General features: G+C 36.3%; 2 protein-coding genes across 7 annotated transcripts; both read left to right on the forward strand.

The window, feature by feature from the left end:
- The first annotated feature begins 5,978 nt into the window (after positions 1-5,978).
- On the forward strand, positions 5,979-78,626 carry LOC575645. 6 transcript variants are annotated; one of them, XM_030985502.1, is made up of 14 exons: positions 5,979-6,269; positions 22,753-22,815; positions 38,961-39,025; positions 49,755-49,826; positions 50,831-50,895; positions 54,919-54,939; positions 56,070-56,108; positions 58,695-58,730; positions 65,842-65,894; positions 66,637-66,721; positions 69,619-69,662; positions 74,110-74,184; positions 74,640-74,669; positions 78,540-78,626. In XM_030985502.1, the coding sequence occupies exons 1-14, from the start codon at positions 6,210-6,212 to the stop codon at positions 78,609-78,611; spliced, it is 780 nt and encodes a 259-aa protein (XP_030841362.1). In that variant the 5' UTR covers positions 5,979-6,209; the 3' UTR covers positions 78,612-78,626. The 6 variants fall into 6 exon arrangements, with proteins under 6 accessions (XP_030841362.1, XP_030841363.1, XP_030841364.1 ...); XM_030985503.1 differs by lacking the exon at positions 74,640-74,669 and having other exon boundaries at positions 5,980-6,269; XM_030985504.1 differs by lacking the exon at positions 58,695-58,730 and having other exon boundaries at positions 5,980-6,269.
- An 859-nt stretch (positions 78,627-79,485) lies between these two features.
- LOC115918627 (B-cell linker protein-like) lies at positions 79,486-115,878 on the forward strand. Its single transcript, XM_030985508.1, has 12 exons — positions 79,486-79,532; positions 83,754-83,821; positions 98,089-98,141; positions 100,002-100,113; positions 102,942-102,957; positions 103,758-103,789; positions 104,274-104,313; positions 105,159-105,872; positions 107,345-107,493; positions 109,386-109,469; positions 110,376-110,528; positions 111,564-115,878. Exons 8-12 carry the CDS (start codon positions 105,377-105,379, stop codon positions 111,669-111,671), a joined length of 990 nt encoding a protein of 329 aa, XP_030841368.1. The 5' UTR covers positions 79,486-79,532; positions 83,754-83,821; positions 98,089-98,141; positions 100,002-100,113; positions 102,942-102,957; positions 103,758-103,789; positions 104,274-104,313; positions 105,159-105,376; the 3' UTR covers positions 111,672-115,878.
- The last annotated feature ends 28,301 nt before the right edge of the window (positions 115,879-144,179 follow it).

Below are 144,179 nucleotides of genomic sequence, written 5' to 3' on the forward strand. Positions count from 1 at the left end.
TAGTAGTTTTAATTTGTGAAAAATAGTAAAATTTTACGCTCTTAAAACCTGCAATTTGACACTTTTCCCAATACTTGCGGCTCACGAAAATAGAAAGTGAATTTGTTCTTGTACAGTTCTTTATGATGCTATATGTCAGATAAGTGCCCACACATGCCCAGTCGAGTAATTTTGATTAATATTTCAGGAAATTTTGCTCCATTTCCTTTTACTTGCCTCCTGTTAAGGTAACACTATGAACATGGCTGACAAAGAAAGCGGACAAAATATACAGTTCCTCAGGTAGACAAAGGAACATCCCTTCACTGCTATTATGTAAAAATGTTTTGAACAGGTGTCACATGCATATTCACCTTTTTACATAATAGCAGTGAAGGAATGTTCCTTTGTCTACCTGAGGAACTGTATATTTTGTCCGCTTTGTTTGTCTGTCATGTTCATAGTGTAAGCAAGTGTACTGCTCGTATCATCAGACGAGTGGTATCGAAAAGTAATTAGCAATACAAAAGCATATTTCCCTTTAAAAGTGGCCCGTTAGATTGCAGCTAGGCAGGAATATTTTGTCTACATATCTGCAAGAGAGATCCAGTTAATCACATGTCTGACATATTTTTCTCCTGGCGGCATCGAAGATGGTACAAAGAGTTTAAGGGACTAAGCTAGATGAGATTCCATCTCTTAAAACTCATTGGTCATGGAATGGCCATTGACCCACGTACACTTGCGGAAACGGAACTGGATGCGTCTGAAGCTCATCGCTGACGAAAAGGACCATCAACGGTTTAAAGGGTCACAGCCCGTTCTTTCTTACATGTGCCAAAATTTGATATAATCAACAGTGTAGCTGAAGATTTTATGTATGGACTAAATTTAGGTGTAATGAAAATGCTCATTAACCTTTGGTTTGATAGTAGTCACCATAAAGAAGCTTATAATTTATCAAACAAAGCGAGAGAAGTTGATAGCAGATTAAATGGAATTTCACCCCACATAACATAATCATCTAGAATGCATCGTAATTTTGGAACTCACTTAAAATTTTAGAAGGCATCAAAATTTAGGTCATTTCTATTATTTAACAGTATTCCTTGTTTGTGGGTGATATTGCCTCCGGAATTTTTCCAGCATTTTCTTTTACTGAATTCACGGAAGCATCATTCATGTTACTTTCTGACTCAATGACAGACCAATGCTAGCAAAAAGCAGAGAAACTACTTTGTCCAGTCTGTCTACTTAGTGAGGCAGTATGGTAAAAGATACAAAACATGGAATATGCGTTATAGCTTATTGCATTACGTACAGAAAGTAACAAATCTAGGGCCATTGTGGGCCAATTCATGTTTTTGGTATGAACATTTTAATGGATAACTTATGAAATTCTTTAACAGTATTCGTGGATTTAAAATGATCATTTCAGCTATATGTTTTTAGCAGGCTTTTCCACCATAATTCAATTTCAGTTTCAGTTTTATTTTTTCATTTTCAACAGAACAGTAATGTCGACATGAAATCAGGTATACAATTCAACATTCAATAATATAATACATTGTACATGGTTTAAAGTTATGAAATAGAAAGTATACATAAATATCCAGTATGATGGTTTTTTAAAAGTTTTTTAAAGATAAACCTGTGGAAATGGAAGGATCCACTAAAAAGCAGAGCTTGTAAAATGTGGATCCCTCAAAATAATGACAAATATAATTTTCATAACATGTAAATATATTGACTTGAAAAAAACATATATACATAGAGTACTAAAAAGTGGCAGAATATTTTTTTAATTCTGTGGGTAAAGCAACTTCGGTTCACTATTTCTTATTGAAATTAACGGAAAAAACTTAGCCAGGAAAAATTACGGAACAAAATGTGTTATGGTATGTATGTCGTTGGGAGTATGAAATTAGCAAATGTGGACCTTTTTCCTTGGCATGTTCTTGGTCGCTCAGTAAAAAGATTTTTTAAATTTTTAGATCGAAAGTGAAAAATGTGTAGGTTTCCTCTAGAGAGTACAGACCTCGAATTAAGCGGAATAGTTCGTATCAGGACAATTACCCCCTGGACGAAATCTGGTGACCAAAAATCTAAGTTGAGAAAAATAGGGAATATCAAGAAATAGGTAAAAAATAGTTATCAAACCACCAATTCCTCGGAAATAGAAACAAAATAGGCGGTCACATGGTCATTTGCTATTTTAAAACTATTTTAAATAATAATTATAGAAAAAGAGATTTCAAATAGGGCACAAATCATATGAAAATAGGACATAAAGAGAAGAAAATAGCAAGCATTTTTTTTCCAGAGCCCATTTTGGCTAAAGGGAGATCGCGCGATCCCCGAAAGACACACCAGTTGAAAAAAGGGGAGAGAATGAAAGGTAATTTTGTCTTATGTTTAGCGTTGAGGGTGTTATCACCTCAACTGATTGGGCGAGCGCCGACACGGAAACAGTCCCTGCGGTAGAATAGGTTTCCCTGGTTTTTCCCTTCACTATCATTAGGATTATGTAATTCGTCCGTAGCCTGGTTATGACAAGGGAACTCACAAGGGGCGGCTACCCGATAGTTTAATATGGCTCAGTTGTTGAACTATAACTCGGCCCGATAAATCAAAACTACTAACCCCAACTTAAAGGTACTATGTCCCTTTTGCAGCCAACCTCAAATTCTGTAGAACTTTACAGGAATTATGAATATGTCATGTACGTCCTATCTGTGAAATTTAAACGTATAGCAGTGTCCTCATATTCAAATTATGCAAGGAAACCCGTTTACTTGCTAGACTTCACTGTCAGACACTATTGACTGACTGACTGGCTTTTTTTTCCTTCTTTGGTAATAACAAACATGGAAAGAGTTGTAAAGGGTACATGAGCATTTGTCTACATCAATAACCCACTTCTTATGATGGCCAAGATTAAACTGATTGCATCTTTGCGCAGCATAAAACGTATGACCATTCGGTAAAATTGTCTAAAAATCAAGACTATTACTTTTGGGCTCTATAGCCCTAAAGTCGATTTGACAACTAATAGTCGTTATTTTCCCACTTGAAGACATTTTCAAGCCCCACCTTTTTTAGGGAAGTTCTAAATTAGTATTATCTTTCAAATGCAGTTGGAATTTAACCTTTTCATTTTTTTGGCCTGCAAATGGGACATAGTACCTTTAAAGGCGAAAGAAAAGTAGGATCTGAACCCTATATCAATCTGATGAAAACTAGCTCTGATCTGAATGGGTTTTTTTCGGAGGGCGGGGGCAGACATGTCACGAATTGGATGCCGAGAAAGCAGTCTGTCGAGCTATAAGCTAAATTACCCCACCTCGAAAATGACATGACATTTTTATATTCCTCATCGAGATGAGGGGACAAATCTCATTCTGACCAAGGCTTACAATCGGTTCATCGGAAACTTTTGTTCAGTGATAAACATGACATACTGGACAATCGTAATAGTTTAGGTCGAGGACTTATTGACTGATATAACTTCATTAAAGAGGCCGGTTCGTCGTATTACCACCTGACGTCTGAATGACGAAGACAGTTATCTTTGAGACGTGGAAAGAAAAAAACCTGACTCTGTGCCTGCAATTACTTATATTATTCTGAAAAAGTGGGTGATTTGGGGACTAAAAACAACTTGATAAGAACACTATCGCAAAATTTAAAACAAAACTCTAACTTTGAGTATCTGCAAACATAACTCTGAACACGATTTCTATCAATGCAATACCAGTAAGTTTATTTTTGAATACCCCCAGCTAGTAGTGACTTCTTGAATGTCTTTGTGATTTCTTTTGGTTTCAGAATGGGGACAATGAATTCTCTTATCCTTAGTCATGGTTTTGACCTTTTTAGATTCAGACGAATATCAAACAGCGCATTGGATAAGTCATTATTTCCAAGCATTAAGTTCAGGGTTATTGTTAGGCTATCTTAAAAATACCAAACATGAACTCGTCCGACTTCTTTGTCATTTCAAATTCAAAATGTGTCAACTGAGAGAAATTTTTTACAAATTAGAGGATGTTTACAGATTCGCAGATTCAATGCGAGTCATGAACAACAACGAAGGATTACCGCGTGCATTTCTTGTAGCTGTCAATGAGACTGCAAATCTGCAATCAAATATTTCCTCGGTCTCTTCGAGTTTACATTTGGGTTGACATTTACGATAGTGGTTAACGGCTATTAATGAAACGAGGTAGTTTATTGGTGTATTAAATAATTTCATTGAATTATTAAATGAAGGTGACGGTTAGGCTAGCAAATAACGACAAATAGAAAATAAGTCAAGGTGCAATACACAAATAAAAATTTAAGTAATAGTAAATTTAACGGTGTATCTGCTCTGATGATCAAACGTTAAGAATAAACCAAGCTACAATGAGAGTATACCTTCAAGATGAAAGCTTCATAACAACATAGGGTCCAATATGTAATGTTTAATAATACTCGTTCAGATTTATCTTGTATTACTCACGGTGTACCCCAAGGGTCAATCCATGGCCCCTATTATTTTTGATATATATAATTATATAAATGACATTAAGAAAGTTTCTGATAAATTTAAATATGTTATGCAGCTGACACTACTTTAATTTATACGCAGCCAAATACTGTTGATTTAGACAGTAATGACAATCATCATTATGATGAATTAATAAAGATTTTGTTATGGTTTAAATCAAATAGACTACTGATAAATCTCAGTAAAACACACTATGTAACATTCAATAGTAAGACTATAAAATAGCCAATACACTAAGTTTGTAAGGAGAACATCGTCGATTGTGTTTACCAACAACCATAATAACTGCAAGACTTTTGCTAGTTTTATACGACCCAATTACCTTCTCAAACTGATTCTACCGGAAACCTATGAGAAGTAGTTTCGACCAAAAGAAGTTATGTGGAAATAATTACTTGCAGTTATAACCAATATACAGGATCCATGCTTTAACATGATGATTAGCTGTGTGATCAGGGAAATTCCCATAAATCTACCTACCACGGCAAATTGATTGCAATCAGTTTATACTGTTGGGTTTTTTCATTGAAGAGTGGTGGCATCAGGATAAGCGGATTAAGGGCAATCTTTTAACTAGACATTATAAAGTCTACCGCCCCCTCGAAGGTCATGCGGATCATGCTGTTTTCATTATTCAGTGCTTCCGATAATGAGAACGAAGTGGGTAATAATGAGTGCCCCTGGGGGCTAAATAAATTGAGAATTAGTCGGTCACTTTAAAAATTATACTTACTCAGTAAAGAGCATATTAAAGGCCGTCTGTACTAGTTTGGCTAGGAGGGATTAGACCACCCAGGGTGGTCACTGGCAGGTGGCTATCTTATCAACTCAGCTCTCAATTAAAATAAGAAAAAGAGGATCATGGGGACCAATAGTCACCGATTAGGCATTGTTTTCTATATAGGGAGCAAGTAGCTACAAGTAGTACAGTGGGGCTTTAAACTGGAACCAGGAACGGAGTTCTTTTTTCTTCTTCATGTCCCGCAAACATGAAAATGTTCGGGGTTTTCCCCTTCCATGTTAGGGTATGTTTTTCGCGGGTTTCTCGCCCTTATGTTGAAGTCAGAGCCGAGTCAGAGAAGCGAAGATATGATAAACGACGAAGAAAGTGATGTATTTTATTATGAAGAAAGACTCAAGAAAGGAAGGTTGTATGCATGCCACATGGTAGTAACAATTCCTTTACTTAGAAATCTGCTAAAAGTCCTCTTCTGATAACTAATTAAATGGAGTTATCAAAATATCATTATTCATTATCATTTAAGGCATTTTATTGAAACACAACAACAACAACAGAAGAATATCAAAACACCTGTTACATCAAAACTGAAATTTTCAACCAATCAAATTTACCGCCGTCTAAAAGTTTTGGAACTTGCAAAGTGTTTCTGCGCAAAAACAAGCGCAGAACCACAAAATGGAAATGAGGAAGTACCCGAAAGTTATTTCTGTACCATACCGGTACCGTACGTACTGTATACAGGCTAGGCCAACATGTAGCCTGCATGGTGCGGAAATGTGTGTGTGTATTAAGCGCGGAAACACCGACGAAATCGAAACCGCAGGCAAGATAAAACATATGACTAATTTCAGATCAGTGGAATGACAGTTGACGATAAGTGGACATTTGGATGAAGAAATCTAAGGATATTATCACAAATCACTTCTGAAAACCACGATGGACACAGGCAACGTACGGGAGTGGAGCGTAGACGATGTAGCCAATTGGCTTCGTCAGGTAAGAACGAGATTAAAACTCCCCGGACTTTCCCGAGAGCGGGTTCGTAGAGACCCGTGCTTTGATCTCTCTACCGCGGGGGTGTTGTAACTTGTTGTGTGAATTAACGTGCATGAGTCTTGAATTAATTGATTTACAACAAGCAGCGTAGTCCTGAGTGTGCTATTAATCACGTGTGTGTGTTAGATATCGGTACATATCATGTCAGGATTAATGGAATCTGACTCTACTTTACTAGAATGTGAGGTACAAGAAGCTAGAACTTAGAGAAGTAGAAGGAGACACTCGGCTCTGCTCAGCAGGTCAGATGTGTAGTTTGTCACTTTGTGCACAACCATGAATATGATTATAATGATGAAGATTGAAACCATGGCGAAGTTGAGAACAGATTAGTGCGGATGTAGTGTAGGCTTACTAAGAGCTGTCTGCTGTCCCTGCATGATCATGATCTAAAATTCTAAGTTCTAACTTCGATTAGATATTGAAAAGCTGCGTAGAATCAAACATAATTTTATAAGGTAAAGACTAGACCCTATACTGGCTAGATCTATAGCTATTCTGGATTTCTGGCTATGAACAGATAATAGAACAATAAATATCCATACTCGACAGTGTATTTGATCTGAAAAAGAAAGGGGGGGGGGGGGAAAGGTACTCTGATCATGGTTGTATCTAGATCTAGACCTAGTCCAGATTCTGTCCATTTTTATATATATCTTATTCTTCAATTACACGCATGCCACACACAGCCTGGTGTCTCCATGCCCTCATCGCGCGATCCCCTAAAACAGTCCGTCGAAAAGAACTACCGGTACAGAAAAAGAGGCAAGGACTATACTGTCACCGGTTCAGCGTTGAGGGTTTGATATTTTGTCAGCTAATTGGCCGCGCGACACAGAAACAGTCCAGGTTGTGGACTAGGCTGTATCACTATTAAAAGAAGTACACACTAAAGGCTAATTCACATACTACGCTGTAAAGAAAATAAATGGAAACTTCTTGCACCAAAGGACTTGCACATATTGACTGAGCTTCATTAAAGATTCATAAATATGAAGGGTACAATGTAGTGTTACATTTTACATTATCATAAAACACCACTGTGGTTTTGCCATGTCATATCTGAATGAGCCTTAAAGCCACACTGTCCTACTTGTAGCTACTTGCTCCCACTATATAGAAAACTTTCCCCAATCCGTGCCTGTTGGTCCCCCATGATCCTCTTTTTCTTATGTTAATTGAGAGCTGAGATGATGAGATAGCCACGTGTCAGTTGACCACGATGTTTGGTATAATCCCTTCTGGCCAAACTAGTACAGACTGCCTTTAAATGCTAGCGATCCAAGCCTTTCTTCCCAGAATACTGTCAATAATATATTTCTTTTAAATACATGGGAAGAAGATTGAGAAGAAGTAATAGAAACTGATATCTACTTAAAGATACTATGTCCCTTTTGCAGCAAACATCAAATTCTGTAGCAATTTGCAGGAATCACGAGTCTGTCACGTAGCCGTAGGTCATATCTGTGAAATTTAAACGTTAGCATCTTAGCAGTGACCTTGTTATAAATGCAAGGGAAACTGTTTTCTCTCTAGACTTACTTGTCATCAGACAATGTTAAGTGAGTTACTGACTTTTTAACATAATTTGTTAATAACTAGCTATTAATAACATACATGTACATGTAGATGAAATTAGCTGTAAAGATACATGTACATTATCCTTTGTACACATCAATGACCTGCATCTTATTATAATGACCAAAATTAAACTCATCCAGTCTTTGCTCGGCGCATAACGTAAGACTATGCGGTACAAAGTGGTACAAAATTCCTAACGGTCGATATAATTCCACATAGAGACAATTACCAGTTCTAATCTTTTGAGAGGAGTTTTTAGTTGGTATTATCTCTTGTTTACCATAGGATTTACAAAATATATTTTGAGCGTGTAAAAGGAACAGACTACCTTTAAGGAGGGCAGGGGCGGTAACAGTATATATAAACATGTAGATACATGTACATGTATGCATGTTTTGGGTTTTGTTTAACTGTAAAAGAGGCAAAGTCAGAAGGTTTAAGGCTTTTTGCTAAAAAGACCACCCTCTCCCCCACCCCATCTTTGAGTTTGGAGAAACAGATGGCTATATTATGAAGAGAATATAGGCAAACTTGCTTTAGTGACCACATAGAGGGAATCTGTATATTAAAGATCACATCTATATTATTATTATTTATTATTTATATACTGCGCTTTTCCCAGAGTGGCCCAAAGCGCTTACAACAAGAAGAATCATACACAAAATAAAAATGAAAACTTACATAATCCTAAAAATCTGGATTACAAAAAAGAAATGTTTTAAGTCCCTTTTTGAATAATGGCAACATAATTTGTTTGAACTGTGACTGTCATTGAGACATACATCTAAAGACCACTATGCTTGTCTTGAATGGTCTTTATTAGGCGTTGTATTTATATACAGCCAGTTTCATTGTACAAGACATTGCCATTGGTTCCCCCTCGCAAGCCTCGTTCAGATATAACTTCAAAACTACAGCCTTTTTTTATGATGACGTAAAATATATTAATACGCTTCATACTCTTGTATCTTAAAACTCAGAGCTCAAGGCATACATGTACGTGCAGGGCCTTTATTGCGGGCTGTTACCATTCACTTTAGTACATGTTCTAAAAAATGTGGCAGTATATTAACACATTTATCTGAACGAGCCTTTATTTCAAAATCCTGAATCTGTGTCTGCCTTTCCAATGTTCATGATGGGTGAATGGATATGTACAGTGAATCACAGAGTTGTTAATTTACTTTGGGAGCCACATTTCTAATGTCAAGTTATCTCTGGTTTCTAGGGCTAGTCAAGCCTAAATATGATTACATTCCTCTGGTTTTTCCTTTGGGAAATTAACAAGTGAAAGTCTAGGCTATTGTGCTGCAAGTTTGATTCAATTCTGCACAGTAGGCCTGTTTTCACTATCTCGAGATTGCCAAATATCCAGCTATTTGAACTATCCCGATCGCAAACTATCCAGGTAATTTGCGTCTTCATCAGACCAAAGTACACCTGTAGCAATTAGTGGGATATTTGGTCCGGATTGTCATCCCAAGATATCTTGGGATAGTTTGCAAAATATCCCATTATTTGGCAAAATATCCTGCTATTTGTCCGGTGCGTCTTCACCAGACCGAAGACTCGCAATATGCACTTACGCTGAGCAAAATATCTCAAGCTAATTTCTCAAGGTCGAGTTTCAAGATTCGAGGTCGAATCTCGAGCTAATGAAGACGCAATTTGTAACTTCAGGATCAGAAATCAGAAATCAGAAATAGCAGGCTATTTGGCAATCTCGAGATGATGAAGTCGCGCCTAGTGTGGCATAGCTACAAGAGGGTGAGGGGTAAGGGGGTTGTCAAGAAATCAAGAAAAGAGAGAAAGGCAACGGGAGAAGGGAAAAGGAAAAGAAAGTATGATGCCTCAACCACATATTCCACATCCTCCCCTAATCAGTAGACTCGTAAAATCACACTTTATTTTCCGAGTAAGACTGTTGCCCCCCCCCCCCCATTCTTCCCAATCATATGGATTCATGCTACGTCACTGATTCTACATTGTACATGTATATGCCTATTATGCAGTCATTTAATTGAGAAGTTGATTCCTATACTAAATTTAAACAAACCATTTTGAATTCTAAAAAAAAGAAGAAATTATTAAGTACCGGTATTTTAAATGGTGAAATGTAATTCTATTCAATATTTCATTAACCAAAATGTGCATTGAACATGAAAACTGCATATTTTAGATACTGTAGTTACATCATTTCATATTGCATGTTTTGCCAAACCATGCAATCAAGTTTGCGAGAATCATTCTCTTGATTTTATTTTTATGTGGATTTGACTCAATTTCAGATTTTGGTTTAGTATGAACACTAAAAATAAAACACTGGGTCTGAGTTGGGGCATAATGACATTGTTGTCCCATTCAGGGCAAGGGGTGGAGGCTGGTCTTACTGAGTGGGGGGGGGGGGGGGGGGATGGGGGGGGGGGGAAAGGAGAGGTGTGAATTTCTGACTTTCCCTTTCTTCTTTCTCTCTTCTTTCTCCTTTCTTCTTACTTCTTTCTTCTTTCTTTCTTCTTTCTTCTTTCTTTCTTGCTCTTTCTTTCTTGCTCTTTCTTTCTTTCTCTCTTTATTATCTCTTACCCCATCTCCTCCATGTATTTTGTGTATAATATTTTGTTCTCTTGTGGGGAGAGGGAGAGGGGGAAAATATTCATGAAGGTGGTTCACCTTAAAAGTGTACTTTTGAAATTGAGCCCCTCCAATGAAAATATATTTTGTTGATTTGTCAAAATCAGGGCATATTAGGATATTGACAAACAGCCAAGAACATTCATTTTTTTTTTCTCTCTGCATTTTACCTCATTTAGTTGAATGGCCCTTATAAACCAGTGAAACCGGGTATTTCTGTCTAATAACATCGGATGGCAGTTTTGCACAGTTATTAATTATTATTGATAGAAAGTACTGCCCAGGAAGTTGTGGGTAATCTTCAGTGGTTTTGTTTAATAATATCTGCTTCAAATGATAAGCGGTATGGTTTATGTGTAGACCAGTATCATTTTTCACAGATCACATACACTATTTTAATAGGGAAATATCTTAATAAATATAAATATGAATGGATGGTAAGTGTATGAGAAACCTACTCTAGTTTAGATTAGATTTCTTGAGGAGAACTGTTTACATTGTGTCGAAATAAATTAAATTATTTTGTGAATGTTAGTCATAAATTGCAAAACCAATTGCATTAAAATCTGCCACCAAATCTTATTGTTGACCACTTTGAAATTTAAAAAATGTGAGTTAATTAGAATTAATTGGGTAGCTGAAATATATATCTTTTATCATCTTGATTATGAAGGCATTCTTCTTTTTATGTATCCATACTGCAGGATATGAATGAATTCTTTTCATTGTGTGAATAACTGATCACTGGAATTTCAATTGTTGCATGTTCCTCCTCTATTCAGATTTATTCACTTAGAGGTTCCTCTTTTCTTTTGATGTTTTCAAAGTATTTGTACATTTGACTGGTTTTATAGAATGGTACTACCACCACTACTGCTGGCTGACGTTGCTACTAAATAACATTTAATGCCTGTCTGTACTAGTTTGGTCAGGGGGATAAGACCTCCGAGCAAGGTCACTGGCAGGTGGTTATCTCATCGAATCAGCTCTCAATTAACATAAAAAAAGAGGATCACGGGGGACAAACACGCACTGATTAGGCATTGTTTGCTAAATAGAGGGCGCAAGTAGCTATAAGTAGTGCAGTGGGGCTTTAATACAAATATTTCTAAGCACTTTACATCAGCTTACGAAATCTATAACCATAAATTAGTAGAGACACTGCATTAAAGCTAATGCTCTGGTATGGGAATCATATTTTGAGAGAAAATTGTTATGATTTTTGGATTGTTTATCCTGCAGTAGATTGGTTGTTTGAACCAGGGAACTAATAGCGAAGGCACAAAAACTACTGGGCATCATCTTCGATAAAAACCACAACTCCCATTTGCTACATATTCATACGGTAGTGACCTTTGTTAAGCATATGTATGCATAGTGTCTGGGCTACTTACCCGGATTTCCTTATCTTTCTATGCTCATTACTTAGTCCATTTTTAACCAAATATGTGTGGCATTTGTTATTTACATGTATTTGTACTCTTGAACATACGTACTGTAAGTTTTGTTGGATTCTGTGAGAATTTATATTCTATATTTACCAGAACTCAAGTTTATCTTTAAGCTAAATATTTTCATTTTCTAGATTTTTCTGCCTCTTATATATCGTCCTTGTTTTCACGAAGTGACGGTAGTGAGGAAAATCGTAACGCAAAGTGAATGCAATTTTTTTTCACTACCGTCACTTCGTGAAAACAGCGACGATATAAGGGCTTGACAATAACAGGTGACTAGGACACATGGGCTTCCTTAATTTACAGTTCTGGGTGGTGTTCACAAAGGTTCGAAGTCGAACTTACATGTAACTCTAAGTTGGACTTTAATATTTTGGAGAGCCATTTATAGCCTTATTTTGAAATGTATTCAAAAGCAAAAACTCAAATATTCTAGACTTTTCATAAATTCCACATCAAGAGCATGACATCTCCTATGATAATTAGACAATATGAATGATTTGAATCAACATTTTATGCCTTTTAAAATAACTTTTACAAAATATTTTCAAGGATGCTTATGGCTCTCCAAGTCCAACTTAGAGATAAGTTCAACTTAGGATCTTTGTGAAACACCCCCCCAGGCCCTCAAATTCTGAAGTTTTTGCATAAGGTTGATGCATACCGTCTGTAAAAGGTTCGATCTGGGCCCCTTCCCAAAAAAGGAAGTGTGGAGCCCAGCTTATATCAAGCACTTTTGAAATTCTTCTACACATTATGGCATGGTAATGAAGAATCTGGATGGGATAATAGGATAAACCATGTACATGTAGGCCAGGATAGTTTTAATAATAATATTGGATTCTTAAATAGCGCACGTATCGACCTTACAAGGTCCTCAAGGCGCTCCAACATTACCCGGCTATGCTAGGCTGCCGATTTCGACGCTCACAGCATTTTAAGGAATTCCTTCCTACCTGTACCCATTTAACACCTGGGTGGAGAGTGGCAAATGTAGATCAATATCTTGCCAAAGGACATTAGAGCCGCGGCGGGACTCGAACCGCGGACCTTGTGATCGACAGTCCGGCGACTTATCCACTCATCCACAAGACCTCGTTGTGATATGAGCAAGCAACGCTGAAGGTTGACTTATCTGTTTTCTCTTTTTCTAAGAGCAAACTACATGTACACTGTACTCCAGAAGGGAGGAGAAAAGCCTACTGGTGAAAGTTCGAATGAAATCAGACAAAAATGTTTTGAAAGTTGCAATCACTTTAAGTATTAGCTCTTCAAATTGGCTGAATCGGTAAATAATGTTTTTGTGATATCGTGCTGGACAACTTTCCCATTTGTTTCAACACACAAAATGACTGCCTCGGGAGATTTTTTTCTCTTTAGAGATCCTACATGTATAATAATATGCTATCCATAATGTATTTTGAATTCTGACTGAAGGCAGTAACGGGCAAACTGAAATTAGTGGTATTTTTTTTACACGACCAATTAAGGGGAGAGTTATCCGCGACTACGTCACAATCCAATGACCAATCTGCCAATTTGAGATTCCCATAGTGATCTCATATTCAGACATTTATAACTTTCTTATTATTGGTCCTATTTATTTAAACCTTTCGCCATTCTGTTTAAATCTTATTTTCTGCTTTCATACAATTTTATTTATTGTAAGGGTTGGCTCTCCCTTTAACATTATGCTATTTGTGTTTGACATTTTTTGATATTGCTTTTCTAGGAATTTACAAATGCGTAATGGAATTCATGATTTACATGTAATGTCAAAGTGACATTTTAAGTTTTTTTTGGTGGTGAACTTGCCAAACTCTCTTGATATTTGTCATTAAATTTGACAACTAAAGTTTAGAAATGTGTACCGTAGTCTCAACTTCAAAGGAATGATTGTAATAGTTTGGATAGATGAATATACATGTATGTAGTCCCACTCAACTCACTGTAGAGCTCTAACACTACAGTTATGCCTTTCAAAGATTAATAGCATGCCTATTAATATGAAAGATAATCTAATTTCGTTCTACAGGTAATTACTTTCCATTGTGTGTACCAGCTACATGTACTTACAATTGCTTCTTTTGGCATTATAACAATTATACAGCCATTAAGAGGTACTTAGGTGACAAAGATATTTTCCTGTAATAAAATTTGCCATTAATTTTATGTTGTTAAGTAGTAATTAATTCAATGCAAACGCAATAATGTTGTGGTATCACTCATGTACAGTGAGAAACTAATACTTGTGTAATGCACATTGCCTGACACACTTGAATTCTACATACCTGTAATGTATAATTGCATGTATGAATGTTAATAATACAGGTAATGTTATTTAAACTTGGTAAACTTGTTATAGCTCATTGTTATAGCTCATATAGGTAAGAATGACAACTACAATAGCAACAATAATGACAATGACAAAAACAATATTTATATTCCTTTCAAAATTTCTGCTTGGGAATAGTCCAAGGTAAATCCAAGGTAAATCCAAGGGCTGGATTGTACATAATTTTCTACCAATGTATCTACATGATAAATTATACACCTACATGTAATAGTATCATAAAATATAAGGAAACAATAATTCACATTATCTGAATAATAAACATCGATGTTCTCACACGCATAAAGTGTCTGCTAGTGAATAATATTGCAATTAATTATGAAGGAAATGGGTTGTACATGTATGCATTAAACATATATATATAATAGATCTGTTTTGAATGTCATCTGAATCTGTCAAAATATGCAAACACTTGCAAAGGATTTGGTATTTTATATGCTATCTTAATACGACTGAGAATCATGTTTCATTTTAGTTGAGTACTTGAAAGTTCTCATATAATCGAATACCGGTACTTGAAATAAAAGTTGAAACTAAAAGTTGTCCAGAATTACAATAGATGATGGCCTTCATAATTTCTATTAATTATAAACAGATTTCTTGTGTTGTCCATATATACTTATGTGGTTTCTCCTTGTAAAATGAAGTGCTGTGCCTGAGATATTTTTCAGTTTCACTGTCACATTTCAGTGTTAATATCATTTTCCATCACATCTATGCTGAATGAACTACATGTACATGTAGGTTGCTGATACTGATAAGATGTAACTGGTTAAGTCTTAAGTTGTGTCCCATAAGCTGTCACATATTTTTGAATTGTATTATGAACATAAATTGATATATACATGTATATTGTAGTTTTGTTTTGGCATGACAATTACTTGAAGAAATTCACTAATTTGAAAGCAAAATGGCCTTTTTCAAAACAGGACTCCAACAAAAGATAGTCCTAATCTTAAATCTGCGCACTAATCGTACAGCCGGTCTCTGAAGGGCGCGTGCCCCAATCTCTGGTTTATTTTTTCGAGCTAGTTTGTGATGAGCATATCGGTCTGGTGAAGACGCAATTTCGATCTTCGAGAAAATATCCCAAGACTGAAAATAATGGGTTATTTGGCAAACTCGCTCTAAAGAAGAATGGCCTCATGCAAAAAACTTAAACATCAATGGGGTGTGGTCTTGGGTTTTGGGCGCCTGTGTGTCCCGAGGCGCATTTTAGTGTTGAATCTTCTATGTAACGATCAATGCACCGTATGAGAGAAATTGAATCCGGGCGGCGATGGTCACTGTCGAGGCCTGGTTTATGAACCGGAACTTCTCAGGCCAAGTCTTGTCTGATTCAAGTTCTCGTAGCTCTATGCTATAGTTATACTCCCTAAATTACATTTACATGTATCTATTCTATAATGTAATAGACAATTTATCATTGCTGTGGATGGCTGTGACCTAGTTCCTTCCAATGTGTATGCAGGGATAAAATCAGAAGGTACATGAATGTGGTTGGTTGAATCAGGTTTTTTAAGTATTTCCTCTCTAAGTTATGAAGGTCTCTAAGGCAGGTTATAAATGCCCATCCAAACTAAGGTTAAAAAGGAAGAAGGAAAAAACAACACTCTTATTAAAACATTAGTTTGGAGTGCCAAGTTCCCTGTACACAGGAAGATGAAAGTCCACATGAAAAGATCACATTTACATACTGTACATACTGAATTTATGTCTTACAAAATATTGCAATACAAGTATGTACAGTCAAACCTGTATAAAGGCCACCTGTCTAAAGTGACCATGCATTTTTTCTCTCTAAAGAGAAAGAGAGAAATGGGTGTGGTAGAACTTGTATAGAAAGCTAGGCCACCTGTTGACAGTGGCCACTTTTTCTGTTTCCCTTTTAGGAGGTTGCCTTAATATACAGGTTTGACCGTATGTGAACTTTATGATATAGCCCTACATTTTAATACCTGTCTATAGTGGCCATGCATTTTGTCTCTCTGCATTGAGAGAGATATAACTGTGTGTGGTAGAACCTGTATAGAAAGCTAGGCCATCTGTTATAGTTGCCTCTTGTTCTGTTCCCCTTTAATAGGTGGCCTTAATAGACATGTTTGACTGCATGTGAACTTACATGATATAGCCCTACGTTTACCTGTCTATAGTGGTATAAATGCATTTTGTCGCTCTGCATGGAGAGAGAGAAATGGAATTGAATATTATAAAGAAACAGTCAAGGCAGAAAATTTAATCATGCAAAAACACTAATGTAAAACTTTTTAGTTTAATAGTGGAAACCATTCAGTGTAAAAAAGTACAACTGATATTTTAGTACAAAATTTACAGACATTTGGGTTAGGGTAAGGGCTATTTGCTTGATTTCCTTGTTTCAGTATCTATTTTTAGTTCTTACAAATGTGCATTTTCTTATTTTGTTCATATCATGTATATTTATTTATTTATTATAGATTTTGAACATATACTGTAGTTAAACTTGTAAGGGTGTAACTTAGTAATAATAAAGTATTTTTTAATGCACCTATACTATATGTTTCTAGGTGCTATGGAACTGTTGTCCTGGCAGCCATTAGAGCATAGTATATCTACCGAATAGAGAGCTAGGACAACAGCACAAACATTACAATGTTACATAAAACATAATATAAAATACTGACATAATATGAATTACAAAATAGAAGCATATATTTAAAAAAAAGTAACTTGTAAGTTTCCAGGATGTGATTGTTTTAAATGATAAAGTTTCCATCATCATCAGAAGTTAAGAACTAACATGTACATGACATTTACCTAAGGACTCAGAAGTGTGAATTTCTGTAATGTATAACGTGTTCATTTGCATATTATATGGATAGCTTTAAGACTGTAGGCATTATATTATATTTGTAGGTCATCAATCATTGAACTTTAACCCACTTTAGAAACTGGGTGGATATTGTCTCTTGAGGGCATTTGGTCAGCGGGATGTGAGTGTAAACGTGATTGTGCTGTCAAATGTGCGGTGGTTAGATATACTTGTACAGTAGTTGTACTGTGAGCAGTAAATCTGGAGTTTTTTTTCGCCTGAGACTTTCCCAAATTGTTAAAGATAAAGACCAGTTCTGGTCATGCGATTGCATTGTGAAAGAAACGTTGTGGAATCGATCAGAACAGGTTGATCATCTAGCATATAAGTATTGGTGTACTGCAAGGTTCTGGAATCACTACAATGATAAGAAATTTGGCCCAGTCTTGGTAAAGTTACAAGCACTGTATACAGAAAGATGTATATGGGACTACGCGCCACGTGTGCGACACGTGCGCGATATCTATCAGGTCTAAATAGATATTATATTTTACCAAATTAGTAGGCGGTTTCTCGGCACAATTTGTATCATCACATACTAGTCAAAACATTCGTTCTCATGAGCTTCCATTTTCACTTTTTGAGAGGGAGGCATTTCCAAAACTGGTCTTTACCTTTAAAGGATTGCCATTTTCACAGCAAAAAAGTAGTGTTGTGCCAAGTCCATTGTGATTTTTTTCTTTTGCATAATCCCAACCCTAAACTATTTGATCCTAGGACGATTATGATTTACATCTACAATTTCTGGTATCGAAAATTATCAAGGATCAGTTGGTGTGATGAAAACCTTTAAAGGTAAAGACCAGTTATGGTCATGTGATTGCATTGTGAAAGAAACGTTGTGGAATCGATCAGAAAAGGTTGATCATCTACAGTGTAGCATCTAGCATCTGCAAGGTTCTGGAATCATCAAAATGATAAGAAATTTGGCCCATTCTTCGTAAAGTTACAATGGACTACCCTATATCTCTCACAGACCATGAGAGAAACAAATTTACCAAATATATGAATTAGTAGGCGGTTTCCCGGCAAATTTTTTATCATCATGTATTAGTCAAAACATATTCTTTCACATGATTGGTAATGAGAGCTTCCATTTCATTTTTTTGAAATTGGGGCATTTCCAATACTGGTCTTTACCTTTAAACCCCAGTCCTAAGTCTTAGTAGGCTTGCATTTTGGAGAAATTACAGGTGGATGTTTTTTTGTTAGTTTGTTGTTGTTGTTGTTGTTGTTTTTTTTTTTTTTGGGGGGGGGCCTTCCATACAGAGAGTAAATCTGTTGCCTACCTACCCCCCCCCCCCCCCAAAAAAAAAAAAAAAAAAAAACTTTCAAAGCTAACTGAAGAATTCTGATTTTATTTGTTCTTTATATTCGCACAAAACCCATAACCTTGAGAATGGCTGCATATTATCTGCAGGCCTGCAAGTGAATTGAATTGTAGACCTAACACAAAGAGTTATACAAAAAAAGAAACGGGTCAGGGGCTTGTGTCTGAAAGCTAACGGTCATGTGCAATGCCATAAATATTTATGTTAGCTAGTGTGTCAGGGGTTTGTATTCATGGAAGTAAAATGGAACATGCATGGACCTACTAGACATGTCCTTGGTACATGTGTGTGGTTTATAAGTGTATTGGTGATGTATATGGCCTACTTCCTCAAAATTATGATGTGTACATTGTTTAAGTACCTTCACTTCAATAAACCTGTCGCCTGGCTGGCAGAAGGGCGTTAGCTCAAATTTCAGGGCGTTAGCTCAAATTTCAGGGCGTTAGCTCAAATTTCAGGTCAATAATGAAACTTTAAGCAGAAGGGCGTTAGCACTAAATCATTTCAAACTTTTATAAAACTGACATATTTCCGACAAAAAAATTGTGGCTGTGTTCAACTATAACATTGATATTATTTTAAACCAATTTTTGGGACAGAAAGCAATATGAAACAAATCTTTAAATGCGAATAATTCGAAAAGTAGTTTTCGAGTCGCTCGCGCGCTAACACCCTTCTGCCACCCGGCCGATGAAACCTTTTCGCGACAATCATTCCACATTTCTTGGTTTGCCTAGAGCTATAACTTTCAATTCAGAGCCCTAAATGATATGCCTTATGCATAAAGTGGAAAGGGAACTCCATCCATTTTTGTTACATGACTATATCGCGTTTGATACCAGGAATTAAAAAAGAAAAAAATTTGCTTTAAAATCTTTAAATTGGCAACACGTTGGGTGATTTCAAATTCATTGTTTTTCTACGTGGACAACATTGGACACCACTCTCACTTACATGTATGTATGTTGTTGTCAGAGACATTTTATTTCATCGTAGCAGTGTAGTACCAATAATAGTTTTATTATTGAAGGAAAAAACGTTATTGGTGCCAATTTGAAGAACAACATGTAATTAATTTAGCCCTAAAAATATATCCTGTTCTGAAAGGGTTGACTCACTCCATCCATTTTTGTTACATGGCTATATTGCGTTTGATACCAGGAATTAAAAAAGTCGAAAATTTGCTTTAAAATCTTTAAATTGGCAACAGGTTGAGAGATTCAAAATCAGTATTTCTCTATTTCGACAACATTCCCACCTTTGTTGTCAGTGACATTTTATTGTAGCAGTCTATTACCAATAATAGAATATTGGTGCCAATTTGAAGAACACCATGTGATTAATTAAGCCCTAAAAATAAATCCTGTTCTGAAAGGGTTGACTCCAGGCAAATGTAGTGTCATGTTTCCATGGCAACTACAATGTAATTGGCTGCTGTATTAGATATCAACAACTTTCTCTAGATTGATTTTGATTTTGTCAAAGATGTAGGGTTATGGTTAGGGTGGCAATTATGTTTGAGGTTAGTTTTAGAACACAGTTTATAATCCAAGGGGGTGTTTCACAAAGAAGATCGACTTAAGTTGGACTTGAAGTGTTGAACTGTGGCAGGCAAATATGCCCTTGAAAATTCTTGAACCAGAAGAAAAATTAGAGGAAAAAACCTTAGAAATTATGATCTTTAGATGTTCTTTCCTTCAATAATAAACTATTAAAAAATTTGAAGTGTGTAAATTTGTGATGTCCTTCGAGAGACCAATGGACCATGAATGGCCTGCCATACAGTAGTTCTAGTACAACTTAGTCGATATTAGTCCTTGTGAAACATCCCCCAGAGCTGAGAGGTTTAAGGGATAGAGCAACGTCGATCTGGTGCTGCTCAGTGGCTGCCGGGCTCACGATCAATTGGGCAAAAAGAATTTCAGTTTCGGTTTAGTAAAATTTGGAGTGGACTAAAAGTTTCTTATTGTTATATTATTATTATTATTATTATATACATGTGGTTTAAAGGTATTACAAATTTTTGGTATGGGTCATGAATTTGGTTCAAATGAACATATTGGAAACATATGCGATCGTACAATATTCAGTGATCATTGTCGCGGTTGAAATCGAGTCTAAAGTGATAAAATCGTAAATAAACTCTTTATGTTGTAAAGCTCCCTCTCAAGGTCAAGATATAAATGTAGCTATAAAACAATGTTTCTTGACTAAAATCAACCAATTGGCTATTCCCGTTTGGAAATTATATATCCCAACTACAAATTCTGAGATTTTCATGTCCGCAGCTACAGTGTACCATTGTATGGCCGTAGGCGCTATTGGAAAATTATCGAAATCTACCGGTGCTCCCGGTAAATTTTGATATTCAATTTTTCTCAAAAGCAGAAGTGTTTTAGGGGCTAAATTTTCTAGTGCTTATAAAACATCCACAGGTATATCCAAATATTTCAAAATTGTAAAGAATCACTATCCAGCCAATTTTCAAAATTTCCCCAAACTTTGTATTACCTTTAAGAATTTGTCTAGTCTGTACCTGCATACAGTGTAGGATCTATTGTGATGAGACATTACATTGTATTGCACAATTGTATTGCACTTTGTACTTTTTGAGCTGATGTTGTTAGCAAATAGAAGCAATGCATGATTGTGTACATGCAGTATGAAACTCAAATCAGAGGTGTTACTGCAAGTCTTTGAAAACTGTGTTTGTAGAACGTGACGGCAGTATAGTCACTATAGTGATCTGTTTGTATGTGCTATGATATCCTGGGTTCCCCAAAGTCAAAGTAAACAGAAAAACCAAACATCTAAATACATACAGTATGTACACCCTCTCCTTTCCTCTCCTCTCCTCTCCCCCTTTTATTTCATTATTTTCATTTTCACTGTCTCGGTCTGTTTCTGTCTCTGTCTCTGTCTGTCTTTCTGTCTGTCTCTCTCTCTCTCTCTCTCTCTCTCTCTTTCTCTTGTACATGTACAGCACTGAAGCTATAGTATAAGCCCTAATGTACCTCCTAGTTATAATAAAACATTCTTGTCAAAAGTTCAATGGATTTTCTCTACTAACAAAGGGTTCAGGAATATATTTTCAATTTTTGCCAATTTTCCTAGACATTACCATCGGTCCACTATCTACAGTATCTTCTCCATCTATGTATTTAGTTCTTTTTTTTATAAAACTGATTAGTACAAAAATACATTTAAACTCATTGACTTTCAAGGTTCTTAGACACTTATATATGAAAAGAAACACATTCGATGTATAGAATTTTGTATAGTACATGTACATGTTGACAGTTAAAAGACATAATTTTCAATTTGGATTGATTTATACGATAATGTGTAATGCCTGTTTTGACAATCCTTTTTCTGTTGCATTATGTTGATTTCAAGCACACTCTGGTAATGATTTATGCAAGGTTCTAATAATCTTGAATGTATGTGCAGCTATACAGTAGATGAACTTTGATTCTTCAAAATTATTGCCTTAACAGCTTAATGTATTACTTTGGGCATTGTTATTGTATGCAAATTCACCTGAGTGTACGTGTTAACTTCCCTTATCTTAGAGGATATAGAGCTGATACGTGAATACTGAATAGACTACTGTTCAGGATATTTAAAGGCCCACTGCACTACTTGTAGCTACTTGCGCCCTCTATATAACAAACAATGCCTAATCGGTGACCATTGGTCCCCCATGATCCTCTTTTTCTTATGTTAACTGAGAGCTGAGTTGATGAGATAACCACCTGTCCAGTGACCTTGCAGGGCGGTCTAATCCCTCCTGTAAACTACGGCAGATAAGCTTTAAAGGCAGAGGGCATTCTACTGACATAACTTTAGATTTACATACATGTATACTGCCATCTGCTGCTCACAATGGCCCCATGTGTTGACACCCATGTCCCACAATGCATCACCAGCTCATTAGCGTGCGTAATGATGCTCTGATGCGGGAACCAAAAATCACTCTATGTATGTCTTCACCGAAAGATGGCACATTTGAAAATACATTACAGCAGTGGTAGCAATGTCCATACCCTGCCTTTGAATAACATAATTATTAAAAAAAGGACATGATTGTGATAAACTTTTGCATTCAAATAAGCAATGTACTTTATTGCAATGAGACAATGCAGGTTGCAGTTTTAGCACGTTATTCTTTTGCCAAAATGATCCGTTAACATTTCAATAATTGTCTTGTTTCTTTGTTTTTCAGGAGAAGTTTGCATCCTATGCAGCCAACTTTCTCAGGTACAGGATCGATGGAATCGCCCTGTGTGTAAGTATGACAGTAACAAGAGACGTAAAGCCGAAAAGTATGAATGCATAAATACCGTCGGATTACAACCAAATTATTCATACCCCTTTAAATTTTTTGTTGTTGTTTCTAGTTACTCGAGTATGAAAGGTGGGCTGGATGAATTCTGGTCTTTATTTAGTATTTTTAGATCTATGTAAGCTTTAGTATGTCACATTCTCAAACAAATATATGGAGAAATCATTTTTTACATACAGTATATCTAAAAGTATGCAAGAAAGGCTCTTACTCAACAGATCGATCTTACGTTCTTGACTCATTTACAAAAAACACAATAAAAATCCAAAAAACTAGGAGCACAAGTAATTCAGTTGTAAACTGTTGTCTGTGTAGATAACAAACTAGATATATGGGAGCAGTGAGTAATCTAGCTCGTGTAAGCTCCCTATAAATTCTGGTAAACTGAAAAGAGCTGTCACACTGGTAAAAACAAAATCAAATTCAAGTACGGTACAGTTTACACCGCAAATCCAAAAAGAATTCCTTTGAACAGAAAGTTTGTATTACGGTACTCTTTAGTGTGATTGCGCTATGATGTTCCTTGAAATTATCAGATATTTTTCTTCTTCTTCAGGTTGCCTATTGATTTGTATTATCTGTTCTAAGCAAGGATATTTTTCTTCACAACTATATAGTGATTACGGTAGTTGATATTCGTTCATTCATTCATTCATGAATGAATGAATGAATTACAGATAAGAATTAATCAATGATTATAAAAGGATATTTTTCTTCACAACTATATAGTGATTACCGGTAGTTGATATTCGTTCATTCGTGTCTCCTTAGATCAAGATTCATGTATCTTGATCTTCGGAGTAGTTGCTACAACCGGCCGTGTCAGACACGTTGCCCCGGGATGCGAGATACATTAGGACTCTTGTAGCGTGCCCCCACTTATCACAAATGTACAATAACAATTAACATTACATTTACTTAAAGAATGAAGTGGAACTATTTTTTGAAATATGTACTTCTCTGCACCAAGAGAGAAGTTGCAAAGCCCAAAGTATTTATTGTAAGCAGGACTGATCAAGCCAACAATTTGAAGGAATTACAGATAAGAATAAATCAATGATTATAAAAGGAATCAATTATATTCATGTTCATTTTTGCACCGCAGAGATTCCAAGAAAAATATGTTGTCATGAAATCCATTACTTAGGTCAACGTAAACATAGAATATAATCTTGAAGATATATATTTTTTCACAAACTAGTCAGATTATTTTGTAGTACAATCGCTAATGTAATTTGATGATTCAAATTCACATGTATTTTGTTGCATGAATTACAATGAATATCCCTCTTAATGCGATTATCAGATGTTTTCCTCCTTTTTATGTATTTCTTTTTTTACCCTTTCATTTTAAAGTTCAACTCTTTCCTGACTTCCTTCCTTTCTCACATTTTTTTGTTCAATGCTTCTCTGTCGATTGCGGACATGGATTTTACTTCCTCTTGGCAGTTTATATTGAAATAATAGGCAAAATGTTAAAGGTATAGACCAGTTTTGGAAATGCCCCCCTCTTAAAAAATAAAATGGAAACGCTTTTATTACCAATCATGTGAAAGAACATGTTTTGACTAATACGTGATGATACAAATTTTGCTGGGAAACCGCCTACTTTTTCATATATTTGGTAAATTATCATATCGATCTGACCTGGATAGATATCGCAGATGCACTTCAACATTGAACATTTGGGCATATATTTTTTTTGTTTTTTGCGAATTTAGGTTGCAGTATTGCCATCTAAGCCTCTGAAGGCAATATTTAAACAATATTGAATCGACATCTAACACCCAAAACCCTTGAACCGCGATTTTACCACTACCGGTCTTTATCTTTACCAAGGCAGTCATTAAATAGTATTCTCTTGTCTTCGTGAATTGAATGCTTGTATCCTTAAAGGAGAAGTCAACTCTAGTAATCACTTGTATTTAATCACAGAAGAAATATGAGAGCACAAGAACAGTGAAAGGTTAAGCAAATCCAATACAGGATACAAAATTTCTGAACTTTAAAAGTCGTAACCAATCAGATGAAAAAGGGCAAGTATTTTTGTTCATTAATTTTTTATAAACCCCATATCTGATTTTCTTCACATATTTATTGATCTCTTTCTGTCATTGTTGCAGATGTGGAATCCCCCCCCCCCCTTGAAATAACTTTTATTTGAGAATGGTAGTTTGGCACATACCATACCAATACTATAATAATTAATGTAGCGTAAGGAAATAAATCAAAACCTATCCTTAGTGGCCATCTTTATAAAAAATACCACCTGCGTATAGCAGTCACCCTTGGTATGCTGTCTCCATCCAAGAACGAATGTGTGTTGTTGAACCTGTCTCATGTGGCCATTTTGTTCATTCTATCAGGCGGTCTTTATAGTCAGGTTTTACTGTGCACTTTGGTGCTGTAATTAAAAAGAATTACATGTATATAAACTTAAACATGCTAATTTTGTGAAATTTAAAATGCCATATTTTCCTTTCGAGCCTCTTTGCCAAGATTATGAAATCATGTATTTGATTCACTTTGTTTGATCAAGCTCATATTACTCTTCCCCTGTACATGACGTTACTACGCCGATGGAGAATCAGCGCAAGAGCATTTATTCCCAAGCAGTGCATGCTGCTGGCTTCTATCGCTTGCGCCAACCGTAAATTTCATGATAGCGTTTTAATCTCGTGGAATCACAAGTCCATACACTGTTAAATTGGGAAAAATTTAATGGAACTCATTGTTTTATACTGCTCATCATTTATTGGACTATTCTAATATTAACATTTTAAAAGTTCAATTCAAGGAATTGGTATGTTTAATAATAATAATGTTGGCTTTCTTTCATGGTATGTCATATTGCAATTGCATACAGATAGCATGAATATTGCACTCGATGAGTTGAATCCAATATATCTGAAAACCATGACAGTTATTTCATGACCATAGAAAAGCACAAGCTTGTTCATTTAACTTGACCAAGTCATGTAAATATTTCCCATTCTTTTTCCAACTTTACACTAATGAATAAAAAAAGAAGACAACTTTGGAAGCTTCAAAAGAACTTTGGATGACACGCATTGAAAATATTTACCGGTAATCTTTTTAGGAAGATTAAAGAGTGAAGGGATTTTCCCTTTTTTGGGGCAACACTTGAAATCCTGTATTTACCAGAGGACTGAAGGCAGCATACTATATTTTTTAATCGGTCTGTGCACAATGCTAATGCACAAGACCATTGTAGATTGTCCTTGAGTTGAGTCGTCTCTTTCTGAGGGAGAGAGGGAGAGAGAGAGAGAGAGAGAGACATTCAGACAAAGTATTATATGGGTGTGTGTGAGAAAGAGAGAGAGAGAGAAAGAGAGAGAAAGAGAGAGGTTGTATGTGTCAATAATGTGAGTTGGAACTAAATACATTACATCTTTTACACCCACTGCTATTGAAAATGTACCTTACTTTCTGATGAATCAGTCATGGTAAAGCAAACAAAATTATACCACATAGAATGCAATAATGAAAAAGATAGTTCAGAGAAAAGTGAAATGAAAAGAGAATATTGAAATTCACACAAGTAAAACAAAACTAAACAAAATGGAAGTTTGTAACGTATTGTCCGTTCAGAGCCAGAAGGGCATTAAATTAATTCTGTGTAAAGTGCATGAGTGAACACCCTTCTGGCTCCAAACAGATGAAACGCCCTGGCTCACCATACCGTACTTCAAATGAATGATGAATTAAAAAAATATATATATTTGTGGGACAAAAGAATATGCACATGAGAAAGGCATGGTAATGGAGAGGGAATGATGGGGATAATGGAGGAGGAGGAGGAGGAGGAGGAGGAGGAGGAGGAGGAGGAGGAGGAGGAGGAGGAGGAGGAGGAGGAGGAGGAGGAGGAGGAGGAGGAGGAGGAGGAGGAGGAGGAGGAGGAGGAGGAGGAGGAGGAGGAGGAGGAGGAGGAGGAGGAGGAGGAGGAGGAGGAGGAGGAGGAGGAGGAGGAGGAGGAGGAGGAGGAGGAGAGGAGGAAAGGATGGAGTATAAGATTTTGTGAGAGAAAGAGAAATTGAGTAAGAGAGAGAAAGGGAGAGAGAGTGCGATGGAGGGAGGAAGGGATGGAGGGAGGAAGGGATGGAGGGAGGGAGGGAGGGAGGGAGGGAGGGGGAGGGGGAGGGAGAGGGAGAGAAGGGAGGGATGGGGAGGGAGAGGAGGCCGGAGAGGGTGTGAGGAAAGAGAAATTTAAGAGAAAACAGTGAATAAACGGTTAAAACATGAGAGCAAGTGCAGTTTTGAAGACCTGGGCCCTGTTGCACAAAACTCACCATGGATGGTAACTTTGCCATCAATGGCAAATACTATGGAAACCTTGATTTTAATTGGCTGTTGAGCCCATGGTAGTTGCCATTGATGGCAAAGTTACTGTCAGTGGTAAAAGTTTTATGCAACGGGGCCCAGTTCAAATCTGAAAAAAAACTAAAGTAAGCTTCTGCACAAAGGGTAAAAATATCAAACAGTAAAAAAAAGACTCCCCTACCTTTTGGGGTGACAAATCAAGCACACACTCACATCCTTTTGATTTCTGTCAATTATGTCATGCCTATCTTTCAACAATTTTAGGCACAGCTTCATGCTAGCATTTGGGGATTAGCAAGACTGCCCCCTGCTGTTGATAACCATATAGTCAACAAAATATCTACTATTTTACATTCAACCTTTAATAACAATTGGTCTAGCTGTACATGGACTTGGATTATGTTGACTAAGGAGCTCTGCCTTCCATTGTGAGTGAATAAGGACAAACTGATGTTTGCTGGAGAGATCTGGAAAGTAAATTGTTGCTTCAGAGGTTCAGTTGTGGCAGGTCGAATCAAAGGCCGATACTTGTAGTTAATATATATATAGTTAACCCCTTTTAGAAATTAGAACATATGGAAAGTTTTGCAGATGCCTCTGAAAGAAAAGAATTAATTCCAAGGAGAGACCATGAATACAGGCAGTAACTACAAACTTTTGATTTGAAGTAGTGGGTACATTAACTGGGAGTGAGTTGGCTCTGGAAAGCTTGAGAAAAGCTAGTGCTAAAAAGTAGGAAAACAATATTTGAAGAAAAGAAAAGCTTGTGCAAAACATGAAAAGTTGATAAATATCGTGCCAAATAGCAAAGCATTTCTTACATGTTACACAATAATTTTTACCAAGGTGTACATGTACATACAATGATGCAAATAGATTCACAGCCAGGAGATATACATTTCTATATAAAATATTTAAACGTAGAAAAGCTTTGATCTGTTTTGTTATTATCTTTTTATTTGGCAATAAAGAAAATACCTAGGTAAAACATGAAACAGATAATTGAGCAAGTATAGAATAAAAATACTACTACTACTGGAAATGCCAGGGACACAAAAAGTTAACCTAATAACTGTGGCTAAAAAGCCTTTTGTCCCAGTTCTAGTGGTTGTAATGTTATTTGTATGTCACGGTTTATAGTTGGCTGAATTTACACCTCTCATTTCAGTCTGTAGACCTATTGTCTACGTGAATTGTTCAATACCAATAGGTTTAACAAACTTTTCTGCATTATCCTATTCAATTCAAAACAAATAATACTTTTATTATTCTTTAAAAAAAAAACACAATGTATGTTTGCACACCCTTCCTCAGGGAACTCAACATAGTAGATTGTCATCACTTCTCTACTAAAAGCTTTGGAGGACTTGACTATCACTTTGGCCCAAAATAGAAGTCCTGTCTAGCCTGTACTGGAACCAGTCATGTCTCAATTTTTTTTTTGGTCTTCATTGATGGAGCCAGGAAATTCTTTCTGGAGGGGGAAGGTGGGGAGGGGGGGGGGGGGGGGGGTAATTAACACTTGCCTAAAACAAACTCTGATATTAAAGCAGGGTGATAAAGAGAAGTATAAAAAAAAGTAAACAATCTCACATTCACAGTTATTAGTTGGTTGGTAGGGCCCTATACATGTTTACAGATTTGAACTCAGCTTTGAACTCATGTACAAAATGGTGTTTGTATGTGATTTTTTTCCTCCCTTTCCATCAAGTGCACTTTACAACTAGACATATAAAGTATAACATGATATAACTGTATATTATAAACATAATAAATGCAATAAATATGCATGCAGTTATGCAAAGTGTTTACTCTTTATAAAGATGTAGTTTATGATTATGTAATTATCCAATAAAATCATGATAAACAAACCATCTTTTGCATATTTATTGAACTATTAAAGCTTGAATTTGATTTGAAGCTTTTATGTTCTGCATACTTTTGATGCTACTAATAGGTATACATATACAACGATGTATAGTTTAAAAATTTAGATGTATACGATTTGTACAGGAAATGATGTAATTGATGCCTTGTGTCCAACACAGACAAAAAGCATGTTCAGAGTTCAGACTGGAGAATTTTGTTATGAAACTTGCATAAAACGTGCATTTGTCATATAAATGCACTTTATACAGAAGCAGCGTTCACACTGGATGATTACATTGCATAAGAAACGTTGTATAAAGAAACTAGTTAGAGATCACTTGATATGACAGAGTCAGCTAGACCATCATTAGTAGGTGCTCATGATAAGCCCAGACCTGCTATATAAATTTTGTATGATACAACGTTTAGACGAGAACGTTACCCTGATAATTTATCATAATGTTGCTCATATATATAGTAATTTGCAATACAAAGTTTCCTTATACGACCTTCCTTTTGACAACATTACTTAACATGCTACTTGTATGTGTCGGCTTGCATGGTGATGTAGATATACATGTACAGTAGGCTTGACGGATAGTCAACCTGTTCGAAACGTCGAGCCACTCATCCTCTCCAAGCGCTATAGTTCTCCTTAGAACTATAAGCTAAGAAAGATAACAAACAGTCCTTTTCAGGACTACACACCCCCAAGAAAGATCACAAAGTCAGAGTCCTTTTCAGGACTCCTCAATCCTCTCTCTAGTCTCTCTCACATGGTGCACCCACAAGCCTACTGTATTACTTAACATGTTTATGATGTTCTGTTACACCGCGTTCAGACTAAAATTACCTATCGCATAAGTTATTTGATTTTCGTGTAGCTATGCACTGCATTTTGTTGATCTGAATGGGGGGGGGGGGGACTACATGTACAACTGTAGCCTGGTATTTTGTAGGATTTCCTAGTCTGCGCCTGGAAGCCTGGGATCATATTGGCAGGATGTTATCTTGATTTCTATCACTTTCATGTTTAATATCATTTCAATTTCTGTGATGTTGGCAGAGAAAGTTACCTGTCATGCATTTGACTGTACATGCAACATCACACGAGTAGTATTCGATGTTATTATTGTTTATAATCTGTCAACTTCGATTTCAATAAAGATTTCTGTGTAAATCGTCTTTATCTTGTTTTGATGTGGACTATATATATACTGTTTCCGACATGTAAACAAGATGCTCTCTGTTGCAGTTTGCTTTGTTTTATTCTATTTTTAGTAGGAATTGAGTGACATTATAATAATAATAATACAAACGTTACTTATAAAGCGCTTACCACGGAAGTCTCTAAGCGCTATATTATGAGGCTTATCCATGCAATGTTTCTTTGAGTAGGTATTATGTGTCATTTAATATAAACTTTTCATCAACATCTGCTTGAAATGCTTGTAAAATATCTCTTTTGAAACAGTTGCCCTTGCTCTATCAAGAGGGGCATTTTGTACATTTTACTGTCCAAATCAAGTCAGTTTGATAAATTCAGGTGGCAGTGGATCGTTGGAGTTTTACTCTATACAGACTAAAGCACACTCTCCTAGACTCTAGCCGGAAACACAAAGTGGAGCCTGAAAACATGAGGAAGTCAGGAATGAAGTACAAGCAGGGAGAATCTCTTGGGACCCGTAGACATAACGAGGGGGCCTGCTCGATCACCCTGCTTCTCTCCAATTATCCCGCTAACGTGCAAGAAAAATATGATTATGAGAAAAGGAAGGGTATAAATGGATGACGTCAATGTCGAGGGGAAGTTGTAGAGGTGGTCAGTGGTACCAGGAATAGCCGGGTCCTAAATTTTGTGGTGTTCCGTGGGCGCAACCCATGTATTAGTGTCCTGTCATTCCTGAGGCATAGCGTAAGAGTGAAATTCAGACAAGATTCTTGAATAGGGATCCTACAATATGCAAGCGTACACTGGGGCGTAGCAAGATCAAGATGAAAATAGTACTAGTTGTAAGGGGAGTCCTTGCACCAAAGTTGCCAATAAAGTAACTCTAATGTTCCAACTAAAAAATAGTTAAAAATTCATTTAAAAAAAAGATTTGCCTAAAGCATGTAAAAACATTTTTAAGTGTATGCCCCCTCTAGTGCTGCCCCTTGGAATGCAGGTTTCCATGGAATTCTTTCACTTAAAACCTGTTTTGTATCGGTGGTAGAATATTTTTATTAAGTTTTGTTTTATTCCAAGTATCTTCATCTAGTATGAATGGAGATAATCGGTGATGGTGATAAATTAGTGTGCATATGGACTGGACACCAGACTATTTATCTTTAATACTGTATATAGACTTCATGTATGAAATTAAATCGTCCAATATAATGCATGTTTCTCTGATCAAATAAAGGTAATAGGATGATTTATACAAAATTATATTTCATTGAAGTATGGTGGGGCCAGCCATTTCAGAGGATGTGCACTCACACTATGGTGGGATATTGGTCTAATGAGGTGGATAAATCGTGCCTTCACATGGCCATTGATTAGGAGAAGGGTCACTTTAATATATGTATCTTCTTTTATATTTTCTTTCACCTTCTTTCTTTTTTTATCTTTAAAAAACATACCATCTGCCATTTGATGTGGGAGAAGGGGAGGGGGAGGGGGGCGCATGCCCCCTGTGGCCCTCAAAGCTTGACTATTGATTGCTGTTAATGTTTACATTCTTTCTCGGTTGGTCAGACTAGGAGGCATGGAAGTTATAACAGTCAGCATCACGGGACGTTACTCTGCCTCATACGTAGATTGGGGGCGTTTCCCGCACCTCATTTTATACATGCATGGAGTGAGGTTTCTTCAATTTATCATGATGAGAAATCAGGGATAGGGTTTTACCTCCTTCCATGATAGTCCAATCATGCTTTCATATATTGTATATGAATACAGTCAATCTCTACCTGTTGAAGAAGAAATTGTTTGTTTGTGTGTCCTTAAATCGAGATAGTTATGAAAAGTCCTTAATTGAATTAAATTAAATTAAATTTAGTTCTTCCATCGCCCGATTGCTGAATAAGAAATGACTTGGATATATGAGCACTTGCCCTAGACCCCAGCCTTATATACATGGGAACGTTTACTGACTTGAAAGCCCCACTGCACTACTTGTAGCTACTTGCCCCATCTATATAGAAAACAATGCCTAAGTGGTGTCCGTTGGTCCCCCATGATCCTCTTTTTCTAATGTTAATTGAGAGCTGAGTTGATGAGATAACCACCTGTCAGTGACCACGCTGGGTGGTCTTATCCCCCTGGCCAAACTAATACAGACAGCTTTTAATAGCCCTGTATCACCTGAACTCCATCCTCTGGCCTGGAGCTTTCCCGTAAGTCAGCAGCGTATGTCATCATGTGTTCTCTGGCTTCAGTTTCGTTGGACACAAGATTACCCAAATGACTAGCTTTAAACTCTTCTCCTTCATCAAAGTGGGGCTCCTTTAAAAGTAAGTGGTGAAATTGCAACTCTACAATATAGTTACCTCTGCATTTGAAGGGGAATGGTCTACATTTAGATATTTTCTGTCAAGTTACGTCACTGGCACAAGAAGAAAGTTGCGTCTAAGAATCTACAATAGTTCATGCTTCATGGCAATCAAAACAGTTTTCACAGCCCTCGTCCTTCAACGGTAGTCCAAATTGGTCACTCCAATTTTCACTTCCTCCAGAGTTCAAGAGCAGCGTACATACAGGTCCATTTCTCAAAGGTGCTGATGACGTGACTGGCAGAATTTGCATCTGCCATTTGTTTCCGCCAACGCCAGAGATTCGGAGATAGAGTTTGGAGAATTAAAGCCAACTAACCTCACCTCAGATGAAACGTCTTGATAGAGGCTACTATTAAAACCGTGTATTTCATTTGGGAGCTTGTTTAAAGATTCTGGCTGGTTGCCTAGAAAGTTCTTTGCAATCAAACAAAGGTCTTGCAAAGCCGGCTGGCTCACCTTCTTGAAGTGTACATTTATCTTGTTTGATGTCTTGGACAGCTTGATGATCTTGACCCGGTGTCATCATCTTTTAAGTATTGACAGCGTGATAGCAAAGTGAATCTGTTTGTTGATGTTTATCAGATGCTGTGACCCTGAAGAATCTTTCTCAGTCAGTTGCTTACTTGAGGTGTACATTTATCCTCTTGATGTCTTGAACAGCTAGATGATCTTGACCTGGTGTCGTGTCATCTTTTAATAATTGATAAAATGATAGTTACGGCGAATCTGTTTGCTGATGTTTATCTACATGTAATACTGTGTCCCCAAGGAATCTCTCTCAGTCAGTTCCTGACCTTAGCAGAGTTGTTCCGGACAACGCTGGGACTATGTTAAGTGTGCGCCGTATCTTTTTGTACTTTGAATAAAACTGGAGGAATCTTGAATATATCCATATGTAATGAGTTAGTGAGTTTCTGACCGTACATACCACTTTTTGTGGGCAGATGTGACTTCCTAATGGACACAAAAACCAGATGTACAACATAATCCTCTGGAAGGATCTTCAGGTGATACTGGTCTACACAATTGTTGACTACTCCTTGACCCTGTCAGAGGATAACTTTTGAATAGTGCATGAAAAGTCGAGATTGACTAATCCTTGCTCGAGAGGAAAGGAAGCAGAACAGGAGAGGAACCAGATATCTTTAACTTTTGGTTTTGTGAGATGGGGAAGGCTCGGAAGTTTACCGTGATTTTCTCCCGAAAGCGTGGGCGGAAGCGGGAGAAGTGCCACAGTAGACAGTCCGGAATCTCACTCAAAGAGGTATACATGTCAGGCCTGATTTTACCCATATTTTCTGGATTTTCCCCTTAATTTCCCTATTTTCCCCCCAATTTTCTTACTCAAAGGGGGGGGGGGGGAATGTTTTAGATTCCTTGAACCCTTTTTTCTTTTTCTTTACTCAAGGGGGGGGGGGGGGAGACACCCCTGACACATATATACGTGTACTTTAATTTTTTTGTCTGTTGAGAGCCAGAAAGGCATTTCATGTTGTAATGAATCAGTTAATGCCCTTTTAGTTCTGAACAACTATTCAGATCTTTTGCTTTGTTGAACATACTTTGTCGGAAACTGGAAGAGCATCTATTTTTTTAACCTATTGGCTGACAGCACATCATGTGATGTCTCCAAAAAATCCAAATGCAAGTACCTCTTTTTCTTATTTTGATTTTAAAAAGCACACTCTTTGAATTAAAAATACACTCTTTGTGTATGAAAGGCCAGGCTACCTCAAGTACCTCAAGAACTTTAATGTGTGAAACATTATTATAAGGGCATCAAATCTGGAGTAAAACTATAGGGGCATTTTAATACACTGCAAGCTGAGTGTTGTCGTAAGTTGGTACCCATCAACACAAAAGAAACACCAGTCGAAACTCCACTGTTGTTTGCAGTGGAAATGCTTGTATTGCATGGTAATGGTAAATGGTAGTTCAAAAAGACGATATTTCAAATAGGTTTTCCTGCAATGTAAATGTTTCTTAATATTGCATGTCCTTCTAGCTATACCAGATGATATTTTGTAGTCAGGAAAAATATAATTCATTCTATCATATCCTAATTGAGCTAGTGGTTTACATCAAGATCGAATGTCCAGTGCAATATGTGATGCATCTTTACGTAGGTATCGAGTGATATAATGTTTCTAGTGATACATGTACATGTATGGGCCAAAACGTTCATGTTGTCTCTTGGCAACGATTAATGTCCGCATACTCCATGTTTGTGTTTGGATATGATGACTGTACTCTAAGGGTGGTATTCTCAACAGCGGACTAACTTTAGTCCATGGTTTAATCCACCGACTAAGTATGGAATGCCAAGTGTCCATGTAAATATATTTTTGAATAATTTCATATTTCCATAAATTACCATGATAAAAAAATTATATCATATTTTTATTGTTTTTTATTAATTATGTTATTTCATTTTATTTTAATTTAGTGACAGATTAAATTATTCAAAAACATATTCAAATGGACACTAGGCATTCCATGCTTAGTCGGTGGATTAAACCTTGGACTAAAGTTAGTCAGCTTTCGAGAATACCACCCAATGAAGTTAACTATCTATTTAGACCATCTATCAGCTTTTATCAGTCAGCCTAATGAGTATTTGGTGCCGCATCGTTTTAGAGTTTGAAACAGTGACTAATGTCTAGGAAGGAAGAAACTGCTACAGATTTTCATTAAGATAGCCATAATTGTAGTTGTATTCACTGTAAATGGTTATATGTAAATTATAGATATCCTTAATCTATCATAACAGGAGAGTTCAGAATGAATTCTTTATACAGGTAATTATCAGCAGCATCCTTATTTTGTAGCTTAATTCTGCATACACTTCAAAATATGTTCTCAAAGGCTTGAAAAGCACCTTCAAGATTTTTTTCAAAGAACAGGTGCTTCTGGAAGTAGTTGTATTTATTTATTTATTTATTTATTTCGTTTTACTTCAACAGGGTAGGCCCATCAGTAGTTGTAATACTGTTATACTTGGGTGCCCTGCATAACATAAAAATACATATAAATACAAATATACATGTACATGAAAACATCATTACATGGTGAATAGTGAACATGATATACCAGAAAGCATACAGATTATATTTCAAATGTAAATGTAAACTCAGCGAGTAATAAAAATCCCCCAAATTCAAGTCATCAAGCAAATCATACATACTGGTAAACAAATTTTGAAAACAAATCCTTATAGGACTAGTTGATCAAATGTTTATACATGTATTTCTGTAAAACTTGTAATATCATTTCACTGGTTTTGCATTACCGGTATATATATATATATATATATATATATATATATATATATATATATATATATATATATATATATATATATTCATATGCATGCAGGCTTGCATGTACAGCAGAGTACATGTATATTCTGTAAGATTTATGTAGCGTGTTCGTGAACCTTACTATAAAGATTTTTAGACTTTCTTTGTTACTCAAAGATTGGATGAATATTAAAAATCGGACAAATCAATCGGGCTGCTAATTTTGTCCATCCTCCCCTTTTCGCATTGACATTTTTTTTTACTGGTAGGCTTTAACTAAATTTTAGGCTTGGCTGATTATAACATTTATATCTACTTTTTAATTTCTTAACATATGATTGCGCATTGGTACATGTACACATGTTTTCACCCCCCCCCCTTCTGGCATATACATTTACTTAAACCCCCATGTCTCTGTCATGGTTTTGGGATTAAATGTAGACTTGATTAATAACCAAGATTAACTTGGCTAGCATTACTCATGTACAGATAACATTCCTTTTAACTCTCAGTCCTGGCTTAGTGACATTTCCATTCCGATTCAACTTTAAAGGTATAGACCAGTTCTGATTATGTGATTGCATTGTGAAAGAAACATTGTGAATATCTATCCAGGCTGGATCGATATCATCATTTACCAGATATACCAATTAGTAGGCGTTTTCCCGGCAAAATTTGTATCATCACGTATTCGTCAAAAAATATTGTTTCACATGATTGGTAATAAGAGCTTCCATTTCATTTTTTGAGATAGGGACATTCCAAAACTGGTGTTTACCTTTAAAGGAACTGCTCAAGTCCTTTTATATTTGTTTGTCTGATATAAAAGACAGAATATCATTTTATGAGTGAGCCAATTGCCTGAATTTGATGTCTCTTTAAATATGTTTACTGTGTTCATGCAGGGGTCCACACATATTTTTTTGGGGAAGGGGTCAGGATCAAACTTTTTAGTCATTATGCATAAGCCCTATGTAAAGATAAAACATTTTTATGGGGGGGGGGGGGGGAGGGGAGGGGAGGGGGCTCCTGGCCTAGAATTTTCAGAAGGGGTCTGGATCGAACTTCTTACAGTCATATGCATGAGCCTGTAAAGATTTCAATGACACTTGCTGCAAGATGGAGCAGGCATGACAACCCCCCCCCCCCAAAAAAAAAAAAAAAAATAAAATAAAATAAATAAAAATAAATAAATATATATACATACATATATTTTTCAAAAGTTCAACTTTTGAACTCCTTGAGTCAGCCCTTTCCATTGGTATGATGTCTATTGAGTGACAGTGTGACCAAGGCATTAGTTGTAATAGTTTTGTTCCTTCCTTCCCTGTATCTCTATAAACAAGGAAATGATACGGTAAGCTTGAGGTTAAAGGCATTGTTTAACAATGTTAAATCTGAGATGCATGGCCCTACGTGTTATCAGTGTCTGTTATATGGTGTAATATTGAAGCCCTAAAAAATTGCACTTTAAAATGATCATGAAGTGCCTCAAAAGACCGGTTTTACCATACTCATTTCCCCCTATAGACTAGTATTATAATTAAAAAAATTATGAAATTTAGATTTCCAATCATATATCTCTATAATCAGACAGGCGATCGGCTTGTAAAAGTCATGGTGTTCCTGACTGACCTAAATGTTTTCATTGCAGCATGAGCTAAATCCAGGATTTTGTTTCAGAAGCTGAGACAAAGATACCCAATCCCTACTGTATTGAAATAGTAGATTTTACATGAAAACAATTACGAGCAAATATATATTCTTGGAGAAAACTTGTTGTATCAGGAAGATTTTTTGAAACAATTGACATGGAATATTGAATTTGTTTTTAACTTGAGTCACAATCATTTTGTCTCCAAATAATTCATTCTAGACTAAGGGCAGAAATTTCAATTTATCTGTGATTGCAGAATATTTGAGTTGATAGTACAGACGTGGTTAAGTTTCCTTTTGACTTTCTCAAGGGCTTTTTTTTAAATATTAAAATGTACATTAGTCAACATTTTCAGTATGCTGAAATATTGACTCAAAGTGTAGGCTCATATCCCAGACTTTTCGTGTAAACATAGCGATATTGTGTACTGCGTTATTGATGATATTGGGTTTGTAGTGTGCTGGTAAGAGACTACTGCCCTCACACTCAACTATGCACCTCACACCCGCGCTGAGCTGAGGCCACCGAGTGTGCTAGACCATTCCATTACAGAAGAGGGAAATGGGGGAGGAAGGGGCTTGATTAGAAGCAGGCTATGCCAATCACGTCACAGCAATGGACACCTTCCTATTTCTGTCTAAAATTAGAATATTTTCTCTCTCCCCTTTTTTTGAGCAATTTCTGATGATAAAATATGCAATATTTAGCCCAGCCACGTTATATTTATACATCTACATATATATTCATATGATATAAAGCTGTGTTTTTAGATTTTTACAGTAATTTTCAAGAATGTTTTAATAGTTTGAAGTTCTGTATAGCTTTTACGGAGATATTAAATTTCCATGAGTACAGTGTATATGGACAAGATGTGGGTTGTGTGTGGGTGTGTGTTGTGAAAGAGAGCAGGAGAGAGAGAGAGAGAGAGAGAGAGGGGGGGGGCATGGTGAAACATGACTTGAGTCTATGGAAATGACTCTGTACCCTTAATCACATCACACTCGCGTACCATCCCTCCGTCCATTCCGAGATATCCCGTTGTAATGCTTCCCCGCGCAACGTGTCATCACGCCTGGCAAAAACTATATGGGGATATAACTGGTGAAGACGTAACAGCTCCCGACAAGCCATGTCAACTAATAGCACGATCGCCACCGCCAGGACGCTTCACATTAGCCCGTTAAGACTACAGACGACTCCCGCACAGCGTGGATAGTAACGTGACCATACAGAGTGCTAGGACTACGTAATTAAGGCTTATAAGTGGGGGGCTAATTCTCTTTCCTCTGAGCATTTTCGGTATTCCTAGCTCTGGCCATATTTTCGGTGTGGTGGTGTGTACGAGATATGACTGTTTGTCCGTTTGCTTTCTTTACTCTCAGGATCTACAAAAGGACAGGTTTGATACCCTGACACGGTCATCTATGGGGAGAGACGATAGAGCAAGGTGAGTGCACTTTTCAAAACGTGTATTTAATACATTCTCTATAACATTCTCTATGTAGACATACTTTGCCTAGCTGAAAAGATAATGTTCTTTCAATATGTTTGACTGTCACGAACATAGGTCAATGTCGGCTTCATTTATGGCTCGACTGCAGGATATCCGACCATGCATCACCTTTGATGTCTGACAATGTGGGCAAGGTTTTGAGTTAGGGTCAAGGTCAGGGTCAGGGTTAAGGTTAGGGTTATGATGATGGTTAAGGTCAGGCTTAGGCCCTAAGACTAGTGCTACATATAATAGGTCAGGTTTAGGGTTATACTTGTGTGATGGGGTATTCTGCAGTTGCTCCACATTTACTGCTGTGTGAAAGGAAGAACATTTATATCGGTTTGACTACTCTGACTGTAGGACATGTCACTTTATGTCCTACAATATCGATTGTTTACATTGTATCTCAGAAGCAAGGGATAAAGGAACAATTGCTCATGCTTTGAATGCATTTCTTCCATCCTATTTCCTAAGCGTTTCTATCTCCTAGAGGTACATTCTTACAAGCTAGGTTCTGCATGTCGATCCCCCATCTGTGGAAAGGTCTCCTATCCATGGATCTGCACAAAATTGTGACAGGAGCAGACCTTGACAGGACGTCAATTGCAGCTAGAAACAATTACGGGAGACTGGGGTTTCCACAATAGTCTCCTAGCTGCCCAAAGCATTGCCTTGCAGCTGGCTGTTCGTCACAACAAAACAATCGAGTCATAGATACCTTGAAGTAAAAAAGAAGCGCTGGCCTGATTCATATGGCACTTTCATTCACACTCATGTTATGTTTTTTTTTGCAGTCTACATTTTTTTTTAATGCAGAGGACATTGGGTTGGTTTTTATATTTTCCAATATTTTACTTAACCTCAACAACATTATATGCTTCCATTTTGAAATACAGGTAACCTTAAGTTTTTATTGATTAGAAAAATGCAAAATTGTCATAAAATTTCACAAAAGTTTTATCCCCGTAAACAATTTGATTGGAAATGTGTAATAAGTGGAGGATAAGTAGTATAAAAGTATCTTTGACTACACTACAGTATATTGTCCCATATGTTCATATCCATGTTGGTATTTTTAATGCAGCCTCCTTGAAAGTTAGAAACTTCTGCGATTTGTTCAACGAAATTGCCCCTTGTTCTGGTTAAATCCCATGGGCAAGGGGCAACTTAAAAAAATTATTTCAAGGCTTGTTTCAGGTCTGGGCTTTGTGATGGAAACTCCATTACTTCCACTTTGTTTTTCTTGAGCCACTCACATACTGCTTTTGCAGAATGATTTTAAGGTTGTTGTCAAGTTGGAAGACCCAATCATGACCCAGATGTTAGGGTTTTCAGAGTGAAATGCCTCTCCTTTACTTCACCAAGCGTAACATTGGTCATTGTGGCCATAAAGCTTGATCTTGGTATCGTCTTTGTGTTTTGTGGAGTACGGTCCATTTGCGAACTTCATTCTGGCTTGTCCTGGTCCCGGAGAAGGAAGAGACTTCTTCCTAGCTTCCAGTTCCTAGCTTCCAGTCTGTGATTGTGGAGGATCGACCTGCTATACAGCAGTGGACGATACCTTGATCCCCAAAGCCTTCAAAGTTTGAAGAATATCCCTCTTTGTCAGCCCTGGGTTTAAAGATAAAGACCAGTTATGGTCATGCAATTGCATTGTGAAAGAAACGTTGTGCAATCGATCGAAAAGGTTGATCATCTAGCATATAAGTATTAGTGTGTACTGCAAGGTTCTGGGATCATCAAAATGATAAGAAATTCGGCCCAGTCTTGGTAAAGTTACAAGCACTGTACACAGAAAGATGTATATGGGACTATGCACACGTGCACAACACATGCGTTATATCAATTAGTAGGCGGCTTTTCGCCAAATTTGTATGATCACGTATTGGTCAAAACATATTCTTTCACATGATTGGTAATAAGAGCTTCCATTTCATTTTTTGAGAGGGGGGCGTTTCCAAAACTGGTCTTTACCTTTAACTGCACTGTGCAGACAACTCTGTGTTCTGATGATGGAGTGAGCTTCCGCTTTCCACCCGACCATGGTAGAGTCTGTGCTGTCCAAGAACATTGTCCTTGCATATGATGGTTTGTATATAGATGACTGGAGGGTGTTTCACAAAGATTCTAAATCAAACTTAACTCTAAGTTGGACTTAAATATTATGGAGAGCCATTTGTAGCCTTATAATGAAATATATTCATAAGCAAAAATTCAAGAATTTTGGATTTTTCATGAATTCATCAAGAACATGAAATCTCCAAAGATAATAGAAAATATGACTGATTTGAATCAATATTTTATGCCTTTTAAAATAATTTTTACAAAATATTTTCAATGATGCTAACGGCTTTCCATAATTGTTAAGTCCAACTTAGAGACAAGTTCTTTTTGTCTGTCATGTTCATAGTGTAAGGATCTTTGTGAAACACCCCCCCCCCCTCGATGTATGTTGAGAGTCTTCAATATGGCCCCTAAAAAAGAGCCTGCCCCCTAAAGTAGAGCCTGCTTTGCGCAAAGCAACAACACACTCGGATATCCTTGCTATACTCATTACACTTCCCCTTGGCACCAGGTTTGTATTGCTCTTTGACATCTTTTAGTGTCCAAGAACACTTTAAATACCCACTTTAGACCTTACTACATATTTGTGAAGAAATTTAGACAATTTTGAAGTAAATTCAGACATGCACTCATCTGCTCATTAATCCACTTCCTTGCATTTTGCAAGGATGGAATTTGAATATTGTTCAAAGGTAGAGTTTTGCACTAAGTTTGAATTGATTTTGGAATTACATTCTGTAGTAATTTGCACATCACACATTTAAGTAAAATGCAATAATTTTTCATGAACACAAATTAATTTTGACCTCTAATTTTCCGGAAATATAACTATTATGATTAATGTCTTGGAATGATTGTACATGTACATGTATATGATGGAAAAACAATTTTTATCGAGGAGACACCCGATGTGTCTGTTCTCATGAGAAGAAAAGTTGACTAGAATGAATCGAGCTGTAAAAATGTGAGGAAACTTGAGTGTTTTTTTCTTCACCAGGGGTTGATAAACTGTTGGGCCTCACTGTACAGTTTGCACAGAGCTACTTCTTTCATCTCCACTTGCCTTTCATTTAACCCATTGCCTATTAAAGGAAACTGGGTGGTCCCTTTATTAAAGTTTTGGTTATTTACAGAAAATTAAGTAGTCAACAGGTTAATACACACAAGAAACACTGCTGTTTACCATGGCAAATGTGAACAACCCTTTAGCCTTTTGAAAACTTGAGTTAAAGATAAACCCCAGTTCTGGTAAAAAAAAGAAAATTAATTCTCACAGAATCAAACAAAACTTACACTGAATGTTCAAGATTCCAAATAAATGACATGTGCCAAACAATTTTAGAAGACAATGTATACTGGCTGAGTAATGAGCATAGAAAGACAAGGAAATCAAGGTAGTACTAGCCCTGACACCATGTGTGTTGTCCCATATAAAGGTTTCTGTGTACAGTGCTTGTTACTTTACCAAGACTCGGCCAAATTTATTATGATTTTGATGACTCCAGAACCTTGCAGCACACACTAATACTGACATGCTACATGATCAACTGTTTCTGACCCATTCCACACCTTTTCTTTCACAATGCAATCGCATTACCAGAAATGGAGTTTATCCTTAACCTGTTGACTACTGAATTCATTCATTGTCATAGTGTTAGCACAGGGGTTATCCGGTTCCAGCAGGCAATGGGTTAATGGACATGGATTCCCAGGCTGAGGAGCACCTTGGTCTCATTCCAGAAAATAAACCGCAATGATTATGTAATCCTATATATTACCTACACTTATCTGCTTCTAAAGGGAACCTCCAGGCCAATTGTACTGCAGCTAGCGTTTGGGATTCCAAATATTTTATGATCACAGGTTGGATCTGGATTGAGCAATCAAATTCAGTCAAGTCTTTGATGTCACATTGTTTTTTATTTTAATGTCTTTGTGTATTTCATTTCCAGACATTGTTTACAAACAAAACAAAATGGAAATTTTATATATGGCAATTTTCAAAGACAGAACAATTACCGTGCCACCAGTGCAATTTTGTGCATATAAAAAAAGAATATTACTTTTGTTTCAACTGTTGTATCTCTCCATCTCTTACTGAATGAACTATAGTAATAAAAAGAAAAATAATTGTACTGTAATTGATTTACCAACAATTTTTTCCATACTTACAAATGTAGGTTATAATTTGTCATATTTAATACATTCACTCTTTCATATATTGTTAAAGTCTCATGAAAAATTTAAAAAATCCTATCAATACACCGTTGAATCCAAATCCAAATCCATGTCTATTAAAAGAGATCTTTAAAAGTCTCTCCATTTGCACAAGGATATGGGTATAAACTGTATGATATCTGATATCTAGCGATATCACTTAATCTTGTGTTCACATTTTAATTTTTTTTTATTACAATAGAACTTAGGAAAGCTGCTCCGTCACTCTCTGTTGGTCTTTGTAAAATCTCATGAAAGTTAATTACTTTTAGAGAGTGCTAGCAGATGTTTTGTCTTGATATTTTTTTGGTGAATAACCATTAATCTAGTCATGAATAATAAACAGTGAATAAAAGACACCTAAAAAGTATATTTAGGGCACTGACCTGATTTGTATGATGATTTAAAGTTTCTCCATTTTTGCTAGGACACAGTTTACTTGTACACTATGCATATGGTGGAATGCATGATGCTACAATTATTAATTTTCATGTCACAATCATATTTTAATTGTTCAGAGTAAAATTGTATTACTTTTGCCCCCCCCCCCCAAAAAAAAAAAAAATGGCAAAAAGATTTTGTTTTCTTCTGAAATCTTTAAAAATGGTTCAGATGGTTAACCTTGTAGCTACTGTACATGTATGTGAAGCACAATGTTTAAGAGTTTTTGTTTACACTAGTTATCACATAATTCCATATCAATGTGATATTGATTATGAATGGTTTAACACTCACATCATGTTTAATCAATGATACATCATGCAATAAATTTGTACAATGCCTTGCTCTGGCAGTTACATGTATGGCATGCCAGTCAGGAATTCAAACCCACTTACACATGTGCACATATAATAGTGGACTTGAAAATGTTAGAAAGAGAGGATAGGGTATGGGGGAAATGGATATGGATATTGCTAAAGAGGATTATGGGATATGTCCGCAGGAGCGATTTCTTTGCATGGCTTAGGTTAGGTTACTGAATATGTGTTTGTGCACATGTCCTTTGAACATATGATTTAAATTATACTGTTTACAATTCATCAGTTTTTAATGTTGGTCATACTTTTGATTAGTGATTCTTATTGTGACAATGTGAAGATATTGAATTAGGGTTGTGATATTTTCTGGACATATAGCAATGCTTCATTCACAGGAAGTTGAATGTAGGTCTTCCGATGCTTGGAATTACAGTTTTAGAACTGATCTTTATTTCACCTTTTAATGATTATTCCAGAGTGAATATTTCTTATTGTCATAATGTGAAGATATTGATTCAGGGTCATGATATTCTCTGGACATACATGTACATGTAGATGCATTGCTTCATGTACTCTTGTTAGCAGGAAGTTGAATGTACTGTAGGACTTCTGATACTTGGAATAACAGTTTTAGAACTGCTCTTTATTTCATCTTTTAATGATTATTCCAGAAGTAATTATTATGGAAGTGGAAGTCCACCCTGATATTAAGTTGGTTTTAATTTAAGCAGAAAAATAGGTCAGTGAACGTTTAGATTAGAAATAAGAAAATTATGAATTTTTGAAGTTTCTATCATTCAATCATTAAAAATCATCAAAATCTAAAATCTAATTTCAAATCTTGTTTCATAACTATGAATTAGATTAATATACACACATGTGTGTATATATATATATATATATATATATATGACAATAAATTTGTCTCACATTTCCAATTTTAACCAGCTAGGACTCTACACCCAAAGGATCTGGTATACAAACGCCCCTATATTTTAAGTGCAGACTGCCCCCCCCCCCTAAAAAAAATGTAAAAAAATGAAATATCTAAACAAGGGGCGCTTAGGGCAGATCTTAAAATTTCAATTAGGACCCATGTGCATCATATATTCCCACCTTGTTTTACTGAGTAACAGGTCAACTTTCCACAATCTGAAGAAGTAAAACATATACGCTATTAATCATGCATCACCACTTATAATCTTTTGCTGTATATACATGTAGGAAAAATTGATTTTGTTTTAATCTATTAAGATACAGTATATGACAAGGTTTTGTGTTTTCTAGCAGGAGGGTGAATTTCTCAGTATATTATGTTTTTCACATACCGTAATTGTTTACAACTGATATTTTGGATGTGAAAATTTATTGGGGAAAAAATTTGTGTTTTGTTTTGCAAATCTAAAACACAATTCCTCCCTAGCCCGATACCTTTATTATTTCGTCCTTATTTTCACGAAGCGACGGTAGTGAGGAAAATCTCATACAATTTGTGTGACGATTGTCCCACTACCATCACTTCGTGAAAATAGGAATGATTTATATCATAAAATAGTCAATAGAGCACAGTCATACAACAGCCTGCAAGATTATGTGCTGAGCCACTGTCGAACATGCAAGCCACACTGTACATGCTATACAGTCAGGTGTTGACAATTCGCTATTCGAGGTACATGGAGCTCTATGAGTAAGCCAGTCGAGGATGACTCACCCCTAAAGAAATCCCCTCAAAAGAAATCCCCAAGCCTTGTACACAATATGACTAGATTGTGAACCATAGATACATGTGAGATCGTGCTAGGGCTTTAATTACATGCTTCCATGCCTGTTCTAAGTTACAGAAACACAGCACTTTGTGGCGGCCAGCATAACAGATTTTATATCCATTTAATTATTTAACATCATACAGAACTTTTGCACTTAATTAGCATTATTCAATTACTTCCCAATTAAGAAGTTTCTGTGTGCACTCCTTGTCTGTATCTGAGCTGAGTTGGAAAAAAAAGATGTGTCAGGAATATCATTCACAATTTCATCATAGGTAATTGTGATTGATTTATTGATTGATGTGTTGATGAATTGGGTGATATACAAGAGTTATTGAGTTATTGATTGGCTTTGATGAAACTAAAATTGATAGAAATGTGTTTGTTTAAAAATATTTAAAAAATTAATACTTTTTTAGCATGTACATTTTAGTTGTGAATGTAGAGTTCTGAGCCAATCCTTATTGAATAATACTGGTACACCTGAGTTAGTGATTGGCTTTGAGGAAACTAAAATTGATAGAAATGTGTTTGTTTAACAATATTTAAAAAATTAATACTTTTTTAGCATGTACATTTTAGTTGTGAATGTAGAGTTCTGAGCCAAGCCTTATTGAATAATACTGGTACACCTGAGTTAGTGATTGGATTGGAGGAAACTAAAATTGATAGAAATGTGTTTGTTTAAAAATATTTTAAAAAATTGATACTTTATAGCATGTACTGTACATTTTAGTTGTGAATGTTGAGACCTAAGCCAAGCCTTATTGAATAAAAAACTGGCTTTTAATCATTTTTGTACAGAAAGGTATCAATTAACCTTCAAAAGAGAAAGTATGAATGGGAATGAAATGAGTGATATTGCCAGCTGCACCATTAGGGTTTGGTACACTTACAACTGTAAAAAGTTTAAAGGGAAATCCAACCCAAATAGGCAACTACTCTAAAAAAAAGTAGAAAAATCAGAGAAGCAAACTGATGAAAGTTTTAATTAAATCTTACTAAATGTAAGAAAGTTATGATTTTTTGAAAGTTGTAATCAATATACGTATGGGCAATTCAAATCACCTGAAGCGGTATTGCCAACGTGATGTAGTGCCGGACTACTTTCCCATCTTTTCCAACATATAAAATGACTAAAATTTAAATTTTTCAAAGAAATCATGGCTCAGGAGGGTCTATTCTTTGTACAGGACCTATAATAATATGCTATCTATAATATATTTCGAGTGGCGCCCCAAGGGAGTAGGAACTTAAAAGAAAAATAGAAGGTAGTCATATTTGTGTACACAGCAAATGGGAGAGTTATCCACGTCCTACGTCACAATCCAAAGACCAAACTACCAATTTGAAATTTCAATATACTTTTAAGGATCTCCCAATTTAATCATTCATAACTTCCTTACTATTGATCCGATTCATTTCAGACTGTTGCCATTCTGTTACTGTTATTTTTCTGCTTTCATACAAATCAAATTATTACAAGGGTAGGATTGCCCTTTAAGTATCAGTTTGTATGATTCGGGACAATTATTTGTAAACATAAAGCGGCAGCGGGGGCCCCTTCTCCTTCAACTCATGTAATCCACATTAGTCTGTTGGACTCCTGTTCCAATAGGCTCGTTCACATGATAATTTATACTTCAGGGGGTGTTTCACAAAGATTCTAAGTCGAACTTAACTCTAACTTGGACTTAAAAATTATGGAAAGCCGTCAGCATCTTTGAAAATATTTTGTAAAAGTTATTTTAAAAGGCATAAAATGTTGATTCAAATCATTCATATTTTCTATCATCAAGGAGATTTCATGTTCTGGATTTGGAATTTATAAAAAAAGTCTAAAATACTTGAATTTCTGCTTTTGAATATATTTCCTTTTAAGACTCCAATGGCTGTCCATAATTTTTAAGTCCAACTTAGAGTTAAGTTCTACTTAGGATCTTTGTGAAACACCCCCCAGGTTATTTTAAGTTGTATTTGAAAATTTCACTTAGTATATTATAATATCTGGTTTATCTATAATTTCAATTCATTTTGATGTTGTCATTATTTTTTGTAATGTTATATTCTTCTTTACCGTTTACTTGTAATTCAATATTTTCACATGTTTCTTTAGTATCTCTTACCTTTCCTTCCTTTTCCTCTTTTCTCTTTCTCTTGCGCTTAGAAACATTAGTATTAAGCACTCTATAAATATAATGTATTATTACTGTTTACTCAAAGTTCTTCTTTGACGTTGGTTGTAACACAGTCCATGGAGCAAGATATATCTGCAAATATTCCCAACAATGTACTAGAGCAATCTGAATGTCAATGATCAGCTCTTTCTCAGAAGTCCAGTTTTGATCAGCTCGAGTTCGCCACATATTAAACCCGCTATTTCAACTATCCCCAATCGCAAATTAACCAGTTAATTTGTGACTTCATCAGCCCACAGTTGCAATTAGCGGGATATTTGGTTGAGAAAATATGCAGAGAAATCTTGGGTCTTGTTTCCAAAATATCCCGCTATTTGGGAAATAGCGGGCTAATTTGCGCTTGTCCGAGCTAAATGGTGTAGACGCAATTTCGAGCTTCGAGATAATATCCCAAGTCTGAAAATAGCGGGTTTATTTGGCAAACTGAATTGATTAAGACAGGCCTATCGATTGTTTTGGAGTATTTCCACATATTACGAAAATCAACTGTGTTGTCCCAATTAAGTGCCGTTTATTCCATCAAAGGGCAATCCAACCCTTGTTATAAGTTCGTTTGTAGGAAAGCAGAAAAATAAGATAAACAGAATGGCGAAAGTTTGAAATAGAGCATACCAAATAATAAGAAATCTAAGAATATGGTATCTGATTGTGGTAAAAAAATCTATATTGGAATCTCACAAATTGCTCTTTGTGTGAAAGTACCCCCAATGCAGTCTGATATGGGTGTGAACATTTTGGCAAGATTTCACATGGTTTTATCGGTTTGCTGGCAATCAACAAGCAGATCAACAGGATTTAACATATCTTCATCTGTTTTGAATCTGCAGTTCATTCACATTTGATAATGAACATGATATATTGTTTCATATATATGTGTCTTTTTATATCATGTGTAATAGTATCAGGACTATGGGATAAAAATGAAGGCCTACATATACATGTATATCAATTTGTGTGTGATATATTTTTAGATCATTTGGGGGTTGACTATTAAAGTTTGATGAACCTTTTCATTGTTTTTATAAATTTCAAGTTTCTTTTCAAATGTGTACATGTATACATAAAGACCATCAAATATATTTTAGAGTTGTAGAGTACAGAAGTAGTGTAGTGCCGGCATTGATTTTGTTATTATTAAACAGGATTCCAAGGTCTTTCTAGATTTCAAGCCCAAAGCAGATTCGATAGCCTTGTCCATCATGTGTTGAAGTGTGCAAACATAACAACATTACAATGTCGTTCAGTTTAACAAAATCATATGATTTCTGTCAACCATACACTACAGTATGTAAATGGCCCTTGGGTCATTTTCTTGAAAAATTTTCAACTCATGTTATATTGTAACCCACATATTTTGTACGAACGACTTTGCGCTTCTTGTTTCCATGAAAACATTTGCGCCCCAAAAAATGAATTGCCAAAGTATTCATACGTTGTAAAAAAGATATATTTCATCCTTTTTTGTTTTAGTCTAGATAAAGAATCGATTGTAAGATTTAAACCAACAAACATTGTATGAAAGTGTCACTGAACTCCAATGAGGATAGGTTTTACAGCCTCATTTTTTAACACTCGCAATCCAATTTCGCAATTCAACACTCGCTGTTCACCATCAACCTTATTATTGTTTCTGCTTACGAGTTAATGAAGAATTTCTCTTTTCTTCTTCTCATTACAGTATGCTATGGAAGAATATCAATATCATCAAGCGAGCCAAGAGCAGGAACGCTAACTCCAATGTCAATAAAAAGTAAGAAAACTAAGTGTTCTCTTTCCTTACAATGTAATATATGCCATACTAATCAGTTGCATAGAACTATTTTGATTTTTTTTATGGACGCGTCTTTGATTGCAGGTGTGTTTTATGTTGTTTTTTGAAAATTATTTTCCACACTTTATGTACGCATAATGAGTTCTGGTAGTGACAGAAAATAAATTCTTGCAGAATAAAGAAAATAGTACACTGTATGTCAACAACTTTTTTGGTTCAAGTTGGGTATGAAATTTGTAATGGCTGAGTAATTAGCAAAAGAGTGTTTGACAATGAATCCTTAATATCTATCTTTGTCATAAATAAAGCGCAACATCATACACTATACGCCCATCTACCTGAAGGATATTAATACCAACGCCTGTACTATCAAAAACTGTCAAATTCATTATAAAAAATCAAATCTGCTTGAGTATAAACCACTTGTCCATAAAGACGTTTTTTGTTTCCTGTAAACATGTGTTAAAAGTAAACCTGTCTATAAAAACCGCTTGCCTATAAATGCCATTCTGTGTTACCTTGGGGTGGTCTTTCTGTGCAGAGTTGACTTTAAAGATAGAGACCATTTATGGTCATGCGATTGCATTGTGAAAGAAACGTTGTGGAATCGATCAGAAAAGGTTAATCATCTAGCATATAAGTATTGGTGTGTACTGCAAGGTTCTGGAATCATCAAACTGATAAGAAATTTGGCCCAGTCTTGGTAAGGTTACAAGCACTGTACACGGATTGATGTATATGGGACTACGCACACGTGCACGACACATGCGTTATATCTATCAGGTCCAAATAGATATAATAATTTACCAAATATATCAATTAGTAGCCGGTTTCTCGGCAAAATTTGTATGATCATGTATTAGTCTAAACATATTCTTTCACATGATTGGTCATGAGCTTCCATTTCATTTTTTGAGAGAGGGGCGTTTTCTAAGCTGGTCTTTACCTTTAATGTGTTGTTGTCTTGTCTGTCCTTCCATCAGTAACAGGAAACCACCCCCTCAGAATTTGGGACCCCCAGAGCCTCCTCAAAGGGACTATCGAACAGGTAAGAAAAGATTCTGTGTCTCAAGATTTACCATCTTTGGTTATCCAACCATGGTGATCTAATACATGTTCATAACGATAATAACAATAATGATAGTCACACCTGTCATAGTGGCCACCTCTCTTTAAAGGCCGCCTGTCTATAGTGGCCATGCATTTTGTCTCCCTGGAAACAGAAATGTGTGTTGTTGAACCTGTCTAGAAAGGCCACCTGTTTACAGTGGCCTCTTTTTCTGTTTCCCTTGAGTGGATTGGTTTGACTGTATTATCATTGAACACACACATGTCCACCACCTCATCGTGGCACTCCTTGCCCCTCCTTCATTATTTCCCCAGTCATAGCCTAGTGGCCAAAGATGTAGTGCTCTAGCATGTCGGGTACCCATTTACATTTGGTTGACAATGGCAAATGGGCATGAATGTCTTGCCAAAGGATGTAAGTGCCAGGTTGGGATTTGAACCCTTGATCCTTGGATTGAGAGTCAAGTGAATGAAAGTCAATGAAGGTATCATGATACCTTCATGTTCCTGTGGCTTATGGTTCAGGCTTGATTCTTCCGGGCTTTATTTGGTCCAGGGCCTGGGTATACATTGGAACTCTTGAAGTACCTTACACAAATAATGTACATTGAGCTACAAATATTATGCTCTTGTGTTCTTATACATGTAAGTCATCTACACATCATACAACATTTTCAAATTTCTTAAGAATACACATCAATACGGTTTGACATCTACTCATATATGAAATACAGTTATTTAAATGTTCATTGCTTGCATGTAGTCGGGGCTTGCATGAGGAGTGAATATTGAATACTTTGTGATTGTCAAATCAACATTTTATTGAACTATTCCCTGAAGTATCAGTAATGTATTTTTCCAAGAAGGAATCAGGGTTAGTTTGCACTAGTTCCTGTACTTGCTCCTTATTTCCTTCATGGCAGTATCCTGTTTCCCATTCTTCCTTTACTCAGCCTTATTGCGTAACTATATCAAACAAATGTCAACATAAGGTCATTTATTGGTGTTTCCTTAAATTCCATGATATATTTTAAAAGTGTAGACGTGTTATTATGTTGACATTACAGATGTATTTTAGGCCCACAATCAAATTATCTGACTGAAATAAACTTGTATAGATTCTGCTCTTCTTTTTCTGAGAATTAATGAATAGAATATAATAGCATGGAATGTGTTTTTTGCACAATTTATGTTCCAAACTATCATTAAAATAAATTATGTTATTGATATGAATTCAAGTATTAAAATGAGTAAGATTCTGCTGTCTTATTTTTCTGAGAATTAAGGTGTGTAAAATATAATGTATTTCTGCTCAAATTCAATTTCTAAAGTATCATAAATAACTACATGAAGTTCCCTTCACCTGCTTCAGTCAACTAAAGGAGCAAATGTTAGGCTGCCACCGTCAACTTTTGTCACATGTACAATATATATGGTCAATTCCAAGCATTTTCCCGAGAATTTTTAGTTTTTATAAAATATTAAAGACATGTTGATAACATTCTACATATTAGTGATATGATATATTAACCAATACTGAGGAGGTACTTCAAATTCCAAGCATTTTCCAGAGAATTTTTAGTTTTTGATAAAATATTAAAGACATGTTGATAACATTCTACAAATTAGTGATATGATATATTAACCAATACTGAGGAGGTACTTCAAATTCCAAGCATTTTCCAGAGAATTTTTAGTTTTTGATAAAATATTAAAGACATGTTGATAACATTCTACAAATTAGTGATATGATATATTAACCAATATTGAGGAGGTACTTCAAATTCCAAGCATTTTCCAGAGAATTTTTAGTTTTTGATAAAATATTAAAGACATGTTGATAACATTCTACAAATTAGTGATATGATATATTAACCAATACTGAGGAGGTACTTCAAATTCCAAGCATTTTCCAGAGAATTTTTAGTTTTTATAAAATATTAAAGACATGTTGATAACATTCTACAAATTAGTGATATGATATATTAACCAATACTGAGGAGGTACTTTAAATTCCAAGCATTTTCCAGAGAATTTTTAGTTTTTATAAAATATTAAAGACATGTTGATAACATTCTACAAATTAGTGATATGATATATTAACCAATACTGAGGAGGTACTTCAAATTCCAAGCATTTTCCGGAGAATTTTTAGTTTTTGATCAAATATTAAAGACATGTTGATAACATTCTACAAATTAGTGATATGATATATTAACCAATATTGAGGAGGTACTTCAAATTCCAAGCATTTTCCAGAGAATTTTTAGTTTTTGATAAAATATTAAAGACATGTCGATAACATTCTACAAATTAGTGATATGATATATTAACCAATACTGAGGAGGTACTTCAAATTCCAAGCATTTTCCAGAGAATTTTTAGTTTTTGATAAAATATTAAAGACATGTTGATAACATTCTACAAATTAGTGATATGATATATTAACCAATACTGAGGAGGTACTTCAAATTCCAAGCATTTTCCAGAGAATTTTTAGTTTTTATAAAATATTAAAGACATGTTGATAACATTCTACAAATTAGTGATATGATATATTAACCAAAACTGAGGAGGTACTTCAAATTCCAAGCATTTTCCAGAGAATTTTTAGTTTTTATAAAATATTAAAGACATGTTGATAACATTCTACAAATTAGTGATATGATATATTAACCAATAGGAGGTACTACCAATTCCAAGCATTTTCCATAGAATTTTTAGTTTTTGATAAAATATCAAAGGCATGTTGATAACATTCTACAAATTAGCGATTTGATATATTAACCGATAGGAAGTACTTTTAATTCCAAGCATTTTCCAGAGAATTTTTAGTTTTTGATAAAATATTAAAGACATGTTGATAACATTCTACAAATTAGTGATATGATATATTAACCAATAGGAGGTACTTACAAAACATTTGGGTTTCTTATCAATTATCAACCATTCAAATTTATAATGAATTGCCTAGATTAATTGTTGCTAGGTAGGACAAACATTATGGCTTGCCCTTCCTAGCAACACATAATGTATGCAATTTGCATTCTGACTATTGTTGTACAATAATTCATTACAGGTGAATGAAATAACTTGTGACAAGACAATTCACAAAGATTTGTGCATAGAATTTGATTACATAAAGAAAATGGTGTTGTACCACGGAGCAGTTGTCATAGGAAGTTGTGACGTTCAAACCTAGATGGATACACATGTGGAGAAACATGAAGCTAAAGGGCCCGTTCTTTTCGCTGCTTCCTTGACCCTCTCATCTTAATAACAGGATGAGCTATTTGACATGGGGTCAGCCATCACTGGACCAAGGAAGAATCTAATCTTCTTGTCCGACTGAATTTCCTCATCTTTGTTTTTAATAAGAAGCTTGCTGAATTCTAGATCAGTAGGGCAGTGTCTTTTAAAATGGCCCAAGTCAGTATTTGGGCGATTTAGGGCAATGTGTCCCATATGGCATGCATGATATGGCATTCATTTCATCCCCTTATTTCAAGTTTCTTTTGTGAAGTACTCTTTCTAGTATATACCTTTACTCCCCACTTTTCTTTTTCATCTCCACTAGTCCCCAATATATTTTTTATTTAAGTCCCATATATATATATATATACATGTAAATGTATATGTTTTGTGTGAATGTTTTAAATCTTTTATTTTTTTAATATACTAAAAGTGTTTATTGTTTTACCCTTACATAAATTTGACATTTCTCATGTAATACCCCCTCTTGAAACTTTGTTTAGTGTGATTGTTTTAAATCTTTTATTTTTTCACATACTAAAAGTGTTTATTATTTTACCCTTACATAAATTTGACATATCTCATTAAATACCCCCTTTGAAACTTTGTTTAGTTTAATTGTTTTAAATCTTTTATTTTTTCATATGCTAAAAGTGTTTATTGTTTTACCCTTACACAAATTTGACATATCTCGTTTAATACCCTCTTTTTGAAACTTTGTTTTATTTTGTTTCTATATTTGTTTTAAAAGATGATTATCCCCAAGAACAAGGTGAGACAATCTTCATTCTTCCATCTTTTTGTTTTCCATCTTTTTTCTTTCCATCTTTCCATCTTTCTATTCAGTCTGTTTCTAACATTGACAATTTGTCCACTAACCCAAATCTTTAATATGATTGACAATCCATTCTCATATTCCGGTTAAAGTGAATTTTATGTATTTTTTTTTCTAGTTACTTCTTGTGTTTGTTTTTCCAGCAAACTTTAGTGGTTATATTTGTTTATAAATTCATGAAATTTGTTGTAATTACTGATCATTACTGTAACCTTTCACTCATTTTAAGTCCTCTAGTTGACAAAGTATTTGAAGTAAGACAATATATGACATTGAACTGAATTATTACACATAAAACCAACTTGTGTTTGAAAAGTTATGATTTTGACATGGCAAAGTAAGTATTCCACCCAAGAATAATTCCACAATGAATATTTTCTACTTGCTTCATAAACTATCTTGTTCTTGCTTATTTATAAGCAACATAGATGATAGTAGTACTAAATCATTTGCTTATTTTAAAAGCTTTTTCATATTAATACTACATTGCCATCCTCAGTTAGGTTTTTCAGACATCATATTAATCTAGCACAGTCAGATCTATTAGGAATTAGTTTGACTTGTGCAAAATTCCACTTAGAAAGTGCAAATTACACATGTTTTGCATAGTTTGATAAATATTTAAAAAAAAAAAAAATCATTTGCCATATGTAGTGAAAATTCAACTTGTGCAACTCTGAGTTATGCAGGGTTAAGTGTATTAAATTACACGTTTTTTGCCCATATCACCTTCACACATGTGGATCTGTAAAATCTGATTTATTTAAACAAAATTTCTTTGAAACATAGGTAAGGTAATGTCATCACGAAACTAAATTCATCACGTTAAGAAAACTGTTTGTTGATTTTGTATAGTAATTCATATCACCATAATATGCACCCCAAATGCCGGTGAAACTTGGCCCAAATTTTGAATATGGGCCCTAGTTTCATCTTACTCCTGCTCTTAAAAATGGCACGATCCACTGATCTTCATGTCCGACATCTTTTTGTTGGTGCAATATCATATTAATTGTGTGCACCTTATCAGAATTCTCATTTTGGTAACTTTTTTTCAATATTTGAAGTTGGTGTTGAGGAAGAGACGTACGAAGTATTCCACGAAGGTAAGGGCAATGTTTTGACTGCCCCCTACCCCCCAGCACTGCATCAAGGCTTGTTTGTAGATAGATATAGAATATAGATAGAGCCCCCCCCCCCCCACAAAACTATACTATACTCGCCCCTTGTAATACCCCTACCCCTCCCACTCCTGGACGTTAAATGTCATTTTTCTGAAGGTTTGTAATTCCGACAATGACGTAACTGCAGTATGTCTTTTTTTTCGTTGCTATTCTTTCCATCCCATTTTCTGAAATATTTTCATTTAGATTTTCAAGTTTATGAACCCTATTTTCATTCCCCCCCCCCCCAAGAATTATAAGGCTTATGTAATTTTTTCAGAATTATGAATCCTTTTTCATTCTCAGAATCAAAAACCTTAAGAATCATGAACCTCTTGGTGATGCATCAAATGTTTGGAAATATTAATCCCCAATTTTATTTTTAAGAATAACAAACACCTGGAACTGAAAATTTGTGTTTTGGAATTATGAACCTTCAGAAAAAACAGGTAACCTCCTCCCTCCCCCCCCCCCCCCCCCCCACCGAATGGAGAAGAACCATAGTCATCCATTCAAGCTTTTCAGTAGAATAGTTGAGTGTAGATGGTGGCAGGCAACTAATGAAAACAGCTGCTGTTTAATCGATCAACCAACAAAATATGTATTGTTTGAAAATATGATTTTACTCTTGTCTTGTCGTGAAGGATTGATCCAGGCTTAGATCTGGGGTGTTTCACAAAACTTGTCATCAGTGACAAATGAAAGTTTTTGTTATAAGCTACTGAAATCCTTGCTTCTGATTGGTTATCAGCAGAATTGTCACTAATATTTGTCATTTGTCATTGAAAAAAGGCTTTGTGAAACAGGTCCCAGTTCAGAGCCAGAGGGGCTTTAACCCTGTGCTGAAGTGTATGAGTTAAAGCCCTTTTAGCTATAAACAGACTAAGACGTTTGGTCCGAGAATGACTATTTATTCTTTTTGAAAGAGAAACATAATTCATGCAGTTTTACATTGGTTCCCGAAAAAGATCGTAATGCCTAATTTCATTATAAAATGGGAAATGAAACTCATAGTATGGTTTTAAAACTTTCACTTCTGGAAGAAGTTTATAAACTTAGTGGCATGCTTATGGTCGGTAAAATAAAATCATCATGAAAGACTGTTTACCCTTTAAAAACCTTTTTTTACCTTTTTTGTTGCTGGCTTTGCATGTATTTTTGCTACATATTTGGATGCTTCTTGGTTGGTAGATACGTGTACCAAAGTATCACAGTTTATTGAATATAAAGGAATAGCACGCTTGATAGAAATGTATCATTGTATGTACCTAATTTGTACTTGTGTATAAATCTTTTTATATAAAGTTCTAACACCAACATCTAAGTAAATAAACTATGTAAGTACCTGTATTAACACAATTTTACTCACAAAGAAATGTATACATTTATTTTGCACTTGTATAGATTATTTTTCCTAGAGTGAAACAAGATGAAAGGTTTGGAGCAGCTATACCTCTTAATTTGTATTAGTTCTTTTACTTATACATTTTTAAGAGTAACCCTCAAAGATAAGCTTGAGTTCTGGTAATGATAGAAAATAAATTATCACAGAATCCAACGAAACTTACACTGAATGTAATATGTGAAAATGAGAGTTGAGGTTTTTATTGAAGAAGATTTCCAGCAAGATGTTGTGAGTTTGTTTTGCAGGATAAACAATCCAGAATTAATCATGGCAATTTTCTCTCGAAATATGATTCCCATACCAGAGCTCAAGATTAGCTTTAAGAGTATACCTTGAAGTTGATGGACAAAATCAGCTGTTAGGAGCAGAAGGGCTTTAACCCAATATTTTTTGCAGAGTTAACACCCTACTGGTCCCACACTGATTAATCAAATTGTAGAAAATAGACTTTTTTTGTATCAATGAACAACTTCCATACATAATTTCAACCAATTATTATTTTACAAAGCACATGCACTTTTAAATTGTAATAAGTGGGTACATGCTCACATGATTGCAAAAAACTCTCAAAAGCCTTGCCGATCACCTTTTGAAATGTGCTTACATTACAATGACATATTATGTATTAACTGAACATGATTTCCATGGGACCTACAGTAAGGTATTGACATTCTTGTTGAGTTTATTTTCTGGGAAGTCTTTTCGATCGTGTTGGGGGTAGTTTCTGCGATAGGAGAATGCACTGTTCTTCAGATGAAACGTGGAATAAGACCCTAATGGGGTCAAATATCTGGGGGTGTTTCACAAAGACTAAGATCAACTTTAAGTTGGACTTAACTATGGCAGGCCATTCATGCCACTGGTTGCTCTCTCCATTGGTCTCTCAATTGTGATCTTCAGAAAATATTTTGTCTCCAATAATGAACTATCAAAAGATGTATATGCTGTAGATTTGTGACCACGATTGGTACGTCCCTTGAGAAACCAATGCTGGTAAATGATGAGAGAAAATAATGGCATGAACAGCCTGCCATAGTTAAGTCCAACTTAAAGTCGATCTTAGTCTTTGTGAAACACCCCCTGGTGATGAATACTAACTAAACCACTACCTACTCCTCTCTCAGATGAAAGTGCACAACACATAGAGGAAGAATATGAAGGTGAGAGCCGATTCTCGTGTCAATCAGAAACTTTGCGCTTATTACAGCTTCGCATGAAAATATAGACTTTCCTCATTTACACCTTCACCGAATATCTCTTTGATTTGGGGTGATGGTACGCGCTTTTGGCTGTAAATACACTGTTTATGTTTAATAGCAGAGTTTGTGGGTATAATTTTTCTGATACTCAAGGGCAAATGAATAATATTTGTGGAGATGCCTGCAAATGTACACACACATGTACATTCTATCACCATGGGGGCCTCAGGGTTAAATATGCTTTTGGTTATTAAAGCTTTTACTGCTGTATTTATTATGCCTTTAAAATCCCAACTGCACTACTTATACTTGTGCCCTCTATATAGCAAACAATGCCTAATCGGTGCCTGTGGGTCCCCCATGATCCTCTTTTTCTTATGATAATTGAGAGCCAATTTGATGAGATACCACCTCTCAGTGACCTTGCAGGGAGGTCTAATCCCCCTGGCCAAACTAGTACAGACAGGCTTTAAGGTGTGTGATTGTTGTTCTTGTTGTATCTAACTTCAACTTCAACCCCCCCCCCCACTCACACACCAAATGGTGAGGATGAGAAAAAGACGAGGCAACATTCAAAGAATATCATATGACTCTCCCCATGCCCCCCTTCCCATTTCTTTGGCCATGTTCTCTTGCATTAAATTCCCAAGGTGTATGAGGTCTCCCCCATCCATGATACCAGTGGCTGAACCCATGCTCTGCTACAGTGGTCAGACAGATTGATACATATCCTAAAAACTTAAAGGTATAGACCAGTTTTGGAAACGCCCCCCCCCCCCCCCCCCCCGCAAAAATGAAATGGAAGCTCTCATTACCAATCATGTGAAAGAATATGTTTTGACTAATACGTGATGATACAAATTTTGCCGGGAAACCGCCTACTAATTGATATTTTTGGTAAATCATTATATTTCAATTATTATTGTAGTCCCCTATACATCTTTCTGTGTACAGTGCTTGTAACTTTACCAAGATTGGGCCAAATTTCTTATCATTTTCATGATTCCAGAACCTTGCAGCTAGTACACACCAATACTTATATGCTAGATGATCAACCCTTTCTGATCGATTCCACAACGTTTCTTTCACAATGCAATCGCATGACCAAAAATGGTATTAATCTTTAAAATATACATGGACATTGCATACTTGATTATGTCAAGGACGTAGATAATTTCACTTTTGATATGGAAATGTGAAATCAGCCAAAGATATGAAATTAGTGCAAATTCAAAATATTTTTAAAGTTCCATTTCATTTAAAAATCATCTTTTACATACATTATTTTCCTCACAGTGAATATAACGGGCTCTTATTGAAAACTGACTGTAAGAGCTTCAAACTATACACTATCAACTTTCAATGTAACAATCTACAGCTTCTAACTTGTACTTAGTTGACAGATGAATAACGTGTCACATTTTTAATGATTTTTTTCTGTGGCGTGCTATATGTCAGTGTTTAGTCAAATAATTTCAATCTTTGAATAACATCTGTAGTGACTGTTGAAAATATTGTGTCATTGCGTAGTGTGCATTAGCTTCTATTAACATCAAATATCAATGGCCCTTTCGGCTTTCAAGGCTTTGCATTAGATTGTGATGGTGAAGTACAGGTATTATGCATTTAAATGTTGTGCTTGATTTGAGCCTTTCAGGCCCATTTTTTGTTGTTGGAAAGCCCTTGTCGATATCACGGTAAACCTCTTTAAAAAAAAACACTGCACCACCGCTTCAAAATATCACATACATGTATATGTTATGCGCTTCATAACTCTGTATCTTCAATATGGCACAAACTGATGAGGAGGTTTTGTATTTTACTCCTCAAACTATTGGTTTTTTAGGGGTTAAATTTTTTTTTTTTATACCTTATTGAGTCTGTATAGAACTTTCCTAGACATTTTCTCTGATACTCATTGTTATGAAACTCACGGACCATACATACGATTTCCACATGCCCTCTGTACAAACTATGTTCACCTAAAGGTCTTTGCTTTTCTCAGGTCCCAAACTATATATGGCCTCTCTTCCTGCTACCTTCAAAAAAACTGTTCAGCATTTAAAGGGATCCGGTAACTTTGTCTTAGATCCTTCAAAAAAATCCTTGATTTAGCTCATGCTGCAATGATAATTATAAACCTTTAGGTCAGTCAGGAACCCAATGGCTTTTACAAGCCGATTGTCTGTCTGATTATCAAGATATTTATGATTGAAAAATCGAAATCAAATTTTGTGTTTGCCAAATGGTTTTCATAACACTACAGTCTATATGGGAAAACGAGTATGGAAAAACCGGCCACTCAAAGGTTTTTACTTTTTTGAGGCACTTCTTTGATCATTTTGAAGCGAATTTTTGTTTCAGGCTTCAATATAACACCATATCCCAGACACTGATGTCACGTAGGGCCGTGCATCTCAGATTTAACATTGGTAGATAATCCCTTTAATGCTTTTGAAGCCTGTATAAAGAATTCAGTACTGATAAACACATGCCCTCTTTAATAATTGAAGTATTGCAATGGGGTTATTTATGTGTTTGCTTTTCTTTCTCCTCATTCCTTTTTAATTTCACCCGACAATTTTTGCAGTGGCCCTTCATATACTCTAGTCTACTATTTTCTAATTCTTTTCTAGTCACTCGACTTTTTTCTATCTTGTATTTTTTCCTGCTTTGTATTTATGTAATTTATATATTGTAAATGCTTTGCTTTGTATTGTTTTGTTGTTTGATTTCACTGTATACTTTGTATACATGTACTTGAATGATGTACATTCTTTTTTTATGAAGTGAAAGATTATATATTTGAATTTGAATTTCTAGCATTTTATAGTATGTGTAAGCCAACAGAACATGGCAAACATGTATGTATGTGCATTCATGATTGGTAGTTTCTTTTGCACTTTTAATTACTTTTATTAGAGCTTCAAGCTTAACTTGCGCATTTCTTTTTAACCATTGCTTACTGGAACCGGCTGGTCCCAGTGTTAAGCCTATGGAAAGTTGATGATTCAGTAGTCGGCGAGTTAATTATTTGGTAGACTTTCCAATTTACAAAACTGAAGATGAAAGTTAAGAAAATGTTCATGGGGCAAAGTGACCCATAAGCTTACTGTTTCATCCTCTTACACCTTCATACCGGGCCAGAATAGGAAATATAACGAAGAGTTTGGAATGACTGTAGCAGAACAGAAGTCGCCCTAAAATAATGCAGTGTTTTTAAAAGTGAAATTTGTCAAAATAATGTTTAAATTTCACAGATAGGACATTCGTGACATATTCATAATTCCTGCAAAATTCTACAAAATTTGATGTTGGCTGCAAAAGGGAGACACTACCTTTAAAGGAGGTGGGGGACGTGCAGGGTAACCCCCCTCATTTGTTGATCAAGCCCCCCACCTGTCCCCTATATCATTGACCTTGTGTTGATATGGACAGAATCATCAAGCCCTACAGAGCGTAAAGCACTTCCTCTCTGCTGTAATCGTTAAAGTCTCTGGGCTTTGGGTAGTATACATGTATATAAGGGTGCGTTCAAGCGACACTTTTTCACCCTAGAAACACGGCTTTCAAAGACGTTTAGTTTAAAACACGGTTGTGGTCAAGCGATTTTTGGTCGGTCGTGAAAAATAAACGTGTTTAAAAACGCAAACATGAAACGCTGAAAAAGATGCGTTTTGCGGTCGCTAAAATTCGCTTGAAAGAACAGAGATCTCAATCATGATTCCATGACGTCATTATCCTCGCCTGCTTCCGGTGTGACCGACAGTCGACCGTAAAACCACAGACTGAAAGCACGCGGCAAAGTTGACCTACACTTTCTGGGTCAAACTGCACAGTGTGATGAGCAGTGGCTGGGCTTGAAATGAGCGAGAATCAGCGTTGATGAAAAATCACTTGAACGCTTTACCGCAGTAACAATGTTTTTTAACGGTGTTTTGATTTGTGATTCATGTTAGTTAGTTACCTTCAAAAAAATCGCTTGAACGCACCCTAACTCTCCACTCCGGCATGTAGAAGTCACTTCAGGTAGAGTCTCTCGCTGGCTGCGGGGAGCCCAGGATATTAAATCTTCTTACACCTCTCATTTCCGTTTTACTTGTACCAGTTTCCTCTGCAGTCCATCGCTAATCTGCGGTATGTGTGGATGACATATTTGCCTGTCAATCATCACTTAGATTTGACCCCTTCCTCGCCCCCTGACTTCTCCCACCTTCTTCCACCCCTCCTACCCCATCGTCTCTAACCCCCTTCCACCCCACCCCTCCCCCTCCTACCCCACCCCTCCTACCTACCCCCTCCTACCCCAACCCTCCTACCCGACCTCCTCCTACCCCACCCCTCCTACCCACCCCCTCCTTCCCCACCCCTCCTACCCACCCCTCTTACCCACCCCTCCTACCCCACCCCTCCTACCCCACCCCTCCTACCCCACCCCTCCTACCCACCCCTCCTACCCCACCCCTCCTACCCACCCCCTCCTACCCACCCCCTCCTACCCCACCCCTCCTACCCACCCCTCCTACCCCACCCCTCCTACCCACCCCTCCTACCCCACCCCTCCTACCCACCCCCTCCTACCCCACCCCTCCTACCCACCCCCTCCTACCCCACCCCTCCTACCCACCCCTCCTACCCACCCCTCCTATTCCACCCCTCCTACCCCACCCCCTCCTACCCCACCCCCTCCTACCCACCCCTCCTACCCACCCCCTCCTACCCACCCCTCCTACCCCACCCCTCCTACCCCACCCCTCCTACCCACCCTTCGTACCCACCCCTCCTACCAACCCCCTCCTACCCCACCCCTCCTACCCGATCCCCCTACCTCACCCCTCCTACCCCCTACCCACCCCTCCTACCCCACCCCTCCTGCCCACCCCTCCTACCCCACCCCTCCTACCCCACCCCTCCTACCCCACCCCTTGTGTAGTTATTTTGTAAATCAGATGCCAATCCTGCACTTTTACTTGTAATTTTGTTTGAAGCAAACCCACTTCATGCCACATGTCAATGGAAAGTGTTTTGTTCATTACCCTTCAGTAAGATACACCCCTTTCCCCTGCTGGGTGGGGGGGGGGGGAGGCTTGATAGAAAGTTATTTTGAAAGAAAGGAAGTATGAAATTGTGCAGTAGTGAATAGTTAAAAAGATTCTAGGACAACTATTACTGGGAGGGCTAGCTATCACCCTGTAGACATATTTACTTCCTGGAAAACACCCCCCCCCCCCCCTCCCCAGCTCTGAAGGTGACTCGGAAAGAAAACTACCTCCGTTTCTCTAAGTAGTTATTTCGGGAGCATTTAAATACATAACGTTGTGAGAGGCTTATTGTTTTGGTTGTTAAAAGTCTAGGGATTGTCATTGTTATATGGTGTTAGAAAAATCATTAGTTATGTTATTTCTAATAGTTGTACAGATTTTTAAACAGCTCAAACAACAGTTTGCACCTCTGTCTTAAAAACTTCAAATTAGTCATTGGATGTCTTAATCTGGCAGAAATTAATATGTATACAAAAGCAGCATCCAGCTGACTATACTATCTGACCATGACCATGACCTAACTTTCTTTTAAAGAGGTCAGTTGTTTTTTTAAGGTAAATTTTTAAAGGCTGGGGTCACAGTTGCCAAAGGTTCAATGTCATACCTTGCGATTGTGCACAAGGTGCTTGGCATGACACCAGTCTAAAAATAGTTCTGAGGCCATCATAGGCTCCCCTGAGTGTTACTCATCACAGGTACCCCCGAAGACGGTATGGGGTTCAGATCGATTGCATCATTGTAATTCCATTGTTAAGTGCTAGCTGACCCACTTTTGGTACACCCGAGAATCATCAGATTCCTGTGCATGGATGTATAATATGAAATTCTCTCAAATACCAAAAATAGGGTGACATAATAATAATGATAATAATAATAATAATAATAATCTTTTAAAGTCCACTCCAAATTTTATTAAGTTAAACCGAAAATGGAAATTCTTTTTTGCCCAATTGATCGTGAGCCCGGCAGCCACTGAGCAGCACCAGATCGATGTTACTCTATCCTCTATTGTTGAACGCCAAACAAGGTAGCAGCAACTCCCGTCTTTTAACGTCTTTTGGTATGACGCGTCCGGTGTTTGAACCCACGACCTCCCGGTTGTGAGGCGGACGCTCTACTGACTGAGCCATCCATTCCTATTTTGGAGGAGTGATTCCTATTTTTTGGTCTTCAAGCTATTATTTCGAACCCTAGCTTCTTTTTTTCTGAAACATTTTGTGTGAAAATAATACAAAATAGAGTGTATTCCTAATCTTGCCATGAGAGATAACAAATTTTTTTCAGTCGAAAGTTGGCAGGTATCAGGTGAAGAGTATTTTTAGGGCCCTTGCTCATTCGTAATTCACCACAGTGCATTATGTTTAAAGTTTATGTTGGCCTGGAAACAGCTTTTGAGCTCAGTATAGATTCTTTAGCTAGTTTTAGAACAATGGTTACTGTAATATATATATATATATATATATATATATATATATATATATATATATATATATAATGAATAGTAGGTGAAATCATATTGTGACAGGGAACCTAGTGTTTGCTTAAGGTTTGCTTACTATAGCACCAAGTGATTTTTTACACATTGTATATTGAAAGAAAAGGCAGCCAATATTTGTTATTATTAATCATGTCTTGTACCTCAATTTTCCTTAGTACATCCTCATGTTTTTAATTACTTTTAATATTGAACACAGGGAGAAAAAACACTAATTTGTCCTTATACTCAATCATTTTGCAAGGACTGTGCACATACATCCATTGTCTTAGCATTTGGGTATTTAAACATGTATTCACTTTTTTACGCATGCGCACTCCCGACCCATGTGATATGGAGAAACACTTCACGGTCATCTGAGTACTATTTCACAAACTTGAGAAATGTTTTGAAATTGAATGGTCATCTAGGAACTTTTGCCCAAAGCCCCAAAGCAATAGATATTGCTACATTAATTTTTCAGGTTGGTACAAAATCTTCATACAAATAGTAATGATGGATATTTGTCTTATTTCTCGATATGATTTTTTTCTAGATACGGAAGACGATAATATAGATTGTTTCACAGATGATGAAGAAGAAGTAGAAGTAAGTTTTTATTTCATTATTCATTTCATCAGTATTTACTGCGTGCCCAGCAGAACACCAAACATGTGCATGGAAAGCAAATGTACTGAGCTAGAAATATGATAATCCTACATTTGCTCTGGCGACAATTGCTCCAGGCTTTATTTTGTCCTTGGATATGAGTTTTCAAGTTTTAGTCCTCATGGATGCATAACCACCCACTGAAGTTGAATTGCTTGGAAAATTACGACAAATGTCAAGGCACATTTCCAAGTTGATTTATGAAGCATAAGAATGCCATTTTAAGATTATGCTTGCATCGTTTGAAGCTTATTATAGACCAGTTTTGGAAACGCCCCCCTCTCAAAAAATAAAATTGAAGCTCTTAAATTATCAGTCATGTCAAAGAATAGGTTTTGGCTAATACGTGATGATACAAATTTTGCTGGGAAACTGCCTACTAATTGATATATTTGGTAAATTATCATATTTTTCCGGACTGGATAGATATCGCGTAGTCCCATATACATCTTTTTGTGTACAGTGCTTGTATCTTTACCTAGACTGGGCCAAATTTTCATTTTGATGATTCCAGAGCCTTGCAATACACACCAATACTTATATGCTAGATGATCAACCTTTTCTGATCGATTCCACAATGTTTCTTTCACAATGTAATCGCATGACCAGAACTGGTCTATACCTTTAAGCATCTAAAGTTTTCAAAAGGAACATTCATTAATTTTGTTCTCCTTCATTTCAGAGTGATAATGGAGAGTACTTAGATCCGACCGAGGATATCCCTAGAGGTCCACCACAGGTTCCTTCTAGACCTACCGATCTTAACGGTGAGTACCTAGAACTGAATCTAAGGTAGCTTTATAGTTAAATGTAGCAGCAGGAAAAGACGCCTTTGGAATGCAAAAAAGGCATAAACGTTGGTGATGTTTAATAATTCAAATTTCTTCTTTTGAAATAGCTCAGTGAAAGTCTAGGTAAATAAAGGTTAACCGAGGTCATGAATTTACCAGCTCCCCAAATCATTACTACATGTAAGTGCCTAGAAATAACCTTTACCTATACATGTATGTTCTAGACCTATTCTCACCTCAATGATGAGTACCATGGAACTAACCCAAAATGCCTTTGGTGTCTTCTAGACCTACCCCAACTCAAATGGAGCATTTAGACTGTCAAATACCTCATTAAAAATATTATTTAAAAAGAAATAAAAATAAAATCAAAATTTATTTGTTTTTGTTGGCTCTGCCGTTTACACTCGGGCTGAAACATCACCGACTGAATTAAAGCTCAGTGATGTTTGGGCGTGTTTCGGTTGGTAATGGGCATGTGCGGTCTTCCCGACCTTTGACCCTGGCCCTGGCCCTGCCCCTGCCATTAAATTGGTAACAATCGTGAAGTGCTGAATGTCATGTGCCAAATATTGTGATTTTTCAGCTGCTACCAAACATCACATAGACATTAAAACAAATCACACTCCGGCTTGGAATGTTACTGGCTAGGCATCTTTTGCGGTTTAGCGTAGTTGCTTAGCAAACTTCACCCAAAGATCGCGGTCAGGCCCCTGTTTGGCATCGTTTGGCATGTTTGGTTGCAAGTGTAAATGGCCCTATAGATGAGTTCTTATACTCTGATCCTAATCTTTACTGTACATGTAGAGAACATGAGCTATGCTGGCTCCAAACAGACAATATGCATCTTTCCAATAATGACTACATTTTATATTAATGGAAGAGCCTGGACTGCATTAATTATGTGCTGGCTTGTAATCATTTGCCAAACATGCCAATTTTGTAATTCTCACCCTTATTGCATTATCATCAGACAGCGTCTGCCAACGCCTTGTGTGTCTCATCCTAAACATGTCCACTTAAAGGGAATTATATCCCACCGCTGACATCAATTAATATCTGGGGGTACTTTTATCAGGGCGATAGTGATTGCCTATTGACTGTTGACTGTTTCTATGTGCGTTTCTATGTTACATGTATGTTTGTATTATACACTTTGTACTTTGTGACCTTGCCAAATACAGCACACCAGGATTGAAAAGCTATTGTTCTCTGATTTATAATTAAACATTAAAAAATAGATAGGCAGAGATCATGAAAGCTGAAATGTATTAGCTGGGAATCAAAGCCTTTGGAGAAAGTTGGCCTGAATAAAAATAAGACAGATTAGTTAACGTTTAAGAGAAATCAGATGAATAAGAAATGTTTTTAAAGTTGAGATCACTATTCATCTCAATTCGATTCAATTCAATAAGGGTTTATTCAAAATGACGTTCTTGCAGCCGAAGCTGAATTGCATGGTCATTTACAAGATAAAATACATCATAATGGTTAAAAAAAAAAAGCATTGTACACGTAAGCATCAAATAAATGACATATTACGGGAGCAATATGTCACATGAAAAGCATTGCTCTTGAAATGCCTTCATATTCCAAATAATAACAAATAAAGTTTGTTTGCCTCTTTGCACCAAATTGGCACAAAATAAACTTAGGTGCCACTTGTATGAGGAGTCCTGTTAACTCTTATTTGTGTGTAGTAATGCCTTTCCACTCTATGTGATTTTCCAGCAAGATTTACAGATTAAAATTCTCACCATACACAACCATTCCCCAGTTATGTTGGACAGTTTTATTTAACAATAGAATTACATAACCCATCCTCAACTTTGCCTCTATAAAATAATAATCAAGGAATGTGGCAGAATTCTTGTCTCTTTAAAATGTCAATTCATTTATAGCAGTATTAATGAAGAAGAATTTTTGCTTCTTATTTAGGGAAAATGTTGAGATATTTACCTTCCCTTTTTATAGAGGAAGAACAGATCACTAAATATATATCTTTGGGATCAATTAACATTTACTTAATGATAACCAAACAGAGAAATCACTGCTAGCTTTGGACTTTACCTGTAATTATACTCGGTCATCTATAGATATAAATTATTTTTAGAGATCGATATTGTTTGGGAATCAGGAAAAGCAAGCTATCTTCAAAAGTCATAGTGCATTTATACAAAGGAGTGTATAGGGAAGTAGTCTTTTATTTATTTTATTCTTCTAAAAGATAATATGAGGTAGTTTTAGGAAATCACCTCCTTTCATTAAAAGCGGGACAGCACGGCCCAACTCATTGTTGCAACTTCTGTGTGGATTTGCCAGATCAGCTTTCCCCTTGATATATTATATTACTGCCATGCCATGATCATGTGTATACATAATTTTAAGTTTGCCGGTAAATAAGTCATTTGCAATTCCTTCCCTGAATCGAACCTTGGCAGTGTTGAGACGAAAAGAATAAGGCAGAATGCAAGGTAATTGCCATGTTTTATGATGTTTAGGACGGATCTTCGTCCACACTGTTTAGAGGGGCAGAGCTGTGAAGATGCAGTTTGGAATTTACTGGGTTATTGTATAGAAAAGAATTTGTCTTTCCTCGTTTTTAGTACAGTGGTATAAAGATCAGTGCTGGTTTACTAACAGTATGTCGACTATAGGTAAGAGATTTAATTAAACATTTTGTTTAGAGGAGAAGAATCTCCTTGTGAGTCTGCTGAGAGCCAGAAGGGCATTAAATCATATAATTTTAAATAGCCCAGATTTTTTGCTGTTCTTGCTCTTAGCAAAGGATATTGACGAATGCGACTCATGATGACTTCATTTATTTCAAAGTAATAATTCATCTTTTAATGGCTTTGTTTTGCTATCCTCAGCATCTTGGGGACAGCCAGCAAGAGCAAATCCCCTTACTGAGTTGGTGAGTATGATTTAAAAAAACATTTTACAATATCGGGGGGGGGGGGGGGGGGGTGTTTTACAAAGATCCTAAGTTGAACTTATCTCTAAGTTGGACTTATCAATTATTGAAGGCCGTTAGCATTTTTGAAAATATTTTTTAAAGTTATTTTAAAAGGCATAAAATGTTGATTCAAATCAATTGTATTTTGTATTATCATGTTAGATTTCATGTTCTTGATGTGGAATTTATGAAGAGTCTAAAATACTTAAATTTTTCTTTTTAATATATGTACAAATGGCTCTCCATAATGTTTAAAGGTAAGTCCAACTTAGAGTGAAGTTCGACTTAGGATCTTTGTGAAACACCCCCTAGTACAAAAATGTGACATGTATTCATTACGTCAATGGAATACATCGGTAACATTCAGGAGTTCTTGCTGTGCAGTATTCACACGTTCCTGTTGGGCTTTTTGTGTGTTCATTTCCATATTTTGTGACAGCAAAAAAACAAACATATATGGGATGTACCAGTGTTCATATGAGCAAGTTGCTCTCTATATTATTATTATTATTATTATTATTATTATTATTAGGCATTTAGCTACGCTATTCATAGTACACTATATCACAGCGCTTACAATAATAACCACAAATCATAACATAACATAACATTGAACAAAAAACAAAAAAAACAAAAAAAAATAGCGAATCAAGTAGGAAATAAATAGGTTTTAAGGAGTTTCTTAAAAACATCCACTGATGCAGCAGCTTTGATACTGGAGGGAAGTTTATTCCACTCCTTAGCTGCTGCAACAGTGAATGTGCGATCTCCTGCCTTACTACGAGCCACATGAAATGTCAGTCGAAATGGGTCTGCATTGGAGCGAAGGTTTGTACGTACAGTACAAGTATGTGGATGGGAAGGAATAAGCTTAAACTAAATGAGGAAAAGACAGAGTTTTTGGTAATCGGCTCCAAACACAACTTGGGAAACATTAATGATGTTAATCTTACATTCGGAACCACCCAGATTGCACCATCTACATCGGTCAAGAACCTTGGTGTCATTTTTGATTGCAATATGTCCATGTCTAACCAAATAGACCAGCTTTGTAAATTTGTACGATATCAGTTGAAGAATGTATCACAGATTAGGAAGTATGTATCTGAAGATGCATGTCATCATGTGATTCGCAGCCATGTTCTTTCCCGGTTGGATTATTGTAACGGGTTGCTTACAGAAGTCCCTCAAACATATATAAGAAGACTTCAAAGTTTACAGAACTGGGCGGCTCGTATTATTTTTCGTTTAGACCGTCGTCACGATGCCATGCCTCTACTAACATCCCTTCATTGGTTGCCAATCAAACAGAGGATTGTTTTTAAGATTCTTTTATTTGTATACAAATTTTTTCATGATCAGGCACCAGAGTATTTTAGTGACTGTCTTGAGTTCAGGTAATTGGTAAATCAATAATGATAAATCAAAATCGATTTTAGCAACTGTCCACCAAAAAAAGTATATTCTATTCTCAATTGCATTAACTCCATCACATAGATCACTTGAAGATTCTTATTACTCTTTAATAGCAGGTAGAGTAAGGGTGAGTCATTCCAGCTTGAGATAAAATAACCCCCCCCCCCTACAGGCGTATACAAGAGACATGTTAGACCCCACTATACATTTTCTTCAAAAGTGTTTGCCACATGTCATATATTTGTAATCTTGAACATTCAGTGTAAGTTGCATTGGATTCTGTGAGAATTTATTTTCTATATTTACAAGAACTCAAGTTTATCTTTGACTGCATGAGGGCCCCCTAAGACATGTCAAGAATAAATGCTGTACTCGATTCCTGGCAGAGATTCTAAGGATTGAGAGGTATCTGGAGGTTGTGCTTAGAAAAATAAAGAACCTTGGATCTGTCAAAAATTGTGATATTTGCACCAATTGTTTTCCGACAAGGTTGTTGAAGTTATCGGCCGGAAAGGGATCGTTAGGAGAGAATGTATTTTGTACAAAGGCAATGTCATTGCGATCTAGCCCATTATTAGTGTGTGTATTGTTTTAAGAGCTAGGATAATGTCTCTTATAAGACGTGATACCAATCGGAGAAGCAGGAGGGATAATATGTATTGCTCCAAAGTGTTTTATCACACTCTGATGGGATGTGCGCTTGAGGTGCAGGAAAAGCGAAAGAGGGCAAATCATCGGGTAATTATTTAACAAGTTGAATAAAGCTTTCATTTGTTTGGTTTAATACAGTGTTTGACTTAAGTGTACAATGTACCTGTACATGTATATAACTATGTTTTTGATGCCTGATCCATACTGTTTTTAGTCTGTAAAATTATAATAGATTGATATTGTAACTGTGTTTATAGTCTGCGAAATGATAACATTAAAATTGGCTGAATCAGTAACATCTCTGTGATGTATAGTGCCGGACTACTTTCCTATTTGTTCCAACACTTAAATGAGTAAATGTCATATTTTTCCAAAATATATGACTTGGGAGAGTCTTTTATTTGTATAGGACCTATGATATATAGGGGTACATGACAAACAGGATAGTTGCCTGTGACTACATCACAATCTACTAATAAAATATAGTTACAGTGATCTTACATTTCGGACATTCTATCATAACTCTCTTCATATTAGTCCAATGTATTTCAAACTTTTACCATTCTGTTTCTGTTGTTTTTCTGCCTTAATTCATTATCGTTTCCTGTTTTCACAAAGTGAGGGTAGTTAGGAAAATCTGCACGCAAATTGTATGCGATTTTCCTCACTACTGGCACTTCGTGAAAATAGGGACGAAATACACTTATAATTAAGGGTTGGATTGCCCTTTAAAGCATGCATTGTGCATGTGTTGCAAGCATGTATTGTCAAAGAGATTTAGCTTGTATTTGTCGAGTGAATGTGAATGTGTGCATGCTTTCCTATCAGAGTTTGAATGCTTACAGGTAGTTGTGTTCCCATAGCACACCAAACAATAGGTACTTTTAGATTTGCACGAAGGCAATGGGGATTGCTACGATCGACGTCCTTTTAATGCACTATCTTGAATGGACATCGCACGTATCAGTCCATGCAAATCTAAAAGTCGCTATTGACCCCTCATCTTGTACCTGTATTAATACAAATTAAGTTTACAAGGTACCTTTAAACCTTGTGGCACTAAGAGATGCGTCCAGAACGCCAAAGGGGTAATTGTTGGTGACGTTCGTGAATTAGAACAATTTCTTAACATATCCGAATGAGAATGTAGCTTATATTAAGCCTGATGAAGATTAGTACATTTTTTTACTAGAATCATATCCTAAAGATTCACATTTGGTTCACATCTTGCACAAAGAAGATGAAAGACTAAAAGCATGGCTGATCGTCAATGAAACGGAGTTAGGTCTTTTGTCAACTCTGTTTGTTGAAATGACAGACAGCCAGTGAAAAGCGAATTTGTTTAATCGAATTATGGAAATGCAAGCATCATTTTTAGTAAACAAACAGAACTTTGTTATTCCTGGCTGTTTTTTCCTGATTGAGGTGTCATATAAAAGGGCAGAAAATGAACTTTCTTGAAATGTGATTTTTCTCTTTGAAATTCAGATACCACCCACCAAATGACTTTTTGGTACCCTCTCTTCAAATTGTTTTTAATCACTCGTGTGTGAAATATGCATCATATGAGTTGCATCAAATAAAAGAGGAGGATCTAAGCTTTACAAATATGTGTCATTTATCAATTATAATTGTGATTAAGTTATGATAAAACATTGATAATTCACGGTTTCATTTTTTCTGAGACGCACTGTAGTGGGAGTCATACAGTACATGTATATATGTCAACTCTAGATGGCAGTACAACTAATAATAGAGATGATAGTTGCATTGTTCTAAAGGCTATGTTTGAATGATAAATGTTTCTTCTCTACTTTTCAATACTTCATGTTCCATCACTATATGTTTCAATAATACTTTTTCAAGTACATCTAATAGTCATTTACATGTTAATGTTATAGTTCCTAGTCATTTTGTTATTCACTTTATTTTACTGGCTAAATTCTCATTTCAGAACAACTTAATCAGAATCCATAATACATTGCCTCATTGTAATATACATACAGTCTTGGGGAAACTAATTGGACCAAGAAAGGTCACTGATAATGCTATTTTTAAATGAAATTACCATAATTTGCCAGGTTAAATTCATTTTGTAGTTGTTAGTAAGTTGTAGTTAGTTACATGCCCCTCATGAAACAAACTTCTTCTAATTAAAATTTTTCTTGGGCCATTTATAAAACGTTAAAATAACGGCATATAACCAGTATAATATCACGACTGAAGGAAATATAACTTTTTCAAAAGGCACTTTGTGTCTGTGGATCCATTTTTGCATGTGTTAATATTCGTCTTTATAATATTTGTTTTCTTCGCATGTCCATTTATTTTCCTCCAGCAAAAGGGCCTCATGCGTAGAATGAGTGAGAGGGCTGTCAGTAAAATACCTCGCACCCCTGTCAGTCAAGATCAGGTGATGTTCTATCTATTTCAAAAAAAGTATGGTCTTTTGAGAGCCAGAAGGGTGTTAAAGGTCGAGTGACATCCAAATATAAGTTGATTCCTGTTGATGTGCAGGGCTGCATATAACTCCTTTTTTTTTATTTATTCAAACATCTAAATATATTTCAAAGATTTTAAAATGTGTTTAAAAATAAAAGCAGAGAGTCTATTGAATTTATTTTGGCTAATATTTAGGGTCGTGCTTGTAGAAATATATAGTTTTAGTGCCTTTTTGTTTGTTTTAGTGATTTGAATTTTGTAAGGAAAGAGTTAAATAGTACCTTTTTATTATAGATGTAGATGATGAAAGTTGATATATGGTAAAGAGTCCTTTCTGTACTGAGGAAAACTGAGCCTATCTATATATCCTCTGGACTGGTGTGATTTTTATTTTAAAACTGCAATCTACTTATTATTCCACCGTAGAAGAGAAACACTATGCCTGCATATGACACTGTGAGTAAAAAAAATATATATATATATATATAAAGACATATAAAGATATATTTGACTATTCGTCTTGAAAAATTCAATTAGATATATAGCAAATTGGTTTCAATTACTGTAAAAGGGCTGTTTCTTTGCAACTGATTTTTCAATGTAGAAATATTTTCAAATTCCTTTGCTTTGCTTTTTCCTCAAATGCCTTAATTTCCTGTAACGGTTTCTTTGTTTCTTTTATGTCTTTTGTTGTTGTTATAAATTACATGTATATACTTCTATGTTACGCAGCTTTTATGCATTATTTATAGAAAGAGACTTAGCTGTCCTATTTTTATATGCTAGGAGTCAGAAGGCATTAATTTGTTTTATCTTTGGATGAAAGTAATGCTCTTCGGGTTCTAAGCAGGTTTAAAAGGATGAGGCTGTATGAATGCTTTAGATTACTTCAAACTTTAATCAAGCAATTTGGCACAAATATGTATAAATTTTGCTCACGTATAGAATACAGTTTTATTATAGATTACTTTATATATATATATATATATATATATATATATATATATATATATATATATGTTTTATCTTTTGATAAAATTAATGCTCTTCAGGTTTTAAGCCTTGGATTCACGATGCTGTATGATTTTTTTTAGGTTACCTTACATTTTATTCCAGCAATTTTGCACAAATTTTTATAAATTATGCTCCATAATCTTGCAAGAATGCATACAAAAGTTTTTTTTAAAATAGATTGATATATATATATATATATATATATATATATATGTTTTATCCTTGGATAAAATTAATGCTCTTCAGGGTTTAAGCCGGGGATGCACGATGCTGTATGAATTTTTTAGGCTACTTTGAATTATATTCCATCAATTTTGCACAAATGTTATAGATTATGCTCCATAATGTTAAACAGTTGCTTTTTTAGATTTAGATATATATTCATGTTGCCATGTATATCATCGTGCGTTATTTTTTTTCACCGAGTGTCTCACTATTTTTCTATGCGGTTGGCTTACATTACATTATATTCAATGTATGTGCTTGTAGATTCTTTCTTAAAGTATAGTGAAAAAAAAGAAAAGAAGCAGCTATGTGCACTTTCTCATTAAGAGCTGTCCCGTCAGCGTATCCATTTCATGTTTTAAAAAAGATTAGATCTTACTCATTTGTCTACGTTAACTTAAGAATTGAATAAATACATGTTGAAATTGAAAAATGAGGGAAATTTGATATCAGGAAAAAAGTAATTAAGACATGTACATGTAACTTTTAATAAATTGATGCAAAATTGCTAGGCCCCCTTCTAAAATAAAGAAGATATAGCAAACATTTCAGATATATATGAGTTCTATGGAGTCATTGGAGAAAAAGTGTGAACAATTTTTTTGAACACTCCACTCATCAGCTGAATCATAAATATCTCTTCTGCAGACATCTAATTAGTCTGGAAGCAATTAATTACCATGGCAGACACCCCTAAACTGTGTAAAACCCCATTTTCTATAATTTTAGTTAGATCAGCGGATGAGAGGAGATTTACAGAATGTAGAGAAATGCGCTGGTCTGAGCGGAAAATATAAATATCTTCTTATCTATTGGAAATGCATATGAAGAATGCCGTAGGGGTAGGGAATAGGCAATTATTAAGTTTCCAGATTTTGAGGAATGTGGGCAGAGACAGCTGATGGGAATAGGGAGAATTGCATCAAGCAATGCCTGGATTGAAGGGGGAAAAAAAATTGATTTGTGAATTTAGCTAGCTAGAAATGTCCAATAATACTAATTATGTAATGATAATTTTTATTTAAGCTCTAAATTTGGCTTATTTTAGTTCATGATATCGTCCCTATTTTCACGAAGTGACGGTAGTGAGGAAAATCGTAACGCAAAGTGAATGCATTTTTTTTTCATTACCGTCACTTCGTGAAAACAGCGACGATATGAAAAGGAAGCGTGTGCACAGTTTGCTATTCCCTTTTATGTTAAGAAATAATACACAAGTATTCTGGATAAAAAGCTTGCTCAATTATAATTGTATCTTCCTAGTGGCGAAAAGGATTTAATTTGTAACTATTATTTACCGTGATTTATAGTATTACTTTCATTTGCTGAATTATAATGGAGGTCTGGAGATATTTCATTGAAAGGAGAAAAAATTGATTCAGAGGTTCAGGTTATATTTTTTAAACCAATCATCATTGTTTTTGCAATATTCTTTTTCAATTAAAGAAATTTGCTGCCAATTTGAGGATTTTAAAGCTTTTTTAAGCAAAAGATATTGAGCCAAAGCACAAAATGTGGAAGGATTGTCGCAATAGGGTTATATTATCTGTAACAGGTGGAAGAGTAAGAAAATACAGCCATTGTGTTATGTGTATAAGGCATAAGGCAATACCCAATTGTGCAGTAGAGAATGAGTGAATAGCCCCATCGGGTGTCCGGGTATGAATAGCCTCAAGTGAATGTAAATTATTAAGAATTAGCTCAAGTTAGATGTGTTGTACTTACATGTATGTGCATACATTTATTTTCTCTTTGGAAATTCAATTTCCATACATTGAAATAAAGCTATTGAGAAATTAGTAGGGTCATCTACTGTGAACCACCATCAGGTTTCTGGGGAAAAGTGTAAAGCCTTGGTCAAAGCCTTTCTTACTTAGAAAAAAAGTTGTCTATTTTCCTTTCTTTTAAACGCAAAAAAGTCAAATCTGCAACATTTTTTTTTCTGTTCTGTGTGATCAAAGTTTAATGAGAAATAACATAACTTGGTGAGTTACAGCAAGCCTCTTCTTGTCTTGATCTTTTGACAATCAATGTCTTGATTTAGTTTTTAAAAGAGAACAAGAAAGAAGAAAAAAAAACATATCACTTAAAAACGACCACTGGGGGCCGTTGCATTACCATTGATGGTAACTTTGCCATCAATGGCAATTACCATGGTAACAGGGCTCAACAGCCAATCAAAATCAAGGTTTCCACTTTAGTTACCATTGATGGCAAACTTACCATCAATGTTTTATGCAATGGTGCCCAGGTGAGTCAATACAATCCGAAGTCTGTTAACAAAATAAATGGGACTTCAGAAGTGTCAAGACTCACAAGTTCAATCCTAGTGAAATTCTTATGTTTTATTGATCAACTTGCTGATGTAATCTCCAGAATGTACTCGTAACCAAAACCTGCATCTTACAAAAATGTGTTTTTTTACATTTTCAAGCTCCTGATCATCCAATTGAGGGGAAAAAAAATCATATTTATTTTTCGGGGGAAAAAGCTTGCCTGCATAAAAATAACACTCTAAAAAAAAAATTGCATTGGACTCTATGCAAATTTACGGGGGCTCTTTTCTAATTTTCGGGGGCTCTTTTGGGCATTTCGGGGTCAAATTAGCCCTGAGCCCGTGTATTTTTTGCACTGTGAGGGACCTTTTGTCAACAGGGGTTCCTCTTATGCCCCATCACCTTGCATCTTGCCTATAAAACTCTCTCCCATCTAATTGTGCAATTTTCCTTCCTTGCAGTACTAACCATTCTCTTGCCAAATTGCACCTGCATTGTATAATTCACACTTAAACACAATGTATGTTTTGGCTGAAATATTTTGCATCATGAACATTTTCTGACCTAAGTTCTGTTTTCCTTCCTTTAATCCTTCCTAAAAATGCATCTTGTTTTTGGCTACTTTTTCTTGCATATTATACAACTGAGAATTGTGATATTTTTCCATTCTTTTTATGATGGTATCATGTGCTTTATAGGATGTTTAGTGGATGCATTTATTAAAAAAAGAGATAAAACCCCTTATTTGTAATTATGTCATCATAAACTTTAAATGTTCTCTCATTTTCTCACTTTGCTCCTAACTCCGCAGGAACATGACAGTGACCTCTACTTGGCCCCTGCAGGTAGTTTCATTTCTTATTTGTTTAACTGCTGGAATTAACCATTTTTTGTCTCGCCTGCGTAGCAAAAAGCGAGACATAGGCTCCGCTTTTCCGATGACGGCAGCGTCAACATCAAAAACTAAACCTAAGGTTAATTTTTTTAACTTTGAATATAATTTTGAAAGTATAAGTTCTTATTTAATGAAACTTAAACTGAAGAGTTATCAATTATCCCCAATCAAATGAGTAGAATTTCAGGTCACTAAGTTAAGGTCAAAGGTTATTTCAGGTCAACAAATATATACTATGTTGTGGCATCAACATCAAACTTAACCAAAGGTTTAATTCAGCTAACGGGCCACCCTGCCTATAAATAATGTCCCAACCTCAATTATTCATCATATCGAATTGCGTAATGCAGGCGAGACCGCTGAGAGCGTTTCCTTTGTTTATACCCTTGCAGCGACAACAAGCATTTATCACAAACATATATGTGTGAGGCAAGCTAGCCTTGCAATCGTAGCGCTCTTTTGTACATCAGTCATTTTTTATAGAAACATTGTTTTATATCACCCAACTAAACAATTTATGTACTCTTTTAGAGTTTCAAGAACAACAACAAGTTATTTGTCTAAACATTATAAGATGCTGACATATTAATTATCTGAGGAACAGAAATAAATGAACACTGACATATAGGAAAGTGTGCTAAAGATGCACATACTTGTATGTACCTGTTCTGTGGCATTTTGTCTTTGATTTTTATCTCTGTATACTTCATGACAAATACCCCTGTAATAAAAAGTGGATGTTTTTATAGATCAGAATGGCATGACCATTCATCACTCCATAATAAGGCTTTCTGTGCTTTGGCTTCATGTAAACAACATTCTTGAGTAGATTTTGAATTTATTTTGCTTTTTTTTGTGCAGAAGAAGATGATACTTATGATGTCCCAGAGAACGATGCACATGATGATGGTGAGTTTGGATATATTTGGGGGATTGCATCTTCTTAAAGTGACTCGGTAACATCGTTGAAGGTTGATGAAAAAACTCTGTAATTTTTGTATGAAATGTTATTTATTACATTCCTTCTACTGTACTAACCCTCTAATATGCAAAAAATCTGTAGAAGGGGGCACTAGTCTGAATTGTTATTTTAGCTCCTTGTTTTACTCCCAAAAATTAGCACTCCCAAAAGTGCCTCTTGCTTTTGTTGTATGCAGTGAGTAGCTCTTGCCCCTCATGCGACACCCCCTACCCCACCTGACACACACCCTACCCCATCCGACATCTCCTTCCCCTCCCGATACTCCTGTCCCCACCCCTGATCTGCCAAGGTTAGGGTAAACCAGAGTGATGGATAGGTACAACCCGATAAAGGCCTGTCTTCATCAGTTCGAGTTTGCCAAATAGCCTGCTATTTTCAGACTGGGGATATTATCCCGAAGTTTGAAATTCACCAGACTTCACCAGACCGATGCGCTCATCACAAAGTAGCTCGGACGGGCGCAATTAGCCCACTAGTTTCCAAGTAGCGGGATATCTTGGGAACAAGACCAATATTTCTCAGGATATTTTCATGACCAAATATCCCACTAATTGCAACTGCGGGCTGACGAAGGAGCAAATTAACTGGCTAATCGGGATAGTTAAAATAGCCGGTTATTCGGCAAACTCAGGCCAATAGGCCCGTCTTCACTATCTCGAGATTGCCAAATATCCAGCTATTTGAACTATCCCGATCGCAAACTATCCAGCTATTTGCGTCTTCATTAGAACGAAGTAGCAAATTAGCTGGATAGTTGGTCGGGATAATATCCCAAGATATCTCGGTCTAGTTTGCAAAATATCCCACTATTTCCGAACTAGCGGGATAGTTTGCGACCGTCTTCATTAGACCGAAGTCCGGAGTCAAATATCCCGATCCCATCATGCACAACGATTTCCGGTTCGCACATGCGATCTATACCGCTCAGCGCGCTAGTACAACCACTGACCTCGAGTAAGCACGGAAAACCGCAAACTAGACTGAGATATCTTGGGATATTATCCCGACCAACTATCCAGCTAATTTGCTACTTCGTTCTAATGAAGACGCAAATTAGCTGGATAGTTTGCGATCGGGATAGTTCAAATAGCTGGATATTTGGCAATCTCGAGATAGTGCAGACACGCCTAATGAGGACAGGCCATAAAGGAAATGAGTGTTAATGATTGGTAGCAAGATTATGGTGTCATTAAACCTGATTGGGTCATCACTAAAAACAGGGTTAAAGGTAATCTCGGTACGAATCCAATTTCATTTACGGCTCAATATATCATCATAAATAGATTACTCGATGTCATGATGTAATTTCTGAATTAACAGACAATAAATACTAGTTGAGAAACCAAAGTATAAAAAATTTAAAAAACGGTGATACTGGGACCCATATGATCGATGATGGAATCATGTGACTAGCTACCATATATATGCAATGTTTCATTTTTGGGAAGTCCAACCTGATATTAAGTTGGTGTTGATTGAAGCAGGAAAGAAGGAGAGAAACATGTCAGTAAAAGTTTGAGCAAAAACTGATAAAAACTAAGAAAGTTAGGAACCTATGACGGTTGATCAATCAAACACAAATTGGCTTCTTTGTAACGTATCTTGCGAGCTCCTTTCCAATCGCCCTGTACTAAAAAAAAAAATCTAAAAAAAAAATTGTTTTTAATATTTTTTTAATACATTTTCCCTTTAAGAAAACATTCAATCATACATTCACCTTATTGCAAATATGTTTTTATACAATCCCTGTATGATACAAATCTATTATGCCATCAATAACTGAGAAAATGAGAGTTTATGACATTTTCTGTAAAGAGCAAATTGGAGAGGAGCTCGCAAGAAACATCACAGTCAATTTGTGTTTCACTGATGACAACTTCAAATATTCATAACTTTTCTATTTTTAATCAGATATTGCTCAAGCATTTTCTCGTTTGTTTATCTCATTTTTCTGCTTTTAATAAAACCAAAGTAATTTCAGGGTGGACTTCCTCTTTTAAAGCCTATCTGCACTAGTTTGGCAGGAGGGATTAGACCTCCCTGCATGGTCACTGACAGGTGGTTATCTCATCAAATCAGCTCTCATTTGACATAGGAAAAAAGGGGACCATGGGGGACCAATGGTCCCCGATTAGGCATTGTTTGCTATATAGAGGGTGCAACTAGCAAGTAGATCAGATGATCCATGCTTATACGCTGGGACCCCTATCAACTATAATTTGATTTGGTCAGAACAACGCATAATTAAATTGAAATTCAAATTACTGGGATTTCAAGTGTGTTTCAGGATCGATTCCAATCCCACAATGACTAATTTGCTGTCATATAATAAAAGTGAATGACAAGCTACATGTATGTATTATAGCAAATTCAGTAAGGTTTATTGGAAATAGGTTTTGTAGTTGACCCTGTAATACAACGGGATTAACTACTTCGTTGTGTGATTTAAAAACGAAAGAGAGATTAGACATATCTAGATCAAAACATGATTCCATTGTTCATTAATATAATTTTTAGTTTGTATTGCATTGTTTGACAATTATCCATTGTATGTAAATATGAACATTTAATAGATTAGATGAATTAAAATCTGAATTAAACCTCAAGTTTTCCCCAAAAATGTGTAAAAGTAAAAGGGAAAAAAAGGGACATGATTTGACTTTTGCTAGTACAGACATCTTAGGGATGAATTGCCTTGAGGAAAGTTTGTTGTAATTTAGATTGATTTGATAAAAGTCTTCTTTAAAAAAAATATAGTTCCCCACAAAAAAGTAGAAACTTACAAATAACTTACTCATCTTATAATTTGAAAATATAGTCTCTGAATGTTAAATTGAATTGAACCTTCCAATGATATTATAATAGAACATAGTAAAAAACAGTTTAGAAAGAAACAAACATTAGATATGACTTTGATTTTAATGACTAAAAGTTTGATAAAACCTGTATTAAGTAGATGATCCCTTTTCACATTTATACAAAAACACGTCTAATAGAATTCTGATTTTGAATAGTGCATGATGCATTTTGAATTGTATACCCTGTGTTATTAACACATGGTGCAACATTAAGCCTAAATGGGGGTAATAAATGTGGCACTCCTGGGGGGTGTTTCACAAAAACTAAGATCAACTTTAAGTTGGACTTATATATGACGGGCCATTCATGCCATCATTTACTCTCATTTACGGCGAAAACCATCCAGCGACAATGGAAAATGCCATTAATTTCAATAATAACAACAACAAATTCATTTCACCTTTCCCAAAGCTCAACTGTTACTCTTAAATTTATTTATACAAAATTTGCAGAACCTTGGAAGCATAGAGAGATTTATTGGAGATGAATGAATGATGCTATTACCACTTGATTCTAATTCCCAGCTGTGTGTTAAGTGTTAATGGCTTGTTATCACATATTGAGAGGTCAGTGTCACAAAGACATAACTCCATTTTGGCCATTTTGAGAAAAATTGGTTTATGTGTCACTGAGCACTTGGGCCTTAAGGAGTTAAGTCTATGTTTCACTAGCCAGTAACTTCAATGGGGGTGTTGGGTCTTTGTGTTTCCTGGAAAGCCCACATTTTCTGAACATTTTGATATCAAATATTCATTTTGGCAAATTTGGAGTTCCTTCTTTGTGTCACTGAACCCTCAATAGTGTTCATGTTTCTCACATTTAAAGGCCAAAAGGTCTAGCTGTCTTCTATTTGTCATGTCTATTAAAAGGTGTTTATAAGATGATGACGCGGATCCTAATCAAATGATTGGTTGAGAGCGTACACGTGACCAGGCATTTATTTTGCCTAACAAGTAATTTTTGGGGGGAGGCTTCACTCTTTTCCACAGAACATTTATACCTGTAAGCTTAAGTAAGTTTCCTGCATAGTTACATCATGAAACGGATATATTCCGCATTGCTGTTAAAAGCAACTTCCACAAAATAGATGCATGCACAGAATTTGATACATGTATGAATTGCTCGGTAATTGCTAAGTTGCCCCGGCCCGTTATTATTAATCTCTTTTGTTCTTGTACTGGATTTTCAATATATTATTGTTCTCTCTCTCTCTCTCTCTCCCTCCCTCTCTCTCTCTCTTCCTCTCTCTCTCCCTCTCTCTCTTTCTCTCTTCATCTCTCATTCAATAGAAATCTATGACATTCCTGATGATCCAAGTAACAATGTACCCGCACCTTCATCTAGGCAGCCACCAATCGTAAGTACACTACTCTTTAACAAAAGAAAAGGAACTGCTCTCTGTAGTTGTGGTATGTAAATTATGTTTTGATTTAAAGGCACACTGTCCTACTTGTAGCTACTTGCTCCCTCTATATAGAAAACTTCCCCAATCGGTGCCTGTTTGTCCCCCATGATCCTCTTTTTCTTATGTTAAATGAGAGCTGAGTTAATGATATAGCCACCTGTCAGTGACCTTGCTGTGTGGATCCCTTCTGGCCCAGTAGTAATGACGGTCTTTAAAATAAAAAAAAGAACTGCTTTCTGTAGTTAAGGCTTGTTAATTATGTTTTGATTTAATGTCTAGGTCAGAAGTCAGTTCATTTCACGATTTTTGAAATGCATGCGTTTCCCATGTGTTTCTACCCTTCAATGTATTCTTGGTTCGAAGTATCGTAAATCTCTGTGTATAAGGCGCACCCCTATTTTGGGGGCCAAAAGAAGGGGGGAAAAAAAAAAGTTGTTGTTGTTGTTGTTGTTTTGTTGCCGAAAACCCACGCGGGGAAGAACTTTCATTTAACATCGAGGTGCAGTTGAAGGTGCTGATTTGTGCTTGTGAACTTGTCACAAATTATAGTAACAATGTCGTTTTTAGAAGAATGTGTAAGATCATTAATGTAAATTAAAAACAATAGAGTACCTAAGATAGAACCTTGTGGTACACCATTTGTTATAGAAAACAAATTTGAGGAATTATTATTATAAACTACATATTGAGATCTATCAGAAAGATTAATTTCAAACCAAGATGACAGAAAAATTTTAGTGTTCTAGTTTTACGAATGGTGATTCAACACACCGATTACTGAGCTGGGAGACATTGCCAGGCATAGCGCCAGGTGGAGGGAAATAAATCAAAACACCATTTAAAATTTTTTTTTTTTGGTGTACTGTGTTTAAACCGCACCCTCGACTTTGAATTTGTTGGCGGTTTATACACCATTAATTACGGTAGGTCAGATGTCGGTTCGTTTAACGATTTTTGAAATGCATGCATTTCCCATGTGTTTCTATACCCTACAATGTATTCTTGGTTCGAAGTATGCGTTTTAATTTCAATTCCATCTTGATGCACGGTCGATGTCGAGAAAAGTAAGTGTAAGCGCGTGTCCAAACATGCCCAAATTTTTCTCAGGTCTTGCATCGTCGTCCCTTTTCCCTTAAAATACATGTGAAACACATTTTAGCTATATATCAATGTCACTTCCGATCCAGTTCGAATCATGCATGCCTAGATTGCTGTCTGCTCGTTTCTCTCTTTCCTATCTCTCTCTCTGTCATATTCTCTCCAAGTCCTACTTTTTCTACCCCACCATTGATCTGTCTCACAAGTATACATGTATTCCCTTTCCCTTTTAATAATTGCAAAAAGAATAACCCCAGCAACCATGCCATATACTCTCTGAAACACCATTTGTGCAACTTGAACGTACCCCATATCCACACCGTCTCCCCCTCCTGGCAACCCCCTACCCCATCAATAGGCCTGTTTTCATCAGCTAGACTTCGTCAAATATCCCGCTATTTGAACTATCCTGATCGCAAATTATCCAGATAATTTGCGTCTTCATCAGCCCGAAGTTGCAATTAGCAGGATATTTGGTCGAGATAATCATCTCAAGATATCTTGGGCTAGTTTGCAATATACCCCGCTATAAGTTTTCACCAGCCCGAAGATCTCGCACTATGCATGAACGCTGAGCGAAATCTCTCTAGCTAATTTCTTGAGCTCCAGTTTCAAGTATCGAGGTCAAGTCTCGAGCTGATGAGGACGCGATTTGTAACTCTGAGATTATTTCCCAAATCAGAAATAGCGGACTATTTGGCAATCTTGAGCTGATGAAGACAGGCCTGATTATTCCCTCCTTCTTTCACATGCCAGAGTCAAGCTTATGTTTGTGCAGGAAGACGGTAAAATACCAAAGATGCACGCAAGATCAGGGCCGGCCTATAAATACCTACCCCATCCTTCCTTTTGTCTGAGAGGAGCCATAACTTTCCTTTTCTCAGTCCTTTTGCTGTCAGGCAAATTCAATTAGTCCGCATGGAAGTCTCCACTCTTTCATTGCTCTGTAGGGCATTTCGAACATCCTGAAAACAGGTATAAACAGCATCTGCAAGTAAGCTGTAGCGAAGGAAAATTCAAACCAGAGTTAATATAAACCAGGTTATCAATTGAACCTGGCAAGGCTCTTGATGTAAGGGGATATACATGTGTATATATAGAGGGGTTTACATGAACTTTTTTGTAACGGGGTCATTTTGAGGATGTGATCAAGAACGGGGATTATTCTATTTCTCATAATGATGCGATTGCAAAAAATTGAGGGTCCTTTCAAATTTAGTAGGGCCACAAGCAATAAGACTCATGTAAGTGTTCGAGCATGGATATTGGACAATACAGAGAAATGTAGGAGAGGTGTGGTAGGATCTGCATAGGGGGGAAAAGATGGGGAGTTTTATTTCAGACATGGATGAGAGACAGGACACTTTGTGGTTTTATAAATTATATCAATATACAACAAACCGTTATATTTCAATAATTCGCATTAAAATAATTTAGACATGCTCAAGATAATGAGCCTTGGGCGAATGCTTTCAATGTCTTCTCTCAATAGGTCGTGTATTACATGTGAGCTTGTTTGGTTAATATTTAGTCTAGAATATTTATTCCCTGGCCTGGATCAAACTATTTCACTTGTTCAAACAGAATCACTGCGCGTAATTATGTTCTGCCAGCTAGTGCAGAGGTAATTTTAAGGGTCCTAAAATTACTCAACCATTGTTTTTCATGTCCTGACACATATTCTGTTCTATTGTTCAAAATTAGTAAATCTACTATTAATTAGGGCAGATCAAGTAAATTGAGTAAGTAGGTTTTGTCATGTTGAACATTTTCCAAGTTTATGTGATGCTGTACCCCATTAGTTTACAAATACAATTTGTCATTAAGTAACTTTCAAGTTTTAAATTTCAAGTGTTAGCTTTTTATTCTTTCACTCTTTTAAAAGTTTATACATGATAATTATTTGTAAACTGTTTGGCTTGGAGAGGACCAAAACCTATCTTCATCAAGCCAGAAAATACACATTTTAAGAAAATCGAGGCCCTGGGCTAGATTTTGACAATTCTAGTACCTCAAAATGTTTTTGTAAATACATGTAACTAATAAAAGATTGTTTTCAATGACATTTGTCATCCTTCGTACATCAACTATACGTAAAGCCAATATATTTAGAAACTTGTATTAAATTCAAGATATAGAAACTAAAAGAGTGATATTTGATATACATGTATGTTGATTTAAAAAAAAACACAAACGAGGGGGGGGGGGGAGCCATTCTAACCTTCCTGTAAGCTGCCACTTCTGAAGTGCTTGGCCACGGACAACCTGTTGGCTATTTTCCCATGCAGTCCTCTATCTTTACCTGAACAGCTAGCTGGATTCAAGGTTTGACGCTTGAATCAAGTCCAAGAAAGAAAAACAAAATTATTCTGAGCATAATTCTAGGTACTTCCCGTCCAAAGCCAGATAGACATCAACTGAACTATATTTAACGACTCGACCCGTAGTGGGGGGAGTCCGCGCAGCCTCTAATTTTGGAGTTCTTCTGAGATTTTGGAGTTATGAATGAAATGAATCAGATCACGTGGAATCTCTGCCAAGTATTCGGTCTGGTGATGAGCTGGCCACAGATATTGAGATCACATTCTGGAATTAAAAGACTTAATTGTCTTATGGATATGATATATACAGTTTCTGATTTTGAAGGCGATCAAGGGATTACATGTACATACATGTCAAAACCGAAAGGTGCCCTAGCTAGTGAAGTCATTATCTAAGTATATCTAAAACTAGTCCACGTATCCCTGCCCTATATAAGGCGATTGACTGTGGTCTGTCATGGAAGCTCATCTGCAACATAATGTAATTAATTGATGTTAACCCCTTTCCTGCTAGGCTTTATTGCATCAAGATTATAGAGATAGAGTTAGGGTTAGGGTTGTGATTTGAGTATTACATATAGGAGAGGGTCTAACTGAGGGTTGATCAGGGTTAGCTATAGTGTATGGGAGTCGGGCTAACTCGGACCCCGGGACAACTCAGCCCGCTGCAAAAACGGTCAGTTTTTGCAGGTTTAGGTTAGGTTGAGGGTTAGGTTTAGGGTTAAGGTTAGGTTTAGGCTTAGGACAAGGGGTAGGGTTAGAGTAAAAAGACAAAAATGACAGTTTTTACAGCGGGCCGAGTTTTCCCCGGGTCTGAGTTAGCCCGGATCCAGTGTATGGTCAGAGGTCCTTTAGTGTACTAGAGCATATCTTTTGAGCAAGTGGCTTATAAGCTATGCTGTAGAATATATTGAAAATAGAATCTGTGTAACTTGCATTCTACCAACTCCTATAACCCAATGCTGAGTCTTAATCATATTTAACAGAGGAAAATTTAGACCTCAACCTTAAACCCAACAGTGGGTTTAGAGGCCAAGCTTTGAGATGATATGCAGAATCTGTTAACCCATTCGTTTTACAGCCACAAGACTGATCTATAGTTAGGGTGTGAAATGTTTATTTTTAAAGAATCATCATGTACTTACATTCAGTGTTCTTGTAACAGTTTAATGAAAGTTATTTAAATAAAATAGAGTCTAAAGACATAACCTGATTCTGATCGAAAAAAATCCACAAAATGAATCAAATTGACACAGTATGTGAATTTTAATATGAAATAATAGGAGTTGGGAGTCGAGACCATAATACAAGATGTCTGGAGGGGGGGGGGGGGGGGATTTAAGCATGTTTTCCTAACTTAGTTTTCCTTTGATAGACCTAACAATCCCCCAAATATGAGAATTTATATTTCAATACTTGGCAATTCAGGATAACTCTGAATTAGATGGTTCCTTTCAATACTTTTCTCTAGATAGCATATAAAGTTGTTGCAACGTAATTGTTCAGCCCGGCTGTGTCTAACGGCCAGACTAGATATTGGTGTGTTCTCTAGATAGAATTTAAAGTTGTTGCAACGTAATTGTTCAGCCCGGCTGTGTCGAACGACGAGACTAGATATTGGTGTGTTCCCGTCTAATCCTTCCCACCTTTTTGGCCGGTCTGATTAGTCAACTAGGAGGGCATGTCATCTTGCCTCTAATTGGATAAAGGATATGCGGTCACTCCGTAGCACTTCCCTGTAAAGCGATGAGGCAGCAGGCGCACCACTTCCATGCCGAATGACAGAGCTAGAGCCGGAGAGGAAAAAGCTGACGTGTTTGCGCGTGCTGTGCGTAGGTGGTGCTGTACAGACGACCTTCTGGTTTTGACCTCCACACCACTTATACTAGCAGTCGACGCAATGCGAGCATCCCACGCCGGTCCCTCCGCCCCGGTTTCTGATTCTGCCACTGCACTGTGTTCACTGGTTAGCTATCTGTGAAGGGTGAAGGAATCGTCAGTGACCTCTACTCTCAGCTTTGGTTAGCTATCTGTTAAGGGTGAAGAAATCGTCAGTGACCTCTACTCTCAACTTTCTTTGGGAAGAACCAAAGTGGGTCAGCATCCAGTCCTTTTCATTAGGACGTTTTGAATTCTTTCATTTGGTGGTGAAGTTTGCATTTTAATTGGATATCACAATGAAGGTGCACTCTGGATATATCTACAATCAACCACCTTCTGTTTCTCAAAACATCAGGTTCTTCCAGGTTCTGGTAGGTGTTTCATTATGCTACAGTCGCTAATACGAGAGAAATTGTCATCTGCTAATAACCAGAAGGTTGTTAACTCTGTACCTTGTTTTGCCTTTAATATACACCAGCTCGTAGTCTTAGATCATCACACCAGCATCTTCTTAAGATCCCCAAGACACGAGTAGCCTGTGGTGAAAGGGCTTTTTCAGCTGCAGCACCATTTCTTTGGAAGAATTTACCATTTAGTTTGAGAATCATTTCTCAGGGATGCCAATTTTCAGGCCTGAATTCAGGCCCTGGTGAGTTATTTACAGGCCTTAGTCCAGGCTTTTTTGTGTACAAAACAGCTCATTCTAAGTGAGTTTCAGGCCCTCCGATCAATTCTAACTGGCATCCCTAATAACTTCCTTAGAGACCTTTAAATCCAAGCTGAAATCTTTTTTTAAAAACAATACCTGTACTTGGCACTATGACACTCATCCAAACTCTCTCATTCTTTCTATTTTTCTTGTGCGCCTCAGAATAGAATTGTCTAGATAGACGGCACTATATAAATGCCTATTATTATTATTATTGTGAATGCCCTTCTGCTTGTAAACTGACGATATCTGCTGTTGTCCTCCTGTTGTCTACTAAATTCTCAGGTTCACATCTATAGGCTTAATATAGGTTACTTTTGTTCTTGGGAGGTATAGAAAAAGACCAATGAAAACTAATTTGAAGTGTGCTCAGTGCCCAAACTTTTTTTCAAAATGGTGGAAAAGTTTCGAAAATCCTTCAGATGCGATATCACAGGAATGAATCTGTTTTTGTCTTGTTTCGATTTTGGGGTTATCTAAAGGGTTTGATATGGTTTTCTCTTGTCATAGTCGATTGTTAGGCTGTGTATTAAAGCATGTAATCTGGGGTGTGAATCTGTATTGAATATTTGGATGAATTTTTTTTCTTCATCTTTAAAGATGTCTACCCTATTTCATAGGTTTGAAATATGTAGATTTATCAGAATTAGTTTAAACCAGAATGTCATAGTCGACTGTTAGGCTGTGTATGTAAGCATGTAATCGTTGATCTACAGCTTGGGTGAGTAAGGAATGGGTTTGTAGGCTCTAATTAGATATCCTCGTCGTACTGGGGTGTGAATCTGTATTTAATGTTTTGATGAATATTTTTCTTCATCCTTAAAGATGTCTGCCCTATTTCATAGGGTTGGGCATGTGTACTTTTAACAGAATTAGTTTAAACCAGAATAGAAACCAATACAGCTTACTTTGAGGGTATATGTAGGAGTACATGTATCTGAAATTATCTCTGAAACACATCATTCTTTTGTTGGCTTTGTTTTTGCTCTATTGTTGGCTTTGTTTTTGCTCAATTGTTGCCCAATTGTTGGTACGTGCGTGTGAGACAATATAATCATGGAAAAAATAAAGGAGATTCTAGTAATTGACACGTTTCTTTCATGAAAATAGATCAAAGGTGTGGAATTGTGCCCATTTTTAATAAACCACTCAAGTTAAGACCTGTGTCATATTGTGTCTAGTGCCAGCACTTCTCTATTATGTGTCATTGATCCTAGTAATTCAGGTTAATTGGCCATTCAGTCAGATTACATATTTAGGGGTGGTTATTGGGGCTAGCTGGGTGTTATGTAAGCTTACAGGCGTTGTGCATGCATCCCCTTATTCGTCATAAAGTCCTCCCCTTTTCCTTTGTCTCACCATCTCTACCTGTGTTCCTCTTCTACTTTTTCTTTTTTTTGGACATTAGGTGGGGGGAGGGGGGGGGGGGGGGAGGGAGGTTGGCTCTCAGGAGGTTTATTTACCACTCATTTTATATCTTGTCCAGTGTATTTTTTCTCACAAATTGTTTTTCTTCACTTTTTAAAGAGTCAGATTTTCCTTCTCACTTTGCATACTTGCTAAACTTTTCAGTTCAGTTCAGTATTTTTTCAATTCAATTCAGTAATTTTTCAATTCAATTCAGTATTTATTCAATTCCATAATTCCATAATAAAAACAGTAACATCAACATGCAGTGTATATCAGTGAAAAAAAATACACGGGGGCTCGGGCAAAATAACCCCAGAAATGCCCCAAAGAGCCCCCGTAAATCAGAAAAGAGCCCCCATAAATTGACATAGAGTTCAATGCAAAACAAATTTTAGAATGTTATTTTCAGGCAGGCAGCTTGAAATGTAGCCCCCCAAAATAGAAGTACATGTACTACTGTAGACATCATTATTATATTTTGGTTGCTGTATAAAAATCCTAGTGAGTTTGTCTGGACAGCCCCCATAGATTCACGTAAACAGTAACATTAGTAAAAGAATTGTAAATAATGATAGATGAATAAACAATAACAAAAACAAAAAACAAAAAGCAAACAAAATAGAACATAACCAAAAACAAGAATATAGACTGCTCAACCCTAAACAAAATTGCACTGAGAAGTAATATGAGTATTGATACAATGTAAGATCATTGGAAATAAGATATATTTTAAGTTTTAAAATTAGAAATTGAAAATTTGGGTACTTTTTGTGAGGTCTTTCTCATCTGTACATGTATCTCTGTCTCTACCTCTGTATTTCAAGCTTTTTGTGTGTGTTTATTCCTTTTTTTTTGTTGGTTGATGCCCTTCCTAGTTCTCTCTTGTGCTCTCTTGTTCACCCTACACCCTCTCCATTCTGTTTGTGTGTCTACCCCCCCCCCATCTCTCTCTCTCTCTCTCTCTCTTTCCCTCTCTTTCTTTCCCTTTTCTCCCTCTTTTTCTCTCCCTATCTCCCCTCCCCCTCCCCCCCTCTCTCTCACACACACTCTATCTCTCTCCAGCTCTTCCTTTTCCTTTCTCTCTCTTTATTTTTCTCTGCCCCTCTCTTTCTCTCTCTCTCGCTCTCTCTTTCTCTCTCTCTCTCTTATATTCTCTTTCTACATTTGTTTCTGAGTGTCTAATCCTAAATGTAGCTCTCCCTTTTCTGTAGCCAGCTGAGAGGCGGAAGGTTGTTAACTTGTATACTTCAGCAGAGAGTCAACACCCTTTTGCTTTCAGCAGATCTGTGAAATAATATCTCCCAAGTTCCTAGGAAAGAAAAACCTCATCAGTGTTGAGTTCAAAAGAAATTGTAATTGTCTCTGTAACTCATATGTCCTGTTTACCATACCGTCCTGCTTTAATACTTATAAGCATTTATTGCTTTCTTATATAGCTGTCGGGTAAATAACCACCACTGTCTATTTATCTATCTACCACTGTCTTCAGTTATTTTGATCAGTTAAAACTAGAAAGGAGACATTTCTTACAGGATCTCATCTGTCAAAAAAACCAATATTGCTCAATTTGTACATTGAAACCCTAATCTTCATTGACTTTATATGGAACATGAGCTTTGATATGTTTTTTTTTAAAAGCATTCACATACATAGACACTTGTTTACTTTTTAACTGGCTCCATTCAAATTAATCGCTGTCAATTCCTTTCCAGTCAACCTTGGGGAACAGAGAAAAGACAAGTCATTTTCCCCTCGTGTTTTGCAAGGTGTCGTTTTACCGATCATAAAGAGGTTAATGGATCAAAATTAAATAATTTCTGATTTAACGAAAAATTCCCAGATGTTTCATAGAGACATGGGTCAACAGGAAGTGATCTGTCCGATTTCATTATCACTTCCTGAGGTTGACGACAGTCATTGATTAACAAAAAGAAATCCCAGTTGCATTCGTCTCTCGTCTATTCCAAAACATGTTTTTGAGGAAGATGGAATTCTGGGAATATAACCTCCATCTGACTATTGTTGGTGTTGGCATCTCAGTGTAGGAAGAGAGGGAGATGACATCTTTCTATAGCAAACAAGTTTTATTATGTGCCTAATGATTGCCACATTATTGTTTTGAGGAATATAACCTCTGCTTAGAGCCAAGAAGGCAATAAGGTCATATGCATGTACACTAATTAACATAAGCTGACAGCCTTTGGGCTCTAAATAGGTTCTATATCGTCGCCTGGTTGGCAGAAGGGCGTTGGCTCGAATTTCAGGTCAAAAATGGTTAGCAGAAGGGCTTTAGCACTAAATCATCACAAACTTTTATAAAACTGACTTATTCACGAGAAGAAAAAAATTGTGGCCGTGTTCTACTATAACATTTCTACTATAGTCTTTTAAGTTTTAAACCAATTTTCCGGACAGAAAGCAGTTTGAATATAAAACAAATTTTAAATGCGAATAATTTGAAAAGTAGTTTTCGAGTCGCTCGCGCACTAACGCCCTTCTGCCAGCCGGCCAACGATATGTGCTGGATTGATTTGATGATGGTCTTATTTTTGTCTTGAGGTCGCTATCAGCTCTTTGGAGCCAGAACGCCATTAATTTGTTTTTTCAAACAAAGAACTAATAGCCTTCTGACTCTGAACAGATGTATATGTACCTTATATGGCAAGCACTGATATGAGCATGTACAATTATCCATACTTTGCTGTCAAGTTTACAAACATATATTGTGAATGTTATTTTATGAAACAATTTTTAAAGTATGGTTCTTTTCAGTATTTCATTTTGATTGTGTTGACCGAACAAGTATGTACCTTAAAATTTATCTAATAATTTGTAAACGTATTCAAAATATAAAGATAATGGCTTTATTTTCTTTTTTTAGTAGATAAGTTCTGCCTACAGCAGTGTAAGGCTTACATGTGTCCAGAGATTGCTGACAAAAGTCATAGAATGGTGATAGAAAGTTTGTTTATTTCTAAGACTGGAAATGATAAGGCAAAAAGACAATTTTTCAAGAAAGAAACCATCTATAAAGTTATTCTTATGTTTAAGTTGTTGCCCAAGGTAAAAATTAATGAAATAAGACTTTGAAAAAAACTTTTTTTAAACTTTATTTAATCAAGAACCACTAATAAATGACACATTTACACATTTACATAAAATGCAGATCCCTTTGTGTATCTTATTTATGAAGAAAAGAAGTTGTTTGTTGAGATTCCACCTGTGTTTAACGTGGTTGCTTCAAACCTTAATTTTTTAGTCTCATAAACTGTTCTGATTATGTCAGCTATAAACCACAAAAGCGCTAATCAGCTGAAAATTAGCACCTCTCCGTCGTTCTCAATCATCGGTATTTCATACCTCACTACCTATTTCAGACCATTATGCATGTAGCACGTCTTGAGGCCAAGTCGCAGTATATTTATAGCGGTTCCTGTTAATTGGTAAAATCCATGCTAAGACAGACAAGCACATGAGGCCTGTCATCATCAGCTCGAGATTGCCAAATAGCCCGCTATTTCTGATTTAGGAAATAAGAACGAAGTTATAAATTGCGTCTTCATCAGCTCGAGAGTCGACCTCGAAACTCGACCTCGAAACTCGACCTCGAAACTCGACCTCGAAACTCGAAACTTGAGCTTGAGAAATTAGCTTGAGATATTTTGCTCATCGTTCGTGTATAGTGCGAGTCTTCGGGCTGGTGAAGGTGCACCGGACAAAAAGCAGGATATTTTGCAAACTAGCCCAAGACATCTTTGGATGGTTGTCTTGACCGAATATATCTTGCTAATTGCAAATTTGGGCTGATCAAGCTGATGAAGATGCAAATTACCTGGATAATTTGCGTTCGGGATAGTTCAAATAGTGGGATATTTGGCAATCTTGAGCTGATGAAGACAGGCCCAAAGTTCCTTCCCAAGGATAAAGGGACCATAAAGCAGAATGCACCAGCTTAGCACCAGCCTCATTATCGTGAAGTGTTGTAGACAATATTTGAGGCCCTAACCTAGTGCAGTCAAACCTGCTTTAGTGACGACCTGTCTACAAAGACCACCAGTCTACAACAAGCACATTTTTGTTTCCCTTGAAAATGGTTTCTCATTGAAACATGTACTATAAAGGAACCTGTCTACAAAAAGACCACCTGTCTACAACAATCACATATTTTGTTTCCCTTGTGCGGTCGCTGTATACAGATTTGACTGTATTTAAAGTGATACTGTGGGTTAATTTGTTCGTTAATCTGAATATTGACGTGAGATGAATTTGAGGTTTCCTAGTATCGTTTTAGTGTATTTTGTGGAACATACCACTTGTACAAGTATATTACATCAAATTCTTTAGCGACAATGCATGATTAGTCAAGAAAATTAGAAAAAAAAATATAGGAGTATTCTTTCTTGTGTGAACTTTCAGAGAAAATTGGACTTGCTTGAATTAATTGTCATCATTTATTGCTCTCATAACAAATACTGCATTTTTTTCTTTCTTTTTCATATCATTTTCATATCATTTCTTTATAGAAGTGATAAGAAAAAGATTTTTTTTTTTTTTAAATGAGAACAGTGTCAGTAATAATCGAGGAATGGAAAATGAGACCATTGATTTGGTTATCAAAACCTTAGGGCTTGACATTAAAAGTCCAGACACCCCCCCCCCCCCCCCCCCAAAAAAAACACACACACACACACACACACACACATACATACAAACAACAACAACAACAACAACAACAACAACAAAAGAGAGAGAGAGAGAAAAAAAGGAAAAAGAGAGATTTAACATAGGGAACATGCATACAAACTGCAAAGTTCAGTTCAGACCCCCTTCCAAAAAAGTTAGTGTGGATCGACACGGGTTAGGGTATAGGGTTAAGGTCGGAATTAGGTTTTAGGTTAGGTTTATTAGGTTAAGGTCAAGATTAATTGGGTATTCATGTTTGGTTTAGGGTTAAGGTTAGGAATTGAGTTAGTGTAGGAAATTGACCAAAGGAGAGTTGTCCTTGCCACGTACGTGTGCCATGCAATTGAGGTACTACCCATGATGCAAAACCCAGGCTTGTGGTGCATGCATGGCCATATTTCTCATGTATTTCATCGTGTCCAAACGAGTGTTGTTATTACCAGCTAGCGGCTCTCCAACCCCTCTGCTTCCACCAAAGCGAGGAAGCAGATAATTATCTTGACATTTTCACATTAAAGACATCTTCCTCTGGCACAGCACATTCCAGTGTGTGTTAATTACCTCAAGTTCCTCTTACCCCATTCCTACATCTGTCCATTAATATAATGCTTCCAGTTGCAAGGAGGGGTGGGGGTATCGATTACACTCCGATTCCAGAACAATCGAGTATTGAAATGAGCTCTGTGTTTTAAAGAGGAAATTCTTGTCATGGTACACCTCTTTGTAGATTTATTTATTATCAAAGTTATTATAATAATAATTATATATTGCATTTATAAAGCACTTAATACAATGTTTCTAAGCGCTTAACAAAAATACAAAGTAATGTTAACCTTGAACAATAATATACATTAAAAACATAATTTTAATTACAATTTCCTAGTGACAATTATACAACGGTAATATTGATGATAAGTTAATATCAATTAATATCACAAAGACTTTCGAAAACCAAGTCAATTTCAGTAGCCTTGTGCATCACATTTGAAATAGGTGAACACTACTACAGTGATCTATTACATAACAGAATGTAAACATGATTTATTGAGGCTGTACAGTAGGGTACTGAAATGAGTCGGTGGCTTGAAAGTCATTTCGATCTTATGAATAGATGTGTTCAATAAAACGGTGCCACATATAATGTTTACTGTAATATATATAGCGCCTTGAGCATTTAATTAAAATGGATAATGGCGCTATATAAATCTCATGTATTATTATTATTATATTGGAGAGAAGAGAAGGGAAGGGAGGAGTAGTGTGTCTTAGCTAGAGAAAAATGTACATGTAGAGAGAGAGAGAGAGAGAGAGAGAGAGAGAGGGAGGGAGGGGGAGGGGGGAGAGAAGGAAAAATTGCTGGGAGAGAAAGATTTAGTTGGAAAAAGAGGGGGAGCTCTGGGGAAATAGAGAAAGAGAGAATATAGATACCGGTAGACTAGCTGGCAGACAAATAAACACAAAGGGAGTGGAAGGAGAAAGGGAAGGAGAGAGGAAGGGTAGAAACTTATAGGAAGGGAGGGAGGAAAGAAAGAATGGGGGAGGGAAGAAAGGAAGGGGAGCGCGAAAGTTTCGGGGGGGGGTAGGGGAAGGATGGGAGGGGTGATCTTGGGATGGGTAAAGGTAAAAGGATGTAGCTATTAAATTACCCATTCTTAATAAGGGGTGACTATCCTCTTGGCCAGATGTGTTTTGTAAAGATCAGAAAACGGGGGAAGATACATATAAGACTATTTAAGAAATCCTTCCCATTCCCCTTCACTTTACAAAAAGAATAATTTTGATTGAAAATTAGTTTGGGGGTACAATGTTTGATCAGTGTTAGAAACAAGCTGATTTGCCCCATCCCTAATAATGTTTGCATTCAATGCATGAAAAGTGTGGAGATAATGATTGCAAATTTTTGCTGACAATAGTTTAGAACAATGATGATGAAATTATAATATTACATTATCATTTAGCAGAGGAGCCAATATTGCATGTCTACATGTTATCCTTTTCCTCTTTTTCCTAATTGTGGAAGATTTATTTATGTTATGAATAGTACAAAGGAAGAGAAATTTGTAGAAGAGATTCATTTTAGTAGTTAACCATTACTATTTTCTCTTCTCTCTTTCCAGAGCCAGCAACACAACAGACATGGGGTGAAACAAGGTCCTAGGATTCCACCTGCGTGAGTATAATAATGATAATAATATTCCGCTTTAATTTATATAGCGCCCAATACATCGATACAACACAGACTTGCCAACCGTTCCGTTTCTAATGGAATTGTTACGTTTTTGAAGTTTTTAGAGCCATGAAAAACAGAACGTTCCGATTTGGGGGAATTATACATGTAGTGTAAATATCAGTTGGCTTTCCATAGTTTTGATACGATGAGTGCTGGAAGGATTGTATTGCGCAAGATGCATGCAGCGTGCGTGCTTGTTGCGCGCCACGCTGATCTCTATTTGCTGTGTAATAATGAGTCCGCGTGTGCGTAGAGTGCCCATAGAGTGCACGATCCCTCAGTCATAGGCACCGTACAGAGTGCACGCATTGCGCTAGCACTATCGCTCATGATCACTGCATGACTCCGGCCGTATATGCGAGATACGTATTTCACGTGCAGTGCTCAGTGCAGTTGCAGCGTACAGTACATGATTTGTGATGTGCGTTCCGTTTTCTGAATTTCATAAGTATGCAACGATATGCCTACTAAGCGCTTTACAGATATATTATTACCCCGGTCATCGGATTCAGGTTTACCCGCACACAATGTATGCACATCTTCCACTCCCTAGGGAGCATTCCAGCCAGTCGCCATTTTACAAGCGCACACTTGCTCATTCAACCACATGAACTTTTGCATCCTACCGGGTACCCATTTAACACCTGGGTGGAGTGAAGCAAATGCCGGTAAATATCTTGCCAAAGGATATTAGTACCTTGTCGTTGAAAAAAGAGGGCCAAATGAATTATTCATACTGAGCACAAATAGAATTCCTACTATTTTTTATTGAAAATGAACATTAATAAGCCAACATTTTTGTTCTATTATCAGTTATCTTTTTCCCATAGTCTATATAGCAAAATAATTGAAACTTCAACTATTTAATGACCTGGTTGAAATGTATAATAGTATCTTTAATGTTATAGCAGTTTCATTATCAAACAGTTGAAAGTACATGAAGTGTGTATGTATACTATGTACCGGTAATACATTTATCTTTATGTGTGAGCTTATATGTGTGCGTACAGCACTTGGTATAAATTTGTTGCCAGAAGGGCATTTATTATATGCTGAAGTACATGAGTGTATGCCCTGCTGGCTCCAAAAAGATATCACGAGCATTTAATCAGACTTTGAATTTTGCTTTATAACTTCCTCATGCCAAAAAAAATGCAACAGACATTGCAAAATACATCTAGTTCTTTTATTTTTCTTACATTGAAAACAATGCCCTTTGATCGCTATTCAATTTGAATTTAGCTACTGGAATCTATGTTATATTGTTTAGTCTTTGATTAGGCTGTCATCGTAGGGTATTGTAACATGAGATAGCTAGTACCTCCTGCACAGCTTGTAGCTTTTGAAGGTTGGATTTAATAGACTTTAGAGCTGTACTGGTCTCAATTCGCTTCAGAATGTCTGAAAGGTAATTGGAATAAAATCCAAAGTTGTGACAGTTTTGTATCGTGTTTCTAGGCGATTCTTAACAACATTTCATCATGTCGTTCGTAAGGAGGAAGCGGAACAGTGAAATTTGAAGACATTTCAGTCATTTTCATGTATCTTTCAATTGCACATATATGACTATAAAGAAGGACTGCCTGTGGGAAAGAGAAAGGGTCATTTTGGGCCTGTAGACGGGTGGTATTTTTATACCGTCTGTTTGGAGACAGAAGGGCGTTAAGCCTGTGTTAAAGTATATGAGTTGACGCCCTTCTGAGGTGGTTTTGATGTATTTCATGGAGGTTTTGCAAAGAATTATTTTTGTCAAAACCCTCCAACTTGACTTGATTATTTTTTGGGCTCTTCATTGTGCAGTAGGACACCCCAGTTTCCCAAGCCAGGGGGTCATCACCATACTATCAACCCTCCAGCCCCGCCCATTCCAAGCCGGGTGTCGCCTCGACCAATCACTCCAGAGGAAGAACAGGTAAATCCTCTTTCAGGCCTGATGATTTCCCGATTTTCTTTTGATTTTTTTTCTTCAGATTTTGTTGTTGTTGTTTTTTTTTCCCCGATTCCACCCCCCCCCCCCCCCATTTTTATGCCTCCGCCACCGAAGGTGGTGCCGGAGGCATCATGTTTTCGGGTTGTCCGTCCGTACGTCCGTCCCGTTTGACCGTTATCACAATATCTCAAGAACCATTTAAGATTTAAACTTAAGACTCGGGAATAGTATTTATCACCATAGGAAGACGATCTGATTAGATTTTGGAGTACGTAGGTCAAAGGTCACAGGTCACAGAGGTCAACTTATGAAATTCCTTGTATTGAGTTTGTTAGCGCGATATCTCAAGAACCATTTGAGATTTAAACTTCAAACTTAAGGATAGTATGTATCACCATAGGAAGACGATCTGATTAGATTTTGGAGCACGTATGTCAAAGGTCAAGGGTCACAGAGGTCAACTTATGAAATTCCATACATTGAGATTGTTATCATGATATCTCAAGAACCACTGGAGATTTAAACTTCAAACTTAGTGATAGTGTGTATCACTATAGGAAAACAATCTGATTACATTTTGGAGCACGTATGTCAAAGGTCAAGGGTCACAGAGGTCAACTTATGAAATTCCATACATTGAGATTGTTATCATGATATCTCAAGAACCACTTGAGATGTAAAAACTTCAAACTTAAGGATAGTATGTATCACCATAGGAAGACGATCTGATTAGATTTTGGAGCACGTAGGTCAAAGGTCAAGGGTCACAGAGGTCAACTTATGAAATTCCATACATTGAGATTGTTATCATAATATCTCAAGAACCACTGGAGATTTAAACTTCAAACTTAATGATAGTGTGTATCACCATAGGAAGACAATCTGATTAGATTTTGGAGCACGTAGGTCAAAGGTCAAGGGTCACAGAGGTCAACTTATGAAATTCCATACATTGAGATCGTTATCGCGATATCTCAAGAACCACTGGAGAATTTTCACTTCAAACTTAATGATAGTATGTATCACTATATCATAATATCTCAAGAACCACTGGAGATTTAAACTTCAAACTTAATGATAGTGTGTATCACCATAGGAAGACAATCTGATTAGATTTTGGAGCACGTAGGTCAAAGGTCAAGGGTCACAGAGGTCAACTTATGAAATTCCATACATTGAGATTGTTATCATGATATCTCAAGAACCACTGGAGATTTAAACTCCAAACTTGTTTAAATTGCTCTATGGCGGAGGCATCATTTTCGACTGCGCGCAGTCAAAATTCCATCTAGTTCCCCCTTATTTTTCCAGCTGTTTACCCCATTTCCTCTATTTTGCCCTTTTTTCCAATTTTTTACCAAATTTTTACCAATTTTTTTTTCCAATTTTTTTTCTCCAATTTTCGTACTCAAAACTCAAAAGGGGGGGGGGGGGTGGGGAATGTTGTGAGATGCCTTTTTAATTTTTTTTTTTAGTGCTCACTATCACCCTGGTCTTTACATGAGTTTTGTTTGGGGCTGTCGTATCATCAAGCAATTTGCTTACAATGACAGTCCTTCTTCGGCAAATAATTTTATGTTTTTATAATGTTTGAGGAAGTTTAGTATTTATGACAGTTTATCATTTCGTTTTTGAAAATAACAATTTATATATTTGCTTACCGGTATTTATGATTCATTGTCAGAAAAATACTTGTTGTACTTTATATTACTATTGTTATCGAAAAACTGTATATTACGTGAATGCAGAAGAAAATAAAATAAAATAAAAAATATGAAGTTCTCCAATAGTTCTCTGAATACTTTATTCACACTCGCAAAATGTATTTACTCAACCTAAGGGTCATCATTCAAATGTAGTTTTCCCTGCTTATTGGACCCACCTGCTCTTTGTCTCCTATTAACAGCTGATAAACACCTCTTCATTGTTCTATTAGCACCTTGATAATTATGTAACCTGGGGGGTGTTTTGTCAAGCTGTTCGTAAAGTTACGCATGACTTCATGAATGACTTAAATATAAAAAGCCAAATGGGATGCTCAATCATTATTAACTGCATCATCTAAAGTTTAACTGTGCAGATGTAGATTAACATTCTTATCATAACAAACATTTTTAATGCAAAGTATATTTCTTTGCCATAATTTGATTGAGGTTATTGGAAATATAGTCACACTTTGTTAAAGCATCAGGAAAATCTATGGGCGTCCTATCTGGCACTTCATATACAAGTCGTTCGTAAAGTCATGCGTAACTTTACGAACAGCTTTATGAAACACCCCGCTGTTGGTCTATCAAGCAATCCATTGTTAGACATTACAAAAAGTTACATATTGTGTTAAGTAGTCCTTAAGTGTCAGCCAATAGATTGGAAGTTCCCTTCCATTATTTTTCTATTTAGATTTTATTCTTCTTCTCAATTCACTTATTCTCTTCAGTTTCATTATTCATCTCTGTGGAACTATTTTAATTTTTTAAAATTTTATTTATATCTTTCTTATTTTAAACTGTAGATTTTCCATTATTTTTCTATTTAGATCTTATTGTTCTTCTCAATTCTCTTATTCTCTTCAGTATCATTTTTCATCTCTGAGGAACTATCTTAATTTTTTTTAAAAATGTATTTAAATCTTTTTAATTTAAACTGTTTGTTTGTTTATCTTAACAGATTTTTCCAAACAAAAATATTGTACTTACACAATGTATATATATATATATATATATATATATATACACTACTTTAATATCTAACATGCGCCTCATTTTATTTCTTTTCTTTCTTGTCTTTCTTCTCATCTTTTTTTAAAACAGGAGTATGCATTTCCAGGTAAAGTAAAGTAGATTAAAAGTAATTTCCATCCAAAGATGTAAATCTATATTGAGAGATCTGGGGAGTGTTTCACAAACACTAAGATCGACTTTAAGTTGGAACTAACCATGGCAGGCCATTCATGCCATTGTTTGCTCTCACCGTTGTGATCTTTAGATATTTTTTCCTTCAATAATGAATTATCAAAAAAATGTAAATGATGTAGATTTGAGACCAAAATTGTACGCCTCTTGAGAGACCAATGCCAGTAAATGGTAAGAGCAAACAGTGGCATGAACGGCCTACCATAGTTAAGTCCAACTTAGATTTGATCTTAGTCTTTGTGAAACATCCCCTGTTGATACAATATTTGTATATTCTGTGAAAATATATGTAGACATTCTGTATAAACACATTTCTTTTGTATAACGCATATGAATTATTATTTGTATGTAATCCAGATGTAATTATTGTAAGCGGTGGTTTTACTGAGAAACACTACTGTTTTGAAAGGCACATACAGTGTGCTTTTAATAGTGCTGACTATGCATGCACTATGTAGGGAATTTCTGATGAATTCATCATTCATATTAAAGAATAGTGATATGACATGTATTTGGAGTCATAACATATAAGTCCTTCTTGTCACATTACGTCTTATCAAATTCCTTTACTTTGACTTTTACAGTTTGTAATGTTATTTCACTGTTTCTGCATTATACTCCTTTCAAATATATTTTACTGTTTGTATCATTTATTGTAATGTTTGAAAATTTAATTTAATGTTTTTGTCATTAATTTATCTTAACTGCATTTAGATGAAGAGTGCCAAGACTATATTGAACCTGAGGTAAGGGCATATCCATTGAATTTTTTTTTTCCTACTTCTTTCTACCCTCTTTTTTTTTTTTTGGGGGGGGGGGTGTTGGGGTGATTCGTTTTAGCCTGTTTCAGTCTGCAACAACACAAGATTCAGTGATCTTAACTGTCAACAAATACAAATAAAGCTCAAAAGTAAAAGATATTTTAACACATGCAGGTGTACATGAATTGTGTAAGTCTTTATTTCATATATCTTTTTTTGTCTTAAAGATGTTTATTTATATTTAGTGTTCGGTATTAAATGATGTTCAAGTGTTGGAACCTCTGACAAGAAAAGATTTCCATGATCATATCACAGCAGTTATACCCCCCCCCCCCACCCTCCCCTTGCACTTTGTTGGTTAATCTGTATATAAATTATTTCTTAAATGTGACAACTGCTAATGGATATATTCATTCAATCAAGATTTCTTCTTTTTTTTACTGATGTTTTATTTTCAATATTTTTACAGGCGGGTTCGTCAGGAGATGAGAATTATTTGGAGCCTGATCGTAAGTAACAATTTCCTGATTTATTTGATATTTTTGGTACTTTTGTAGTTGGGAATTTCTTTCATACCACCTATTGGACTTTGTAAGAAAGGTTATTGATTTAAGCTTTCATAAAAAGCAGGCTGGCTTATTACAAGCTTCTTGAAGGAGGTATTGAACTTGGTGAGATGATGTTAAATAAAAAATGATGGACATTGTTTAGAATATGTATTGTCTCTGCTCTGACAGACACATGTCAGGTTTTGTTAATGAAAGAATATTTTTACAGCTTTTATCATTGAAACTGGTAGTACGTATAGTTTTTAATCTTCTCAAAGAATGATTTTGATGTAAATTTTTGCTGAAGCTTGTATACAAATGTGGTTTTGTCCATGTCACCATTTCATTGACAAAACTCCAAAGATTTTATACTGTACAGATATCAAATCCCAATGGGATCATCCCGCTTTACGTGTAAGTCGGCTGTAGAGATGGACATCACATGTATTGGCAGGTGCCGTGGTCTAGTGATTCCGTCGCTAGACCGTGAATCGCGTGGTTCGCGTTTCAAGTCCCCCGGCGGCAAGATATTAATCTACACTTGCCATTCTCCACGAAGCTTAGTGTAGTTAATGGGTACCTGTTAGGAAGAAATTCCTTGAATGTTTGAGCACCTCATCATGGTAGCTCGGCTAAAGCCAGGGTAATGATATGATTGGAGGGTCCTCATGGAGAACAGTATTGATACTGAAGAGGCTACCCTGGGTAAACAAGACATATTATTATTATTATAAATTTGGTTGAGTTTTATTGTGTGACATGAGGCCTAATTATTTGCTGTTTCTTAATTCTCTGTGCATCCTCAGTCCAGCCTCCAAGCAGAAACGTCCAGCAGCATATACAAAGCAGACGTCTTCCGACCGTCCCTCAAACCGGTGCAGCCCCAGCTCATGTACCTCCCAGACCTGAAAAACATAATAATCTCCTCTCGGGCTCTGTGGACGCCCCTCCGGTGATACCCTCCCGACCCCAGGGAGGCCTAAGGGTACACAACCTTGAAGGCAGCTCACACAGCCCCAAACTCATGCCTGTCTTCCCAAACGGAACAGAGAGCGCAAGACCAGAATCTTCTAGGTCGCCTCCGCGTGCTAAGCGTATCCCGACGATACCCCCATCAACCATTGACAATGAAAACGAAAACGGCAATGCCTCATCAGACACGACCTCGCGCCTTGTCCAGAACATGAAGAATCGCTTCGAAGTAGATAATAACAATACCGACAGTGCCAGGAGACCGGCGCCTCGTGCCAAGATCGGCTATAAACCGACACCCAGCTCACCGACGCATACCCCATCTTCTGTTGTCCAAAGACCTGTCACAAAGGGAGGTAACTCGGTGCCCAGGAAACCCGGAATACCACCATCGACATCATCCACGGCATCCGTGTCTTCCGTGAGCAGCAGTAGTTCCAGTGGAAGTGAAAGTGGCCCACCAGCTAGACAGCGCAAGGAACCATGGAAGTCAGAGTCATGGAAGTCAGAGATGCCCCCTCTTCCACAAGGAACGAGGAGACCCTCACGTGAGTTATTAAGATGTTTTGTCTTGTTGTAGATCCAGTTGGTTTTTAGCTCTCTTGTAAATACCTTTTCTGGGCTCATAATAGGCCTGATAATTTTCCAATTTAAATCGGTTTCCCAATTTTTTTTTTTCCCCTGTTTTTTTTTGTTGCTTCTTCCAGATTTTACCCCTATTTTCCCAATTTTCCCCAATTTTCCCCAATTTTTCCCAATTTCCCCCAATTTTCTTACTCAAAAGGGGGGAATGTTAGATGCCAATTTTTTTTAATCCTCACTATCACCCCTGTCATAATAAGTTGCACTCATCATGAAGGTATGACTTACATTTCAATACAAGCTTACATTGTGTTTGACATAGCCACACCAGAAATACATGGTAATACACATCTAATAGCCCTTCTTTTGTACAGTACAAATCATTGGTCAGGAGGTCAGCATTACATGCTGATAACGGCACAACTACGAACATTTACAAAACCCTTGTGCAGTACTGTATGTCTTGGCCGTACTGATGCCATTATGGATAAGTACATACATGTATGAGCACCCTTCCAGGTCTGGGCTAGCCTTTTGACAAGGCCTCGTGACTCTGGCTAAGCGGCTGAGATGAGTCTAGATACCCGGAGTGAACGCGCGACCGAGTGACGAATGTCACGAGGCCTTTTGCAATGTAGGTTTCACTGCTCCGCATGAATTATTCATAGATACATATTAGCATGCCAATACGCCTACTTTGGATTTATTGACCAATCATAACGGCTTCGTTCGTGATTCGTTCCATGTAGAGGTCAGTGGTCTTAGCACGTATACGTAATAGTTCATAGTAGGTCCATGTTCGTACTACGTAGAGTTTACTGTGTGAGTATGTGTGTGTGTGTCTGTGTGTCTGTGTGTGTGATGGATACTATATGCTGAAGTCGTGCGAGGATACGTTCGCTGATTGGACGCTCCATTTTCTGAAGCGAATTCCAGTCGGAAACAATGGTTAACATAAGAAATCCAAACCAGATTGATAAAGGCTACTTGGAAGGGCTTCTCGCTCTCTCGTTCACTTGGGTTTTCGTGATTAGTCTCGTTTTAGTCGCTCGGCGTCTATCAGACAAGTGGCCTTGTTTAAAGGCTAGGTCTGGGCATGCAAGTCTACTAGACTACAGATATGAAATTTAGTTCTACTTCATCTGCTAATTTTTATCTTGCATTTCACAGTAACATAACTAGTGTTCTTAAAATGTATAAAGACACACAACAAATGCATATACAGTCAAACTTGCTTTAGTGACCACCTGTCTACAAGGACCACATTTTTTATTTCCCTTGAAAATGGTTTCTCATTGAAACATGTACTAAAGGAACCTGTCAACAAAGACCACTTTTTGTGTTTCCCTCGGGCGGTCGCTGTAGACAGGTTTGACTGTCACCTGTGCTGTTACTAAAATTTAAGATTGCCTCTTCTCATATCCCAATGCATCGACAGAGCCCCAGCTTCCTATGCCCAACCAATCATCCGTTCACCAGATAAACGAGCGACTCGCACCATCTCAACCAGCCAAACCAGCACCAAGTGGATCAAGAGCACCCCCTAGCCCTAGCAGAGTACACGTACCTCCAGCACAGCCCCAACAGGTGAGAAAATTGCAATCTTAGGCCATTAAAAAAAATATACATGTTTAGCGTCCCCGCCCGCTTCCTTTTTTCGGGGCCGCCTCCTATTTTTTTTTTTTTTTTTTTCAAAGAAAAAACATGAAAAACACTGCTAAAATTGATCTATTTCTGTTTTTTTTTTTTTAATAAAAAATGTTGGTGGCCATCTTGAAAAATAGCCCGACTGTCAGGGAAAATCTACCGAGCGGCCATTTTGAAAAAAAAGAAAAAAAAAAGGGCCTCCTCCTTCCTATTTAAAAAAAAAACAGGACGCTAAACATGTTTTTTAAAATATTTGGCCTTATTACAGGTTGTTAAAAGGCATTCCAACTCCTGTAATAAGTTGAGTTCTTCTTCTTCTTCTTCCAGTGCAAGTACAGTCCTCTGGGTAGAGTATTTTCGTACTGTTGTGTATGAAGGCAGAAAAATAACATAAACAGAATGGCAAAAGTTTAAAATGAATTGAATCAATAGTAAGGAAGTTATGAATGTTTGAGATATGAGATCACTAAGTCTATGCAAATCTCAAATTGGTAGTTTGGTCAGTGGATCGTGATGTAGGACGTGGATAACTCTCCCATTTGCTGTGTACAAAAATATCACTGATTTTCTGTTTTGCTCCTAAGTTCCTTCTCCCTCGGGGCACTACTCAAAATGTATTGTAGATACATATTATTATAGGTCCTCTAAAAAGAATAGACCCTCTAAGAGTAGACCCTCTAAAAAGAGTAGACCCTTCTGAGCCATGAACTTTTGAGAAAGAAACAAATATTTTAGTCATGTTATACGTTGGAACAGATGGGAAAGTAGTCCGACACTACATCTTATTGACATTAGCTCTTCAGCCAATTTGAAGTATGTATAGCGATTTCAACTTTAAAAAATGCATAACTTTCTTTATATTTAAGCAGATTTAATTGAAACTTTCATCAGTTTCCTTCTCTGATCTGTCTGCTTTCTTTTAAGAGTGGTTGTCTATTTGGGTGGATTTCCCTTTAAAATATTATCCTACGAAAGTTGACAGAAGGGTACATATATGTGCATAAATTTTTCATCCTAAGGTCCTAAATCCTTGTTCAGGTATAGCACTGCAAACCGGTAGTTTTGTTTATGTTGACGTAAAGTGTAATACATACCACATTATAGTATCTTATAATACAGAGCTATAAAGTAAATGTGTGTACGACCTTTGTTGGGCGCAGTTGTCATTCATTTAAGCATTACGAACATGCGCTGTATTTTTTTGCTTTGGTTTACCTCACAATATCTGTATGAGCCTTAAAGGGGAATTACACCCTGATAATTATTTAGTATTAATAAAAGCAGTAAAATAAAGGGAACAAATTAGTGAAAGTGTGAGCAAAATCCAATAAAAAATTAGAAAGCTATGAATTTTTAAAGTTGTCATCATCAGTCAAACACAAATTGGCAACACTGACATAGCTTTGATTTTTATTAGTTACGGTATTGATGATGAAATAGATTTGTTCATACAGGAGTTGTAGAGAAACATATTGTAATAATTATATTTAGCATGCATGTATGATTTAAATTATTCTTAGGGGAAAAAATAATTCTGGTTTATTTTAGTTCAGAGCAAATGGGAGGAACCTTGCAAGGTACCTCACAGAGTTGCCAATTTGTGTTTGATTTATTGCAGCTTCAAAAATTAATAACTTTCTTGTTCTTTATCGGATTTTGCTCAAACTTCCACTTACTTGTTTCTCTCATTTTTCTGCTTCTATTAAAACCAACTTGATATCAGGGTGGACTTACCCTTTAAAGTGTTTGGTGGCCATTAGACAAACAGATAATGATTATTAGTTTGTTCTCTGTATTTTTTTTCATGAGAAAATTCTTTGTTTTTCTTACAGGTGAATGAACTAGAAGGACATCCTTGGTACAATGGAGGTATCGGGAGACAGGAGTCTGAAAAATACCTACACCAGTGCAGGAAGGTAGAGATTTTGTATAATGCTATCATTTTTAGTACCAAACAGATTGAAAATGCTGTTCTATTTTTTATAGAGGTGTCATGGTCTAGTGGATATGTCACCAGGGGGGCGTTTCACAAAGACTAAGACTGACTTTAAGTTGGACTTAACTATGGCAAGCCATTCATGCCACTCGTCATCAGACACGCTGTTGCTTCATTCACCTAAAATAAAACATGCTTGGGGCGATCAGGCTTTCTTAGCCATGGGTCCGAAAATCTGGAATGAACTCCCTCTAAAAATATGTCAACTGTCGTCAACAGAAACATTCAAATCTCAACTGAAAACTTTTTTTTTTTTCGTTGTAATTATTGCAATAGTCTAATTTACTATGTCTAGGAGTATTTCACTTTTTTTGTTTTTTCTTTCTTATGTTTGTGTCTCTTTGGTTTGTTTCATGTATTTTTCTCTAAGCAAGTACCGGTAACCACTAATATTATTATTATTATTATTATGTCAAAATAATTCTGTTTATATTCTTTATAATATTCACAATAACAATGATATTAAAATCAGCGCCGTTAGTCCAATCAAGATGATGCATTTAATGTAAGAAATAGTGCTCATGGTGTTTGAGATCATTGTTTGGATTATTGTGCTGCCACATACCATGTAAATACAGTCAAACCTGCTTTAGGGACCACCTGTCTACAACAAGCACATTTTTTGTTTCCCTTGAAAATGGTTTCTCATTGAAACATGTACTAAAGGAACCTGTCTACAAAGACCACTTTTTATGTGTTTCCTTTGGGCGGTCGCGGTAGACAGGTTTGACTGTACCACAAATGCACATACCATGAATTTCCATTGTTAAATGGACAATGAATATGAACCTTATTCATTTTTATTTTTCTATTTTCTTCAAATCAGGATGGTGCATTCATTGTGAGGAATAGCACGCGTGGTGACCCAGCAAACCCCTATTCTTTGGCTCTGTGGTTCAACGGGCGGGTGAGAAACCTGCAGATCAGAAAGAGGAAAGATCAGAGATACGCCTTAGGGTCTAGGAAGGACAATGAACTGGTGAGAATTCTATAAATTGATAATGATACACGATGATATAATAATATAATAATAGCTCGTTCTTATATAGCGCTTTTCAGGACCGGAGCCCATCTCAAAGCGCTTTACAGATAAGTATATTATTACCCCGGTCATTGGATTCAGGCTTACCCGCACACAATGTATGCACATTCTCCACTCTCTGGGGAGCATTCCAGCCAGGCGTCATTTTTACAAGCGCACACTTGCTAATCTAACCACATTAGCTTTCGCATTCTATCGGGTACCCATTTAACACCTGGGTGGAGAGTGGCAAATGTAGATCAATGTCTTGCCAAAGGACATTAGTGCTGCGGCGGGACTTGAACCGCGGACCTTGTGATCCACAGCCGGTGACATATCCACTAGACCATGACACCTCTGATAGAGGTGTAGTGGTATAGTAGTTCACTCACTTGGCTCTCATCCCAACCCGGCATTAACGTGCTTTGGCAAGACATTAATGCACATTTGCCACTCCCTACCCAGGTGTAAATGGATACCTGGCAATTGCTGGGGTACGTATTGATATAGTTACATGGCCCTGAGGAAGAACAGCATTAGAGCTGATAAGGCTTCCCTTGGTGAACAGAGTTATTATTATATTATTATCATTATTATTAAGCTATATAACTCACATTGAACAGCGACTATTATTTTGTGGTAGTAGTTGTAGTAGTAGTAGTACTATTATTATTATTATTATGACTATTATTAATAGTAGTAGCAGTAGCAGTAGCAGTAGTAGTAGTATAGTCAAACCTGCTTTAGTGACCACCTGTCTATAAAGACCACCTGTCTACAAAGGCCACATTTGTTTTTTTCATTGAATCATGTACTAAAGGAACCTGTCTACAAATGCCACTTTTTGTGTTTCCCTTGGATGGTCGCTATAGACAGGTTTGACTGTAGAAGTAGTAGTAGTAGTGGTAGTAGTGGTATATAGATGTAGTAGTAGTACTGTTATCATTATTATTATGACTATTATTAATTTTATCATTATTTACCACATTTTAGGCATTTGACACTCCGGTGCAGCTCATCGAGCATCACATGACCAACTCACTCATCCTGGCACAAGATGAAGGTAAAACCATCCTGAAAGTAGGAGTCCCTATCTACTGATGACCCTGGACTGAAAAAATTGACCAACACCAGAAGTCTACTTGTGGGACTGAGCGCATAACTGGATTTATATCCCACACACCATAAATCTTGCAATGGGATTGGTCTAAATAAGGTCTCATGACAAATGATAGATTGCCTATCTTGACAGTTTGAGTGATAGTAAAAACTATCACATATGTGATAGTTTTTTTTCTTTCGCTGATGCCGCATGGATCTATACCAACGTTCAGTGAGTTGATGTTTCAGATTGCGCACGTGGGCCACAAGACGAGTCCACTTAATCAGAAACAGTTTCAGATCCATATGTAGGAATGGCAGTCATGGTAATAGATATATTATCTAATTGATAACAATGCCTGAATAAGACCCTAAAATGGAAAAAGTGGAGCAAGAAGTTGATGGAATCAAGACTGCATCATAATATTGTCCAGGAAGCCAAACAGTTCCCACCAACTTGTATGCTTTCTACTGCAACCAGTACAAGTACAATAGTCCAGAAGGTCTCATCAAGCAGGGCTCCCACTTAGCCGAGTTGGAGCCTCCATTTGTGGCCAGCTCGCGCGAGCTTATGGCAAGCAGTTTTATCATTAAAACATATTTCTTGATATCAAGAGTTCAATTCTTGATATCACGAAAACGAATTTTTGATATCAAGAATTACCATTGCTTGCCATAAGCTCGCCACAACTCGAGGCTCCAGCTCTGCTAAGTAGGAGCCCTGCTTAACAATTAACAGTGTCCTGTACAGCACCGAGCATGTCCCGGATTCAACTTCCCATGGTGAGCGCATAGGTCACATGATGTGGTGCAATGGTCACCTGATACCAGTCACCTGATAAGCAGGAAGTCATAAGGAAGAGAGCTAAATGGACTTCATTCCTCATCAAGCGAAATAGTCACGTACTTAGAAATTGACGTTTGAAATAATATAAAAAATTAGAAGATCACATTCTTCATGAAGGTATACAGAAGCAAGGCTTTTTTTTGTAAAGATAGCGTGCTGTACTGAAGCAATTTAAATTGATAGTTGATAATTGATTGAGCAAATTCTGATATACAGCTGCTAGAATTGTTTGGTTTAAACAGGGGTAAAGAGGGTTATATGTACACTTAGCATCAATGCGACTTCATGATAAATTATATTTTATTACTTGATACATATTTCAAATTAGGATGTGTAAAAGAATATCTTTTGAAATACTCTTTTTAATGATAATTTGGTTTGACAATCGGTGCCAACAATCATGGTGGTATGTGACACCAGATTGCCAAATGTCTTAGAGTTGTTATAATATCACGCCAAATATTGCAGTGGTTGTGTCTTATTTACATGAAGCCTTTTACAAGCATATTGCCAAACAAAACGATCTTAATGTATGTGTGTGTGATGTATCCTTATATTCTTCATAACAATCTTGCTCCAAAATAAAAAATTGTCACTTATCAATTTCATCAACTCACTAATACATGTATGTTTAAAAATTTATATCATTGTTTTTTTGTTTTTTTTATAGTTATTTTTCACAAGTATCTTTTGAATAAATGAGGTGTTATACCTCTGATACTGCATGTCGCTGTATTATTAGTCTCACAACTTGCAGTGTGGGTGGTAACATTTGTGAGAACAGCTCGTAAGAGGGAATAAATCATTGTAATGTTGATACGGGGGAGGCGCGTAGACCTATACTGACTGCAGCAGTAATGGGCAGTGTGTTTAAAATGTACCAAAAAGTACATTTAATCATTGTTGTTGTAAAATCATATAATTCACAATAATTCACAGGGCAAGCTTTTCATAATTCTGCTTCTGATATGTACTTATGAATTGATACAAGCGTATTTACTTCTTTTTGAGTTAAAGATTTACAAGTTTCTTTGAAAATATTTCTCTTTCTTTCATATTTCAAGACAATTTGTTTTCTCACTCTGATACTTGCAGTGTGTTCAATATGTACTTATAGAATGGTATGGGTATACTGTTTTAATTTGTAAGATTCACAGACTTAACAATTGTACCATTTGACTGTCGATGTTTATGTTATCAAAAGTGAGGAAATATATCAATTTTTATTTGCTTTCAACTGTCTACTAGTTGTGCTTTCGCTTTCAATTTTATCATCTTCAACCAAACCATTTTTTCAATGCAATTTGTAGGTGTTAAAATGATAATAGTGACTTTTTATTAAAATGCTTGCAAGTAAGTCACTTTCCTGTATACCATAGTTGCTTTCATATTGATATTGGTAATAACACTGGCATTTGAGAAACTTGTTATTTTTAAATGATTTGTAAACATTTTCTTGTACTACAACCTGTTAAAGGTCTGCCACATTATTTTTTAACATGTAAATTAATCGGTTTACTATTCTCTGTCAGAGAAAGTGTATGTTGTAGAACCCGTCTATAAGGACCACCTTGTCTACAGTTATCATTGTAGCGGAGGGGGGAGTTCCATTGGCATTTGTAGACAGTTTGGACTGGAGGTAGAAAATTAAGAATTCTGTGCTTGGTGTAGATGACTTCATCCAAAAAAGTTTGGGTGATATTTAGAACCGATTTTTAAAAGACAATGACATATTTTAAAAGGTGTAGTATATCAGGATTGGCATTCTAAGGGTGGTTTTGAGACAAAATTGCTAACTAACTGTATGTTATGACAGTTTTTAAAAGTTTTTTTTAAAGAAAGAAGCAGAGTTATGCTGAATGTGGGATAGTGACTTTGGTATAACGTCTGGCTTACCCTAGCTTAACCTGTAGATGTTTTTGTTTTGTTTTGTTTTTTTTGCTTTGTTTTGTGTGACAATCAGATAGAAAGCAAATGGTACTGAGAGCACCATGTAAGATTTGAGAGGAATGAACTCATTTAGGAAATAAATTTCTATCCCAATAGGCTACATTGATAATTTTTTTTCTCTCAATGATGCATTCTTTGAGCAATATATGCCTTCAAAGCAATACTGTTTATATGGATAATGCAGCTCGTAGATTGCCAATTTGAAGATTGATGCTTATTTTTGTATAGCTATTCTACATTTCGAAACGCATTTCATACTGCACTTTAAAACGACTCTACTTTTGCAGCTATTTTTGCTCCTGTATCAGCAAAAAGTGATCCTTATAACACATTTACTACTGAATTATCTCATTTCCATTTTTCTGAATAAAGGAGCCCCACGATTTCATTGGCAATGAGTTCACTGTTGTATCTGGATTGCTGGAGTATGGGTACGAAAATAGTAATTGAGATTAAAAACTTCTGATGTAAAAGACATTAATGCACTTTTTTCTTGCCTGGAATGAAAATTATTAAGCTTTGAAGAACAGGTCTAAAAGGTGTATTAGCATGTGACAGGCAATTTTTGCTGTATTTCATTCTCATCTTTCACAAGTTATGTTGTTCAGATATATTTTTTAAGAAGTTAGTTTAGTGGTAGATATTTAGTTAGATGTGATATGATGAAAATTACCTAAAGATACACACATAGATTTGGGTTCAACGTTTGGCAACTGTGTCTTTGCACATTGCAAGTTAGCATGAAGGTATAGATTATATAATATAGCTACTATTTAGAATGACATATGAAGAAAGGATATAGATACCTAAATCCGTTTCGTATTTGAAATACTCCGAAATGTAGTTTTATTTGTATTTTTCTATTTGTGTGTTCCATTGATATGCTGCTTTATGTTGCTCCAAAGGCCAATGATTATAGCCAGAAGGCTCTTGATCATACACTAACAAATGCCTACTTAAAATTGATTTACAATTGTATGTTATCACAAATATGTTTCACAAATAGCACACTGTTTATATGTGACCTGTCTCTTTCAATTCAATACTGAATATTTGTTATTTACTAATTATGGAAATATGCAACTTTGAATTATAGGAGAGGGGAGTGGTATTTTTGTATGAATGTTCAAGTCTTTTTACAATGTTTTATATATATAGAAAAAATATGTATACCTTTCATATGTCGATCTTGTATAGATGATGCTATATATGTAATTATTGATATCTAAACATATGTTTTGTAGACCCAAACCCCTATTTTGTATAATTGTATACAAACTCTGATTTTATTTTTTATTTTTGCTCGATTGAAATGAAGCCTTGTATAAAATAATGTTACTCTGTAAATGATCCACTTCATATTAATTATTCAATGCTGAAAATAAAACTTGTACTCAGATCAAACATAAATATTTTTCTATGCGGCCGTTGTGATTATTGTGTGTGTGTAGAGAAATGTAGAACAGAGGATTTGATTTATAGACCTAGGATAGACCTAGCTGTCAACCATTTCTATTTTGGAGGAATTATTCCTATTTTTTGGCCTTCAAACTACTGTTTTGAACCCTACAATCCTCTTTTTTTCTGAAATATTATGTGTGAAAAGTTTACAAAATAGACTTTATTCCTAGTTTTGCACTGAGAGATTCCTATTTTTTGCTGTGAAAGATAGAACAGAAAGGGATAAGGGACAGGAGCTCGGCGGTATCACTTCAAATTTACAAGGATAGTGGAGTTGAAAATGACCCGCGATTTAGATACCTTCAAGAACATTTTTAACAATATAAGACCCTTTTTGCCTAAAAACAGGTGTAAAATATGATCTGAATAATATCCTGTCTTGGTCTTATCCAGCTCAAATTTACAAAATGCACCATTTTCTTTTACGAATTAAAAAAAAAAAGAATTTAAAATCGGCGAGCGCTTATAGTTGCTGAAATTTACCCCTTTTTGAAGAACACCATCATGCATACACAAAGCCAAATTGAAGTGGCACCAACCGAGGCGAGGTGATTCGAGTTTTGATCGGGCGACCATTGCTCAGGAATTGACTTTGTCTTTGATAAAGGGTATAGGGTAAAGTTTATGTGTTTGGTCCAGGGTAATTGAAGTTAAGAATTTGTTTAGTGTAGTTAAAGGTAAAGACCAGTTATGGTCATGCAATTGCATTGTGAAAGAAACGTTGTGGAATCGATCAGAAAAGGTTGATCATCTAGCATCTAGCATCTGCAAGGTTCTGGAATCATCAAAATGATAAGAAATTTGGCCCATTCTTTGTAAAGTTACAAGCACTATACACAGAAATATGTATATGGGACTACCCTATATCTCTCACAGACCATGAAACAAATTTACCAAATATATGAATTAGTAGGCGGTTTCCCGGCAAATTTTTTTATCATCATGTATTAGTCAAAACATATTCTTTCACATGATTGGTAATGAGAGCTTCCATTTCATTTTTTGAAATTGGGGCGTTTCCAATACTGGTCTTTACCTTTAATCGAAGACTGTGCAAGATACTATTCATGAGGAAGCAATCCTCCACCAAATTGGTGTATTTTGGGGGAATTTTTTACTCACAAGAAATTTGTCAAAGTATGACTTTATAGTACAAAAAAAATATTTCCATTGCAAGATGAATGCTGTCATTGGCTTTGTCGCTTGTATTAGACAACTTTTCAGTAAGATGTGATTGTTTGAGTTTTTCAATAGCGTGTTAGATAAGTGATGAAACTAAGCATGTTCCATGCATAAATTAAAGATGGCAAAGATGTGACGTTAAATAAAAGAAAATTGTACCTGTATTATGCACGTATTATTTGTACATAAAATTGATGATGATGGTGATTTCGTCCAGAAAATCCTTTTTTAACAGATGCTATTTGAATGTCTTTCGTTATGCACGGTATCGATCTTTACCATGTTCAAAAGTGAAAATTGACTTAGTGAAATATGAGATCAGGATATTTATTACGATCTGTATTTTTATGAATAGAAAACATGAATGTTGTGATCAGATGGCTAATCAGTATAACCACTTGAAACATAGCAAATAGTAATCTATTTTTCATAAAAGAGACAAAAGTTTTATCAGTTTTCAAGGTAAGTATTAAAAGAGTATTAAAGATATTCTTCAAATACTTTCATGTTTAATGTTCATTAGATTTATCTCTCCTACATTAATGATTGAACACTTCTTTGTCATATTTCATCCCAAATGAATGAAATATTTTATTCATAGTTCATCCCAACTAAATTGTTAACTATTAGACGCGTTAAGATAATGGCCCGGTCCCACTGCACTTACGGATGCAAAGAGGATGTAAAACGTAAAAAAAAATCTTGCCATCCGTTGGAAAACGCTATGCATCCGTTGTGTACTCATTGCATACGTGTTTCATACGTTCTATCCATCGAGCATCCGTCCATTGTGATTTCATCCGCTGCAAAAAACTTTTAGAACAGATGAACTTTCCGCCGTGTACGATGTAAATCCGCGACAAATACGAGCAACGAACGTTCTATGTCCGTTATCATCCGTTCAACGTCCGCTGTATCCTCTCTGCATCCTCGCAACTCACATCCGCTGCAGCTGTAAACGGAAAAAGGGAGGAAAGATAAGGTACATGGAACCTCTATACATCGTTAGTAGCACGGAAATAGAAAGGATGTAAGCGTATGCATCTCATATAGAAAGTATTCAAAACGGACAAAGCGTTTGTATCTGGGATGTATCTCGTATATTTAGGATGTCTAGAGTATGTAGAAGGACACCTAGCGGACAACCGATATTTTGTATGAAAAGGGGGAGAAAATCATCTGGATCTCTGTATGAGTCGAGCAGCCGTGGTGTACAGACCTCATCACCCTTGGTCTTCAACATCATCATCAATTGTTCTCCACCATGGATGATCAAAGAGTCCATATGATAGCTGCACTCATTCAACAGCAGAACCACAACCTGTTCAGACTGTATCAAACAAAAAAATGCAAAGTTTTAACCATTTTTTCAAAGTTTTTACCAACACTTTATTGAGTAAACAAAAAAATGCAAAGTTGTAACCATTTTTTCAAAGTTTTTACCAACACTTTATTAGGTAAAAAAAACATTTGTATAAGTAAACAATGCTGCTCACAAGTGTTCACAACAAGTGTTTCAAAGTTTTTACCAACACTTTATTAAGTAATCAAAAAGGTATGCAAAGTTTTAGCCATTTTTTCAAAGTTTTTATCAGCACTTTACAAAGTAAAAAACAATTTTATAAGTAAACAATGCTGCTCACAACAAGTGTTTCAAAGTTTTTACCAACACTTAATTAAGAAAACAAAAAAATGCAAAGTTTTAGCCAATTTTTCAAAGTTTTTGCCAACACTTTATTAAGTAAACAAAACATTTTTATAAGTAAACAATGCTGCTCACAAGTGTTCACAACAAGTGTTCACAATCAAAACTTAGTCTCTCAAACTATTCTGAGTCACTCTGAGTCATGTCCATGGTCTCAGCTGTGAGGCGTAAGGCAGTGACTGTGGCTGTGCTTGGCCTCGAGGGTACAGCAGGTGGTGGTGTGGTCAGGAGTGGCTCTAGGGTGGAGGAAGGGTTGGGATGAGTGTGCTGGGGCTGTCTGGTCTGCAGCTGGGTGAGGAGTGGCGTCTGTGGCGTCCGATGAACATGGGCCTGGACTGGAAAGTTCTGTTTCTGTTGTGGGAAGTCGTGGTAGTCGTAGCCTTGGTAGGTGAGGGGCTGTTGAAAGCCGTGGAAGGGCTGTGACGTCGCCTGGGGTGGAGGAGCAGACCTGTACTGGGTAGGACGAACTTCAGCTGGGCCTTGAGGGTTGTGGAAAAGTGCTGTGATCTTCTGCTTCATCACCTGGTACTCGGCCTCGGGCAGGTCCCTCAGGGTCTGGCTCACGTAGGTGATGAAGGGCTTCCGGGCCGAGGATGCTCTGTCCAAGTCGACCAGCTGAGAGAGAAGTTCTGTGCTAGTCTTCATTGTGTCCCTGATCTCCAACAGCACACTGTCGTCCTGTCCCTCCAGTCTATCTCTCTGCCTGCGTCCTCTGGATCTGGTGGTGGAGGTGGGGGTGGGTTGGCCTCTGGTGGCTGCCGCTTGTTTCTCCATTTGTGACAGCACGGCGTCATCCTCCACGAGATCCTCCAAGTTCGGCACCATGGGGGGTTCAGCTGTCGAGGGCTCCTGGCTTGAAGATGCCTGGCTGTCTGTGGGCTGTCTGAGGGAGAGGGGTCTCAGAGGGGCTGCTCCTCGGTGGCGGATCTCACCTTCCAGGAAACTGCGCTTGGCCATGACGTACTTCTCCCGGTCAGTGAGCTTGACGGCAGCCTGCCCGGATTTCTTGAGGTGTAGCTTCCCATACCAGGAGTGCATGTGCTTCCATCATCCAAGGAGTACTTCTGCAGTGTACCCCAGGCTCTCTGCCTTGTCTCTCCAAGCTGCCTGCTTCTTCTTGGTGTCCCGATACAGCCTGTGGCCCTTTCTCCAGAGGAACTCGTTCTCCCTCAGCCATTCCAGCACATCGTCCTCATGCTCCTCGGAAACGGTGTACTGTTTCCTCTCTCCCTTCTTCTTCTATAATTGCCTCTTCATCCCTCTGGCTGGAGCTTGTTTAGGGCCTTCAGGGGCTTCAGCAGGGCCGTCATGGGCTTGAACATCAGGGCCTTCAGGGGCTTCGACATCAGGGCCTTCTGGGGCTTGAATGAACATCAGGGCCTTGAGCAGCAGGGCTTTGAGGGGCTTGAGGGCCTTGGGGCTGGTCCACCACAGCATGCAGCAGCAGCTTCACCATCAGAGTCAGTGTCAGGGGGTGGGGTGCTGGTTCTGGCCTTCTTCACCTTGCCAGGGCTTGAACGAGTAGGCACGGACTTCCTTTTCTTGCCTGACTGACGCACCATGGTGTTGATACGAGAGGTAGTATAGAGATGTATCAATGTAGCCTTCTTCAATAACGAGATGTAGTAGAGATGTATCAATGTAGCCGCCATCACGTCTTTCCGCTTTATGCTGACTGCGTGTATGTGTGTGACCATGGACGTAAATCTGTAATTGATACCTATTGTTCAGGGGGGATGATCTATTCATTCATCCCCCCTGAACAATAGGTATTACGTAAGGATTGAGGCCCATGTGTGTAATTGGGTTTTTACGGACGTGTATCAATCAGATATGATTATTTGAGTCTGGGTACCGACCTTTTGTGCGTGCTGCATCCCTTTATATCCACAGAGCGGACGCAATTCATACCCCCCGCATGCGCAGTGAACGGTTTGCATCCTATATACATCCGCTCGGAATCCCCTTTGTTTCCGTTAGGCGTACGTGATGCATCCGCTTTATCCGCTATGCATCCGCTCTTTCCGCTATGCGTCCGCTTCGTAATTATCTCCGGTAACTCCTTCGGAGCTGTCATCCACTTCCATCCGCTTTCATCCGCTAGGCTTCCGATGAACATTCGTTTAACATACCCGCTACATATACCCACGTCCGTTCTTTTCCGTTCTGTTTTGACAAATTTTCGCAAATTTTGTCCATTTCTGGAGCGGATGAAAACGGATGGAGCCTCCCCCGAAATTTTGCTCGTCCGCTGTGTCCGTTATGCATACGTTTTGGGTCCATCGGCCAGCGGGACCGGGCCTTTAGAATTAGGGATGTTCGAACAAATTTGGTACCATCCAGCCCAACTCAGTTCCAGGGCATTTTGACTTGAATGTTTGAGCTCATACTTATCCAGTGTTGTTTTGGTACACCTCTCAAAACAAAAAACAGATTTGTTTCTATTTATACAGTGCGTCCCAGAAAAAACGAAACCGAGAATTATCGATGTTTTATCATAACTTAATCACAATGATAATTGATAAATGACACATATTTGGAAAGCTGAGATCCTCCTCCTTCATTTGATGCAACTCATATAGTGCATATTTCACGCATGAGTGATTAAAATGAATTTGAAGAGAGGAAACCAAAAAGTCATTTGGCGGACGGTATCTGAATTTCAAGGAGAAAATCACATTTCTAGAAAGTTGAGTTTCTGCCCTTTCATATGACACCTCAATCAGGAAAAATGAGCAAGCAATGACAAAGTTCTGTTTGGGATGATGTTTGAAGGTTTGCATGGTGGTATGAATAATCACGGTAGAGGTTTACGGTACACCATGTGTAAAGTCCTAGAAGGACTAAGGAAAGTGGATAGAAAATAGAAGTGAAAATAGAAAGGCGAGAAAGTGGAGATTGGAAGGAAGAGTATCTTTCAGAAGTGAGTATAGTCCTGAAAAGGACTGTAAACCAGAAAGTTGTAGATAGGATGAGAGGTTTGAGTAGAAGACTGGATTGAGTTGAAGAGTTGAGTAGAGTTGCAGAGCAGGAGCAGGAGAGTAGACTCGACGTTTCGGACAGGTTGACTGAAGACGGACAGTCAACCTGTCCGAAACGTCGAGTCTACTCTCCTGCTCCTGCTCTGCAACTCTACTCAACTCTTCAACTCAATCCAGTCTTCTACTCAAACCTCTCATCCTATCTACAACTTTCTGGTTTACAGTCCTTTTCAGGACTATACTCACTTCTGAAAGATACTCTTCCTTCCAATCTCCACTTTCTCGCCTTTCTATTTTCACTTCTATTTTCTATCCACTTTCCTTAGTCCTTCTAGGACTTTACACATGGTGTACCGTAAACCTCTACCGTGAAAGTTCTGTTTGTTTAAAGTAGTGCTTGCATTTCCATTATTTTATCAAACTAATTCGTTTTCACTGGCTGCCTGCCGTAGCAGCAAACAGGGTTGATAAAAGACTTAACTCCGTTTCGTTGACAATCAGCCGAAGATGAAAGACTTCATGCATGGCTGATTGTCAACAAAACGGAGTTAAGTCTGGTGTCAATTCTGCTAGTTGCTACGACAGGCAGCCAGTGAAAACGAATTCGTTTTTTCTGGGACGCACTGTATATGAAGTCTACAGGCACTCCCTCTCATTTCTTATTGAAAATGAAATGGTATCATACATGTATATTACTATCTGTACAGGAGTTTGGTTGTGAGCAGAAACATTGAAACGCTTTTGGCTTCCTTTATGCCCCGCCACGCCCTCTGCCGCCGCCACTGATGCTGCCATGCACCCATGGGAGAGACAACAAGAACAAGTGACACAACCCCCTCCCCCAATTACTTTATGCTCCTAATATTATGGCATAGCGTTCTGAGCCATTTACGGTTAGCGTTTGGAAATTACATATTCGAAATCACGTTTTAATTTCTATGATCAAATCAGGAAATACTTGATTAATGTAAACATTACTTAAGTTTCCATGTCATTGTATTTTTTAAAAAGCGTTCCGTATAGCAATAACATATTTGTGTCTCATTAGCGTAGACTTGTCCATTTGTTATCTATTATCTCCGTAGGCAGACAACGAGAGTAATTTAGCTAGCACAATCATGGCTTTTAACGACGGTCTATTTCGTCTCTTGTTTGTGATATGTTGTCTTATTTTACCCTTGACATTACAGACGTTAAGAAGAGATTCTTTACTGACCCCGTCAACATCCGATCGGGAAAGCTTGGGATGTGAACTGAATATTGAGCTAAAGACATCTTCTTGCGGGAAAAGGGGTCTTAATTCGGTGCCTCAAAACCTTTACGTTGATATTTTGTGTTTTGATTTGTTTCAAAACAACATCACCTCTCTCTTGGGCTGGTCGTTTAAGCGATATCCTCTGATCACTCGTTTGGACCTTTCTCGAAATGACATCAGGGTGATAGAGTGGACCACTTTACACCCCCTCAAGGATCTGATGTACCTAGATATATCCTTCAACCCTCATCTTGTGCTTCCAGGACCAGGCCTTCTTAGGTGGGCTAGAAAACTTTCCACTCTGAACTTGCAGTCCTCGAACTTGCAAACGCTCCCTAACGACATTCTGAAATGGAGCCCACGATTAGAAACCGTTGACCTTCACCGCAATCACCTGAAAGTCGTCAATGTCAGCTTTTGCAGTACATCTGAGTATGTTACTTTATCATACAACCAAATTGAACATATTAATGCAGACGATTTTTATTTCGTGTGTCAAGTTCGTTATTTAAACCTACAAGGTAACCCAATCCTGTCGGTTGACCCGGATGTAGTCGCATCATTACATGTCCGTACATTGTTTGTTGGAGACTATCCCGTTACATTTGAATCTTTCCGAGACTTGTTCTCCGGAATTTCGCACTCTGAAATAAAAAAATTGTGATAATTAATGCCTCTATTGTTGCCTTTCCGGACAATTTCTTTGATCCACTGCGTGATTGGCCCATCCATTTGCTGGAATTCTCATACATGTATAACGAAGTGAATGTTCTGCATCCTTTTGTCTTCTCGAATTTGACCCGAGTCTATGAACTTTCATTCGGCAATGATTATATAAGCAGGATTGAGCCGGACTTCTTTGAGGGTATGCAGGACTTGAGAGTTCTAAGAGTGGAATATTGCAAGCTAGAAGATATCAACACTGGTAGTCATACGTGGACTGTAGATTTAGTCGAAATGCACTTGGCTGGCAATTCTTTGACAGAAATTACTCCGTATACATTTCTTGGTCTAAGGAATATGACCTTCTTAGACCTGTATTTTAATGAACTCCTTTTTACCTTTACACTAAACTCTTTATCGGGACTCGATAAGCTCCAAGCCATCAATATATCTGAATGCGCTGTCTTTCGATTGCGAGTGGACGCCCCTGCTTTAAAATGGCTTTTCATGAACAATATGTATTCCCCCTTGAGCCCTTTGGAACCCGGAGAATCTTTCAAAGAAACAAGATCTCTTGTGAGTTTAGATTTGATTGATTCGGTGCTTCATGTCTATGATCTTTGGGATGCCACGGTGAATATATCTATTTTCGATAGATTGTCAAACCTTACAACCGTGGATCTGAGTGAGAATTCTCATCTTAGAAATGGCTTACCTCCTTTCATCTTCAGAAAGCTGTCCGTTTTGCAAGAACTGAGAATAGAGTTCTGCTACATTTCACACCTTCACCATCTAACTTTCCTGGGGTTGATATCGCTTCAGAAGCTTAGTTTAAAAGGAAACAACATTTACCAACTTCATCAGGATTTACTTCGAGGGTTGGTGCAAGTCAGAAGCATGCACTTTCAAGGAAACTTCCTATCGTATCTCGATGAAGCTATATTTTCAAACAATGCAAAACTTACAACTCTGTCTTTAGCAAATAACAAATTTACCAGTTTCAACCAAAGTACATTCCAACCAATCAAACCCTCTCTTTCTTCTATCGATCTTTCAAACAACCCAATCAATTGCAACTGTGATTTAAAGTGGCTTCTTGATTGGCTAAGTGGCCCTATACAGCTGCTTAATGAAGATGAGACTATCTGTTCGTTAGCATCTTTGGATTCCGTTGAGGAAAAACCTTTGCTTGATTTTGATCCCAATGAACTATGTAGGCTCAACATTGTTCTTATCTGTGTGCTTTCACTAGCCGCAATTTGCTTCGTAGTCGCTGTCGGGTTCGTATTTCATAATCGATGGCAGATAAGGTTCAAACTCTATCTCTTGAAGCTGGCGGTCCTCGGGTACAACGAGCTACGGGACGCTCGAGACCACAACGACTACGAGTTTGACTTAAACATCATCTTCTACGACGACGATGAACATTGGGTAAGCGAACAGCTTCAACCGGTTTTTGAAGAACGGCTCCCGCAGTTTGAGAGGAACGTGTTTGGTGATGACGACCTTGTTCCAGGAATGCACTACTTGGATTCCGTTGACTACGTGGTTAGCAGAAGTTACAAGACTGTCATAGTGCTCAGCAGAGCTGCCGTTCGCGATCGCTGGTTCATGCTCAAGCTCCGAATTGCAATGGACCACGTGAGTGACACACAGACCGAATTCGTTGTGGTGGTCTTCCTCGAAGAGATCCCTGACGATGAGATACCGTTCCTGGCGAGGTTGTATCTCAGTGATGGCAGACCTTATTTTCACTGGCCAAATGAAAAAAGAGGACAAGAATATATCTGGAATGAATTAGTGAAAAGTTTGACCATTAATCTAAGGACCAATGATTTGATTCCGAATGAGTAGAACGTTTGTGTACGTAATAATTGTTTCTTCTTGTTCCTTTTCCTTTTTCTAATTTAGATAAAGTTTACTCTAGCATTTGACAAGTAATCACTTTAGCTATTATTGTTTTTTTTTTAGACTTGTTAGTAGCAAGATAATGTTTCTTATGTGTACATTTTGAGAAGGCCTAGCCTAACGGCCAAGGCAAAGATCGAGACAACTGTGGTGAATACAACCATTCTCGATCAACCTGCCGATATGATACGGTAATACAATGTCACAAGTGTAATAACTACGGCCATAAAGCTAAATACTGTTCAGAAATAAACCAAATTTAACATAATGGCCAAGAAGTGTGCGCCGATAATAACACTCTTCAGTTAAACGACCATGTAGTCCATAATATCCTAGATTTGAAGCAAATGACTAAATTTTCTTTTATTCGTAGTGATGACAACAATGAAGAAGACACTAATGACGACGATATCAGCGATCTTGATGGTAATATTGAAACTGGCTTCGATGACAACGAGGCAAACTTCAGTGAAGAAATAGAATTAGACTTTGACGATGGAGGTGACTTCGATGAAATTGATGCCAGTGAATCCGATTTTGCTGACAAAAACGAAATAGACATTAATATTGGCAATGTATATGACTCTGATTTAGATACTTGTACATGTAGTCCGGGAACGGAAAAAACCAAATTGTTGCCTAAAAATATTAAAGATAATTGTCTGAGAATAAAAAAGAAGCATGGAATAAGAATAGCTCAATTGAACATTAGAACTCTGTTATCTAATATTGACAATCTTCAATTGATGGTTAATGATTTTAAATTTGATCTTATTGCATTAAATGAAACAAGATTAAGCAGTGAAATAAAGGACGTGCAAATAGGTATACATGATTACTGTATTTATAGGAAAGACCGTAATAAGAATGGCGGAGGGGTTGCAATATACGTTAATACAAATAAACTTAGCCACAAACTAAGATCAGATCTTCTGGTAAATGATATCGAACTTGTTGCTGTTGAAGTGAAGCAACCTATGTCTTCACCTATGATTGTTTTAGCTTGGTATAGACCCCCTGGAACAAGTATCGAACTATTTAAAGCCATTGAGAATATTTTGTTAAAAATTGACGAGGAACGAAAGGATATCATATTTTTAGGAGATTTCAATTGCAATATACTTGCAGACCCTTTATCGTGCTACACAAAACGATTACTTGAAATTTGCCAAAATTATTCTCTAAGCCAAATGATCAAAGAACCCACGAGGGTAACACCGCTTTCATCTACCCTTATTGATTTAATTTATACTTCTAACTGTGAGAAAGTGGTTGAAAGTGGCGTCATTCATTTAGGAATAAGTGACCACTCACTTGTATATATTGTATGGGGTCGAGTTCGCAAATCATTTCCTAACCATGTTTATAGGACATATAGAACTTATAAGAATTTCAATGTAAATGACTTTTGTGAAGATCTAGGAAACATTGATTGGCAAAGTGTTTTTACATGTACTGATGCCGATTCTTCGCTACATGAATTCCAGACAAAGTTTTCAACATTATGTAATTTACATGCTCCGGTCAGAAAAAGTCGTGTAAAAAAAGATCGGAAACCCTGGATAAATGCTGAAATAATTAATCTTATTCATGAAAGGGATAAGTTGAAAGAAACTGCAACGCGAAATAATACTCGTGAGAATTGGAAAGCATTCCGAAAAAGCAAGAATCACGTTATTTATAGAATAGGAACGAACAAAAGAAAAACATTTCAAAAGAATATTAAAGACTCGTAGGGTAATGTTAAGAAAACATGGAAAAATCTTAACATGCTGATACCACGCAAGAATAAAAATGTGAAAATTCAATATTTAAAAATTGATGGAGAAGAAATTCATGACACGAAAACAATTTCACAAAAATTGAATGAATTCTTTGTCAAAATAGGTCCTTCACTTGCTAGTGTCATTCAATGTACGAGGCACATAAATGCAATCAATAATGTTATGCTATTCTCACCGCATACGCTGACAAATATCTTTCAAATTATCCCAGTAACCATAGATGAAGTGAAAAAACAATTGTTGAAACTATCAAATGACAAAGCAATGGGATGTGATATGATACCGATGAAACTGATTAAGCTGGCAATTTCCAGTATTAATGAACCTTTAACACATGTTATAAATACCTCTATTACTACTGGATGTGTCCCTATCGAATGGAAAAAGGCAAGAGTAAGTGCTTTACATAAAGGTGGAACAAATGAACCCACAAATTTTAGACCGATATCGATACTGCCAATACTTTCGAAAGTACTAGAACGGGTAGTGTTCGATCAGTTATATGACTATCTGAATAGTAATAATCTAATCAATGTATATCAATCTGGCTTCCGGCCACCGCACTCAACAGCCACTGCATTGCTGAATTCGACAGATGAATGGCTGAAAAGCTTCGAACAAGGCAAAGTGGTGTGCTCTGTAATGATAGATTTGAAGAAAGCCTTCGACACAGTTGATTTTGATTTACTAATTGAAAAATTAAAATATTATGGTATTGGACAACACACACTTAATTGGTTCACAAGTTATCTGTATGAGAGATACCAAAAAACCACAGTCCATGGTATATCATCTGAGTTTTTACCTATTCAATCTGGAATTCCACAAGGGTCCATCCTTGGACCTCTTCTCTTTATTATGCACATCAACGATTTACCCTTAGTACTAAAAAATTGTAAAATAAATATGTATGCCGATGACACTATTTTATATTATGCTAGTAATGACTTTTCTGAACTGGAAAACAAAGTAAACGAAGATTTAGTAAATGTAAAAAAATGGCTTGATGTCAATAAGTTAAGTTTAAATATAAATAAAACAGAATACATTGTACTAGGAACAAAAAATCGTCTTAAACTAGCACGTAATACAAATTTGAATATTAACATAGATGGAACCCCTCTGAAAAGAGTTACTACATGCAAGCATTTGGGAGTGATTGTGGATGAAACTTTATCATGGACAGACCATATTAAATCTGTACAAAAGAAATGTAGTAGTGGATTGTATATGTTAAAATCAATACGTAATATTGTTGGTAAAGATACATTAAAATTAGTATATAATGCATTGATTTTATCCCACCTCTCCTATTGTGATGTAATATGGGGAAACTGTGGAAAGTGCCTTCAAAATGATCTCCAGAAACTTCAAAATCGGGCAGCTCGAATAATAAATGATACCCCTTGGGATTCATCGGGAAGCTACAACCTTAATAAACTTGGATGGGATACGCTTGAACAGAAAAGGAAGGAAAATATCGCTTTAATGACTTTCAATATACTTAATAAAAAAGCCCCTTCTTATTTAATTGATAAATTTTCGTTCAGAGAAAGACCACATAATACGAGAAGTGGCAATCTATGTATTAAGACAATCCAGCCTAAAACGGATAGTACCAAACGCACATTTGTGTACAGAGGCGCTTGCCTATGGAACTCACTACCACACGAAGTGCAAGCTGCACAAACCAAGTACAGTTTCACAACAGGTCTCAAAAGAATAACAAATTTATAATAATATACAATATACTATGCTCAAATATGTCTATGAACTTTCGAATGTTTCCTTTTTATTTTTGATGTGTCCATTTTTGTGTTGTTTGAATTTATATTGTTGTGTATGCATCTGCTCAGGTATTTTTAAATTTCCATATGATGTAATATAGTTTCATTTCATTTTATCCGAAAATGATTAAATAATATATCTTTTATCTGCTGTGCTTGTTATTCTAATTCACTTTTAAGTGTTTTTTTTACTGACTTAAATAAAACAAAATTGTAATCATATCCTTAATTGTAATAATGCAGTATCTTGACCAGCCACATTTGATTTTTGTTTATATATTTTTTTTAATATATCATTTCTGGCAGTTTATATGCACTAGTAACAATTTGTATTACCTATTTTAATTTGAATTATATTTACAGTACTCTTGTCTGGACACTCATGATTATTGTTATCCATATACATGTACTTTTTCGGCAGTACTATTCTATCGTTATATTGTTAGATATTTATCTTGATTATTTATTGTTTGTTTTAAATATGTCATTGATGTACCATTATCATTTTTATGTTAATTCGATGTATTTACATTGTGTCACACGGCCCCAATGGAAATCAGTCTTGTAACTGTTTGGGCTTTTTTTAACCGTGTATAAATAAAGATATCAATTCAATTCAATTCAATACTACACACAGAGAAAAGTAGGTGTAAATTGACTCCCTATAGGGAGTAACTGCTTGTCACATTAGTGAGTAAACAAAATATATTCATAAGAAGGTGTAAATTTGCACCCCAAGGTTATTATTGTACTCCCTTTAAGGATTGAAATTTGCATTTAACACCTTTTGGTTCCATTTTCATGAAAATGGGTTCAAATTTACACCCGTGGGGTTGAATTTTATACCCTTTATGATCGATTCCACACCCTGTGGGGAGTAAATCTACACCCTTTTTATGCACAGCATCAACCAATTGGTCATCCCTCAAGCAATAAATCATCCATGCTTCGTAATCACCTAACAGTCACTGATTCTCACCCTTTTGTCTGCGTTTCACTGCTCTAAAGAAATCAGACCAGAATGTCGAGTTATATGTTGAAAGGCTTTAATGCTTACTTACACAACAATTGGTGTGAACTCAACACAAGTGCAGACTGTAAGAACTAACTAATGGCTGAACGTATCGGTTCCTAAATACACAATCCTGCCATACCGAATATCTTACCTTTACTTAAAAAAATATAAGAAAACAATTATGTACTAGTTAGTAAAACAACACTTCTGGTAATTTCATTAAATTATCGAATATAACCTTCGATACAACCCCTTATTCTTGATCGGATAACTTTCACACGAATAATATGCCCAAATGAAACATGATAATTCCCCTAACATGACTAAAATATGTGAATTGTGCTAATTTGTTTTCATTTGGCAGTACCTCTATTGACACGATGCGCCATTGCTGTAGCGCATGCGCATATGCACTGACCAATCAGAGCTCGTCTGACTAAAATAGGGTGTAAAATTACATCCCTCAAATATACACCCTTGCGTATTTCCGTGTTTTACTCCCTAAAAGGTGTAATAGGGGCGCACTATTTTTCCAATTTCGTTTTACTCCTCAAGAACACCTTTTATTTATCTGTGTGTAGTACTTCTCATTGATACATACATGCAACTGAGAGATCGATGATACATGCTCTGTTCTTTTCTCAGTGATGTTCACACTATGAACATGACATACAAAGAAAGCGGACAAAATATACAGTTCCTCAGGTAGACAAAGGAACATCCCTTCACTGCTATTACGTAAAAAGGTGAATATGCATGTGACACCTGTTTTACACATTTTTACATAGAGGCGGTGAAGGTATGTTCCTTTGTCTACCTGAGGAACTGTATATTTTGTCCGCTTTCTTTGTCAGTCATATTCATAGTGTCATTTGCTCATTCCATTTTCGGAATTACGAGACTTCGTAATGCATAAAATGTTCGGAATAATTATTATTATTTTCAGAACTATGACCCCCCCCCCCCCCCTCGGTAGGAGAGGTTTGTATTCGGAAATAATTAACTTACGGAACCTCCGCAAAAACGAGCAACCCCCGTTGTCTTTAACTTTTCCTTTTTAATAGATTCACTTGACTTTTATTCTGTTGTTTTCATCGTTTGATAATCATATTATAATTCTCTTCTATCTCATTTTATTGAAAGGATTTGTACAGTTTCGTTTTATTGCGGTTCTGTTTTTTTTTATTGATATGTTTCAGTTATATTTGGTTGCTTTTCAACGGTTATTAAACTTAATGATATCTGCTTTCCTTTTACTCTGGCAAATTTGAGGTAAAAAACTTCCCAACCCCCAAAATGGCAACAACAAAACTTTCTAAACGTTTTCCGGTAGTGTTACACATCAGGAAAATGTTCTAAAATCTAAGAAAATCGGACCCCCGAAAAGGAATGATTTTCAAAAAGCGTCCAAGATGGCCGTCAATACTTAAAAAGGGCCACCAATCGTAATAACTCCTCAAAAAATTCTGCAAGTCATATTCGAGCGTTGAATATCCCTTGTTAGTATAAAATCATCCTTGACGTTGGTATAATTGAAAAGCCATTTTTTTAACCTTCATAATAATGCCCCATTTGTAATGAATATGTTATCATGGACTGTGGCAGTACTCATGAATATGGGGCAATGTCTCAAAGGTGATATGCTGCAAAAGGAGTAGTTATTCCATCAAAACACAATACATCCTCTGAACAAATGAATAATTCATCATCTAGACAAGGCTTTGGAGAGCGTGGCTATAAATACAACTGTTGTACTGGGTTTGGATAAGGATTACTACATCCGTGAGGTATATTTTGTCACTTGGAAGGTCTATTTCTGTCCATTGATGTGAGTGCATAGAGGTCAAAAGTTATTTAGTAAGGAGTCACTGGAAATTCGGAATTCTCTTCTTAAACCTCCTAATTTCATAGTTTTCAAATGCAGTTGCTTGGGAATTTGACTTACTCCTGTGTGTCTAATTATTTGCTCTAATGCTCTTTGTTCTACAAGACATTCAAGGACTGATCCAATGTTTTTGTATGCATGAAAGTATCAAGGATATTTATTTGTACTAGCCAATGGCTGTGCTATGCTTTGGAGCAGATCAAATATGAAATGAATGATGCTTTTAATCATGGTCATTGTTTAGTTTAACTTGCTAAAGTACGTGACACCGAATTGCCAAATATCTTAGACTTGCCATAATATCACGTCAAATAATGCAATGGGTGTGTCTTTTTTACATGTGGCCTTTTACAAGCGTATTGCCAAACAATATGATCTTCATGTATAGGTATGTGTGATATATTCTCAAATTCTTCATGACTATCTTGCTCCAAAAAAACACTTTTCACTAATCAATTTCATCAACTTATTTATGTTTAAAGTTTTATATCATATTTTAAAATATTTTCAAGTATCTTTCTTTGATGATCATTTATAAATTTGAAAATGCATGTAGCTGTAGCATAGGCCTCACAGTGTACAGTGTGGGTGTTTACAATGATGAGATCAGCTTGTAAGATGGAATAAATCAGTGTAAATTTATAATTCTACTTCAACTATGTAGTTATAAATTGAAAAGGCGTATATACTTCTTTGTGCTTTTTGAGTTAGAGATTTACAATTTTCTTTGGAAATGAGTTTTGTCTTTTTTTTTTCAATACAAAATTTACACTCTGATACTTGCAGTGTTCAATATGTATTTTAATATGAAATGGTATGGGTGTACTGTTTTAAATTGTAAGATTCACAGACTACAATCTTACCCTCTTGACTGTCGATGTTTATGTTAAGATAAGGAAATACTTCAATTTGTGTTTATTTGCCTTCAGTTGAAAGGCCCTGTGAACGATTTTTTCACCGGGGGTGCTGAGATATATATATACGTATATAAATAAATATATTTACGCAGGGGCGGATCTAGCTTTCTGCCAGGGGGGGGGGGGTGACCAAATGACGATTCAGAGCATCGTCCACGAGCCTCAAAGCGGCGAGGCGATTTTTTAAAGCTATTTTGAACTCCCGTAAGTGATGTTTTCCTGGCATCTACTAACACAATAGAGACCATAAAAAGCAGTGCATGATAACGTCTTTTTAAATCAAGTTACAGTTTTAACAGTTTTCGTCAACGAGCCGCGTAGCGTCGAAGTGATTTTTTTTGGGTGGCTATTTTGAACCCCCGTAAGTGATGTTTTCCTGGCATCTACTAACACAATGTTTTGTGCTTTCAAGCTGTTTTGAACCCTAGATTCCTCTCTTTTTCTGAAATATTCTGTGTGAAAATTATACAAAATAGATTGTTAAAGTATTCCAAATTTTGCATTGAGAAATTCCTAATTGTTGCTGTGAAAGGTAGAACAGAAAGGGACAAACTTCACATTTAATAGGGCAGTGGAGTTGAAAATAACCCCCGATTAAGATACCTTCAAGAATATTTTCAACAAAATATGACCCCTTTTTTTGCCTAAATGTTTAAAATATATAATGTTTTAGAATATAATCGATTCTTTGGCTTATCCAGTTCCAGTTTACAATAAGCACCAAACATTTTTGCGATTACAATAAATAAATAAATAGAGAATCCTCTGTTTTTCGAAGCGGCGAGCGCTTTCATTAGCCTAAATTTACATTTTTTTTTGCGAAACACTATCATGCATACACAAATTAAGAATTTTGTGCTCGGTGCAGATGACTTTATCAAAAAGAAGTTTGGGTGATATTTAGAACAGATTTTGAAACGACGATGAAATATTTTCAAAGGTGTAGTATTTGGTGATTGGCATTGTAAGGGTGGTTTTGAGACAAACTGGCTAACTGTACTTAGGACAATTTTTTTTTTTTGTTGTTGTTGAAAAAAGCAGAGTTATGCTGAATGTGGGATAGTGACTTAGGTATAACGTCTGGCTTACCCTAGCTTAACCTGTAGATGTTTTTGTTTTGTTTTGTTTTGCTTTGTTTTGTGTGACAATCAGATAGAAAGCAAATGGTACTGAGAGCACCATGTAAGATGTGAGAGGAATGAACTCATTTAGGAAATAAATTTCTCTCCCAATAGGCTAGATTGATATTTTTTCTCTCTATGATGCATTCTTTGAGCAATATATGTCTTCAAAGCAATACTGTTTATATGGATAATGCAGCTCGTAGATTGCCAGTTTGAAGATTGATGCTTATTTTTGTATAGCTATTCTACATTTCGAAAAGCATTTCATACTGCACTGTAAATGGACTCTACTTTTGCAGCTATTTTTGCTCCTGTATCAGCAAAAAGTGATCCTTATAACACATTTACTACTGAATTATCTCATTTCCATTGTTCTGAATAAAGGAGCCCCACGATTTCATAGGCAATGAGTTCACTGTTGTATCTGGATTGCTGGAGTATGGGTACGAAAATAGTAATTGAGATTCAAAACTTCTGATGTAAAAGACATTAATGCACTTTTTTCTTGCCTGGAATGAAAATTATTGAGCTTTGAAGAACAGGTCTAAAAGGTGTATAAGCATATGACAGGCAATTTTTGCTGTATTTCATTCTCATCTTTCACAAGTTATGTTGTTCAGATATATTTTTTAAGAAGTTATTTTAGTGGTAGATATTTAGTTAGATGTGATATGATGAAAATTACCTAAAGATACACACATAGATTTTGGTTCAACATTTGGCAACTGTGTCTTTGCACATTGCAAGTTAGCATAAAGGTGTAGATTATATAATATAGCTACTATATAGAATGACATATGAAGAAAGGATATAGATACCTAAATCCGTTTCGTATTTGAAATACTCCGAAATGTAGTTTTATTTGTATTTTTCTATTTGTGTGTTCCATTGATATGCTGCTTTATGTTGCTCCAAAGGCCAATTATAGGATTATAGCCAGAAGGCTCTTGATCATACACTAACAAATGCCTACTTAAAATTGATTTACATTTGTATGTTATCACAAATATGTTTCACAAATAGCACACTGTTTTATATGTGACCTGTCTCTTTCAATTCAATACTGAATATTTGTTATTTACTAATTATGGAAATATGCAACTTTGAATTATAGGAGAGGGGAGTGGTATTTTTGTATGAATGTTCAAGTCTTTTTACAATGTTTTATATAATTTTATATAGAAAAAATATGTATACCTTTCATATGTCGATCTTGTATAGATGATGCTATAAATGTAATTATTGATATCTAAACATATGTTTTGTAGACCCAAATCCCTATTTTGTATTATGGTATACAAATTCTGATTTCATTTTTTATTTTTGCTCGATTGAAATGAAGCCTTGTATATGATAATGTTACTCTGTAAATGATCCACTTCATATTAATTATTCAATGCTGAAAATAAAACTTGTACTCAGATCAAACATAATTATTTTTCTATGCGGCCGTTGTGATTATTGTGTGTGTGTAGAGAAATGTAGAACAGAAAAGGATAGACCTAGCTGTCAACCATTTCTATTTTGGAGGAATGATTCCTATTTTTGGGCCTTCAAGCTACTGTTTTAAACCCTGAATTCCTGTCTTTTTCTGAAATATTCTGTTGGAAAGTATGCAAAATAGGTTGTGAAGACTGTGAAGAATTGCCTTAGAAATGAGGCAGAATGAGAATTTACATTTTCATGCCTCCGCCCAACGAAGGTGGTGCCGGAGGCATTTTGGTTTTTGGTTGTCTAAACTATTTTAGCTGTGAGCTTAAAAACTTGTAACTAATTTGCACAAAGGCGGGCCACCCGGGGGCACAGTGCTCCCACTTTTTCAAGTACCCCAAAAGTGCCCCTTATTACATAGAAATAGTGTCCCTTTAATTTGGTAAGAAGTGCCTCTGTTTACGTAGGAAAAGTGCCCCTATTACTTTGACAAGTTCCCCTTTTACTTTGACAAGTTCCCATTTACCTTCGGAATATGGCAGGTCCAAGCTATTTGGATTGTGACGTACGGGACATTTAGAGACTTTAAACAAGAAATAACAACAGATGAAATTATTTATATGGCTATCTTTTGGTATGAGTCTGTGGCTATTATGGGCTAGTTCATTTGTGGAAAGTTTAAGTTCTGACCAATTTTTTAATTAATTTTAAATGTAATTAATGTGCTGCGTGACGTACGGGACCACAGCGTCCCGTACGTCACGCAGCACATTAATTACATTTAAAATTAATTAAAAAATTGGTCAGAACTTAAACTTTCCACAAATGAACTAGCCCATAATAGCCACAGACTCATACCAAAAGATAGCCATATAAATAATTTCATCTGTTGTTATTTCTTGTTTAAAGTCTCTAAATGTCCCGTACGTCACAATCCAAATAGCTTGGACCTGCCCAATAAATGTCCACGTTTCATTGTCATAAGTGCCCTTTTTAATCTCTAGTAAGTGCCCCTTTTCAGGTATGATAAATTCCCTCCTTCACCCAGGAAGCTGTCTGAGAGGTGCTCCTTTTACTTTGACAAGTGACCCTTTTCCTTTTTAATAAGTGCCCCTTCCCCCTTCCCCCTTCCTACAATAACCCCTTTTCATCTCTGACAAGTGCCCCGTTTATTTTAACATATGCCCCCTTTAAAAAAAATAAGAGCCACTTCCCCCCTCTCATGAAAGCCCCCTTTTACCTCTGATAAATGCCCCTATTATAATCTGATCGGTGCCCCTTTTCTGTCAACAAACGCATACTTTCATTTATTATAATTGCCCCTTTTTCATTCTGATACGTGTCCCTTTTCATACGTGGTCAGTGCCCCTTCTCAGGTGCGGTAAGTGCCCCTTTTCACCTCTGATAATTTCCCTTTTAACAAGGGTACGTGCCCCTTTTCCTTTCTAATAAGGGACCTATCCCTTTTTCATAAATGCCCCTTTTCACCTTTTATAAATGCCCCGATCGAAATTTGATTGGTGCACCTTTTCCATCGACAAATGCCCAATTCCCATTCTCATCAGTGCCCTTTTTCATCCCTGTTAGGTGCCTCTTTTCAGGTGTAAGGACTACCCCATTTTTACCTCTGATATTTACCCTTTGATCTTTGACATGTGCTCCTTTTCTTGTCTAATAGTGTCTTATCCTTTTCGATAAGTGCCCCCTAATCCTCTCATCATTAAAACGTGCTCCTAATTTAAAGCGACTAGGAACAATTTTCCCCAAAGCTCAATCGCTTCGCTCGCTCGCTTTTATAGATGATAAAATAATGTTACCTATCAAAGGTCTCTTCAGTCTTCCATGGTGAGAATTTGTTTATAACCCCATCAGGATTGGGTATTTCTTCTGTATAAGATTTAATTTTTCGCATTGAGACCTCATAAATCTTTAAAAAATGTCCTCGCTCGCTTTGCTCGCTCGCAATTGAATATTCAGTCCATCACACTGAAAGTATGGTGCTTAAAGGGATAGTTGAGTTCTGTTGCAGAGGGCTCTACACAAATTCTTTTTGTGAGGTAATGAAAAACTGAGTGACAAATTTGAAAGAACATGCAATTTAAATGACAAAATCATCTTTGTTTGATCAAAATCGGTTCAGAGACGGCTGAAATGCCCATAAATATAACCATTTCTAATATTTGTGTACCACCACAAATATTAGATAATTTGAACCAGCCGTTGAAAAAATGAAATGGCGCCTTATACGTTTTATTCCAGCCAATGCCGATACAGGCTTTTTGTTGGCTTTTTCGTGTTTGTTTATAGTACGCACAACCAGCCGGCCTGTGTATTGTTAACTATTATTTAATTTATTAATTAACAGTCACCGTATTTTTTGAGGGTGGAGCTGAAATGGTATGATCGTATGGCTAAGTTTCACACATTTTGGGGTCTAAAATTACCTTTATAGCAATTTTAGGTCCTAAAAGATCAGATTAGGTCCGATTCAAAAGTGAAATGTGATTTAGTGAAATATAAGATAAGGATATTTATTCCTATCTGTATTTTCATGAATAGAAAACATGAATGTTGTGATAAGATGGCAAATTAGTATAAACACACATATTGCTCCAGTTGTCTCATTTTCGCCAGCACACACGTAGGCTCGTTCGCGTATATAGCAGACGGTAATCGGCGGACCAGACGACACTTGATAGTGATTTTGTATGTGAGATTGCTTTGCTAAATATAAAATACAAGAATATTTTCCATATCTTTAACCTTTTATTGATATCTGATAATTAAACAGTTAGTAAAATAAACCTACCAAACTACATTATACAATGAAATACTTGACTGAAAGTAGGGGAGTTTGATGTGGTGCACAATTGCACCTCTCTGTTAATAATCGAATAGTCCGTGGTGGTCGTGAATATTCATGTGTTTGCTTACCTCGGCAAAATGCATGCCGATACTAAATGGAAAAATTATGGTGGGGGGTTGGATGAAATGGACATAATGAACAAATCAGAACTGATCTATGATAATTCATCCTTTTTATCCTTCGTGTGCTTGACTAATAACCTTACAATCGTGAAACATAGCAAATATAGTAATCTATTTGTCATAGAAGAGACAAAAGTTTTATCAGATTTCAAGGTAAATATTAAAAGAGTATTAAAGATATTCTTCAAATACTTTCATCTTTAATGTTCATTAGATTTCTCTCTCCTGCATTACTGATTGAACACTTCTTTGTCATATTTCATCCCAAATGAATGAAATATTTTATTCATAGTTCATCCCAACTCAATTGTTAACTATTAGACGCGTTAAGATTACTTTAGAATCAGGGATGTTCGAACGAATTTGGTGCCATCCCGCCCAACTTAGTTCCAGGGCATTTTGACTTGAATGTTTGAGCTCATAATTACCCCCGTGCTGTTTTGGTACACCTCTCAGTGCGTCCCAGAAAAAAACGAAACCGAGAATTATCGATGTTTTATCAAAACTTTATCACAATGATAATTGATAAATGACACATATTTGGAAAGCTGAGATACTCCTCTTTCATTTGATGCAACTCATATAGTGCATATTTCACGCATGAGTGATTAAAATGAATTTGAAGGGATGAATCCAAAAAGTCATTTGGCGGACGGTATCTGAATTTCAAGAAGAAAATCACATTTCTAGAAAGTTGAGTTTCTGCCCTTTCATTGAACACCTCAATCAGGAAAAATGAGCAAGGAATGACAAAGTTCTGTTTGTTTAAAGTAGTGCTTGCATTTCCATCATTTTATCAAACTAATTCGTTTTCACTGGCTGCCTGCCGTAGCAGCAAACAGGGTTGATAAAAGACTTAACTCCGTTTCGTTGACAATCAGCCGAAGATGAAAGACTTCATGCATGGCTGATTGTCAACAAAACGGAGTTAAGTCTGTTGTCAATTCTGCTAGTTGCTACGACAGGCAGCCAGTGAAAACGAATTCGTTTTTTCTGGGACGCACTGTACATGAAGTCTACAGGCACTCCCTCTCATTTCTTATTGAAAATGAAATGGTATCATACGTGTATATTACTATCTGTACAGGAGTTTGGTTGTGAGCAGAAACATTGACACGCTTTCGGCTTCCTTTATGCCCCGCCACGCCCTCTGCCGCCGCCACTGATGCTGCCATGCACCCATGAGAGAGACAACAAGAACAAGTGACACAACCCCCCCCCCGCCCAATTACTTACTTTATGCTCCTAATATTATGGCATAGCGTTCTGAGCCATTTACGGTTAACGTCAGACGGTAGGGTCATTGCCCTACTCCCTGCGTCTGGGGGAAAGACTACGAAAAAACTCATCACCTGTGAAGAGGACTTGGACTTAATTTGACATATTTTTTAATACAAAACATTAACTCCATACCTTCATGCTCCAGTTTTTTTAATATAATATACACGAGTAATGATGATATTGATGCATTCCAGGACTACTCGATCTGCTCTTATTTATAGTTTCAGTTTATTGGAATCTTATCTCTCTTTTTTAATATTGTAAATTGTTTTTGTAAATTTCTAATGCCAATATGTATACTGTGATATGTTTTATGATGATTTCTTTCTTACGTTGCTCTACTATTTCCACTATTCTATGTGTAAAAAGTGTGTTTACTCGACACCATGACGGAATCTCGTGATGTCTAATAATACAAACATCTTTGGAGAATCTACATATTTCACAGTTGGAAAATTTAATGAATGTATTTCAGCATTTGATTGTAAAACAAATATATCAATTATATACCTAAATTGTCGTAGTTTAACGAAGAATTTTGACAATCTATCTCTATATTTAAATGGCTTTGATAGACAATTTAGTATTATTGCATTGTCTGAAACATGGTTGAAAAAATCACATCCTAATCTATGTCAACTCAATAATTACTCTTTTATCAGTCAGGAAAGAGAAAATAGACGCGGTGGTGGCGTTGGTTTTTTTTATCTTGAATAATCTGAATTACAGTATAATGCATAATCTCAATATAAACAATGAATATTGTGAAGCTATATTTTTGAAAATCAATGAGAATGTTATTATCGGCTGTGTATTTAGACCACCTGGTCAACGAATTAATGATTTTTTGAATATTTTACAAAATACTCTCCAACATATTCCACGTTCCATGTCATGTTATTTCTTTGGAGACTATAATATAAATCTTTTATCGTCTGAGGGCAATCTTTTCAATAATGAATTCATAGATATGTTTTGTTCTTTTTCATTTTACCCAGTTATTGATAAGCCCACCCGCATAACGAAAGATTCTGCTACATTAATTGACAACATGTTTACAAATAAGCCTGATACGGTCAGGGAAAGTGGTATTCTCTTTGGAGACATTAGTGATCATTTGCCCATATTTAGCGTTATTTCACCAAGTTGTATATTTTCTAACTCTGACAATGTAAACAGTTTTAAACGTGTAGTCAATGATTATAATATTGCAATATTTTGTAGACATTTAAGGGATTTTGACTGGAATCTTCGTGTGACAAATGTAAATGACATGTTCAAAGACTTTGTGGATATTTTTCTAGATATATACGACAAGTGTTTCCCTCTCAAAAAATCAAAAAATATGAACAATCGGAAGAACAAGGCTTGGTTCACAAAAGAACTAAAAAAAATGTGTAAAAAACGACAAACTTTATACAAAAAATTTATATCACGCCGAGCAGTAATTGATGAAAGAATTTACATTTCATTCCGTAACAAATGCACAAAGGCAATACAAAAAACAAAACAACAATATTTTCAATCTAAATTTTGTGCCGTTACAGGGAATTCCAAGGCTACTTGGAAAGAAATTAATACGGTTTTAAATAGAACTAAAATTTAAAAAAATATCCCTTCCAAAATTGTAAATGACAATAATGACATATCTCACCCAAGGGAAATGGCTAACGAATTTAATAAATATTTCATTTCGATAGGCCCCAATTTACAAAAGAAACTGGATGATCCCCATGATACATGTAATAAACATTTCTCCAAATATCTTTCAAATCCTTGTTCTTCTTCAATATTTTTTCAACCGATTGTTGAAAGTGAAATTATATCCATTGTTGACAAATTTAAAAATGATACTTCTTCTGGTTTCGACCACATTGATGTAAAAGTAGTTAAGAAAGTAATACCGTTTATTTGTAAACCATTGAGTCAAATTTTTAACATGTCAATGTCGACAGGTCTTGTTCCAGATAATCTCAAAGTAGCTAAAGTTATACCAGTTTTTAAATCGGGGTCAAAAGAATGTATGTCGAATTATAGACCAATTTCTGTACTTACTGTTTTCTCAAAAATAATCGGAAAAATGTGTTTTCAGTAGAATTTCCAATTTTTTATCTTCCAACAACTTATTAAATAGCACTCAATATGGATTTAGAGAGGGTCTGTCAACATCATTAGCAATTACAAAATTCACTCAAGATATTACAAATTCCATTGAAATTAAAAAAACAACAGTCGGTGTATTTTTAGATATGTCAAAAGCATTTGATACAATAGACCATAATATTTTAATGCAAAAATTGTATCATATTGGCATACGAGGTGTTCACCATAAATGGATTGAAAATTATCTTAGCAATAGAAAACAATATGTTACAATTAATTCTACAGACTCAAATATGCTCAATGTTGTTTGCGGGGTTCCACAGGGTTCTATCCTTGGCCCATTATTATTTCTAATTTACATAAATGATATTCAGTGTTCATCAAATGTCCTAAGTTTTATACAGTTTGCCGACGATACAAGTATTTTTTTTTACCCATAAAGATATTCCCCTTATTAATACCACGTTTAATAAAGAATTACAAAATGTATATCAGTGGTTAAAATGTAATAAGTTAATTATAAATATGTCTAAAACTAACTATATGGTTTTTAGCAATATGAATTATAATATTGGTGATATAAGAATCCATATGGACAAATCCCAACTATTACATACAAATCATACCAAATGTTTAGGTGTTCATATAGATGAATCCATGTCTTGGAAATATCATTTAGGAGATGTTTGTTCTAAAATTTCTCAAGTTGTTGGTATCCTATATCGCCTGCGCAATTTATTACCCGAAAAAATTCTTCTTACTATTTACAATACCCTTTTCCTACCCCACATATCATACTGTAATATAAATTGGGGTGGCTGTCCTAAGTCATATTCTGATAGAGTCTTTAAACTACAAAAAAAAGCCATTCGCCTGATATCAAAATCCTCGTATAACTCTCATTCTGCTCCGCTATTTCATAAGCTCAATGTATTAAGCCTATCCGATATTTGTCAGCTACACACTGGTATGTTCATGTATAAATGTAAAAATCGCTTATTCCCTCGTTATATTACTGATCTATTTCCTATAAATGCAAGTATTCACTCTTATCAAACTCGGTCTTCTAATGATTTTCATTTCCCCAAAATACGTACATCCTATGCAAAATCTACTTTATTTTTTACCGGCCCAAAACTGTGGAGTTCTTTACCAAATGAAATAAAAAACTCAGTGTCACTCCAATCTTTCAAACGCAAACTAAAAAAACACTTGATAAATTCATACCGTAATCAACTACAACGTTAGTAGAGCTTCTTAACCCGTCCTTTCTTTCTTTATATACAAATTTACTTTGCTTTTTTTTTTTTTTTTAACGCAATTATTCAGTTGTTATTTAATGTATTAAGATTATATTTAATTGATCATGATGGGTGCCAACGCACTTAAGACTATTTTCCTGTCTTCCAGTTGGCTCCCTCCGCAATAATAACATGTTCTATATCATTACACTTTAATCAATCACTTATGCTCATTTTCCTCTTTGTCAATGTTTCTGTAAATGTTCACATTTTGTTTTGGTATTTGTTGTTGTTATTGTATATACATGTATATATCTGTTATATGTAATGTACATCTTTGTACTTTTATTATTGTGGAAAATAAATGAATTGAATTGAAAAATTGAATTGAATTGAAATTACATATTCGAAATCACGTTTTAATTTCTATGATCAAATCAGGAAATACTTGATTAATGTAAACATTACTCAAGTTTCCATGTCATTGTTTTTTTAAAGAGCGTTCCGTATAGCAATAACATATTTGTGTCTCATTAGCGTAGACTTGTCCATTTGTTATCTATTATCTCCGTAGGCAGACAACGAGAGTAATTTAGCTAGCACAATCATGGCTTTTAACGACGGTCTATTTCGTCTCCCGTTTGTGATATGTTGTCTTCTTTTACCCTTGACATTACAGACGTTAAGAAGAGATTCTTTACTGACCCCTTCAACATTTGATCGGGAAAGCTTGGGATGTGAACTGAATATTGAGCTAAAGACAGCTTCTTGCGGGAAAAGGGGTCTAAATTCGGTGCCTCAAAACCTTTACATTGATATTTTGTGTTTTGATTTGTTTCAAAACAACATCACCTCTCTCTTGGGCTGGTCGTTTAAGCGATATCCTCTGATCACTCGTTTGGACCTTTCTCGAAATGACATCAGGGTGATAGAGCGGACCACTCTACACCCCCTCAAGGATCTGATGTACCTAGATATATCCTTCAACCCTCATCTTGTG

Source organism: Strongylocentrotus purpuratus, unplaced genomic scaffold, assembly GCF_000002235.5.
Source record: "Strongylocentrotus purpuratus isolate Spur 01 unplaced genomic scaffold, Spur_5.0 spur5_scaffold_15, whole genome shotgun sequence".
In the NCBI taxonomy this organism is placed as follows: Eukaryota; Metazoa; Echinodermata; class Echinoidea; order Camarodonta; family Strongylocentrotidae; genus Strongylocentrotus; species Strongylocentrotus purpuratus.

Bases quoted from the DNA above. Each gene is read 5' to 3' on its own strand.
- LOC575645 (XM_030985502.1), top strand. From the start codon at position 6,210: ATGGACACAGGCAACGTACGGGAGTGGAGCGTAGACGATGTAGCCAAT. The intron at 6,270-22,752 runs GTAAGAACGAGA...TTTGTTTTTCAG, and splicing joins TAGCCAATTGGCTTCGTCAG to GAGAAGTTTGCATCCTATGC. The intron at 22,816-38,960 runs GTAAGTATGACA...CTTTACTCTCAG, and splicing joins TCGATGGAATCGCCCTGTGT to GATCTACAAAAGGACAGGTT.
- LOC115918627 (XM_030985508.1), top strand. From the start codon at position 105,377: ATGCCTGTCTTCCCAAACGGAACAGAGAGCGCAAGACCAGAATCTTCT. The intron at 105,873-107,344 runs GTGAGTTATTAA...ATGCATCGACAG, and splicing joins AGGAACGAGGAGACCCTCAC to AGCCCCAGCTTCCTATGCCC. The intron at 110,529-111,563 runs GTGAGAATTCTA...ACCACATTTTAG, and splicing joins CTAGGAAGGACAATGAACTG to GCATTTGACACTCCGGTGCA.